We start from the raw sequence: 144,179 nt of genomic DNA, 5'->3' as shown, positions 1-144,179 counted from the left end.
CACAGCAGGAGTGTCTGACTCCTGCTGCCGTTAGGCTCTGGCACTCCTGGAGACACCTACGCTGTGGCTAGTCCTGCCTGAAGGTTTCTACCTTTATGCTTGAAAATCCATGAAATAAGTAAACTTTGACATTATTTCTTTCAGCATCTGAGCAGCCGCTCTCATAGTGTCCATGAAAAGCTCACAATACTGTCTTCAATGCAGAAGGGTTAATTTGGACTGATGGATAGCAACAAATGAATCCATCTCTCTTAAGGCATACCATGGCTGCTTTAACATTAGGAGGGACACAGGTGCCACCGCTAAAGCTTTTCTCAGAGCTCTCCCTGAGAGTACTTGAAGGATGCAGCGTAATGTTTGGATCCAACAAATGAACTCTTCTATGCACGAGTCCTTGCTCCTCAGGCAAGAAGGTGTCCTGAATCTAGTGGGACATCTGAGCTGAGTGTGTACGACTGGGCCCTTGTAGTGAAGTGATTGTTAAGGTGAGATCCAGGCTAGTTTCACGTGGACCAGAAAACTTGGAGGAGAATGTCTGTGACAATCTGCTGAAGTGCTGGCCTCTTTTATGGTGTGCTGTGGCTGCTTTAACATTTGTGAAGTCAAAGCTGCCACCATTAAAGCCCGTCTCAGAGGTCTGCGTGAGGGGACTTGAAGGACTCAGCTGATTTTTAGATGAGTCAAAGCAGTGGAACATGCTTCCTTTTTATGGGCCCTCCGTGAGGATGTCACAAAACCATGTTTTCCTTAACAGGAAAAACTACCAAGCAAAACTTTTATCATTCAGCAGAAAAGGGAAAAGGAAATAAAATTGTCAAAGCAGGCAATGTTGTACCCAAAAAAAATAAGTGAAGGTAGTAGCAATGAATATAAATTAGAACATGTAGATGTCTGATAAAGGAGGCTAAAGGAATTAGTGAAATAGTAATGAGCAGGAGGGTTAAAGATGAAGAGAAAGCATCTTCCAAGCACATTAGGAATCAACAGAACACTTCTTTGCTGGGGTCAAATGGTAGAGTCATAACAGGAAAAGAGAGCGTTAGATTAAACTTTGGCATATGGGTTATTCTCCAAATCACCTGTCTCCCCGGTAGGAAGTACCATCTGCCGTTGCTATCATCAGACTTCCAAGTGAGAAAAAGTATGGGCCAGGTAGTCAAGGAGCATAAATTGTCATTACAATAATACCTTGTTCTTAACCTACTACATTTGTTGCTCTGCACACTTTACTGAAGACAACAATGCTGTTATTTTGTTCTTTTGGAAAGGATGCTGAGAGAAAAATGGAATTCTCTATATCTCTGGTGGTGCTTAGCAGCAGGGCTGGGTATAAGCCCCAGCTCTGCAGAGCCCCAGCCACTTGCCTGAGGTCTAGCAGTGTCCAGGGCACAGGGGATGCACTCTACATTATGGTGGCACTGCATTGATTTATGCCAGTGAAAGGGGGCTCATCCATGGAAAAACAGATTCCAAAGCTGAAAATCTTGCCCACCCTGAAGCTGATGGTAGTATTATCGCTAAATTAATCTGTGGATTTTTAAAGCCAGAATAGGACTCCTCTGATCATCTTGTACAATCTCCTACCTACAAAAGAAAGACATAAACAAAAGAAAAACTGTAGCTACGGAAATGTCTTCATGATTACTTCCAAAATATCAGATGGGGAATAATAAAATAGAAATAAACCAGTTGTTTTCTTTAATAATAATAATAGAAGACAAAAAAAAAAAAACCAAAAACGCAAACCCTGTTTAAATCCTCACTTGACTGAGAGGATTTCCAAACAGCCCATATAACAGTGTCTGGAAGGACAGAATGGAAGGAAGTGGTTTGACCCTTTTTTGCCTTTTCAGGGCAAACTCCAGGCTGTTCCTGGGAGTTTTCTTCTGTGAGAAGACACATAGTCTTATTCTGGTTGGTGCAGTGCCAGGTGGAGTGTGTACAGGGAGAGGAGACTCGGGGCTCTCTGCTGGAGAGCAGACCTGGCGTGCTGCACTGCGCCTCACTTCATGAGCACAGCTGTTGGAATCGGCAGGGCACCTTGGGAAGTGAGGTCCTAGAGTCATAACAGGAAAAGAGAGCGTTAGATTAAACTTTGGCATATGGGTTATTCTCCAAATCACCTGTCTCCCCGGTAGGAAGTACCATCTGCCGTTGCTATCATCAGACTTCCAAGTGAGAAAAAGTATGGGCCAGGTAGTCAAGGAGCATAAATTGTCATTACAATAATACCTTGTTCTTAACCTACTACATTTGTTGCTCTGCACACTTTACTGAAGACAACAATGCTGTTATTTTGTTCTTTTGGAAAGGATGCTGAGAGAAAAATGGAATTCTCTATATCTCTGGTGGTGCTTAGCAGCAGGGCTGGGTATAAGCCCCAGCTCTGCAGAGCCCCAGCCACTTGCCTGAGGTCTAGCAGTGTCCAGGGCACAGGGGATGCACTCTACATTATGGTGGCACTGCATTGATTTATGCCAGTGAAAGGGGGCTCATCCATGGAAAAACAGATTCCAAAGCTGAAAATCTTGCCCACCCTGAAGCTGATGGTAGTATTATCGCTAAATTAATCTGTGGATTTTTAAAGCCAGAATAGGACTCCTCTGATCATCTTGTACAATCTCCTACCTACAAAAGAAAGACATAAACAAAAGAAAAACTGTAGCTACGGAAATGTCTTCATGATTACTTCCAAAATATCAGATGGGGAATAATAAAATAGAAATAAACCAGTTGTTTTCTTTAATAATAATAATAGAAGACAAAAAAAAAAAAAAACCAAAAACGCAAACCCTGTTTAAATCCTCACTTGACTGAGAGGATTTCCAAACAGCCCATATAACAGTGTCTGGAAGGACAGAATGGAAGGAAGTGGTTTGACCCTTTTTTGCCTTTTCAGGGCAAACTCCAGGCTGTTCCTGGGAGTTTTCTTCTGTGAGAAGACACATAGTCTTATTCTGGTTGGTGCAGTGCCAGGTGGAGTGTGTACAGGGAGAGGAGACTCGGGGCTCTCTGCTGGAGAGCAGACCTGGCGTGCTGCACTGCGCCTCACTTCGTGAGCACAGCTGTTGGAATCGGCAGGGCACCTTGGGAAGTGAGGTCCTACTTACTGGGCAGAAGATGAATCTACCCACAGGAGGAAGAAAAGGTGATGCTGGCACTGCAGCATCCTCCTGGGGGGTGGGCAGGGTGCTGGAGGCTGAGTGCACAGTGGGTGAGCTGTGTTTCTGAGTGGGTGAGCTCCCAGAGAGGAGCCAGCCTTCAGAGCCACCCTCTCGGGGGGTGATGCCCTTCTCCTCCATACCAGCTGGGTAGCTCCTCTGCTGCCTTCCCCATCCCTGGTGCCCTTTGTGCCATTGTTCACGTGGGGCTGAGCTGGCTTTTAAACTTCATTTAGTACAAATGGGTATATGCTCAGCTTTAGATACCAAAAAGTCCTGAGGAACCTTCGAGGACCTACTCTGAAGCCAGTGTTTTCTGGGATGAAACCAGGAAAGATAGCTCATTGCATGCTGGAGACAGGACCTGCTTGGTGTCCTAGGAGGATATTGCAGGTCTGTCCTGCCTGACCTTAGGCAAATTGCTGGTATCCTGCTACTGCCAGCAGGAAGAAGTAGGAGAATTTTGATGCTTCATCTTTTCGCTTGAAGTGTGGCAGGCGCTGCTTGTCCTGCGGGACATCTGGCAAAGGTGGAGCAGCCAGGTTCACCTCACAGTGTCGTGTTATGCCAGAAAGCCCCACAGCATGCACAGGGAACAGAAAGTTTTCTTGGCTTCCACAGGCTGAATGAATCAGAAAATACTCTGATGTGCACAGCCCTCATGCCTGGAGGGGCAGGAAAGGGAGTAAGTCAGAGGCTGGATGGGGCAGGTAGCAGGTGACTGAATATTTGGGGCTTGTAGTGCCCTGCTTAATTCTAGGAGATTTCTAGAAAAAATAATTTATTTTTTTTTCTAGAAAAAGAAGACTTTTCTGAGAAGGGAGAATACAGTCAACATGCTGTGGGACACTTGTAAGGCACAAGAGACTCTTCTGGGTTGGATTTGCTTGTGGTGTGCAGTGCTATGGGTCTGGACTTCACCCCTCTGTCCTCCTAGGAGGGTGGGTGAGAATTTGATGAAAATAAAAGGGGACTTGTGGCAGAGAGACCCACTGTGCAAGCACGTACGAGACAGTTGCTTGAAACCAGGTGCTGCTGGTGGAAGCTGAAGTTCAGTTTCCTTCCCCCACTTTCCATTCTGGAGTTATCCATGTTCTTTCGTCTGACCTCCAGGTCATTTCGCACGTGGACCTGCTCTCAGAGACACGGGCAATTCAGCATCCGCAATTTCCAGTCTTTCAATAGAAGCCAGGCATAGGGGCATGTCAGAGAAGTGCAGAGTAAGCAGCTCATTGCTGGTGTGAGTTTAAGAGCCTTTCTGGTCAGGGGAAAATCACAGGAGCTGATTAAAAACTAATTGCAAAGATGCCTTTTATGAGTGTATGATTTTCTGTGCATTCTGCTTGGCTGCATTATCTTATTGATTGGATCCCATCTATTATAACTCATGAAAGAAAACAACCAGCCCTATCTGCCCTTCTGTTTACATTTAATAAAATAAAGCAAGCGTTACTTGCACAATGATGATTAAAAAATAACCAGGAAAGTAGGAAATGGGTAGAAGTGAATTGTCTTTCTTCTGCCCACTCAGTTCAGGATTTCCCAGATCCATTGGGTAACCATTACCACTGAAGGAAGTAACTGCTGAAAGAGAGGAAAGAAATGGGCTCTTCATGAGGCACCGTGATGTGTGAGACCTGTGAGCGTCAGTTTCTCGTAAAGTCAGGGCAAAGTGAGTGCAAATATCTGTTAAGAGCATTGTCCAAGGTAAGTTATTAGCTCATAGAAGAAAAGTATGTCAGGCTGCCAGCACTAAGCTCTGGCTCTCTCTTTTCTTGTCCCCATCTCTCTAGTTTCTTGTCCCTATGAGCGTTACAGAGCCTTGACTAAACTCACCTGAATACTTGTGGCAATCCCTTGCAGAGACTCCAGTTCTGTCTTTCCATAACTAAAGCCACAACCGTTGACCCCTGAGACCCTCCTGAGTCCATAGCTGTGGTTGCCCCCAGTATGAAGGAAAATAACATCTGGGACATAAATTGGATATCGGTTCTGACACCAGCCCTCAGTCAGTGACTTGAGATCTTGCCAGAAGACCCATCTCAGGAAGTTTTCAGCCCGGTTTACAAACTGCAGAGGTGATGAATAAATCTCAAGTGTCTGCAGGTCTGGTCAGGGCTGGATCCCGAATCCCAGCTTTCCCATGCTTCATCATTTTACCATTCACGTCCAACAATCTACCTCAGGCTTTTATTGAACACCAGCCATTTACAGCCATCTCCACGGATTTTTGCCCCGCTGTGCTGATGCTGTGGCAGTGCTTCATCTCCTCTCCTCCTACCCTCGTGTTCACACCAGCCTTGCCCTTCAGTGCCTGTTCTTAGTGTGTTCACATCTGTTATTAGGGAGGAAGCCCCTAGTATTAATAGTACACAGCTGTGATTGTAACAACAGGTGTTTCAGAGGATCCGTCAGTTCCTCGCAAAGGTGGATTTATGGCAGTGCAGACATGGGTCTGGGTTGCTCTGGGTCTCCCTTTGCTAGTTCTTCCTGGGCTGAAGTGCTGAAAGCAGAAGGAAAAGGAGACCTGGTTTGCTGGGGGTTTCTGGAAAAAATACAGACATTGCTGCATAGTTCTAGGAAAAGGTAAAAATTAAGGAGGTTGTACAGAGCATGGGCTGTGTATGGAAGTGCAGAAAGCTGTGAAACCTCCTGGAGGGATGAGTAAGCCCTGGGACATAGCAGAGGAGATACTCAAATGTGGTCTGCAAAGGGGAAGGTGTTCCTCTTGAATACGCATCAGCTTTCTTGGCGTGTCTCACACTTCCTAAATTATCTCAGGGGAAATGTCCTGGTCAAAAGAGCATTTCTGGACACATTATTTGCCTAGCAGGGCTGACGGCATAGTGAAGTGGATACTGAGAGGCAGACAGGGTGAAGAAGCCAGAAGATGTCAAGTTTAGCTTCCCTGCTCGATCTCAGGGTTTTGGACAAGGCTGGCAGGTTTGTCTTCAAGGAAGAGTCTTCAACTTTGCTTTAAGCCCATTTGGGGGAAGAGCTTTTAATTCCAGGACAGGCTTTAGGGTTGCCTTCCCCAGAGGATGGTTCTGGGGACCCAATTGGCATCTCGTGTGTTCCCAAGGTTCCTCCCATTTGTGGGGAGCCAGTGGGGTGTCAGGGCACGTGTTCACTAGTCACTCTGAGCCATGTCTGTGAGCCAGGGACACCGACATTTGCTTGGTGAGGAATGAAACGAGCTTTGAAAGCTAATTTATATTTCAGGTTACTTTATAGTTCTTGGGTAAATTGGATAATTGCATGTTTTGCATTTGATGTAACAGTCCCAGACCTTCCACCTACGCTCGGTGGCCCTTTGGGGTGGATTTTGGAGCCCCTGCCTTGGTGGGTGGTTGCTGTGGAGGCTGAGGGGGCACAGCCCGTGTACTCCTGTCCTGTTTTGCTAATCCCTGTGCTGCCCTGCTCTGCCAGAGCCAGCATCACACCAGGATTCACTCGGCCAGGCAGAAAGACAAGGGAGAAGCTTGGGGGCAGATGAAGCGTTGCCGGTAGCCGAGCCTTCCTGCTCTGTGGCACTCTGGTGATGAGTGGGCCTGTGGTCTGTGAGCACACGCCGTTATTTATTATTAGCAAGAAGGATAACAGCGGCAGCAGATTGACTGCATCTCTGGCTCATCCTTGTTTATCCGCATCCCGAGAACTCCCTGCCTTCCCCCTCGGCATCGCCGCCTGACAGATGAGCTGTGAGGTATTTGGGGTTGTTTGGCTCCGCAGCGTTTCCCAGTCAGTTCCTCTCCCTTCCACAGCCACGTCCCTCCTCTTTAGCAAACATCTGATTCTTCATTACTTTCTGGGTCCCTGGACATCTATCATTACAGCTTTTGTTTATTTAAAAACAAGCATACAAAAAAAATTTAGTAACAAGAGCCCAGATCAAGGATCCAAAAATAGGGAACCCAAGAGAGACTGAAAGCTCTGATCTTGGCACACGAGAACATTTTTAGGTGATGAAGACTTAAAAAAGCCCGGCTAAAAGCAACAACAGCAAGAAAAGCATCCCAAAGACATCTGCGAAGAAAAATGGCAAACACAGTGCGCGCTGATTATCATCCTTCACTGCAGCTCAAACCCCAGGCAGAAATACTGTCAGGCGCAGGATGCTGCTGGCACGGCATCAGGCAGCCAGCGTGGGGGAGACCTTCCCGGCCCCCCATGGCTACCTGCACCTCCTGCCACGCTTCTCCAGGAAGAAGATGCATTTCATCTCCCCAGAGAGCTGCGGCACATAGGAAGCTTTCTGCAGCTCTCCCTCCCCATTATCACAGCCTCTGCTTGCAGAGGTCTGCCCTGGTCTGCTGGCCCCAAGAGGTTGTCTTCCTCCAGGAGTTCCTGTCCAGCCCATTTCAGGTGGAACTTTGTGCCCCCTTGAAGCGCCCAATGACCTCTGTGTCCCAGGGAGACCTCCCCAGCTTGGCAAAGGGAGGAGGGTGTGCACTGTGTGGTGGTGGAGCTCGTGGAGGAACCCGCTGTTAAAAGATTATTTTCTTCTTCCCATTAAATGGGGAATTAAGAGTTGGGTGGGCAACACCAAAAAGGATTTATAATTTAAATCCCAGAGAACTTGTAGGGCTCACTGTTGAGCATGCAGCAAGACTAGCTCCCTCCTTTTATGGTAGTGAGATGGATTATCCACATTGCTTGTGGACACTGTGGGTTTCCCCCTTCATCCCTTCAGCTTTCCTCTGACCATCCCTCTACAAGAGCATTACGTAGACAGTAAAAACCTAGCTAAAGTTTAAATTAATTTGCCCTCCTGCACTTTTTAAACAACGAATGAATTAGGATTTCTATTCTCCTTGGCTTAAGGAAGGTGCTCCTTTATCTGCTCTGCTGCTGTGTTGTTAGTAGGGGAGGCACTGCCGGACTATCTGGAGCCTCTTCTCTTGTAAACTTGTCTCCTCCTCTATTGGGCCTTTGTGAGCAATGCTAAGCCATGACAGAAGCCATTAGCGGTGCTCGGAGCGGTTGAGAGAAGAGTGTGGTCTGGGGAACACCATCTTCCAAATTCTACAGTGAGCAGCTGTATGTGAAGTTATGCCTTAACGTAGTTAGGTGTGGTAAAGCCCTGCCCCAACACGAGGACAGATTTAGGCTGACGAGTGCCTCATCAGAAACACGAAGCACCAAGTTGTTGCATGCCCCCTCTCAGTCATCTAAGTTTGTCAAAACAGTCTTAAATGGAATGGTTTTTGTGCTGGCAGGCTATGTGTTGGATCGGGTATTGGGTGTCCTCCAGCCAGCGCAGCGCTGGGGATGGAGTATGAGGCTGCTGTAAACAGGGTGTCATGTGCTTGGCCACGTAAGGAGCATGAGATCATGGGCTCCCATCTCAACATCGAGATGCCATTTTCACTGCTGGCAGTGCACACATCTGATATGAATGAATATGAAGCCATAGTCATCCATCCAGGCTTGATTATAAATACAGACAGTTTTCCTAAACAGATTTTAAGATCACACTGTGTCGGGGTTTCTGCTGAGCGTCCCCTAGCACGTGGCAGGCTTCCCTCTGGGGAACCAACAGTGTTTGCAGAAATCTGCCACTTCCACTGGCACATTGGACGTCCGATGGCCTCTCTGGTGTGGTCCACTCCACTCGAATTCAGCCATGAAAATTTGCAGGAGGTCATTATGTGCATGTGACACATTTTCATACCCCAAGTGACAGAGATGCATGTGTCTCATGTCAGAACTGGGTGCAGAGAGTCTGCTTCCTATCAGTCCATGGTGGGGGTCACCCTTATCACACCCGAGTGCCCGCATCTCCGGAGTGAGAGGTTATGAAGATGGATCGAGTGCAAAACTCAGAAATCTCTCTCCTGAGACTTTTTCTAGGACTCATGCTGTATTCATCACGGAGTAACTGTTGGGGAAGGATCTTCACATGAAGATTGATGGACCTGATGATGATGAGCTTTGCTTAGGCAGGAATCACTGCAGAAGAAGTGGATAGAGAATAACCGGTTAAGGAGGTACTTCATGGGAAAGAACATGAAAGTTACACACATAAAAAACAGGGAATCAACGAACCCCACAAACTAGTGCTGAAAAATAGCAAACACCCTATCAGCAACCTCATACAGAGGAAGGTGATGTGTAAGGCAGGGGGGAGAGTCCTTCCTCTCAGCACTCTTTTCAGGTTTGGAAATTGCCCTTCAGGAAAGATAGAGGAGAGATCAGGGAGAGCTCTCAGAAACCAGCAGGAGAGAGGAGCAGAGCTGGGGCAGGCTGGGCTCTGTGGCTGGGGAGGGACTCATGGTACGGCTCTTCAGATGCAGGAGTGTCTGTGGAAAGGAGAGTAATAAACAGATCTGCAGGGGGTAGGAAAAGAAGTCACAGCAATAAAATGCAGCAAGAAAGATTTAGGATAGACCCTAGAATAATCCCTACGTGTACTCCCCCTGGGAGACTGCATAAGGAGAACGTGGAATCTCCATCCCCAAATGTCAACTACAGCAGGTTAAAATATAGTCAGTTCTGATTAAACAGCTCCTCAGGGTTTCTCCCAGCCCTTTTCCTCCATCTGATTTTTCTCTTCATGGCCTACGAATCTGTTTTACAGTCTGTCTGAAGAGAAATGTGGAGCTGAAACAGCTAAATTACAGACCTAGCAGGTTTTCTTGGTAGTGTTGTGGGTTTTTTTTAAGTCACAAATGGAAACTTCCTGTGGGAAAAGTCTGTTTTCAGTGTAATCTGTTTTTTTGTGGAAAAGCCAAGATCACAAAGAAAACTCATGGGGAAAAACTGTTTACTTACTGGATCTGCAGGACTTGATAGTGATCAGGGGTTTTATTGGTTTTCGTCGGTGCTGGCAAAAGATTTTGATGCCGTTTTCCATTAGGATGTTCTTCCTTTCAATCAAAATCATGGTTAAATATAATAAACCAAAGACACAGATAACAGGGGAGGAGATTGTCTGGGTCCAGTGTTTCCTGCTTCCCTGTACAGGGGCACTTTGTGCTTGTTGCCACAGGTGTTTTTAAAGGGTGCATTGTAACCACAGGTACTCCTGCCTTCTTCCTGAATGCATCCAGGATGTGTATTCAAATACCTCTTGGTGCTTATTCAGCAGGTGTTTCCCAGCAGCTTCCTCCTCCCTGTGAGCCCAGACCTACCCGGGAAGCAGAGAAAGACAGACAGACTTGGTGTGTGATGCGGGTTAATCTGATTTGTGCCGCTCCTTTTCCTGCTGGGCTTTGGCAAAGCCATCCTTCTGTCTGCCCTCAGCTGGGTCCTGTCCCAAGCGAGGCCAGAGATGGTCTCCTGGCCAGGAGGACTCATGGGCTGTGGGAGCAGCACTGCATGTGGGGCTGGTGCAGGGAAAAGCTGGGGAGCAGACCCCGGGCACTACTTGTTCAGCCAAGGTAAATGCCATGATAATATGACTCTTCATTTCTCTGTCTCCCTGTAAGATGGTTTTATTATTTATTTTTTTTTTTATGTTCACTATTCTTCACTAAATAGGGGGCTTTTATAAGAACACGTCTCTAATTTCTATCATTAGCCACACATGTGCAGACGCAAGGTTTTGGGTAGTCACCAATCACACCACTTACTGCTTATTGTAATGTCCCAACACTTTCCCTCCTCCCTCACCATCTCAAAGCAATTAGCAGGAAATTCAGCTGCTGCCTGAATGGACACATTTTCAGCAATCTTCCTTAATTCTTTATTTACTGTAAAATAAGCAGGGAAAAAAATGCAAAATCAGTTCCTCTTCCGAGGATGGCTTAGTTATCTCATTGCATCTCAGACTCTCTCTCCCCTGCCCTTTCCCCAACTGTATCCCGATTTCTGATGAGCTGTGATGAAAAGCAAGCAGGAAAACATCTGATTGCTGCCCATGAATTCCTCGAGTGAACACATTTCAGAGGTAACTAGTGTGACAAAAGCTGAGCTATTCTCAATAAGCACTTCAAGCTGATAGCATCCCTTCCTGCATTAGACAGTGACTTGTACTAAGTGAGCTCAAACTTCGCTTCTGGATCATCCATAGCACGACCTGCTGTCATTTCCTGCCATGCAAAGAGAAAATTTAATGCCCAATCTATTGCTTTTAATGAGGAAGGTTTTTAGCAATGGGAATGGGATACAGTGAAGCAGTAGAGGGACTGACTGAGGGAGGGGGAAGCAGCAGAAGAGGGAGGTGAAGTGAGCTGGTGTCTGCTGTATCGACCGGTATCTCCCTCTTGAAACATTGCCTTAAACATTACTTCTTCAGGAATAAAGTACTCTCTGCTGTGAGCAAAGACATCAAAACCTGGCCTCACAGGAAAGGGATCTCAGAGATCTCACTGACGTTTCCTTTTGATGCTCTGCACAGTCAAACAAACAGTTCACAGGTCTGTGGGGTTGTGGAGTTACCCCTGAGGGACCACCTTCCTCTGCTTTCAGAAAACAAAGAGGAGATGGGGAGGAAGATGTCTGTGTTGGTTGAAAAGCTTTAGGATAGCTCTGGACAACTGAAAGGCTCAAAGGGTTCTCCCATACCCACTTTCAGCCTGCCCTCCTCTTCCACCACCTTCTCTCCTCAGCAGGAGCCCAGGATGGAGCAAGAGGAGGAGCAGGGCTGCTGCAGGAAGGGCTTCTGGCAAAAAATTGGGACCATGCTTGTAATTCAGAAAGGCACCTCTATCTGTCTCTGCTGAAGAGAGGAGAGCATCAGCTCAAAATGTCTTCTCTCTGTTGGACTCAGAGGTCTATAGAAATTATTAAAAAAAAAAAAAGGCTATGAAAGAGTGATGCTCTCCCTGGGGTGCAGCCCACCAGTGCTTCAGCCTGTAACTGGGGTCTTCTTTACCTCCTTCCCCCTTTCCTTGCTCATTTGAGGTTTGCCTTTAGACATGAAGAAGGCTAGGTTCTTATTTCTAAGGCAAGGAGGAAGGGAAGAGCTGTTTTTCTAAGCGAAACACGCAGTTTGGAGTTTAGCAGCTCTGATTTGTCCTCCCAGCTCTTCCTCAGTCTCCATCTCTGAAGCACGTACACTCCTGACTGCCCTTCTCCTGGCTGTGTGGCAGCTGGCAGAGCGCTCTGAGCTGTATGCTGACACTTTGGAGCTGCTGTTACTGCTTACAGCTGACTAAAACCCTTCCAAAATAATACTACCTCTGCTATAGAAATGCAAATAGGTAGGCATTTTGATAAACTATTCTCTTGTCACCGGTGGCTGTTGCACAGGGTTGTCTTTGCTGGAGCTTTGTCTTTTTTCTGACCTCTGTAACATGTCCAAGTGGCACCTGGTGAGGAAGCTACTGTTCACCAGCCATGTTCCTAACCCTCCACCAAATCAACAGTTTTTGTTCTCATAACTGGAGTAGCTGAGAGAACTGTATGGAAAAAGACATAAATGGGTTTAAAAAAAGGCACCCCAGAATGCCAAAGCTCAGACCATTCCTGCTTTTGAAAACTTTTGGTCTGCAGCTGTAAAATAGCCATATTGCTGGATAACTTATTTGTGTGTGACTGCTTTATGGGTCTCATGTCCTATTCTTGTGGTCCCTGTGTAAAGGTTGGGGGAGTAATTACCTAAAGCTTGTTACCTGCATGGCTTTTGCATGTGACCAAGAGCCACATGTGCTTCCAGAGACACTGCAGAAATGAAAACAGCTTGGTGAAGTTAGCTCAAATGGTGCCAACGTGTTTGGAATCTCCAAGGTCAAGGGTAGGAAGCACATGAGCTAAGGTCCAAAGTCCCAATGAGGCACATGCACAGATTGTCATATTTGTAAATTTACAGCCCGTGTGGCTCTTGGTCTCATGCAAAAGCCCTACCTGTAACAAGCATTTGGCTTCAACAGCAGACTGCAGTGTCACTTCCCTTCCCAGCCTCTGCTGTAGACCATATGCTCTCCAGGCTTTTTTATTATTATTTATCTTTTATCATAGTTGTTTTAAATCATATTGTGTCTGTAGGAGTTTCCTGGGCTAGATGAGAGCGGGGTAGTTGTTCAAAGGCAGCTCTGCTCCGCAATGAAGTGTTGAGGTGTGGTTTGCTGTTCCATGGGCAGGAGATAGCTGGTGGGCAGGGCAGGCAGTGCTTCCCCCGAGAGGGCAAAGGGCTAAAGGCTGCACCGAAACACGGCCCTAACGTACCCGAGAACAACATTCCTGTCTTCTCCTTGTCCTGAAAGTCAGTGAAGAACAATTTTGCTAATACAATAAATGGAAACAGCTGATTCGGTTTGCTGTGACTTAAGGGGGACGTTATTCATGAGCACCTTCCAAAAATCTCGAAGTTTCATGCATCGGTATGAACTAATTATGCACCTGAAAAAATAATTTGGGAAAGAACAGTATTTGCATTCAGTATGGTTTACCCGGATACCTTGACTGTTTTACTATTTATTTATTTTCTGGAAAGTAAAAAAAAAAATACTTTGAGGGAACCAGTTTAGTTATTGTTAAACTGTTTTAAGCTCCTGAGCACTTGTGGTTTGTTAGGATTCATGGATTCTTTTGTCTTTACCCCTTCCATGCTGCTGAGCACAGAGAATAGACACAATGCAATGTGAGAAACTGATGAATGAGGAATTATGAATACGGATGTCAAAGTGACTATGTAGTGATTTGTATTGATAGAAACTTTGTTTTTTGTGAATATGTAATATTAATATCCGTAACTATGATAAAAATCAGTAACTTTATACCAGCACTCAAAGATCTGTGAGCTACAATTAATTTCTAAGGGTTATACGTAGAGGTTATAGCCATAGTACTGTTAGCTGGATCTCTTGTGGTGGTGGAAATCACATTTAATTCTAATGAAGGAAATAGAATTCATTAATGTAGTGGGAAAATCAACTCTATAGTAAAGATTTTGATTTTCTTTTTTCCCCCAATGGAAGAATTTCTTGAAAAGACAAGTTAGGACCCACTGAGTCCAGCAGTGTTGCTGGAGCCAAGAGATTTTTAGGGTAAAATAAACTCCTTAAGCAGAAAAGTGTAAGATGACAAACATATGCATATGGAAGCATCTCAAAGGACTGCTGAGAGCAAACAGCTCGTGTACTGCTCAGGGAGATGGGTGATGGGAGAAGATTCCAGAGAAGCATAAATCAGACTTTCCTTGGATCCATCTGGAGAAAATGACAAGTCTCATCCTGAAGAGTTTTCCCAGGAATGACAAATAGGAAGGAAAAATAGACCAAAATGACAAATTATTAGTTTTGAGTGACCGTGAAGGCTTGCTTGGCTTGGAAGTAATTTTTACAGATGGTTATTTTGGCTGTGTTTCCCATTGAGACACCATAAACTTGTGTCTTGAACATATAACAAGCCTTACATGACCTTCTCCTCTTTTTTTTGACTTTGTAGTGTAGGGAAGAGGTGGCAGTTTTTGAACTGGTATCCAGTAGTAAGATGTGAGATGAGCGAGAGCATGGTCATTGGAAGGCTGCCATCTCCTGCTGCACTTGGCAAATCCTCTGTAGAGGGTATCTATTTCTTGACCCTCATTCAACCCTTCTGTGATGTCTGGTGGTTCGTATTCTCTAGCAGGGACCAAGCCAGCTTGTGGAAGCTGATGGTAGTGTGAGTATTCTTGCTGACTTTGCAATGAATGGTACAACCCAAGGTGAAACTTTGAACTTAGGCTGTGGGAAACGTCTAGTGAGCCCTGAGAAGGGCCTGGTCACATACTACAAACAAGCAGTCCAAGAGTGCACCTTAGCATCAGGATTTACCAGCTTTTCTGGTGGGGTAAGCTTGTTGCTGCACCAGAACGCAAAACCTGTGCAGCAGAAGAGATTCAGCAAGCTTTTTTGCTATGAAATAGATAAATAAACCATATTCAGTAGTCTGTGTTTGAAGGAATTGCTCCTGAAGACAGTATCATTAAAGTTTTTTATCCGATCTCACCTGTTGCAAATGCAGTGAGATTCCTTCCACTGTGGCAAAGCATTACCACTGAGAGCTCATTAGCTTGCATTCGTAAGGGAGTACTTGGAAGGATGGGGGACTTCAAGGAAACGATGGGGTTTGTTACAGCAGGAGAGGATTAAAGTTTGTTCCCCCTTTACAGCTGCTGTCCCAAGGAAACCTTTTTTTTTTTTTTTTTTTCATTTTCTTGTTTCTTCATCCATGAGTTTTGGTACGTCTTTAGGGCACAGGAAGCTGAGGGAACTGCCAGGTGCTTGAGAACTTAATTTGTCATGGTGCCACTCACATGTGTGTCCACCAGGTTCCAGGTTTGCAGGGACACGTCCGTAGAAGCACACTCATGGTACCTCTGAACTGAGACCACCAAATTCACTTAGTGTATGGAGTGCTGAGATGCTCTCCTAATAGGAATGTTACTTTAGCTCCATGTTTTGCTTCCCTTTTTGGACTGACGATGAGAGACTTGGTCTTACCTGAAGCTCACCTGAAGTTCTAAGCTCTTAGAGCTTTTAACTTCAAGTATTTTCTTGGTGGTTTTGTTTCCCATACGGTTCCCTAAGGAACACAAGAAGAGTCAGAAGAAGTTTCTGCTTTTTCTCCCCTCCTGGTTTTGGACAAATACAACTCCAGTGCTTAATGTATTGTAGGGATTTTACTTTTACATAAACAGGAAGTAAGTCTTAGTTAAAAGCATGCTATGCAGTTGTTTTAGAGCGATCCTCTTCCAAAAAAAATATGTTGCTGTCCAGAAGATAGAAGTTAAATTATATTTAATAACAGAAGTTCACAAAGTCTTATAAAAGCTTCTTAAAGTTAGACAAGTGTTAGTAGCCACAACTATTCCAAAGCACAAGTTCATTTGCTCACAGAGTGAATAAATATTTAATGGTAATGGCCATCAAGAGCTGTGCTGGTATTCAGTTTGTTGAATTTGAAAGACTTTGCTTGGTGCAGCAGGGTAAGTTATGGCCACCATGTGGCTGGAGAGCATGAGCTCTATGACAATCCGCCAGCAAACCAAGAATAATAAATTCCAGTTTTGGAATGATAAAGTATATATATATCCAGAATTATAAATTCCATCTTTTGTGGCATCTCTGGAAGAAGAGCGACCAGCTCACCTGGTGGAGGAGCTGCATGTCGCAGCCTTGGGCAGCAGGAGCCACAGCATCCATGAAAGCTACGGAGAGGGAGGTTGTGGCTGCGAGAGCGGTGCTGCCCAGGCCACCCAGAGCCAGCCACGGGCTGCATTAGCCACGGGGCTGCTGGCAGCACAGCTCTGCTGCCATTCCTGTGCCATAGCCCTGACGTGGGAACCACATCTAAGCTGCCCAGGAGCCAAATGTTAAACTCAGCTTGTCTAGAGTATGTTAATAAAACTGTTTTGCAACCATGGCATCGTGTTTTTCATGGTTGATTATCTTTCTTAGAAGAGAGTAAGGCCCGGCAGGTGACTTAAAGGCACTCCAAAATCTGGAGTCCTGTTTCATACTTGTGGAAGGAGAGAACATTACCTGTTGGTAATGCAGATGTTATGCAGGCTCAGAGTAGGGAAAAGCTGATTTATCATCCTAGATCTACTACTAATTTGATTTTGTAGTCCTGGTCATGGCCTTTAACCTCCCTGTGTCTGCGTTTCTCACGGTCTCTGTGAATGCAGTACTGTTAACTTTCCTTCACTTGCTAATTGTGTGGAGAAGTTCCTCTCTGTAATCCTGAAGTTTGTTTAAAATGATCTCTGTGATTGTCCATATGCTTTGTGTGGTGCTTGAGATGGGAGAGGTTGTAATCCCTTCTTCCCTCTTAGTTGAGAAAAGCTCAGTTAGGAGACAGGGAGGATGGGGAGGACAGCCTGGAGAGGAGCTGTACCTGGTTTGCCTCTACAGTTCTTCGGGACAGCATTGTTTCTGTTTATACTTCTGAAGCTATTCTTACTTTTCTTCATTTCTTTTAAACACTGCGGTTTCCTCTCAGATAATTTATCCAGACCCATTAAAAAAAGATTTCTGCTGTTGAGTGGAAATGGCGGCATAGGCTGGCTCCAGGGCAGTCAGGCATGAGATGTGTGTGGTCCCAAAGCTGCCTCGCTGTACGAGCAGGAACATACCTGGGAGGGTGGTCCAGAGGCCAAAATCAGAGCCCTCAATTCTGCCCCACACAAGCGGTGTAGCACGTTTAAGGAGGAGTAACTCTCGTGGCAACTCTAAGATTAAAGTCCCTGCCTGGGCCACTCTCCTGAAAGGATTTGCTGGTTGCCCCAAGAGCTCTTCTGAGGCCTGATGGATTCACTGTCTGGCCTGTTTGGTTTCTGGTGCTCCAAGGATGCTGCATTAAACTGCTGCATTAAACACTGTCCCATCCCCAGCAAATTTTGATTCAAATGGATAAAAAAGATGGAAGGGGAAATAGGCACTGAATGCCTAAATTACTTTCCCAAGGGTGCAGGAGAGCCACAAGATAGGTATTTTGTGATATACCTGTCCCAAGAATAGCAGGTGGCAGAGGTAGGAGGAGAACTTCTGAAGGAATTGCCCATCTGGGGGCTTGGCCATCTCATGCCAGCAGCTGTTCTTGGCTGTGCATAAGGAAGGTGCACCTGAAAACCCTCCATTTTCGTACGTTCCCTGTGGTCCTTTCTCTGGTGTGCTAATTCCACTTGCACCCCTGTCCTGAGGAAGCTCTGGCAGGGACTCAAGATTTCCCATTAGCACCATGTGAACCAGCCCCCTGCTGATTTTCCCTTCCAGCCCTGGGAAAGATGTTCGTGGACCATGGATAGAAATGCCTCTCAAGTGATCATCTGTCTTTGTTTCAACAACAGTGAAAGTTTTTCCCTCGCATCCAGGCTGGGTTGTGGACTGTAACTTTGGATGGAAGGAGTCTGGCAGAAACATCTGGAACTTGTTTTCCAACAAGAACATTTATTTTTGGCTAATTTAGTACTTTACAACTTCTTAGGACAAGTAGGTTTTTTTATTTACTTTATGATAGACTGTAAGTATGAGTAAAAGTCAGTTGTTTCACCAGCAGCGAAGAAAATATAAAAAAAGATACTTTGGCAAACACCCACATAGAAGTTTTTAAAAGCAGTCTCAAAATACTAAACTGCATCTGTAGGCTGCAGCTACTCCTTCTCCACCACTGTGTATCCCTGTACTCCATAAAGGGAGTACAAAATGACAGAAAATCACAATACCAACTTTTAAAGCCACTTTTTGTGTTTTTATAAATAGCTACACAATTTGCAGAGCGGTGCTGTATCGTCCCCTGCGTTGCTATACTCGCTGTACTGCCATGTACGTGCCTGGAAACAACAAGGAGGATGAAATTATATAGGCTGGAGCATCCTACAGATGTGCTGGGCAAGGTGTGAGTCCCCTCTGCACCTTCTTAAAGGAAACTTGCCAGCTTTTGCTTTCCTGTTCTATGGCACAATTCAGATTCTCTGCAGTTGGGACCAGGCTTAGCCCCCAGCTGATGCGTATTGAGTACAACAAGTGAAAGAATGAAGCTTAAACAGCTGGGTGAAAGTATGGGATTACTAGTGAAACATAACAAAAGGTAGCTTGCAAATGAAGAGGACTTACAACCTCCATGGCCAGCAGAAGCTCTTTCCCCGCCATCAGACTTCTGCCCCAAAAAGAATCCACAAAATACATGCTCTGTATCACATTTTTCAGAGACAAGAGCCGAGAAATTTGGGGTCTTTCTTAAGCTGTTATATCTGGATGTGACCAAATCTTTTCCGTGTTTAAAACTACAGAATTTCAAAATAACAACTTTCAGTGATGTTGCTTGTGCCCCAATGCCAGGCCTGTTCCCAGTGTCACAGACCATCCTGTCCACGTATCCCCACAGTCTGAGCATGTTCTAGCCTCCAAACTAATTTAGCACAAGAGGAACACACCATGGGTCCAGGTGAGCTCAAGAGTAAGGAATATCTCACTCCCAGTAACTACGGAGGGTATATGATTGAATACTTATGTATATACTGGACAATTTCAGATGTAGATTAATTTTAGATTAAGATAAAGTAATATGACTGATAAACTTTGCTTACAGCATGCAGATTCTTTCCAATGCTTATTTTCCATTTGTGGACCATTCATTGCATACTGCAACTATTTTTCCTAAGTTTCATGGGATCCAGGAGTCACACGCTGTTGATTCCTTTGCCCAGTTGGACTATTTTAATGACCAAACCAGATTTTCATTGCTAGTTCTTGCCATTGCAAATTCAGAACTTAATAATAGGTAGTGCACAATATTCAGTCAAAAATTTGCTGTTCCCATGAGTTTTCTAACCAGTTAATTTATTTGCTGGAATCTTCACAGGGGTGGCTATAACTGCCAGAAAGTCAGAGATTCTTTGTACTTGGGAATTAAAAGTGGAAATTTCCAATCTTCTTAAATTGCTCGTGAGAATTGCAAAATGCTTTCAAGATGACTTTTAGAAGTTTCTTTCTGAAAATTTCAAAATTAAATGGCGTGTTATTCTTGCTTGGGCAATGAGGGGGTGGGAGATCGGGCATCGAGAAACGGTGGCCAAGTGAAGCCTGCGTTTAAAAGCCTCCTGGCAGTGGTAGCTTCAGAGAGGCAGAATATGAGCTGGACCTTCCAGCCTCAGCAGGAGATGGTCTGGAAGGGCTGTGATCCTTCAGTCTAAGCAGGTCACTGGGGAAAGTGTCTGGACTGGAAAGCATGCAGGGCTGGACCCGGCAGCCAGATTTGATCAACACTCTTCCCAAAATGCTTATGGTGGGATGAAACATCTGGTGTTTGACAATACTGGTACATTGCCTTGAAAACATGGTGTTTGGAGACGGTCCTGCTCTGGGGCGCGTGGGACCCTCAGCACCTCCCTTGCAGCCATGTCGGTCCACGCTTCCAGCTCCTGAGGACCTCAGCCGAGCTGGCCGTTTGCTGGCCAAGGTGGTGGCTGTCACATTTGCTCAGCACGTGTGTCCGTCCCTCGCCACTAACGAATGTGTGAGGCAGAGCTCCCACCCGCGGGGTCCGACTGGAGCAGCTGGTGTCACTGGGGGACTGTTTACGGCTTTGAGTCAAGGCTGAGTGGGAAATCAGCTCTGTAAACACCGCCAGAGGAGAGTGGATATTATTTATTTAGCGTGATAATACAACAGCAGTGGGCTCATCAAACGGTAATTAGCAACAGGTCATGCTATAATTAGAGAGTCTGTTGCAGTTGGCTACCTCTTACTGAATGCCACCAGTAAGTCATGAAGTATCTGGGGTAAGTAGGGGATTACTTTGGGGAGCAAGTACTTTCAGGCACAGTTAGGACTGTCGGGGAACATGCAGATCTTTTTCTTTGCCTCTCTTTGTCCTTGCAATTATCGTAACATAAGGCTCTGAAGTGGCACCTGCTTCTCTCTTAGTTGCATGAATTCTTGAACAAAAACTCTAAACAGCTCTCTTGAGTGATTAAATCTCATCTGAAAGAGCTTGAAGTATCAGGGGGTACAAAGGAGTAATTCTTTCCTCTTACAAAAGAGAGAAGAGGAAAGTTCTGCTCCTCAAGCACAGGTTTATATTTTACATGTCTTTTTTTTTTTCCTCCTTCATGCTATTTTAAGAATCAAGTTTCCACAGTTCTATTGTCTGAACATCAGAAGTTTCTCTTGCTTAGACAGGCAGTGAGATTCTGGCGCCTCATATGTGAGAGGAAAGAAAATACCTCAATCAGTTAACTGCATTCACAGGTTTTTGCTGAATCTTCCTTCCCCTGAATGATTTGCTGCGTTTAAAGAATGAAGGACTGAAATCAGTGACTAGAGATGGCAAATAACTACTAGGTAAATGCCACGCACATCAGTCTAGATATATTACTCAATCTTCACACCCTTGGATACTCCTGCAGTGCCTTTGCATTGCAATTTCATCTTTTCAGTCATAGCTTTCCCCTCCGTTGCCAGACTCACTGGAATAGCTCCCGTTCCTGCTCTCCGTTCATCAGATCTGCTCACAGCTTTTGCTTTGCCATTACCTGCAGAGATTTGCCTCCCGACGGGAGTGTGTTTGGTCGTGCTGTGCTGCTTGACTGCAGCAGTTGCAGTCACTACAAGTCAAGTATGTGCAGCTTCTTACTCATCTGAACTTGCCTGCTTTCAGCCCCTAGAACGTCTTCTGCCACCGGGATTGTCCCATCACCAGTGTCCCTGTTTCTTGAATACGTCCTTGCAGCACATACTCAACTCCTTCCTTCTCCTGTCCTAGGATAAATTAAATCGATTACTCTCCAGAAGTATCCTATGTTGAAAAAAAACATCTCCCAGTTCTTTCATAAGGCTCGTGGCTTTTCTCCTATGCGTTTTCAGCTATCCAATGTCTTTCTTAAATATATGTCAACATCAGCACAGAGTAAGGTCTTACAGCAGCCTGGTACCTGTTTTCTCATTTCAAGATGCTCCTGAGAGTTATGTGAACCACAACAGATGGCTCTAGGCACTTCCATTGAGCTGGCGATGAGCAGAGATCTCTTTCCGAGGCCGAATTGCCCCTGTCCTGTAAATACTGCCTTTATTTTGTTTCCAAATATGTTGCCTCACCTTGGCTATTGTATCCAGGCAATCCAGATTGCCCTGTGTGAGTATGCTGCCCTGTTAAATTTATCAGTCCCTCAGATCTTGGTCACCAGCAAACTCTAAGGGATGATTTCAAGGGATTTTTCTATGACATGGAGGAAAAATTGAGTAGCAGAAAACCCAGTGACAGATTTCAAAAAGGACCATGCTGAAACCAGACTTGTTAGACAATATTCTCATGTTTGCTTGTACATTTGAGACCTCTCACTATAATGGGTTTCGTGCTGCTCGAGTCCTGTACTGCGTTGGTATTATCCTTGCTTCTTGATCAAAACCTCAAGTAATACCAACTCAAATGCTTTTCTGAAATCAGAGAATAAAGCAACTTATTACAGCAATATTGTTGTTCATTATCACTGAAAATATCAAGATGGCAAATTTATTCTCCTCTAATCCACACTAATTTGCCAAATTCTGTTCCCCATCTTTAATTCTAGATGAATTGTTTTCTTTATAAGCCATTTTATTATTGTGCTGGAGAGCAATCTTGGATTGATAGGTTTACAATTACCTAGATTATCCACTTTATTCTTTCAAAATATTGGTACATTTTTTTTGTTGACTCTGATTGTCCAAGTATATTGGAAATCAAGATCAACCATGTGTAAAGTTCCTTACCCAGCTCTCTTGAAAGTGTTTTTGAAGAAAAAGATGCTATTATCTGGACTTGCTAATTTTGAAGTGTCTAGCATTAGTAACTGCTGTTTAACATTTTGTTTAATATCTGTGGGGATGGAAAAGTTCATCACCACATAATATGGCTCCCAAAAATAGAACAGAAGTATTTATTGGCAGTGGCTGCTTTTCCTGAATCATGGTCAACAACTCTACTGCTTTCCAGCTGATGAGCCTAACTTTCAATATATCTTTTCTTCCCAAGATTATCAAAATCAACATTTTCTGCAGCCTACAGATTTGTCTGCATCTGTTACTGCTTTCTGACCATTCCCAAGCTTTTACCATATATCCACAGCTACCAGCTTCCCCTTTCTTCTCATTACAATATTTTTTGAAAATAATATGTATCTGTGACATCCAACCCGTGCCTCCCTACAGGGTTGTTGTCATGGAGGCTTCTCTGTGCTGCAGGTCTGTGACCTGGTGGTTATCCCTCTCTCTGTTTACATCCTTCCTTCTGCTTTCACTCACTGTTTCCAGCCATGTTAAAAAACATTAGATGTTGTCTAAACTCTTTAATGCACACGTCTGTCTCTTCATGTATTCCTGCTTTGCTTTTTTTTTCTGTTTGCTTTTCAGAAATGCAAAGAGCTGCCACCATCACCATTTCTTAGTCTAGTGAACATCTCCTCTTAGTGTAGCACCATGATGTCCTATGTAGAAGTCTTGGCAAAATGCAGTCACACTCATTCATCCTTTCTTCTACATGATGCAGCAGGATGAGGGAATAACCCACAAAACCAGCTCCATAGAGCTAATGCCTGGTCCAGGGTAACCGTCTGCTGCTTCAGCAGATCTCATCCTCAGTGGGGTGCACATCCAAAAGTCCCTCCAGTTTCATCAGAAACGAAGGGTGTAGTTTTCTGCTTTCAAGTCCTGACAAATTTTCAGTTTCTCCTTCCTTTGGGGATCTGCTGATTCCCTGCAGAGCTAAAGCAAGCAGGGGGATTAGGAAGCCTGCATTTCACTGGCAACACAAAGCAGGATGCTGTTACCACACTTCCCCCACGAGGGAAGCAATGGCATGGGGTACATCAGAGAGAGCCTGACAGAAACCAGCCTAAGGACATTATTCATGGAGTAGCAGCCTGAAATGAGCAGAATTTGAAAAATGCACTTGCTGAAAGTATGTGTGCTGGTAGAAATAACTATTCTCTGTGAAACTGCTGAAAATGAGCCATGTGACATCTTATAGCTGCCAGGTGTCTGGTGCCAGACACAATTAGTGCCTGGACAGCTTGTTTTACCTGGAAAGTCTGTCTTATGAGAACTCACAGCCCACCTAAAGCACATCCTGTCATTCTTACTTTAGAATTAGCCATTTGAAAGCAGCTTGCCCTGTGAGCACATTTATCTTTTCCCCCCTTCCCATCAGGAGTGCCTTAAGGGTCACAGCTTTGGCCACCAAAGAATGACTTTCAGGATCAGTCCTCAAGGTCTCATAGCTCCAAGTTTATTTTGGTTTCTTGACTTTTAATGACCTGAAAAGTATTGAGTAAATTAATAATTTAATTCAGAAGACATTGAAAACATCAGCAGCATCTTGGAAGGTGCTTAGCTCTGTTTGTCAGAGAAAGACACTTCCTCAACTGTCATGCTTCCTAAACAAGGGAGCACTGAGACCCAGCTTCTACTTAACACCAACCAACACAACTCTTGGCCCCAGGCTGCCCTTTATAGCCCAGCAGGGCTGGGCCTGACTTACAAATATCTCCTCTGTGATAAGATTGCCTATTGCTTCCACCTGGGGTGATGAGCTGGCAGAGCCTGCAGCTGGGGCCCAGGCTCTTGTTCAGGTCCCCTTGTCCTGGGCATCTGCCTACAACGTGAGGGCAGTGAGTTCACCGTGATGGTTTTAACTGCTTTCTCTCAAGAAAAATTGCATACCTCGGTTGCTCCCCTCTGACCAGCACCAGAGAAGGTCACTGCTTTGTTGCTGCAGTATGTAAGTACCTACAGCCACCTCAAAGTAGTTGTTTCTGCTAGGAAGTATTTGGAGCAAACTCTTCTGTAGGTAACATCAGCACCTGTGTGCTGGGAATGTATTATAGCACGTTCCCTCTTGTGTCATCTCCTTCTTTAAAAAAGTAATTAATTAATTAACCTTTTGACTTTCCCTGATGGTATCAGCTTCTTAACCAGAAAAGATGATGGCTGTGCACTTTATATATTTTGTACAGATCTGGAGAATCACATGGTCTCTTAGGAACTGTGATCATTTTAGCTTGCTGCTCAACTAACTAATTTTTTGAAGTGAGCCAGAGGCAGATCAGGTTTAAATGAACATACTCAGCCAGTTTTCCCTACAGAAGCTGTCATCCTTTAATGGAGTGTGAAGAAACGGCAGTAGAGGCATGAGTCAGTTGGGGTGGTTACATATATCTGCAGCTCAGAGCTCTGGGGGCTTTGTCTCTGCTTCATTTTCTGAGGTATCCCGTGGAGTCATGGCGTTTCCACCCAGCGCAGGGGCAGTAGAAACCTCCTGGCTCTGATCTGCCTGTGGCAACCAAGAAAGCTGATGAGGAAGCTTGAATGTGGTGCAATGAGTTTAAACTGTGTGGGATCAGCGCCTTCGCTCAGAGATGTGTCTGTTGGCAGCAGCTTCACACTTGTATTAGCTTATTTGTCTTAACCCCCCTTGTGTAGAGAGTTTGGGAGGGTTTTTGTTTGTTTATTTTAAGCAAGGACAGTGCTCGTGTCAGAGCAGGTTTGTTGGCAACCGTGGGCAGGGGGGGTTAAGGTCTGTGCTTGTAGATTTGCAGTCATGGGTTATAAATTTCTAGCTAAGCCTCTGTGAGACGTCCTCTGCTGCAGAGTTATTCAAACAGATGCACCCCAAAACTTTCCATCACTAGTCAGTTTGGTCAGACAGAAGTAACAGGGAATCTTTAATGCTGGAGGTCTAAAGCTTCACCTACACCCTTTGCACAGCTGAAATCACAGAAGATGCAAAACAGCCCTACTGATTTCTTAGTTACAGTTACACAGCAGTAATTACAACAAACAAAGATATCTAGGCCAGGAACTACTCTTGTTTTTGCTGAAGTCCAGGGGTTGCAGAACCATAAACGCAGTGACTGGCATGTCTCAGCGCTGGGCTTCAAAGCAGGAGGTTATTTCCTGCTTGCATTTCACAGGCTACAAAACCACCTTATGGCAGCAATAAAGCAGAAGAATTTTATTCTGGCGCAATAAAGTTATAGTCATGCATGACCTCCAGATGGGGAGCAGAACATGCCCATCACACAGTGCTCCATGTGGGAAATTGGGCAGGAGTTGAAGGTAGTGCAAAAGGCGAGTTATACTCGAGTCCCTCTCATCGTGCCACGAATGAATCGGTGGCCGCCTCGGAGGGCTCCTGTCTGCAGAGCACGATGAGGAATCTCTCCTGGCTTGCTCATCTGCTTTGACTCAAGGTTCCCCTCCTTGGCCCGGGTGACGCGGTGGTGCCCAGGTGGGTTTGCTGGCAGGACAGGAATCCAAACGGGAAATCTGTTTTTACAGGTGAGAAAGGTTTGCCTGCACAGTTGGCAAAGCAAAGAATAATATAATGTATTGAAACACAGCAGCTGGGAGTGACTCCAAGCTCTCCCTGTGACATTTCAGCACTGGGTGGCAGGAGGGAGATAGTTCCTTTCACTGCTCTTTCCCTTGGCTGTCTCATGGTGGCAACTGCTGGCACACGCTCGTTAGCGGAGCTCAGACCAGCACAGCGGTGTATCTCTGTGATAAGATGAATGCCCGTGGTAATGTGCATTTTCCACAGGCCGTTTTCTCTTTGCTTTGGAGCAGGGGAGCTTTTTAAACAAGAGGCTGGAGGCTCAGGCAGCTGTAAACCAGAGGATTGCCATGGAGTGACACAGTCACTGCCTGCGATGTCCCTGTTGGGTATAAGCTAACCTCTGCCGTGAGACCACCAGCACTTCTCTCTAAAGTTTATTTTCAGGAGGAGGGCCCTATACTGCAAGTGGGGCCTCACCAGAGTGGAGTAGAGCAGCAGAATCCCCTCCTTCGCCCTGCTGGCCACACTGCTGGGGATGCAGCCCAGGATGCACTTGGCTTTCTGGGCTGTGAGCGCACGTTGCCAGCTCACGCTGAGCCCAGCACCATCACTAACCTAGCTCTGCCTCTACAGACGGTTGCAATTCACAGCTGAGAGCAGCTCTACACTTCACCTGAGATCCTTGCTTTTATCAATTTTCTCATAATTGGTATTGGGGGTATTGGTTGATGAGAAGCTCGACATGAGCTGGCAATGTGTTTTTGCTGCGTCCAGCTCAGGGCGTGTGTTACCTCAGTGCCATCACACCGTGTCAAAGCTGAAGGATTCCCATATTTCCTGACATCTGTAATGTGCATTTCTCTGCTGTGTGTTCTCCTTCATGCCAAAGTGAGTTTATTTGAGTGCAGGCACAGGGGGCATGGCTGGTGCCTTTCTGGGGCAGTGGTTTCTACACCCTGGGTCTGTGCTGGTGTAAGAACAAGAGTAGCTGGACAGTGTGTTTTCCAAGAAAGGAAAACTTATGGTGAATTATAGGGTAGTTTTATGAGAAGTGAGCAAGAAGAAAACGTCATAGCCCTGTATGAATCCCCATCAAACACACCTATGGGTTTTTGTCCTTTGTGGTGATGAGGAGGAATGACATTGTGGCTTGTCTTTGTAAACCCAAACCCAGTTGGGACAGTGTCATGGAAATCACGCCCGTCTGTGTTTCCACCCACACTTCTGATGCACTTACTGAACTCAGCCACCCTTCTCGCCTTCATTTGTTGATTGATACTTCTTGCTGCATCTTGGTCCTTTTAAGAGACACACAGTCTCATGGTGGATGTTTTTCTTGGGTTCCTATGCTGAGGGTTTGATATTGCAGTAAAAGACTTGGAGCGTTTTGGTTACTAAGTGATGATAATTGCTAAAGGCGAGAGCAGGGAGTTGTGAAATTTCACAGTACTACTGTCACAGTAAATAACCCCTAAGGTTTTATAGCTGCTTTCTCTCCTCAGACCTCTTATACAAACACAGCACAGTGTACACAAGGATTTCATACAGGTGTCTCTGCGTTGGAACAAAGTCACCCTTGAACAGCCCATAGAAACGTTACTGCTGTAAATATTTGATCCAGAAGAACAGGTAGGCAGAATTGCTCCCATGTGCCCTTTCCAAGGGAACAGCCGTGATATTTTGGTGTCTATTAGTACTTTTTTGGTACTCAAGCACGGAATTTAAACTTTTGGTTTTGAAAGTGCACAATACCTTGGTGTAATGTTGAAAAGACACAGAGGTCACAGCTGAGAGGCCGTGAGGGCCTGTCTGATGTGAAGAAAAGCCCATCTGTCTGCAAACAGGCAAGCACAAGGTGCTGGTTTCCACTGTGACTCGTGTGCCACCTGCACCTCCCGCATCCCTCGGGAATGTGAACCCCTTAAACTTGGTGCCTGGGGTTTGGGTTGTCAGGCCAGAGGCTCTCCCTCTGAGTTTAAAGAGCTGCTTTGTAATATAACCCTTCAGTGAAAAGACATTTCTTGTGTCTTTTTCTATTTAAAGCTGGACTTCATTTTCTTTTTCGGGTGAAGTGTTGTATCTATCTTTTTATTTTTCTCCGTTTAAGCAAAGTGGTGCATTTTAACTTGCTGGAATAACATTTGATGGAAATCAGTCCAGCAATCTGTCTCTGCTGACAACCGAAGGACTTCTTATCAGCTTTTGTCCTTTGTGAGGAGACGAGAGTCAGCAGTGACAGAGAAGGCAAGAAATGCTGTGGGAGGGGGCAGAGCCTTTATCAGAAATGGAGCTATTTTATCTGGGAGTGAACAAGCTGGATCACTCTGGTATTTCCTATTCCTCAAGTGTTTTCATGGACAGAATATTCTTTTGCAACACTTGGAGGGTTTGGGACTGCTCTGCAGTGATGAGCAAGAAATTATCTTTGGATTGAGGTGATTGTCACTCCACAGCATCAGTTTAGCGTGGCCTGGGAAGATCTTATCCACTTGGTCCCTGCTAACAAATTCTGTTTCTCTCATAACGCTGAAGATGGAGCTGCGATAAAAATCACAACTCCAAATATGAAATGTGGTGGGAACCGAGCAACAGCTTTTTTATTCAATCCCGTCTTTAATTTGGAGGATTTTCACCACAGGAAGCAAGGAGCCTCCTAAAATCATAAGTGCAGATAGTAGTAGTAGTCTTTATTCACGCTAGAGTGATGCCTCTGGCCTCAATCAGGAATCACACGTACTGGATGAAAGCTAAATCACAGAATGGTTGGGGTTGGAAGGGACCTCTGGAGATCATCCGGTCCAACCCCCCTCCTAAGCAGGTTGGACAGGACTGCGTCCAGTGATGACTGCCTGTACTTCCCAGAACTGACACTCTGAGATGTAGAGGAGGACAGCAGTTTCTAGGAGAAGGCTAAACAAGCTTTCCAAACATCTGCGACATCTTTTTTATCAACGCACTGCTCTCTGTTACTCAGTAACAACGGGTGTCTGCAGGAGATCTATGATGAAGTCAGAGGCTGCGTCAAGTCATCGTCACTGCACACCAAACTCCACTGCAAGAAGACAAATCTGGCAAAGGATGGGGAAATGGGCATTTTTTTACCGTACATTTATAAAGAGAAGAGTCAAGTCAGAGAACTGCAGTGATAAGTCCAATTCTTTGCAGAGAGCATGAGACACTCAGAAACCGAATTTAGGGGTTTTTTTTTTTATATCCCCCTCTCTCCTCTGTGGTGTAATAGAGCAGAAGGAACAGTACAATATTCATCTGTAGGTAGAATGAAATGGGCTTTTCAGAGTGCTCAGTCCACCCTGGACGCAGTTTCATTTAAAGTGTCACAAATGATGAAGCAGCACAATCCAGCAATGCAGAAAATGGGGGTGTAAGTTTTTCAGGAGAATGACTCAACTCTTCTGTTGTCATTGGCTCAGCATTGACAGAAAGTGGAACTAGATGGGACTTGAGTGGGATGGAAATAAATTGGATGAAGAATGTGTCAGTGTCTCAGTTAATCAGTGCCTTGCAAGGAAAATGTCTTGCAAGGCTGGTCTGGCTATTGCTGTCATTTGGTGGGACATTTTCATCTCTACCAGGCGGACCAAGACCACCACGTCGGGCAGGTGAGTTTGGTCACTTAAGAGACAGGATTAGCTGTTGTCCAGCAGCTAACTCCTTATTTTCTCTGAGAAGTGAATTCTTTGTTAATATCTTACAGCCACTGAGTAAAGTTTTCCCAAGAGTCCCTACAGCTTGGCTGGGAAGATAGGTCAGTTTATCCATCTCCTCGTTGGGTTTCCCCATTCTAAAACCCCACCGCTGTGGAGGTGAGGAGGCGAAGGACAGAAGTAGGGGAGCATCTGCGAAGGTGACTTGGTGGTGTGTCAGGTGAAGGAGTGAGGCACAAGGATGCAGCTGATCTCATCTTGACAGATGAATGGACAGATTCTGATTTCCCTGAATGCCATCAGTGCAGCCTTGCTGAGGCTTATTACTGGATTGCCTTTCCCAAGTCAGAGCCAGTCTCCTCTGCAGCGATGACTAGGACTACTCATACACATATGGTATATCTGCCTTGCTCTTTTTTGGTGCCAGTGATTAGTGGAGAATAAAATAAGATGAGTCCTTGCCTCACAAGGGAAGTCTATGGAGCTGTCATGTCAAGCCTGCTGGAGATGCTGTGCCTCAATTTTTTTTTCCCATTGAAAAATGTTGTGCTTTGCTGAAGTGAAAATACTGCCAAGAGTACTGACTTCAGTTAAGTTTCTCTGAGTGAACAGTTCTTTGCAAAGGCCTTTTTTTTGGTTGGTTGGTTTTCTTTGTTTGACTTCCATGTTTGATTTATTTTATTTTTTTTTTAATTCTAATGTAGAAAGTTTCAGTTGTTGTAGAGGTCTCTGTGACAGTGTGATGGTATGGACAATGTGTAACTTCACATTAAGATTACAAATTTCTGCAGAAAAATAAAGCAAACAAGATGGCCCTCAAACTGGAATTTTGACATGCAAATTCAGTGAAAAGTTTTTCTTCCATTTTCCAGGCGTTATCAAAATTAATTTTGTGTTGACACCTGAAAGACTTAAACCATTTCACTTCACTGCCTGAATTTAGCTGCTCGTGGTAAGCGAAGATCTTAGGTAGATTACTGTGGTGACCTTTTCATTGCAGTCTTTGGTACCAAATCTGAGGGGAACACATATCAGAAGACTCATTTTGAGATGTATCCTGAGTGTGGAGACTCAGCATGATTCTCCTGTCTGGCCAGCAGAGTGGACCTGTCTCAGAGCCAGAGCCCCACTCGGGTTCCCTGTCAGGTTGTGAGTGGGGCTGCACCCAGCAAGCCCAGGATGGAAAGGCTCTGGAACCCAGGAGAGGAAGACCATGGGTTTGCAGGACTCTTGTCCTTAGCCCATGGTGCAGAGCAGGGACTGCTCGTGAGCTGTTGGAAAACATGACCTGGCTGCAGTGGTGTGTGTGGCTCCGTGTGTCTGTAATCACCGTCACGCACAACAGCAGAAGAGCTCTTTTGTGCTGAAGAGAACGTATACGTGATGGGCTGGGTGCTATAAGGGTTGAGTTAGGAGGTCAATGTTATCTTTCCTAGGCAGAGAACAGCTTCCTAATTGAGTATGAGTAATCACTTTAATAACCAAGAATAGCACCAGGCCCTCTATGTGAGCCAGATATATTTACAGAGTAACTCGTGGTGACTTTTTTATTACATGGTATTGACGTCATTTTTCTTTCTTTGTTAGGACTCCAATGACTACAAGTCTGACTGCTGCAGTGTCATGGGGAGAGCAAAAGGGAAGGGAGATCCAATTTTAAAATCCATTACAGAAAGCTGGCAAAAGCTAAATAATGTCATGGGTTTAGTGTCCTTTCGTTGTATGTTCACTATATGCTTCCTCACGTGGGGAGAGACGGAAGTACCAACAGCCCCTAGAATGTCCTGTACAGCGGTGGGATGGCCTGGAGGGCTATGGGGTGGGATGCTGTAAGTGCATTGCTCATATAGACCCAGATGTTGCTGGTTTCTATATTTGTGTGGACAAAAAAACGTTACAAATTACTCTAAAAGTTTTCTGAGGGCTGCAGAGTTTAGGAATGTGTGAAGAATTATAAGGAAAACTAAAATGCATGAGGTATAATATAAGAAGTGTGGTTGCTGGCTGTCCCACAGCGTGTGGGGTGGCTGCCAGAAACACACCTACCAGCACACTGAGATGTAGCTGGGTCTCTGTAGGCAAAATTCCTAGTTCTATCAAAATCCTCAAGAACTTCATTTTTTCCTGTTTTGTACCAAAAATGGTATTTCTACTGTGTAAACAAATACAAAACAAATGAAGAAAATATTAATGGAAACAATAAGTTTTCCTCTGTTTTGAAGTATAATATTTGCTGTGACTGAAGGAACAGTAATGCTGGTGCCATGTCGAAATTTTACATTTTGGTGAATAGATAAGACAACAATTCTGATTGTACTGAAATGCTGAGTTTTGCCTGTTTTAGAAAGTTACCCAAGACACCTCTTAAATCCTGGTACTGAAGGGACCCTGGGGGACAGAGTAAGCAGAGATGACGACTTGCTTTTGAAGCTATATGGCAGGATGCTATATGGCAGACTCAACCAGTGCTGGCAAACTGAGCTGGCAGGCGGAGGAGATGGGTCAGGATCTCACGTGTTTTGACTGCCGTTTATCAAGGTTCTGTTTGTTTCATATTTATCCTTTTTGAAACGACAGGACAGGGAAGAATGGGTTCCTGTCCCCATCTGAAACAAAGCACTGCATCAGACGTATCCTGACGTATTTCCTTCATAATAAATTGAAATGACTTTAACCTATATGCCAAAGGAATAATTTGAACTAAGTGGTTACTTAAAACCTTTTGGGAGATGCAATAATTAGGTTTCTTTTTGTCCATTTGTTTGATCTCAAAGCCTATTGGTTGTATTTTACCATCTTCCAGGATATTCTTTCTGCATCTCTGACAGGCAGCTGTCCCAGCAGCCTGCAAGGTGTTTTGTTCTATGGAAGAACTCCAGAGCAGGGGCACAGGAGAGGTGGCTTGGGCTTCTAAATTGAAGTTGGAGGTCAGTTCTTAGGAAGAGGTGGCTTGATCGGAAGCTCTAGACCCTTACATTTGCAGAATGCAGCAGTCTGTAAGTCACCAGATTCCAGAGTGCCCTTAGAAACATCAGTTGAAGGCTTAAGCTGCAAATAGTGGCCAAATTCTGACCGTTTCCACTCTCAGATAAAAACACCCTTTTGACTGGAGTAAGTTTTGCTGGTGAAACTATGTCTAGTCTATACCTATTGAAGTAATAATTCTGGTAAACACTGAACCAGGCCAGGATAGTGGGTGTTCCTTTGCAGTGCAAACCTGGCATCACGTCTAGGAAGTCTGAGTCAGTATTATTACAATCTTTTCTTTGAATCCAAGTAACCACAATGGCATCACTTGCGTTTGACTTATTATTAATAGCACCGTGGTGGTGGCATTATCCGTGGCTCTCTGGAGACACAACACAAGGGGCAATCAACAGTCTGAAGTGCTCAGAAACTTACCCCATTTTTTCCACTGGATTAACAGGAGCAAACACACAAACGCTTTATTAAGAAGGTGCACTCATTTCTTCGGAGTCATGATGGAATTTTGATAGAATTTTGATAGAATTAAAAATACCATTAATATTTATATCACTTAATGTTACTGGGAGTAAGTACATTTATTTATTGAGCTGCAAATCATTTAGTTCTTTGTAATTACAGTACTGCTATTAAGTATTCATAAGGCTGTACAATATAGTGTCACAGGAAACCTATTTTAATTTAGTGGTAAGTCAATTTTTAAATTTTGTGTAAAAACAGAAACTAATGTACCAAGCAGTGTCGCTTGTGTTTTCCCAGCCAGGTTTTGCAAGCCTTTTTCAGTTCATTGTTTATAAACTGCTTTTTGTAGCTTTGAAATTTTGGAAGTTATCACGTAAAGTCTTAGGTCCAGCGCAGCTTATATGTGTGCATGCTATAACATGTAATTTTGAATGTAAACATAGACTGGAAGGGGACACTTATATCGCAGTGCTCAGCTCCTCGTTGTCACCAGAATTGCAACATAACATATTTTCATAAACTTAATAAAAAGTTAATCTTGGAGAGCAAGTTTCAAGAATGTTGCCTGTATTAGTAATTTATGTTGCTTGCATTTGTTTCTAGAAATAAGACTATTTCAGCTGTGAGAGTCTTTGAAAACATATATAGATGGATTCCTCTGAGGTCATTGGGGGTTTCACTTGCAGAAGGACGGGATGGATTGGCCAAGGTGTTTCTGGTACAGTGCTTTCAGTTCGTGTTTTTTGAAATTATTTCCCTACTTAACTCATATGTGGCAATTAGAGGGAAGGAGCTGCTACCATTTTGGGGAGGCATTACACAGAATGGGATTTTTCAATGAGCGGCATGAGATGTCTGCAGTCTCAGATGGGATCTATAGCCTGTGCGTTGTTTCTTATGACTTCTCCCTGCGCTGCTTCTCCTGGCCCCTGTGGAAACTGGATATTTGTTCAGAAGAGCCTTTTCCCCGTGCCAGTCCTTCAATATTTTACTACCTTGCTGCAGCTGAAACAATCCTCTGGGAATCTAAATCCCAGAAGTTCCCAGGAGAAGTGATGATCACGGAGCAGATTTAAGGTTGATCATAGCTTCTAGGTGAAGAGCTAGAAGCTCATAAAAGGGGTAATGTTTTTGTTCTTTTCAGTAGAGCCAGTGTCCCACTGGGACCTTGAAGCACTCTGTTATCCCTAGCTTATGCATGAATGGGTGGTGTACATACAGCTACAGAGGGTTATCTGTCACTTCAGCTTGATTTCATGCCTCCAGGCATGCACCTTAACGTTGTGAGATACAAATATGTCCAGGTAGATAACAGAAAGTTGTGTTTTGACAGCTCTATGCAATGGTCATTTTGACGTGTCTACATAACTCCTGTTTTCAAGAGAAGCCAGGCCAGAGGGGTGAAATGCAGTGCATGGGTGTCTTCAGTGGGGTAAACGTGCACCTGTGAGAGAGCCTTTCATTTATAGCTGTCCTTTCTAACTCTCTCCACTGCAGGACGAGGTCTCTTCTATGGACATTGAACTCCCAGCAACCTATGCCTGTTGCCTGTGATGGAAGAACTTGATGTTAATGTGAGGTAGGATAAACTACTCAGCTCCTACCGTACCGTGTCTGGTGAGCTGCGGGGGGGCAGTGGCCGTACAGTGTGTTTGCAAAGCTGCAGGATGGTATTTTCTGTTTGCCTGTAGGTGAAGGGCTCTGCTCATGCAGCAGTGACTGGTTTTTGGGTTTCTTGGAGCTTCCATGAGGATGTAGTGTCACTCTACTTGTGTAAATGTCATATGTGGCATAGCCAAGAGAAGGACTTCCTTGCAGTAGGATGGACAGGACCTCATCAAAGACCAGGCACAAGACCATCTGTGCCTGCTGAAAGTCTGATCCTAGGTTTTTTTCTTTTTGGTGTAATGGTCTAAAAACTCTGCTGCCTTATACTGGGGCAAGCAAAAAAATGACATCTCTGAAGTAATTTCAAACTCATGGGCACACTACTGGGATCAGTGAGAGAGAAATTTCAGTATGGATCATTTTGATCCTGGAAGTGTGATGCCAACATGAATTGTTCAGAAAGGCTGGAGGGAGATCCTGTTTGTAGCTGTTCCCGGGGAACAAAGCTGGTATCAACTCTGCCATTCTCCCTCAGGTGTGATCTGCAGGGCTCTTCTGTAGGACTAGGATTTGTCCCTTTTGTTTCTTTGGCTTTTGACTGGCCAGGCTGCCGATGATGCTGAAAAGTGGGAGGAACAGGGTCTTATCATGCAACCATGTCATCACAGCTTTCTAGCCCTTGGGCTTTCAGGTTGGGATGTGCCTCTGGGCAAGCCACAACCCACTCTCTCCAGTTGCATGCACAGAGCGAGAAAATACATTTTCAAAGACAATTTCTGTTCTTAATGAGCCTCCTCAAAGTGCTATACTATCAGAGAGAACATCTCCAGTCTTCATTCACCTACTAAAGTGTTGGGAAAGTCACCAGCAGCTCTGGGTTGCTGCTTTAATGCACACTTAGCAGGTCACATTTATAACCCGGTAATCAATGCTGAGAGGTAATGTGTTTTGCTTAATGAAATTTGTCTTGCCTTTTCAATACTAGCAGTGTGGTTAAATGCGTAGGCTACTGCTGTTTCTCTGTAGAGGGAATTAAGGTGCTGACACCAGGCAATTTTCCCTACAATCTTTTCCTCCCTTTAAAAACACTAGAAAGAAATCTTTTATTTCTCACTATGGTGAAAAAAAAAATCCCCCACTATACATTTAATCATTCATAGAAGGAAAGTCTGTTGTAGCCAGAGTATGTTTTTACATACCTCCTCTGTTAACCTTCTGCAGAAAATGCCCATTGCACATGCCCAGGAAAAGATTAATTTTTTTTTTTTTAGAAAGAGTCCCTCAGGAGACTGTTTTCTCCTGAAGGCTGGTTAGTGCCGTCTCTAGTGTGGTCTGACTCTGGCAGGGCAGTGGAAGCATCTCTGAGGAGGAAATTCTCATTTGGTGAACTGTTTCATCCACCGTCCTTTTTAGATGTTAAAAGGCAAGGCAAGGTAGTCCTAGGGATCTGATGAATGAAAATCCATGGGAATTTGAAAGCTCTCCTGAATCAATATTGATCCATCGTTCCCCAGCTGTTTTGATCAAACACTGTGGTCAGATCTCACTTCATTACACTTCATGAATGATTTCATTCTTTTGTTCCCAGAGGCTCTTTCTGAGCTGGGCTAGCGCAGTCCTTCACTTTGTGTGCCTGTTTGCATACACAGACTTTGTGGTAGGCATATGTTTTTATTTTGACTCCACGCTTTTCTAAACCATGAATTTTTGAGTTTGAGAGCTTTGCTTGTCAGCTACCAGTAAGTAGCTCATGTCTCTCCTATCTGCCCCGATTTCAGCTTTTTTTTGCCGAGATGTGAAATATTGAATGTTTTCTGTTGAAACAAGGAGCTTCCACCCACAATTTTCCAGAGCCACACAGTGAGCACTCAGATCCCTGTGGGGCTCAGGGTTGCTCCAGTGGGAAGGTCACATGAGAAGGGGAGCAAAGCTTGGGGAAACGGGAGGTGCTTCAACAACCTGGGGACAACAGCAGGATGGGTGGGGAGAGGGGCAGGTTGACTTTGTTTTGAGCTGAGCCCTGTGGAAACAGCATGTCACCCTTCAGACCAGAGGAGCAAGTGCCACAGTTGTCCTGCTCCGGCCAGCTGGGATGGCCATGGGCACAGGTCTCCTGCCCTCGACAGGTTTCGATGAGGTGCCCCAGAGAATGCCAAGTGATGGGCGCCTTTACATGTCTGTAGCTACCTGAATCATGGCAGGCTGATTCAACTGTACAAATGTTTTATTTCTGTGGAAAAATTTGGTTATGAATTTTTCAAGGGCTGGAGTGTGAGGTTAGAGAGACATTCCTGAAAGCTGTAGACAGTCTGCGTCGGGACTTGTATTTATCACAGCTGAGGAGGGTGGCAAACCTCATTTTCTATAATTGTAGAGTTGAAAAATAAATGACCTCCCAAGTATTTCCGATTTATATTTTATAGATTTTTTTTTTTTAATTTTGTGTGACTTGGTGATTGTTATTGGACACATTTATTATAGGCAGTAGGCTAATGAGATACTGTCAAGTGCTTTGGCATGAAGTCTCCAACCCTTGAATTGGTTAGATTATGGAAAAAAGAGTTGTTCTCTTTATTCTCTTCATTTCAAATAACTTTATATAAATACTAGAGTAGAGTGGTCCCTCCCACTGCCTGGCTCTAGCACAGCAGACACATAGTGAGCTGTAGGCTGTTTGCTGCTGATGCCCTATGGCCAAAGGGCAGGAGCTCCTGCAAATGCCTTCACGGCTACCCTCGGTGGCACAAACCTCCTCTTGAAGGTTGTGATGTACCACTTTGAATCTTCTGTTTGGAGTCGGAGCTGGTGCAAGGGTTTGAGCAAGGAGGCGGCTGCCCTGCCTGCTCATGTCAAGGTATTTGCCCATGGTTCTGGTAAATTAGTACAAACCTTCAAAACGTGTATGTACTTCTCTTTATCAGGGTTGGTTTTGGGTTTTTTTTCCTGTTTTTTGTTGTATTAGGTAATTTCGCTTTCATACAAACACAATGATTTTGACAGCCCCGGAGAAAGTAGAAAAAGGCAGAATCTCTTTGGGCACAAAAAGGAAAACAGGCAGAGAGATAGCTTTGGTGCTGTTTTACTGTGCCTGTGCTTGCATTTCGTGCAGAGCTGCAGTCAGGTGAATCCCCCAGTCATCCCTACACGCAGTGTATCAGTTCAGATCACGTAGCACTTAGCAAGGGGACTTGTGAACGACATTCCTCTTGGATGATGCTAAACCAGCAGCTCTGGACCATGTGCTCTGCAGTCTGCAATAAGGACTAAAGGTTTTGAATCGTGAGTTCAAACCGTGCCGCTTCCACACTCAGGTGCAGTGGGGACATTCAGGCAAGGAGACTGGGCTAAATCTAGTCCAAAATATTCCCCATGTCCTGTATAGAGTGGAGATGGAGGGGCCTCAGTACCATCGGCTTTGATCTGCTCCTGTTGTGCCAAATTTTCTGCTAAAATAGACATAGCTTGTGCGTACAGAAGCCACCCAGGAGTCCACAGACTCTTGTTTTTCTGTGTACAAACCAGGCAGCTGGCACTTACAGAGAGTGTGTAGGTACACAGTAACTTTGCCTGTGAAAATTGTGAGAGGAGCTTCCATGTACCAGGAAGCTTCCATGTACCATCTGCACCTGCAGATCTCACTGAGCAATCTGGAGAAGCCCAAACAGGAAGGACTCTGCTTCTCCTGGGTACTACCAGTGCCATGCACAGGGAGTGAGAAATGGCCTTCTTAAAGACTATTAAAGCCTTCCGAAACCTTTGGTAAGACTTTCATCATTTCCCTACAGAGCATTCCCTGTAGCCAGGAATGAAGTAAAGCTTCCTATCACCACGCCAATCCCTCCTTATCTGGTAGCAGCTAAATCTGACTCCTTTACGTTGCTGGGAGCACAGGTAATTCAGTTCTATGCTAGTTCTGGATGGCGTGGTTGGCCATTTTCGTGCATTTTCCCTTCTTTGAGCTCCAGCACTCATTGTTGATTCATTCATCCCATTGCTAAGGGTGCTGCATGGCAAGCCCAGCATTTCTAGCTCCTGGGCTGCTCAATTTTAGCTCTAATTTAGCTCAATTTTTTAGCACCGTAGAGGTCAAATGCTGCTTTCAGTGGACTGCTTGGAGATGCTCTGCTGACACAGTTTGAAAACCATTGGCTCAAGCTTTTTGAAAGAGCTTTTGGCACAGTCAGGCTCTAGTGTGGTTCACAACAGTGCAACAGGTTGGGAAGTTGCAATTACTAACGAAAGGCAATCTTCTCAAAAGCTGCAAACTGATTTTCATGTACTGGCTGATGTTTCCATCATCCATGTTGCATGTTAAATATTGACCATATAGTTCTGTTTCATGCTTTTCTGTTAGCATTTTAACCCAAGAGACTGTGCTCTGGGCTTTGGGAGCCAGGTTGTTTTCTAGTTCTCACACCAAACTCTTTGTAGGACATTGGGCAAATCTTCAAGACTGATTAATTCTCCCCACTGTGACAACCAGGGTCCCATACAAGCACTAGCAGTCCTTGTTGCTCCTCAAGTCCGTAGCTGGGAGGGGAGAATTGGAAGGGCAGCTGCCTGGCATTTCCAGGCAGGCCTGGGCAAGCAAAGCTGTGGTTCTGCTGGCCGGAGCTCCTCTCACACCCTGGGGCAGCACAGCGAAACCTCTGCTATTTGACTGGAGGTTTCTGAGTGTGGTCAAGGCTGCTCTGTGTACTTCACACTGTCTAAAGGTTTCTTGCTTCCTCAGGTGTTGGGGAGAGGCTGTTATGTTCTTGAGAAATAAGCTTTTGAAAAAAAAAAGTCACTAGAACGTCCAGTGAAAGTAAATAGCTTTTATATCAGTCGTTTTATTATAGCTGTTGGTGAAAGCAAACTCCCTTTGCTAAATCATCTATGGAGAAACGATGTATTATTTGACTTTGTCACAAAAGTAATTGCTTTTTATTTTTAAGCTGAGCCCCCCAAACAACTGAATTTTAGATTGATGTTAATTGCTTCCAAACTTGGCTTTATCAGCTTTAGTTTTCTCAGTTTGTTCTTGAAGGTATTTTTGTGGCTTGAAGTACTCTGAAAAATGCAGAGCCCTCCAGCAGCACTGCGTGGGGTTCATTAATCTTGTCTTGACTTTGAGAAATGAGAAGCAAGTTGGGGGAAGAAGGAATCAAATTGGTTGAATTAGTTGTGTTTGTTTTGAAGCAAAGAAAATATTCCATTATTTAACCCAGCTGCTGCTCCCAAAGTCCTCATACAGAGGCACAGTGAATGTTATTTCTGACAAAAGACCTTCTCAATGATATGCCCTCGAGTCAGGTTGTGTGCTTGAGTGAATCCCAATTCTGGAGCTTTGCTGTGTTGCCCCAAAAGGCTCCTTTCTCCATGGACCACAAGAAGCAGTGCTGTTGATGGCTGGCTCTAAGATGGGTTCGTTACCTGAAGCTGTAACACTGGCAGGGTGGCCGACTGCAGAAAGAGGCACAGAAGATCTTGGGTTGGCTCTCCCCATCCAGACCTGGGGGGAAGCAGGAGCAATAGTCAGTACTGGGAGAGAGAGGGACCCAAAGAGCTTCATCCTTCGACCCCTGGGAGGAGCTGAAGGATGTCCTAGGAGCTGAGTCGGTGTGTGCCCTCAGTCCCTGTGCTCCCCTTGCTTAGGACACTGGCAGCCAGCAATGAGGACTGAGGGGGCTGAGAACCGAGCTGTGAGGCAGAACAGGCAGGAAACTGAGCTGAAAGCAGAAGTGGCTGTTTGGGCAAGGGAGGAGGCTGTGCTGAGTGGTTGGAACAAAATATGTGTCCGATTTAATGACCCAAACCAGAAAATGAAAGGGTTTTAGGAAAGAGCTCGTGTGCTTCAAGTGCCCTGCTAGAGGGGATTCGTGGAAAGCAAACTGCTTAAGATTCCTCCAGCAGGTTGCAATATAAGTGCTTATTCTTATATATACACAAGCTCTTTTCAAAACCTCTCCAGCTTCTACACTTAATCATTAAATCATTGTTTATCTCAACCTCTTTGATCACATTTCTGTTTAGGTGAAAAATACCAGGCTAAAATGTCGTTTAAGAGGCCAGAATCAGCGTAATACACTCTTCTTTTCCTAGTCCCCTTTCTAAGGGAAGATCAACTTTGATCCTCCTGTAAGACCTGCTGCATCCATCCAGAAAGGTATTTGTCTAGGCATTTCTGTGGAGACAGACATACTGATGGAGAAGGTTTTCTACAGAGCCCCACCTTGCCTGCCTGCATCCCCAGCCAGCAGCGGTGCAGTGATCAGAGGAGCACGTCGATGAGAGCTGAGTGTTTTTCATCCCTTGGCATACAAGTGATATAATGTCCTGTTCCGCTTGCTGAGCTGATGTGGATGAGTGCACTTTCTCCTAAGGATAATGACAGGCAGAACACACGGTGCTAGAAAAGAGCAAAGCAAAACTCTACAGATCCCTTATGGGGCAAAACTTAACAGTATTCATTTACGTCAGCTGTTGGTACGGCCATATATAAGCTGTGCTGTTGAACAAAATGAACCATTTGATGAGTAGCCCTCTGAAAGAAGGCCAGTTCCTGGGTTTGTAGGGTTTAGCCATTGCGTCCTAGGGGTGCTGGGATGGTTGGGCACAGCAGGGGCACCTGCTGGCATAGACTTTGCAGAACATTTCCCATCTGCAAGAAGAGGGGCTAAACAGGAGGGCACAGGGAAGCGAGGCACAGTGTAGAGGTTCGCTTTCATATTTTTATGCTACCAACCAGAAATCCCGGGTAGCCAAAAGAGCCCTGCAAAAGTTCTTTCTGCCAGATCCTGCATACAGCCCAGGCATAGCACAGCGGGAGCGATAGCTGTTATCAGCCTGGGTACTTTCCATATTGCTCAACTTTATTCTCAGTTTCTAGGGAAACACTTTATAGCACTATATTTATCGGAACGTCTTTCCAAACACCTCCGCCAACACTTAATTAATGGAATTTTTAAGCCTGACTCCAGCTTCTGCAAATTAATAGCCTGTTCCTTTACGGCAGCTGTGGAGCAAGTGGGAAATATATATACTCTCTGAAATATGTTAGAGGGTGCAGAGGCAGAGGGGCAGCTCCACCATTTGCCTGTGCATACTGAGCCCCCCCCAGGGAGATAGGGCCATCACGCACTTCTGTGATGTTTCACTTGGCTTTTATTAGTGTGCCCTAAGGAATCTGCACAGATGAAAATGCCCTTGATAAAGAGCTGGGCCGTAAAAATTAACATTTTGGTGTCTTTCAGCACAGCCTTTCTTTAGCTTCAGTGTCTCTGCACAGAGTGGCAGCTAGTGAAGATCTGGAAGAGGCTGCAGGAGGCTGTTAAAATAGCCCAAGCCTGGGATATCCTGGGGCAGACCTGGCTCCAGGGGTTGGCATAAATGGGCAGGTGCCCAAGAAAGCAGCAGATTTCCCAGTACGAGAAAATGGGCTGGCCCTCGTGGCCAGCTGTTGCCCACGTTGGCTGCACGGAAGGGCTGGGCTGGCAGCTCTGGCACCAGGGGCTTTCCAGGACACCTTCCTTGACTTCTGAGGGCTGACCCTTGGCACCAGGCTGGCAAAATTCAATTTGTATCCATGTTTGGTATTTCTTAAGCCAGCCGTGCTCAGAGGTTGTGAGTAAGGCAGCTGGGAGGGAGCATCAGGGTGTCTTGAGAGACAGAACTGTGGCAAAACTGGAGCTGTGTGGGAGGCAGGGGACCAGATTAGGCATGGAAGGGTTGATAGGGCACCATGAGTCATATTGACAGAGCTGTTTCCTTATAGAACAGTCATGATGTTGTGTCTAAAAACCAAAGGGTATTGGCTCTAGGTGGAAATCTAATGGTTTTTGCTCTCCTCTCAGTGAGTTAAAATTCCCTGAGCTGCTTTTGGAGAAGTGCAGAAACAGTCCTGGGGTCCTGGGTAGAAATCTTTTCTGGGAATGCTGTCTTGGGAACAGGGCTATGATGCTGAGAGCTGCCGTGAGTGTTACCTGCTCCAGATCCTGCTGCTATAGTGTGTGCAGCTGCAGAACGAGCCATTCACTGCTGGGGAAAGAGCATTTTTACTATCTCAGATATGAAAGATGTCACAGCAAAACATTTGGTGCTATTTGCTTGGCCATGTGTCTAGGACCTGCTGTCGGGTAGTATAAATGAATGTTGGTAGACTATTGCCTTGGCGCAGAGTGCATCTACAATGCAAGTAAGAAATGTGCTCCTCTTCTTACCTAGTTCAGTCTTTCCGCTCTTTATTTTGCCCTGACTGTGCTGTGACAATGAATCATCAATGATGTGACTCCCTGGTCTGGCAAACAGTCGTGGGGCTGAACCTCAGCCACTGTCTGAACTTACTGTCTTGCCCCATCTGTCAACCGAGGACTTGTCATCCCGTGTCCCCTGAGCAGCAACCTCTGCCTCCCCGAGGTCAGAACATTAAAAGTGGCCATTGCCTAAACACAAGCTTTGCCATCTGATGGACAGGAACCTTGTGAAGATGAAGCTTTCAGGAAGTCTCTGTCTGTTTGGGGGTTAATCCATTGCAGGGCAGGTTTTTTTTAAAAAAAAAAGTCAAAGAGAAAAACCCCAACTTGAGGCAAGTTGAAAAGCGTAGCAAAGCAAGGGGTTCTTCCCCATCCCATGGGAAGACAAAGTCATGCCATTAGTGCTGTGAACTGCTGAGCTCATGTTTGCAAAGGGACCTGCAAAGAGACAATTTCAGCTCTTGTGCTTGTATCCCTCAGGAGATACCAAATAACTGGAGGCCAAACTACCTTTAAGCACATGCACAGGAGGTAGAGAGGTGAAGGATCTGCCTGTTGCAGGTAGCATCTTGCAGTTGATGCAGTCTCTGCTCTCTTTTCAGTTGGTGAAAGCCTAATACGGCCTTATGCAATTCAAGTCCTTCCCAGGATATGATGCCTGGGCTGCAGGGAGAATTTGATCTCATGCTTCTATTTCTCACATTTGAAGAATAGTAAATCCAGAAACTTTGAAAGAAAAAAGCATCCTTAAAAAAAAAAATAAATAAAAAGCATTAGAAACAGAATCTCAGCATTGGAGAGGGCTGCTGGGGACTGGAGCCGGGTTTCTGGCGCTGTGCTGGTATATACCTGTGATAAACGGACCAGCAGCTGACCTTTGGGCTGCACGTTGGCATTGCTGTAAGCTCGGAGGAGAGAGAAAAGGGCTCTGCTTGCTGAGGGATGCTGCTAGCGAGGGATGGCTGTTAAATATCCGTCTGTCCGCTTGTTGATGGGTCAGAGTGAAGGAGAGACAGTGAATCAAGCAGAGCCTTTCCCTTCCCTGGGCACGTGAGCTCGTGCCTGCATGAGAGCAGATGAGACATGTCATGGCTGGTTTGGGGTCATATCTGTCTTCTGTCACCCCTCCCAAGGTTGGGCATTTATTTCATAGCTCGGCTCTAACTGTGGCTCTGTACACAGGCACAGAGTATTTCTACCTAACAATAGACACAGACATTTTGCTTGCTTTTCCTATGCCTCCAAAGCTTTAATGCACCCAGAATCTGCTTGTTCATTCACGATGTGATTTCACAGCCCAAGCACCCTCCCTGTGGGAGTATTGGGTCACTGCTCCAGCAGAACACCAGATAGACTTAAAAGCAGATTCCAGCAGTTATAGCACTGGGCAAGAGCACATCCTGGTGACTGTCATGCTTTTAAAAGAAGTCAGCTCCAGAAGTCAAATGTGTGTGCAAACAGATTGCCTCACTTAGTCCCCAGTTCCTTAGCCTAATCAGGAAAATCCCTTGAGCCCCCAGTTGGCTCCTAGAACTCAGATGATGTTTTTTCCGTCTCCTTATCTCCAAAGTTATGTCTACTGGCATTTAAGTTCTATTCAACTTTGCCTTGAAGACCAGGACCTGAAAACAAGTAGACTTTGTGTTTTCAAAGCCTCCTTTCCATGGAGACCATAAGGCTGTGGTGATGGGCCAGCTCATTGCTCATTGTCAGTGGACTGGTCTGGAGACCTGTCCAGGGCTTGCTTTTCTCGTGAACTTCCTGAGAACACTGAGGACTTATCTGAAAACAGGCTGTCATCTACTCAACAGGGAGTGTAATAGGAGAAGAAATCAATCCAACGAAAGAAGGAAGGCCCTGGTTTGTTAATTTAGCCAAGACATTCTCAGGACTGAAACCTGAGTGGTGAGGTGGCTGCCCAAGAGCTGTGACATGTTTCTGAGCAGATTCAACTGGGTTCTCAGGTATGTGGAGGACTATGGCATGCAGAGGATGTCACAGGAGTCAAGGCAGATTTTTAGTTACTCTGTGGAAAGGAGACAGTGGAAGACATGGACCATTGCCTTTCCAGCCTCTGCCAAAGAAGCTTCTTTGGGGATGATGCATCAAGATACAAACCTCCTCTTTGCTGATAGAGTTCCCTGGAAAATACATAGGGTGCCTTACTTCTTTGGGGATTAAACTGCCTTTGTGGTATTTTGGGCCATGTTAGAGAGGAAGAATGCACTGTTTTTTGTTTTTTTTTTCCTCCATTCTCAAGCAGCTGGAATGGATTTAGTCCCATTACAGCTATTATTTGCAATTTCCATTTTTATGGGCCATAATGGGGATGTGATTCTCAGGCAGAGCTGGCAGCTACAATGAAACATGGGGTTTTTATTTCTTGCAGTTCAGCTACTGTTCAGTACGTTTCCCTGAGCCCAGCAGAGCTGGGTCTAGTCCAATACAGGCACCTAGTGTTTTTGTATGGCTTGGACTTTTCCCTCTAAGCCACACTCAAAGCCCTTGTTGATGCTGCCTTCCTGCAGCAATCTGAAGATCTGTTTCTGTAAAACAGAAGTTGTCATTGGAGCTCAGAGCTGTTCACTGATTCAGCTAACAGTATCCCTCCCCTGAAATAACTATTGAAGTTAGTAACAAAGTTTAAATGGCCAGAAAATTAATCACAAAACAAACTAACTTTCAGTATTCCTCAGTTAGAATGCCCTGCCTCGGTTTTTCAGCAATGTCATTAATTAAGGTTTCCAGTGCTTTGCGATTGGCAAGTGCTATGAGGTTTCCAACAGCCTTGGAGACCCCTAAGCAGAGAATTTAAGCCCAATGGGAACGTGCTTCCCTGGGTGCCCCCAGATGAGCAGCGTGGCTGCTCAGTGCTGCCAGGGCTCTCCTGACCCAGGGTTGGGATCCAGTTTCCCTGCTCCAACGAGGAACAAAATGCCTACAAAGACAAATGGTTGTTGTTGTTGTCTGTTGTCTTTTTTTTTTTTTTTTTGAGCTTTGTGCCTCTATGCTTGGTTGGTCCCTTTTCTGACATTTGAAAAGAGCATTGCATTTGCAAGTGTCTTTTTCCAGATGTATCTAAAACCTTTTCCTCTTAGTTTGTCTCAAGACTTTACAAATAGGGCCACATGATACAGCTGACATGCCCAGCTTTTCTTCCTCCATGGGCTTTTAAACCCTCACACTGATCCTGTGTTTCTGCTCTGTTTTGTCAAATACCAGCTCTCCAGGCTTTTTTTTTTTTTTTTTCTAGTATGTCTAGGCAGTAGGTTTTCTTTTCCAATAGGATTCTTAGTTTGTCTTCCATTTTGATATGCAGCTTCATGGCTTGTTTCCTGGTGTAAAGAACTTACCATCTGATGGTGCTCACCCTTGAATGGGGACACCACAAGCAGTATCATCACAGTGCTGCTGGCTTTATCTCTTCTCTTCCTTTCTTTTTTTTTCCCTTCACAGGTCTTGGACCAGTTTCCTCAGTCAGTGATGGGGAAAATTATAGACCTGTGGTACCCAGCATATCAGGGTGTGGCTTATTTGCAGGTGGTCAGTTATCAAACCAAAATAAATTTTTAAAATCAGCCTACAGTGAGATGACTGGGAGAGACAGTAGGTAGCTCCCAATTATGGATCAAACTTGAAGTTCATAAAACTAGTGAGTGGAGAGTTCATAGCTGATGCCAAGAAACCTCTGGGTCATTTCATTCCCTTGAGGGGAAGAAGGTCTCTCCCTCTGCATTGCTTTCACCTCCAGGAACAGCTGTTTCAAGGGCTTCTGCAGATGAGTACAGTGAGACATTCCTCCTGGAAGCTCTTGTACTTGTTAGCCAAAGGAAATCACAACTGAACAAACACTTCGAGAGCTTCTGAGACTGGCCTCGGAGCAATGTGCTGGTAGTGACTCCTGGGTGAGGTCTGGGTTCTGTCTGAGCCCAGTGTCTGCACTCACCAGCTACAGAGCACTCCCAAGTGTTTGCTTTTCCTCTGTCCTGCTGCTTGCCTGGCTTGACATCCTCTCGTGTTTATTTGAAGTGAGAAATGTGATGAGGCTTTTGTGGAGAGTATGTAGAACGTGCACTGAGCTGGGGACATAGAAGGAGGTTTAAATAAAACAAGAAACTTAAGCGTTCTGTTCTTGAATCAAGGACTTGCCATGTCCTTGCTTAGAAAGGACACCTATCTGGAGCCTAAATACAAGAGCGAGGTTCATGCAGAATGAGCTGATGAACATGTACTCTGGAGGTGAAGGTTTCTGGCTACTACATCTGTAATTAGCTTTACCAAACTCTGGTCTTTATAGTAAAGCTCAAATTGAGGTAGCAGAGTTGGAAAGCATGACATCTCAAAGATGACTTTTAATCCCGTTTGACTGATGTGTTTTGTGTCGGGATACAGAGAATTGGTCAGACAGTTCAGGAATTGTGGCACTGGAGAAGGGACTAAGGAGGCACACCATTCCCTGGGGACAGAAGGCAATCACTCAGATACTTCAAGGGGTTCACACCTTGGGAGCTGGACAGATGAACTCCACCATGCTGTGCTTTAATAAAAGTCCTTGGGACATACAGTCCTATGGTGCCTTCAAAAAACATGTGGAAGTACCTCTTCCTATTGTCTCATAATAATGAGGTGGCAACTGGTTTCATGTGGCTCAGAGCCACATGGGGTGTCCTGGGGGTGTTGCAAATAAAATATATTCCAGAAATCAGTGTATTATCTTATCTGAGCCAAGACTTCCATTAGCAGGGGTAACAACAAGAAACTCTTTCATTCCTATAGATTCTTGAAACTGGGAAACTGTCCAGGAAATACTAGAAGTTACACAGCCAGTAGCTGGATTTGTCTTTTATTGCCCAAGGTGTAAACAAGTAGTGGCAAAAGTACACAGCCTGGATATTTTAATATACAGCCTGATGCCAGGGTTCTTCTACCAGTCTTGACTAAATGTTTCTCATTTAATAATAGTTCCCTGACTGCAAATATTGCTTGCAAGAGCAGAGCAGAACCTCCATGCTTTTGGATTTGAAAGTCCTGCAGCCCCTAGGCTTTCAGCAAAGATGGGAACAAAGGTTTTCCCTGGTTTGAAAATGAGAACTCAATACAGGAATAACAGTGAAGACTAAGAACTGCCATTATGGTGTTTTGATAATGAGTTATCTTTCGGGAAACAAATGTGAGTGGATAGAGCAGGAGTTAATTTTTTGTTTTTATGGAAAAAGTTATAGTAAGACAGGGCAACAAATACTTTTAACCCAGGACCAGCAGCTCACTCTTGAAGCAGGCTCTGATCCGTCGGACTCAGTACACCACAGATTTGCACCTAGTTATTGCAGGAGGCATCACACAGGTTTCTGTGAGAAATCTGAGCACTCCAAGAATGTTTAACACGAGTCTAAACTTTGAATTTTCCAGCTCACTCCGATGCCAGAGCAGGTTATGTCACAAATCTGCATCAAGTTACTCCCTGTTTCTAAATTGATGAGGTAAACTTGAGCTAGTTGTATGTGTAATGGTGAAGTCACTTATGTCTCTGTAATGTAAAACGCTTTTGTATAATAACTGAATTGCAAACATTCTTGCTTGAAAGTGCATATTAGACTCTGTCTTTAACATTTATAGAATATAGATGTAAAATGAATGACAATTAATGGGAGTGCCTCTGGGAAATAAGGTGCTTTGTTCAATCAGATCTCCTGAGCACAGCTCTGTTGTATTTGTCGTTTGAACGTACAGCCTGCTCTGCTTAAGACTTCTGTATGGCACGAGATAGGCAAGAGCCACTTATCTGGAAAATAGTGGATAATCACATTATTAAGATGGAATATGCAGCAAAAGCCAGGTTTATTTTTGTGTTTCTTTCATCATCTTCTGTTCTTCATTAAACCGGTATATAGTTTGGTAGATGCAGTGGGCTTACTTCTGAGGAACAATTTTAATTAGGAACTGATCAAGACATTTCTGATTAAAGGCACGTTTGATCTTTGGTTTTATTCAGCATTTACAAAGGAGACATGAATGTTACAACATCTCTGCTGCACTTTGTAATGTGCCTAAAATCCTACCTATGCCTAAGGCAGAGATTTGATTTTTCCATAGCTATAGAATATTTGGCAACCTCATTGAAATAAGTAGACCCTGCATATCCAAAAAGCAGTGTTATGTTTATGTGAAAATGAAAGGGGGAGGTTTGGCATGTGAAGGGTCACTGGGAGCCACATTTAAAAACTTGAAAATACATTGTAAGGAACAAAATATAGTGCCAAGGTCCTGCAAACTCCAGGTAGATGTGTAAGTTTGTGATTTGTCATTGCACAGGGCTTTGCAGGAGAGCTCTCCTGCGGTCCTGTTACTGGATCCCGAACAGAGGAATTGCAGCAGCTGCCCTTCCTCCATGTAAATATCATTATTGTAATCTAATGCTAATTTCGTAAGTTAATTTTAGCTTATATTTTAGGTGACAGTCTAATGGCTTTTAAGGATTGTACTTACATGCATCAGCCTTGCAGCAATATCCTTTTGTATGTGGGTGTAAATTATCTAACACTTGATCTGCTGCTTGTGAAAGAGCAGAGCCAGGGCTGCATCCTTCATTGTAGGAACAGTCGAGGTGGACGTGGCTGCTGGACTCCCATCTAGTTTACCTGCAAGGGGGGAGAGGTCCGAAGTTTAGGCAGTGCCTGGAGGCTCACAGGCTTTGGGTTTGTTTCCCACCTTTGCCGCACATTTCCCACATAACTGTGCAAATGGTTGACTCTCACCTGAGGTCTCGGGACGTTATCCATATGAAGATGATGATAAAGCAGCACATTGTTCAAGATCACTTTTCAGCCCCATATCCCAATTTCCATCTAGAAAAGGCAAGAATTTCTGCTGGTGTAAGCTAAGGAAATTGCATGGACTGGCAGAAAGCTCATTTTTTTTTCTGGGTTTGTTACTTGGAACCCCTCCTGCCTTGCCTGGGCAGTCTCAAAGCCTGAGGTGCCTGCAGAGCTGGAGCCGTTGCCCTGGCCCCGGTGTCTCCTGAGGTCCCGCAGCGTCTGGCAGCTCCAGCACGCACCCGCTCCCGGATGGAGAGCGCTCCGCTCACGTACTGATTGACTGCGCAGCCCACACACGGCAATTTTTAAAACATTTAAATAGCCTGTCTTCTTTGCTTCATCTTGACAATTGATTTTAATCAGTATTATCAGCTGCTTAAAACACTTAATTCTCTGAAGCACTCCAGCGTTCAGCCTCCAGGAGATACGAGGAACAGAGGTGCAGAATCAGTGATGTTGTCAGTAGTTTTGTCCAGGAGGAGGTGGCCTGAGGTCCTTGTTTTTATCATTCATGATCCTACTTGGGCTGCTGCTGGTTGCAGTAGCGTGGTGTGTTTTCAGCCCCACACCAGCAGTGGAAGCAAGTCAGTTTGTAGAACATTTCTGAGGTCCAAACCAGCGTAAAAGGAGAAAACCTCATCCCTTCCCACCCCCCTCTCTGCCGCAATTTATTTGGCTAAAAAAAAAAAGCACTCAAATAAGCTAATCATATGACTGAATTATTTTGATATGTGGAATGCTGTTTATTTCTGGCTTGTCAATACTTAATTAATTTCAATCTGTTTCTAAAACAGAAGTGAAGTGCATAATTGATTTGAATCTGTTAGAAGTTGTCCTGCCATCTGCACAGTCTGAGGCAAAGCGGCACAGGCGCTGTAGCATTTGAAGGCCTTAAAAGAAATTACATGCTTCTGAATTAATGCTGACTTCTGATTAATATTTTTAAGTGGCAGTGGAAAAGAATAGGGTAACAGCTGGAAAGCCACAGATCAAATAATATCTTCCCTATTGTCAAGTCTGTATACTGAGACACACGTCGTTAGGTTTACTCGTAAAATAATGTAACTTGTTTTTTACGTGTTTAACACTCAGCCTCTGATTTTATGCCTAGCAATAATTAGGGGAGTAAGGAGGAGAGGCAAATGACAGCTTGTTTGTAGTTAAAGACCTACATGAATTATCACATCAGCTGGAGTTACAGAGGGAAAAGCCGTGGCTTGGTTGAAAACAAAGTGGACCGACTCTTCCATTCATTCACCGTACGCTGAGGCCACTGTTAAGAGGAAAGCTCTTTCCCAGGCTACCACTGCTCCAAACTTTTAATGTTTTTCAGTGAGAATTCCGCACATCCCGTGTTATGAAGTGCTCACTGCAGTCCCTGACTACCTCCAGGAGGTGCTCCAGGTTGGCTCTGCAGGCAGTTATTCCTCTCCAGTTTGTAAATGGGCCATCCAGCCTCCTTTGTATCAACTGCGCTCCCCTGCCCCCCAAAGCAACGTCTTTTTTATTCAACCCTCACTGTCTTCATCTCTCTCCCTCCCGCAGGAGTGTCTGTGCAGTGCCCGTGGTGCCCTCAGCACTGAGCTGTTTATTACTGATTTTTCCCACTGCAGCAGCAGGGAGGCCAGGGTGTGATGTGTGTAACGAAACCAGAGGAGCGATGTGCGTGGTCTTACCAACATGACTGATCTATGGAGTTTAATTGCTGCGTAAATATGCAAAAGCACTTGAGGTCATTTAGAAAAGTTGGGGTGTTTACAGGAAAGTAGAAATTGAGCTTGGAAAAATAATTACTACTTTTTTTTCTTCAGATTAATGACTATAGAGAAGAGCCTTTTAAAATGTGTCCATATATGGATTTTAAGAATTCATTCCACATCAGTATTTCACCTTTTTCCTTAAGTGATTTCTATATTCCTACTAACCAACAATCATTTTGTCTGAATCTCATTTCCTCATAATAGCAAACCCATCAATCTCTGCTTTATTAAACAGGGAAGCATTCTTGGAAGCCAGAGCACTCAGATTTGATCAAAGATGTTATGCAAACCATTTATTTTAATTTAAAGCAATATCCACTTCTTCCATTATTAACAGCTTTGAATTACTGAGACTGAATAATTAACAAATATTCCTACTTGATGATAGATTATTCAAAAGGCAGATGTACAGAAACATGCCCCAGGTGAACATCCTTCCTGCAACCCCAGTGATGCATATGCCTATTTAATGTTCCCCAGGGGAACAATGCAACATGGCACGAGAGAAATACTCTTTGGAAACATCTCCTAAACACTTCCGAGACTATTATCACAACAAATGCTCCAGAGATAAGTGCACCAGTGTGTGTTTCTGACCTGCTGGTCTCTGTTCAGAGCCCTGGGCTGTGGCCAGCCAAGTCAAATGATGCAGACCAGGATGCCACCACTTTCAGGGCAGGGTTTCCTCTGTATAGCAGATGGGAAATGTGGGCTTAAAACATTGCTCTGCTTCCTGGCTGAAGCTGAAGCACCCATCAGCCTTCAAGCAGGGCAACATCTGGTGAAATGTGGCTCAGAACTGGTCACCTTTGGCATTTCCAGAGATTGTTTAGATGAGTAAAACTCAAAATCCCTGTGGCACCAAAGAAGACCTGAGGTGGGTAATTCTCTTCAGTGTCTGTTGACTTGCACAGCTCTTTGCAGCTGATGAAGCTGGAAGGGATGAAGGTCTCTGTACCAGGCAATAAGCTTGTTCACTGGGGAAGGTTTCTGGCAGCAGAGAGCAGATCTAAGTCTTCACCTGCTACTATGGTCCCTGTGCTTCTTCATGAGCCCAAATGAGAGGAGTGCCTTTAGAATCAGAGCAGTTCTCCAAGGAACTGGACAAATCAAAATGCCTCACTCCTCCTCTTTACCTCCCTCCCTGGGATGAGGCCCAAGGGCACCCTAATACCAAGTATCTCTCCCTGGTCAGCACAGCCTGAGAGCCAGCGTCCCTGGAGGGGACAGGGATCTCTCAGCAGGCAGCCTCAAAACTCTGAAAAGAAGAGCCAGCCAGCAGGTTCATTCACCAGCCCCCCTCCCAAAGCACTGTATGGTGGAGGGGGAAGCCCCATCCATGGACAATGGCCAGCTCACCCCCCGGCAGGGCTCGGGGAAGAGGGAGGTGTCTCTCTCCTCTGTACACAACGCAGAGTGCAGATGCAAGGTGCTCAAATAACGCGGAGATGAGAATTGTTTGGGAACAGCAGAAGGACGGGCAAAACTCGATAAGACAAAATATACATCTAACTTGGCCTGGTTCTGTTTGAACTAAACCATCATCATCCTCTTTACCCCTGTGCCAGCGTGTGTGTGCTGCCGTGCTTACTCGGAGGAGAAGGAACATCTTTTGTATGGTGCTTTTCAGTGGGGTTTGATGTTTTGTTTCACAGATGCAGCCGCAGAGCAGTGTCAGCCTATTGTGCAGGATGATTTAGGCAGGTACAATTACAGCTCGGCAGTGAAGGTGCCTTTGATCCCGGCATCCCCATTGTTCCTGAGTCTTTTCATCCCTCTGGGTACCCAGCTAGAAGGCCTGTGCCTGAGACCTTGTTTAGAAGCTGTTTACTTGCAATTTCCCCTTAATTTTCAAGGCGTCTTTTTCTGCTGATGAACTTTATTAATGAAGGCTCTGCCATTCGGTTGTGCTCAACATACTGATGCTTGGCAAGTGTCTGACTTTCCCCAGTCATGCAGCAGCCATCTGCAGGCAAGTGATGGGCCTTGAGGTGGGAAGTCGGTGGGCCCAGAGCACTCTGTGGGGCTCCAGAGGAGAATCACCTTGTGCATCCTGCTGTGCGTGGTGCCCACGGGGAAGGACCCGCTCCCAGGTGCTCATCCTTCTCCAAAGGACTTTGCTGCAGTGCAGGTTCACGTGTCAGCAATTCCCAGCTTCCTGCCTCCCAAAATCTCCAAGGCAGGACTTGGCTTCTGGGGAAAATTAGGTTTTTCAGGTCAGATGTATGTAGAGATGGATGGGAGAGAGGGAAGGAGTGACATCCTATTCTAGGAGCAGCCACGTGGCCAGTGACTGGTTCTGTAGGGTGGCTTGGGATTTTAGTGTTAGGATAAGGAATTAGAAGTCAATTACCTTTAATTTTGAGGAAAGAATCTCTGTATGCAGTTTGGAGTGGCCACTGGTGACTGAGAAGCACAAAAACTGATGCCATTTGCTTGATTTTGCATTTAGCATGTTACTACGAGACCAAGGAGGAAAGATGCCCAGAGACAGTGTTCACAATGTATTGAGAGTTTGAGAGACAGACCAGAGGGAGGAAGGCAAAGGAATCCACCAAGAGCTGTTAAACACAAGGCCACTGTGGCGCATGGGAGGCACTGCTATATGTGTGTAGGCATTTCATCTCCTAGAGGCCACTGGCAGACAGAGTGATGGATGAGGCAGATCCTTTTGATGGATAGGGTTGTGGTTTTTTTCTGTCAGAGGGGAGGAAGTATGACTGGACCAGTGTAGGCAAATTGGAGGCAGCAATTGCAGTATAACTGCAAGAACTGCGGAAACAAAATCCGCTCGTTGCAGGAGTTGTCCAAGAACTAATGACCCAAGGTGTCAGGAAGCAGTGCTCTCCCATAAATACTGGGAAAGCTACTTTTAGTTCAGACAGAGCCTTGTCAACATTTCTGAATGCACCGAAGGATTTGTCCAGGGCTATCAGCTTCTTGGAGTCTTAATTGCTGTCATTGAAGTTGTGCTAAGTTCAGTAGATGACTCTTTCTAATTAAGTGCAAACTCTTTCAGGTGCTAAATAAAAACACCTCTTGACTTTGCCTTTCTCCTATCTTAGGATCTATAATTGGCTTGCAGAAAAATAAGTGTCTTGCTGGATGCAGCCCCATGGCTGCGTCTGAACCCTAGAGACATTCCTCTGTTAAGCATGAGTGGATTTACTGACGTTAGCAGTGAAAAACGGCAGGGCAAAAGAGGCAGTCATGCCTGTGCCTCTGGGCTGGGATCATTCATTCCAGCCCAGGATAAAATCTGTTTCCTTAGCAGGTACCCTGAGCCACCCGTACCCCCTCTCCTGGCACACTGGTACCCCAACAACCACCTCCAGAAGGACACCTGCCTGGCAGTGCTCAGAGAATTTTTGCCTGAAAACTCCGTAGAGAGGTGGGGTACACCCAGCTGTCCACTCTACATGACGTTTATTAATCTCTTAGTTTTATCACAGGAGGTTATCTGTAACTAAAAGCTATCTGTGCTCTCTCAGGTGAGAAAGCACTACTTGGCTTAGAGACATACGTTGATGAATCTAGAATGTGTAGCTGCCTTGGAACTCTTTCTTATTATAGCCAGATAATTGCACTTGTTTTTAAGCCTGCATATATCTGCCTAGTGCTGTGTTTTTGTATGAAACTGGTGTGACTCCAGGACATCTCCTTTCCTCTTCTTTATTTGCTTATAGCATCCTCACCCATCTGGATGAGCCTGTACCCAGTGATGTATTTCCTTGTACAACATTGAAAATCAAGGAATTCCTAAGATACTGTACATAATCAATATGAAAAGTACAACTTCAGCAAGCTGCAATCTGACTACTGGTGTGTCTGGCACTGGGGAGAGAAAAGTCATACTCAAAGTGACACTGTTTTTGGGGACAAAAATGGAGATTGTGATTAAATGGATGTTCTACAATGCAGGCTCAGGGTGAAGTCAGTCACTAGAAGCTTATTAACGCGACACGGGTAGCGGAGGCAGGACTTCAGCAGTCTCTAATCTTTTTCAGCTTTGCCAAAATCAGGAGAATTCAGTGAGATAAAGTGTAAAAGTCTGGAATGTATTTAGTAAATAAAAAGTGACCTCAGGGGAAGTCAAAGTAAAACAGAATAACAGTTCAATTTTTCAATTACCTGAGCAATCTCACAACATTAATCCTGGGGGCCGAATACCAGCTCCGTACACTGTGAAGAAATTTCCCTGATGAGTTAGTGTCAACTGCTGCTCTTAATGCCAGTTTATTTCTAGACACACTTGATAACACAAACAAACACCCATTCTCACCCGTGTAATGTAATAGGGAGAGTTACACAAGCAGGTGAAGGTTTAGGATGCATTTTGTTCTGGATACATAATTAGAAATAGCTTTAATGGCAAAGTGGATCAAAATTTTGTAAAAAGATCAATTATATGAGGAATAGAACACTATTGCATCTGTGTATTACCTTCCTGCTTTGCAGGCTCCAAAAAAAGCCCCAACACTTTTTTGAAACATTTCACAAGATATTTTTAGAAATGCAGACTTAAAATTATGTCCTCCTTTCTCTTCATTAACTAAAAGAAATTATTGATGTCAGGATAGGGAGAAGTTGGGCACTTCCTTTTAAAAATTTTTTATTTTGTTTTCCCGAATTCTAGAAAAGTTACCAAGTGAAAAAGAAAAAAAAAAGCCAGGCTGCTTCTTGTTCTGTGGCACGGAGTGAAGGGAAGAGAAAATAAGGGAAAATATTATATAGGAGATTTCAAAATTCAAGATGTAAAATGCTCATCTTGAGGAAAACCTTGGGAAAAAAATGTAAAAAAGAAAGGAAAGGAAACCAAAACACTTTTGCAGAGAAAATAACATTATTTATTGGGGTGAAAAGAGAATGCAAATATTTTTGTCCAGAGGCTCTGAATTGGAAGGGACTTTGGGAAATTGGGCACGGTTCACTCCAGCTCTCAGAAGTGGGCTCCTACACCATACATGTCAGCTTATCCACCCCTGGGAGACCTGGGTGACCACAGACACTGTAGGTATCCTCTGCTTGTAGCCCTTCTGCTGCCTCGCAGCTTTCCCCATAAATACGAAATGCTCTTTGTTAATAGTCTTGATGGGGAGGCTGCCTTGCTGCACCGGTGGTGGAGATGCTGCTCTTACACTTGGCAATCCCCTCCCAGTGCTGCTGCATCTTCTTTTCTTTTTTTTTTCTCTTTTTTTTGCCCTGTGTTCTCCCCAGTTCGAGTGAGGGCTTCGGTGTAGCGGAGAAGATCGTGCTGCTCACCTTCATCTCCGCCGTTATACTGATGGCCATCCTGGGGAACCTGCTGGTGATGGTGGCTGTGTGCCGGGACAGGCAGCTCAGGTGAGCCCCCCTGCCCCCCCACTGCCCTTCCACGGGGTGGCACAGGGGAGAATCCCCACCTAAAAAGCCCCGTGCCCGCAACTGAGGGCATAAACTGCCACGATGAAGGGTCCCTCTGCCCAGATGTTGCACCACAGCGATGTCAGACTCTCACATTCGCCTCAGTGCATCCCCACTCAGATCATTTTAGTATCCATCCTCTACATTTTTAGCAGTCTCAGTGTAAAAAAACCAGATAAATCAGTGAAAAACAGATCTATGCAGCGATTACTTGGAGAAGCGAGTTGGCCTCTACCCTTTTTCCATCTCAAATTTCCTAACAAGCCCATCAGAAAGACCACACAGATCAAGGTCCTGTTGCAGTTGTGGTGCTCTGCTGCAGCTTGATAAATGCTGCCAGTGATTTGGGGGGAGGGAGGGAGGGTGGTCACAGGCAAAACTCCTGTCTCGAGGCTTGCTGCTACCCCTGGGAGTTGTCAGACCAGCCTCGGGAGCAGAATGAGATATTCAACAGCCTCTATTCATATTCTGCGTGGGATTTTTAATGGATTTAATTCTATTTTATTGTTATGATTTAAAAAGTACTCTTCAAGTTAAAATTACAGCTTCAGTCTAGATTGTTCTCAGTGCTTTCTGGAAGGATTTTTCTCATTTTACAAGTAAAAATAAAGTCCCCCTCCTCCACCCCAAATTCTCCGATGCAAGCTGTGAGACTGAGCTGCACGCAGAGGCCTGTGAGCATCTATTTGCATCTTTGTGAGCAGAAAGATGTGTTTATGCAGGGAACCCAGTGGATATTTAGGTGTAAAAACCAGGAACAAGCTAGAGGTGACCATATAAAGTGAGGAGTATGTTAGAGAGGACCTTTCAGGGTGATGGGGCAAATCAGACCCAAACACAAGCTGAAATCTCTGTCCACATGTAGAAGATGCTGGACTGAGACTATTCCCCCCTAACGTTGTGATCTGTCTTGCAGGAAAATCAAGACCAATTATTTCATTGTTTCCCTTGCCTTTGCGGACCTGCTGGTGTCAGTGCTGGTGATGCCGTTTGGAGCCATTGAGTTGGTTCAGGACAACTGGATCTATGGAGAGATGTTCTGCCTGGTCCGAACGTCCCTCGATGTCCTGCTCACCACGGCGTCAATCCTGCACCTCTGCTGTATCTCGCTGGACAGGTAGGAACAGAAGAGCAGAGAGAATAATTATAGTTGCTTTAAGTTTCTTCGGCATTGTGCTTGTCAGCTGTAGCCAAAGGGCAAATATGAACCTGCTGGGAACGGTGAGCAATAAATCTCTCCTGATAGCTGATTTTTTAGAGAGCTCTCTGAATCCTCACCAGTTTCAAAACTTCGAAAGGAATGAGATTTACATTGATAGAGCAAGGTTTGCTTGTTGGCTTTTTGTTCTTGGCTGCTTTGCAGCACAGCTCTGTTTGCATTACTGATCAGATGTGGCACACTTTCTTCATCAAAGTGAAGAAAAGATGCCTTAAAAAACCAAAAGGAGGTGCATCGTGCACAGGATGTTGTTTTAGCAGGGACGCTGCTGTCAGGCACTGCTCGCTGCCAGGGGAGGCAGAGGAGCCTTGGCTGGTGCAAGGCTTGATGTGTTTGCTGAGCCCTGTCTTCCCAGGAACCAAAGCACTGAATTATCTGGCTTCCTCTCTCATGTCAAAAACATATTTAACATATCTTTCAAGTGCTATCAGAACTGTTCTTCCTGCTGCTAGCAGCCATAAGGGCAGATGAAAACCGATATTACTAAATGCCATATTGAGGCATATATTACTACATTATTGGGAGAAAAATATAAAGGGCAGTTCCTCCCCCCACCCCAATTTTATGGGCTGTTTTTCTGATGTGTCTATTTGTACATCTCCACCAGTGAAGGCTAACAAGGAGGTAAATAATGCTGGTGAAAAGGATGCACAGGCTTTGTGGGAGATCCTAAAAATTTTATTTTCTCTTAAACTTTTCTTGCAAAATTAAAATGAAGCCAAAATCCTAAATAGTTTGTGGCAAACAATTCTGTTTTACTCTTGTCTGCACTTTTTTGGGATAGATGGCAGAACTTTCCATACTGAATAGCAAGAATTTTTCACGGTATAAATACTTAGAAGAAAGCATCTTGACCGACTAATCTAATAAGCAATATTTAGAGCTTTCATTTGACTTCTGTGCAGACATTTCAATACTTTTTAAAATGCTATTACTTAGTATTACTAATATGGCCAAATAACCATAATCATTTTCGTCATCGTGACAACTGGTATTTAAATCGGGTCTTTCATCCAAAGAGTCTGTCCCCAGCCAGACTTCAAAAGGTACTTGATTAACTTCTCCATTGATGGGCACTGCTCTTTTATTGTGGGAGAGAGGGGCACCGGCACACGCAGTGTTGTGTCCAGAGAGAAGCTGACATGTAATAGCTACAGCACGTTTCCTTATCTGGAAGTTTAGATGGCTGGAACACAGATAGGAAGCTCATTATCTTAAAAACGTTGACAAACTGCCACTTTGAGCCAATTACCAGTAAAGCAGATGTGCTCTGGATGTGGCCTTGTTATATAAAATGTTGGGAGTTTGGTTCTCCGGGCTCTTAATTAAACATAGGGGGTTGTGTAGGGAAAGGGACATGCAGGGAAAATAGTGGTTTCCACCCTCCACTTCACCCCCTCATCTCTGACATCCACAGGGGATGAGGGAGCTCCCGTGTGGGGTGCACAGAAGGGAAACTCCCCCCTTTCTCCTGCCTCTGACACCCTCTTCCAGACACTTCCCCCCCCCAACATCATCACCTCTTGCTCTCGCTCCCTGTCCCCCTTGGTCCCCACGCTCCTGGGACAGCCTAGTCTGGGGTGGTGAAGGGGTTGGGGCAGCCTTGGCTCTATGGCAGCCGGAATGTGTGGCTCAGAGTTAATGTTCCAGGGCTACAGAACAGAGATCAGTTTGACACGGGAAGGTTTTCTTACTGTAAACAGACCGGAGGCAGTTTGCAAACACTCAGCTCAGTAGAAGGAACTGGAAATGGAAGAAAAAAAACCCAACCAAAAAAATAAAAATAACCCTAAAATAAGATGGATTAGATTCTTCTGTAGTAAATGAAATATTCAGAGTATGAACACCTGGAGAGGACTACAGCTCTGCTCTTCCTTCTATGCTCTTTTATTCTCTGCCCAGGGAGTCTTGAATTCTCTCTGCCAGATGTGGGGCTGCTGTTGCAATGGGTGAGGGTCTCTGCCTACAGACACACAGAGATGATCCCCCTTCTTTTGGAGAGTGGGAAATGGGGAGCTGACTCTGGGGACCCCCACTCCATCCCCCCATTCCAAGCCAATACTTCAGTCACTAGAATACGACACAGAGGAGGCTGTCTTGAAAGAAAGCAGGAGCTGTAACCGTGTTTTGGAGGAAACATTCTCCAATTCCCATAGCACGCAGTTGCACGTGTGTTCTGTGGAAGGTGCAGCCCCCCCTGCCCTGGGGTCTGAGGGTGACGGGCACTGCACTGTCTGGGATACAGAAACACAGCAGCAATTCTTCACCGCTGACAAACCTGAAAATGCCAGTTGTCAGGGAATTATTTCAGGGGACACAAAGGCTCTTTCGCATGTTGCTTTTCTTTGCTCTCAGGCAGAGAGAGAGAAAAGGTTCTCCAGGCTGGTGGCTGGATGCGGCCTGACATGGATAATTATCTCAGCCTTTATCGTTTGCTTCGTGCTTTCACACCAAAGAATGACGCCTCTGCAGACTAGCTGCAGAGCTGATCTAAATTTTAGATAATTCTCTGGTACTGTTTTTTTCTGGTTTATCTTCTCAAATTGGCTTTATTGAGTGCTTGTTAGAGCAATGACCACCACACACAAGACCATTAGCAGAACACTAACAGCAGCACCCCCAAGGCAAGCTGCTCCTCTCCAAAGGCACTCAAATTTGCCATAGAAACTTTTCTCTGTCGTCTAATCTCTGCAGAGCATATATAGCTCTCCTAGCCGTACAGTCTTACTGTAGAAATTCATCTTGGATGCTATTTTGACTCCATGGGTAATCATTTGGAGTTTTGCCACTGACATGAAAAAAAGCCAGGATCTCATTTCAGGCGTTTCAAAAGCTGCATTTCTCCTCCCAGTACGAGAAGGCACAATTATGTCTGTGTTTGCTGACAGTGAGTGTCAGCTGAAAGAGAAAGCCCAAGATCTCTCTGTCTCATGTGAAGAGGAGAATCCCAAGTCAACTGTGTGGCTTTCATCACTTGCTGTTTGATCAGACACCTCAGTATGAATCTGATTGATTCCCAAGACTATGGGCTTCTGGGTTCTCCCAGGACCAGATGTCCAGTTCAGCCTGCCCACCACAGTGCTCAAGGCAGACCAAGGTACCTCCTGTAGCACTGGGCCAGCTCTCCTGAAACTGCTGTAAATGAAAATATGTAGGTGGGTCAGCCCCTAGTCATATTCCTCTCTTAAAGTTGTATTTCTTCCTCTGATTGATTGACTGACTTGTTAACATGATTTTCGAAATACAACTAAGTAGGACACCAGTAGGGTACTGTAACCATTGCTGAAGTTATTTAACTTACACCTGGACATCATCCTTGAGCACAGCAACAGTCCTAACCCGACCAGGAATTTCTGTGCTAACTCATGAGCTCTTTCATGTCCCAAACAGTCTATTAGAAGACTTCCTTTCTTCCAGAATTATCACTGTATATGTTATTTCACATTTCTTCAGTGCTTGCTCGCTGGCATGGTCTGGCAGTCTGATTAGGTAAATCAGGAAACACTTTGTATAAAAGCAATTACTGTCCACCACACCAGCAGCAGACCTTGATGCTTGCAGATCCAAAACCTGATGCCACTTAACTAGCAACACTGTCAGATCTAAACATTCAAAAAGACGAAGGATATTAATTTTTTTCCTGCTAGGCCTGTTTGAAAAACCACTTTCCAATTGAAATGAAACATAAGTTCTTTCCCTCCCTCTCTCAGAGGAGGTATTTAGGTGAAAGAAGACAGGGAAACGTAGACATTTTGATTTTGGCCCTTACCACATCCCTTCAGACATGCCATGGTCTCTGCCTTGCTGCATTGAGGGGGATATTACACTTGTGCCATATCCTATAGCAGTTCATCTGCTGCCAGTGACAGTCCCCCCTCACTCCTGTGTCCTTTTCACGGAGATAAATTCACTTTTGCTGCCATGAATTTGGCTGCTGTTCCAAACCTCCTAGGCAAGCAGGACAACAGGAATTTTCAACACAGCTTGGGTGGAGTGGTGGATACAGAATAAAAGATCCATTTTCCACAACAAAAGGAAGCTTTTAAATTTGCCTTTTTCTCCTTCATGATGTGGCAGCCCCTTGCTGTGACTGTCATGGGAGCATCACTTCCAGATGTGTCTTGGCCTGTCGTCATCCTGAGAAGGGCAAGGAGGAAATTTTGACCTCACTTCTGTCCTAGAGATGAAAGGTGAAAATATCCAGACTTCAGTCACATTTGAATAGATATGAGAACAAAAATTTTCTAAATGCCATCTATTTCTTGAGCATTTCCAATTTTTAAAATCTTTTTCCTTTTGCAGACTGAACGCAAAAAGTTGTGCTCTTCCTTGTGTGTTATCAGTTAAAATGTGGGTACCTGACGCTGCAGTCTAATAGAGATTAATGACGTGACAGAGTAACCATCCTCTAACCCAAATAAGCAGTGTACCCAGCACGTGCTGTTCACAGCAAGGATTTAACAGGCTAGAAAAGTCTTCTAATTTCTAACTACTGTGTCAAATTTTCCTTTGGGACTTGGACTACAGGCTTTCAAAACGTATCTCTTCCTTGTCCTGTGCAGACATTAGTTGATATTTGAAAAGTCTTCCAGCCAGTTTAATTTTTGCAGTATTCTGCAGTCATCTCCAAGAAACTTTCAGGTCAGCTGAAAAAATACTTAGTCTGATATGAGTAAGAGCAACATGTCTTTCTTTTCCCCTCTTGTCTGCAAAGCGTCAGGCCCAGGCTTTAAAGGTTGCTGGCAGAAACTTGAATTTCTGTGACAAGCTTTGGTTGTTTTGGGGTTGGGTTTTTTTCCCAGTGAGAAGTGACAATCAAACAGTGTTAAGAGGACAGAACACATGAGGAGATAGTGGTGGGTGGCCCTGAAAAGATTAGAGCAGGTAGATGGATGCCTGGGTTTCTGTGCAAGGAAGGATGACTCAGCCCATCCTTGAGCTGTTCTCCATCACCACTGCTTCGCCCATCTTGGCAGCTGGGTTGGAGGAGCACTGACAGCACTGCTTCCTATTTTATTTAATTTTTGCTAGCTGTTGCCCCTCTGTTCATTCAGACTTTATGGGAGTATGGTTTTTCTAGCTGGTGTTTTTTCTGTGATTCATGTATTTCCTGCCTTCTGTTTTATTTTGGGGCGTACAACTGTGGTTTATTTAAAAGAAATTAGGTGGCTAATCTAATCCTCAGGACTTGGTTTGGAAAGTCATTCTGTTCAACATTCTCAGAACGTGTTGCTTGAAAAGACTTTTATCTGATAATGTCCTGTATCTATTTCCATTACTGCCTCTGAAAAAAAAAAAAAAAGCATTCAGGCTTTAATTCTCAAAGGCATTTGAGAAAATCTGGAGAAATCACCACAGGATAAACTGATCTTACCAGTCAGACACAGGCAGCAAAGCACTGCAGAGACCGAGAGACAGTTTTATCTGAAAAATTACCAGAGGTACCTCAGGGCTCACTGAATCCAAATTTTGCTGTCACTAGGTTATGCTTTTTCATCATCTCTTTGGTATTCTAATATAAAAGAATATAAAAGTAAGATTTAGTCTTGAATTATTTATTTATTGCATGTTTTATGCATATCTATCCATTCTTTGTGCCCATACAATAAAAATAATTGCACTGCATATAAATAGGCCAAGTGGTTATGATAGAGTCTCCAAATACAGTTAACCTGTCAGGAAAGGCAATTTTCTTCTCCAATATTTGCAGTACAATTTGCAATACAATTACTTCTCAAAGTCTTGGGGGAATTAAAAAAAAAAAAAAAAAAAAAAAACAAAAAACCCCAAATCAGAGAAACAAACAGCTCCTAAGTGTCTGTATTCTTGGACTTAGATGCACATCTGGCACTTCTGCTCTTTATGCAACCAGAGCATCCTGCACCCTCCCTCTGCTTCCTCCAGTTCTCCTGCCTGTGTCCCAGCCCACGAAGCTTTCCTCCCAGTCTGTGTCTCTGCTGGGCACTAGTACACTCTTTGCCTGGTGTGTTCGGAACATTTGCAGATTTACTATAACACACAACAAAACAGCCCTGGTTGTGTGTTTGTATAGTCAACCCTAATCTTACTGGAATTCAAACATACCACATAATCACTGCTAAATAAAGGCTAAAGCAAAGCAGATGTATCCAAAGAGTGTTGGAGCACCAGAGTGACAGATGCTCGTTGCACCATTTACAAACATTAATTAACATTAATGTACTGTTCAGACATCAAATTAGCACAGTCCCTTGAGAGAGATGTTTTAGAGACTCCCAACTCCCGTGCACTTCAGTGGCAGTCCCTCTGGAGAAGAAGCCCTCTCCAGGGGGTGGAAGGGATCCCGTGCCGGGGGGGACAGGAGTGGCAAGGTCTGGGTGGTCGCTGGCTCTGCCCACCCTGCCCTTTGCCTCCTGCTCCTGATGCTGCACCACATCCCTCTCCACCCTCAGTTGAGGCGCAGGGGGAGTTATGGGCTCACCACGGGATGCCTGGGCCATGGTGGAGCTCAAGGTCAGGAACACAATGTCTTTCTCAAGGACAGGGAGAAAGTAACCGTGCCCAGCGGTGCTCTGTGAAACATCAGCTGGCTGGCCAGGGCTGGGAGGAGGTTATTAGTAGGGAGACTTATTAGGATTTAAATAGCTATCAGTAAGTAATGATTAGGCAGTCAGCAATCTGATTTTATGACACAAATTCCAGCTATATTTGAACCAGGGCGTAAATCCCCTGTGCCCTTTTCAGCTGGAAAGACGTCTGATCTCCTACAGCTCCCAGTTGCTTTGGTGGAGGAGCAGAGAGATGGCACAGGAAGGGGCTGAGCAAGGGCAATTGCAGAGCGTCCCCGAGGGCTGCAAGACGTGACACGGGACCACGGAGTTATCCCTGTCGGCACTCAGCTCGGCAAGGAAACTAACACGGGATTTGCAGAATTCAGGTCCAAGAGCATTAAGAAAAATAGCGGAGCAGATGGCCACGGCACAGCCTGAGGGATGCACTGTCCTTTATTAATCTTTACTAACCCTCTAGAAATACGGTAATTTATTTTGCCACTCTTGCTGCCAATAACCCTCCACACACACCGACCCACACGGGGACCATGAAGGAGTCCTCTATCTCTGTTTGGCAACATACGTTTGTTTGTATTACTAGCTAAATTTATCCAGTTCCAATTAACTGTTCTCTTTAGCATTTTTCTCAGTGTAATTATCTCAACACCAGCAGGCCGTTGTTTTTCTAATAAGAATTTAATTTTGTTAGATATAATCAATTTAGGACATATTTTTTTCTGGACCAGCAATGCATAACTTTGTTTTATTTGGCTCAGTCAGAGACCGTAGCTTATTTGCTCAGTGGGAAAAAGGAAAAGAGAAAGAGCTGTTCTCTCCAAAAAAATGTAAAAATCTGGTTATGTGGAGGCCAGAATCTGATTTCACTGAAATACCAGCAAAGCCGGTAGCACTGTTTGAATTTCACACAGGCACAAATAAACTGAGACCCTGGCTCTGTAGACTCCCTTGCTTGGTCAGGGTTCAGCTGAAGGCTCGGGCCCAGCTTTTCTTGTCTTCTTTCTTCTGAATTATTTAAGGGCGGTAAAAATTATTCAGTTATGATATTCAGTAAATTTTCCTTGACTCATTTTGGCCCCACTGATGATAAAGCATATGGTATGTATATAATTTTATACATGCACATGACACCAAATGGTTTTAAATGTGGGCCACCCACGGAACCAGTCTGTTTGGTAAAGGTGGGTGTGTATTTGTCTGTCTGCGATTTCTAAGGAGCTTCTTGCAGGGTATTGTCTACATACCCATAGCTCAAACAAAATTGTATTGCAAACCAGGGAGATCCTTTTAATTTTTTCCCCAGGGCAAGGAATTACCTAATGCAGCTACGTAATTATATTTCAGTAATGCCCGGAAGGCAAGGGAAGAGCAGCGGTGTGGTTGCAGCCTCACTGATCCCAAGGCAGGACCTGTGGAGTCCAGGACTCTCTGGAGATGTGGCCCCGGCAGCTTTTCCACTGCCATGGACTTGAGGAGGCGCTTGGATGTCCAGGCAGAGGGGTGGCCAGATGTGCTGGCTGCTGTGTCCCTGCTTGCTTCTCTTCAGCCAGGTGTATGTTAACATTATTGGCCCAGCTGGTTACCTAGAGTCTCGGACCTTTGATCTCAGTCTTGACCACAGATCCCAGTCACAAACAGAGTCTCATTGTGTTAGTACTTTGATGAGTATGCAGACAGTCACTACCACAAATAGCCGTCCTTGCCACGGACCACAGCTAAATTATGGTGCTGTCAGATCTAGGTCACCACTGCTTTGAAATGCAATGCTGTTTCAGTCTTTCCTTTCTTGTCTACAAGAGCCTAGCAGCTATAAACTTGTAGTAACTACAGGTGTCATCTCTTAAAAGTTGATGTGCTTTTCAAGAATCCTTTTTTTCTATTTTTTTTTCTTTTTTTTTCCTGGAGGAAAGGCAGAGTATGATACAAGGAGTGTGCATACGTGTGTGTATGTGTCTGTGTGGGATTTTTCGTACAGTCAAAATGGCAACAACGAACACCCGTGATTTACAACACTTGTATTTCCACAAAAGCAGATTCAGCATTCAGTTGCACAAGGCAAGAATGCAACTGAGGTTCATTTTCTGCCTATTTTCTCTTTGGCTTCACAGCTTCCCTCTTATCTGCCATCTCCTGTCTACACATATACACAAGTTTAACATTAGGCAAGCTGTCCCTGATCCTGCTGCTGAGGAGTGTGATATTATGTCTTCTCTACCCAAAGTGCTGAAGGCTGTTGGGTACAAACGTGTTGCTGATACACTGGCATTTATATCTGCTTTCTGGTTTTATGTGTAGCACTGACTGTAGTGAGGAGCTTGCCGGTGGGCGAAGCGCCAGTCCTCTTGGGAAGGGATAAAATGTTTTGCTCTTACAGCACATGGGCGCTGTGTACAGGCTCCTCTGTGAGACTGCCACAGCTCCTGCTGGTGGTGCTCGTAGGAATATAGAGGGAATTGCCCCAGAGATTGGGGCACTGAGTCACTGAACCTTGGGTGCTTTTAGTAGCTTTTGTGAACGTGATTGAGGTGCACCTGCATCCCCTCAAAGGCGCTGGGAGAATGTTTGTGACACGAGGTTTCCTTTTGGGAATCAATCCAGTTGGCACTCCCCTCCACAACCACATCACTGGAACTTCCACTGGAAGACCAGGGAGCATCAGATTTAAATTCCTTGACATAGAGCCACCCAGTGACACTGGGCGGGTCACAAAGCCTCAGTAGCCAGACAAATCCATGGTGGCCATAAGAGTCGTAAGTAAGGCCGTAAGAGCTATGGATCTCTCCTTCTGAGCCATCTGTAAAATGTTAGCACTTGATTCATTAATGTGGCAAATGTCTGATGTGGGAAAGGAAAAGTATTGTAATAACCTTTGCTTTATGGAGCTACTTGGATGATCTGCAGCTCCAGGAAGGGATTCTTGTATTTCCCCTGCAGCGAAGAATGTCATAACAGAGGCAGAGGAGAGGAGGATGTGTTTCACATCATCTGCTCTGCTGTAGGTAACGGGGAAGCTAACATTTTCAAGGAACTGCTGAAACACAGGACTGATAATAGTAAGAATTAATATTTAATTAAGCTTGGATATCATATTAATCATGTGTATGTATTATGTTTAATATCCATCCATCACACTGTCATACCAGTATGTAATAGATGTTCTTTGTGAGCATAGGAAAACAGCTTTAGCTTGAAAACAGCAGAAATGTAGAATACAAAAATGTCTATATTTCAGGTTTTGACTAAAACTATTGATAATCTTAAAGATATAATTACTTTTTTCTAAGTGAATAAATAGCTGCTTAAATGCCCAAACTATCACATACATCAAATCACCAGCTACTGCAAAAATTCATGTGACTTCAGTGACTTCTGTTAGCATACACAGATTTCTATTATCTGACTCTCTGGACCAGTGAATGGAAATCCTGCTGAACTATGGAAAAGCGGACAATGTGCTTCTTCTGCCTCCCTTGCCATCAGCAAAATTGTCACCCACACTCTGATGGTAGAACCTTGTTACCGATAACGGTGTAGGGCAGGAGGAACTCAGCTCAATTTTCTGAACACAAGGGAAGTCACGGTAGCAGCATTTAGCAAAAAAAATATATATAATCTTTTGACATGTAAGTGGAGGAAAATTGCTGCTGAATCACTGGGAGGGAGGAAATATGAGAGCTTAAGATGTCATTTTTACAGGCATAATTTTTACTCTAATGGTCTTTAATAGCATGTACAAGTCAGTGTAATGCTGTCAGCTGCAGCAGAGATAGAAGTACAGAAATGTAATAACTCAAACTGCTTGGAAGAATTGTTTTCCTGCTGTAGTTAATTAGCAGTGTATCGTGGTTTCCTTTTTCTATTTGTTCATTCAACTTGTGAAATGGTAGCTGGTGTCCTGGCTGCTCTTTCTCGTTTATTTATTGAATTTTTATTTTTGCCCTTTCTGCAAATAAATTTACTCTCTTGTGACTTGCAGTAACTTGCCATCAGGCATGTCACAAGAATCCTTTGACGTCCAGCACTGGGTAGCACTTTCCAGTAGGTGTCTCTCAGATAGCAAACAATTAAATATGCCAGATATATCTCCCTTGCGTTTAGAGTCAGAAGAGCAGTTGCACGTAATGCCAAGGGAAGCACCATCTGTCCTAATAAGCAGTCAAAAACATTACCGAAAATACCTGTTTGAATTCAAAGGTCAGTTTGTTTCCTGGGGGAAGGAAATCTGGAGAGCAGGGGGAAATCCAAGCACAATAAGCTCTAGCAACACAGGACAAGGTTACACAAACACATTGCGGCTGTCATGAGGAGGGTAGTTATCCTGGGAACAAAGAAATATTTATTCTATCATTTGAAATCGTTAAGATACTGAAATCTGACCATGATGGTCCTCATTGTCTGACAGACTCGGAAAAATGTAGTTTGGGAAGGACCTCTGGAGGTTTCTGATCTGTGTTCCTCACAAAACATGGCACAACTTAAACTTAAATCCATCGCCGTGTAATTAGATCACTCAGGGTCCTACCCAGTTGAGTTTTGTGTATCTTTAAGGCTGGACACCCTCACTTGTTCAACTCGTGATCTCATGAAGGAAAGCTCCAGAACTAAGAAAAATCCTGTTTCTGTACATTATTCAGCTTCTGCTTCTTCCTGGTGGGAGGGACATGAGGGCTGCGTTAGAGGGGACAGGAGTCAGAGCCACTGACTGCCGTGGCTGTTAGCATGAGCTCCACAGGAGGAACATTTCACCCAGTGCTCTAAAAGAACAGTTACTGTCAAATATACCATTTCCTTGAAAGTGAAACTTTTCAGAGGAACAGGCTGATTTTCATGCGCACAGGAAACCAGAAGAGAATGTAGAAATGATCAAATTGAAATAGTTGAATGCTTGTTTCAACATTTTTTCCCCTGTGGCATTTTGAATCTTGTTTCAAAGAGACTTAAAAAATGTTTTCTTTTGACACTTTGATATTATTTCAACCCTTTGTGTGGAATATAAAATCTGATTTTATCAAAATAAAGCAATTCAGCTGATTCCACATGACTTTTAAAAAAATGTCTTAAGAAAATTTGGAAATTCTTAGATTTTTATGCCTGTTTCGCACAAAATTTTTAGTTCCCATTCCAATCTTGATGAAATAAATTGTGCACATCAAGGGCATCTCCAATGCATACACATAAACTGTGTGTATGTGTGCATTCACATATGTCTTAATTTAATGTGCTGCAGGCATCTCGGGTTAGTGGTCCAGCTTTAGTGTGTTTGCTAATTTAATGTCTCTAATTCATGCTTCTACTGACCTCATAAAATTGACTTTTATAGGCACTCAGCAGTGAGGCTCTCAGCAGTGAGGCTCTCTCTACGTACACATTATGCCTTAATGTGAGGCCTGGCTCAAAAAAATCTCTGATGGGGGTCGTTCATTCCTTTTATGAATAGTTTTTGAAACTGTCCACTTCTTCAATGCAGTGCTCATATCCTACGGGGCACCACATTGCATAACTTCTGTGCTCACAGAAGAACTGAGAATTTATGGGCACTTCTTGTGTCTCTGGACCCCAGTTCCGTGTGGCAGCAGTGGGGACATCAGTACTGCCCTGTCTCTACAACGTGTGCTGAAATCCAGAACTCTAAAGAGCAAAAACATTTTATTGGGAACCTGAGGCAGTCTGTCAAGTCAGGAGCACCAAAAATCCACACCAGGATGATATGGTTGCGGTTCTGCTTTGCTTATGGGCATCTATTAATTTCAGAGTGAGGAAATTTCCAGTTTTAGGTTTGATACACCTTCCTGATGTAGAAATCTGATAGCAGGTGGGTAGCACAGGGACCAAAGAGACAGAAAAGTTGATTTCATATCTCTTTGAGAAGACATTTTCAGTCCACAGCCAGTTGTTACTTACAGTTGTCGGGAGGAGAAAGGAGAGCACAGGGCACGTCCCCGTGGTGGTGAAAAGACTAGAAGCCCCATGCAGACATTTACTCTCTCCTTGTGGCAGAGGTTAAAGCCCAGCCAGGAAAGAAGCTGATTCCTGGGAGGTAGAAAGGGAGCTTGGTTATGGAACAACACACTTCATTTTACTGACATTTTCACAGCTTTGAAACACTTTGTTAATTTGCAATAACAGCTTTTTCAGTCTTGTCAAAATAAATGTCCGTTGCAGTTAAGAAAACCCCAACATTTACTCAGTTACAGCTAAATGGAAGGAAGGTGGACTCATTTGTCCTGGTAAGGAGGGTGCAGACAGCTTTGTGACTAAGCACCGAGGGAGAGAAGGGCTGAACATGAAGTCCCTCCCTTGCTCTGCGACCTCAGGCAAACCACAGCATTAATCTGTGCCTCTTTTTCCCTAGATGGAAAAGAGAAAATACTGGCTTTCCCCTGCAAGGTACTATGAAACCTTATTTACTCATGGTGTGAAAATATCCTGAGCTCCTTGTGTGAGAGTCAGTCAGTGCAAACAGGCTATAGACTCATTTTTTTCTCTATTTTGAAAGGCAGGAGAAACAAGCTGGAGAAAACGCTTTCCAGTTTTGTTTTGAGAAGACCTGGAACTCTTCTTTGATGATGGTTGTTCTCTTGCTTTTGTCCTTGCAGGTACTATGCTATCTGCTGCCAGCCTCTGGTTTACAGGAACAAGATGACTCCATTGCGCATTGCTGTAATGCTTGGAGGGTGCTGGGTAATCCCAACGTTTATTTCTTTCCTTCCTATCATGCAAGGCTGGAATAGCATTGGCATCATTGATCTGGTGAGTAGCTAAGGAGGTGCACCAACCTGGTGAGATATTCAGTGCTGTACATTCTTTAAAAAGCAATATTCAAATTAAAAAAGGTAAGAATGGCTGAAGGAGAAACTATTGGTATTGATGCAGAGGGGCTGCTGAATTTCTGGAGGATGTTTTTACAGGGGTTTGAAATAACTGTCCTGGAAGGACTGTCACAAAGACAGTGGTGGCTCTGGCAGAGGATTTTACCTGTCTTTACTAATCAGTTCAGTGTGAAGTCCTTTGGAATCATGCCAAGCCCCATCTGGCTCCCGATGGGCACCTTGGGAGTCCTTGGTTCCCCTTGGCCTCTGCAGCTCTCAGGGGCTGCTGGCCAAGCCTGAGGATCTCTCCTTGCCTGCTAGCAATGTTTGGAGTGCTGGGAAACCCAAATTTCCCCAGAAGGGATGATGCTTTGGTCCAGTCCCATCAATATCCCATGTCTTGGTGTGAAGGAGGTGTGGAGGAAAAGCTGAAGTTCCCCCCTGCAAGTCATTTCAGCAGGAGTCAGTTTTCCCCACCACAGTCTGGCTTCACTTGCAGTATCCTGTCTACAGGCATGGAAGTAAGAGCTGCAAATCTGCTCTCCTTTCAGTGTGGAGATGCAGGAATTAAAAAATGGCAAACTGTGAAAACACCTTATTTAGAAGAGCTTGTTTAAAGAGATGTGGTGTCTCCTATGCCAAGTCTCAGTCAATAGAATATGAATAGTTTTTGGCTCATGGAGAATAACAGGTGCTGGCTGCCAAGCCTCTAGACAAGGCAATAAAGCCAAAATTGCTTCCAGACAAGCACCTTTAGGACATGCAGCTGGTAGAAAAGGGAGGTGCATTTTGTTTATTTAACAAACTATGTCAGGTATCTGATTTCTTCCACTGATTTATTGCCCCCACCTTTTCAGAAAAGACTTGACACCCAGCTGACTGTACTGGCTGTTCTTAACACCAGTGCAAGCCTTGCCCTTCCTGGTCCCTTGCTGACGTTCACTGGGCAGATTTCAGTAGCTGCATGTTGGGAGGTAGCGCAGGGTTCAAACACTGCCTAGTGAAAGTGCTTTATAGTTTACTTTAGAGGTAAACTTCCTTACATGCCCAGTTAAATAATTTTGATATTATAGTTTTAAGTAGGAGACCAGGACCCCTTTCTTCATCTGCTCTTTCTGTTTCCATCACAAGTCATTGACCAGCTCTCAGCCTACAGACTCAACCTGCAAATTCCTCCTGTCCAGGCTGCTCCCCACAGCCCCTGTGCCTATAAAGCTCAGTGTCACCCCAGCCTGGAGCCATCCCCAGCTGCTGAGGCCACTGTAGCCCAGTCCCTTTCCTGTCCTTCCCCCGGGTGAAACCTGTGCATCCTTGGTGTAAAACCATGCCCTGAGGAATGGAGCAGTGAGCACTGCAACAAAGCACAGCACAAAGTGACCTTATTTCCCCTCTCTGTGTCTGGCCTGGGGTGTTAGGCTGATTTTCAGTGCCCTGTCGCAGCATGCTTTAAGATGCCGGAGCTGCAAGATGGGCTGGTCCAGCAGACCTGGGGAGCAGCAGGGCTGGAGAGCCCCTGGTGTGAGCACAGGCAGGAGAGGCAGCAGTGGGTAAGGCAGGTACTGTGGATGGGAGAGGGGAGGGAGGAGAGAGAATCAGAAAGCGGTGTGGTACGTTCTGGCAAACAGACTGCTGGTATCGGAGGAGGCAGTGCTGAAGTTCTTCCCTTCTTCTTTGTCCTCATCCTTCTTCTCCCTGCACCAGATTCAGCAAAGGCAGTTCAACAAGGCTTCCAACTCCACCTACTGCATATTCATGGTCAACAAGCCATACGCCATTACCTGCTCCGTGGTGGCCTTCTACTTTCCCTTCCTCCTGATGGTGCTGGCCTACTACCGCATCTACGTCACGGCCAGGGAGCACGCCCGCCAGATCCAGGTGCTGCAGCGCGCGGGGGCCTCCACCGACGGCCGGCAGCACCACCCGGACCAGCACAGCACGCACCGCATGAAGACTGAGACCAAAGCTGCCAAGACCCTGTGCATCATCATGGGGTGCTTCTGCCTGTGCTGGGCCCCCTTCTTTGTCACAAACATAGTGGACCCTTTCATAAACTACACGGTGCCAGGGAAACTGTGGACGGCTTTCCTGTGGCTGGGCTACATCAATTCAGGGTTGAACCCTTTCCTCTACGCCTTCCTGAACAAGTCCTTCAGACGTGCCTTCCTCATCATCCTGTGCTGTGGTGATGAGCGATACCGAAGGCCTTCCATCTTGGGGCAGACGGTTCCCTGTTCCACCACCACAATAAATGGATCGACTCATGTACTAAGGTGAGTGTTTCTCAGATGCTGCAAAATGCCTGGAGTCACTAGAAAGAATACTTCTCTAGAGTTTTCACAAAGTATTGGTTTCGCTTCGCCTTTGAAATGTATGATCAATCAACTGTTGAAAAAGGTGGGGGGGCGGACAAGAGAAGCACTCAGAAATCCTTAGGGTGCTCAGACAACCTGGTTTGTAGATAACAAATATGTGTTGGCACGTGCAGTTTCTCTAGAGATGTGTTCAGGAAAGAGTTGGGAGAACGCAGAAGTCATGTATGCATTTTGGCAAGCCCTGCTTTTTTGTCTAAGGGTAATAACTTGACACCACGGGGAGGACCCTGGGGGAGGCTGCCTACTCCCTCTTCTCTAGCAAAGGGATCATGGCTCCCATTGCCCCCTCTCGGGTTCTGCCTTTGTAGCCCCGCCAGCCACTGCTACATCTTCTGAACTAAGGAAGGACAAAGGATGAGCTTCCCCAAACGCCCTGACCCTGCTGGGGCATTTCAGAGGCTCTCTAGGAGGAGAGGTGCTCACTGTTTTGGTTTAGCAGCTCAGAAAACGGTGGGATGTGTGCCTTTTACTGTAGTGCAGTCAAAGCCTGCCCTTGTGCAAGGCAGCAGCAGCCATCTCTGTGGGAGCCCCAAAGCTGAGCATGCCTCACACGGCTGCAGGACATAGTCCTGGTGGTTGGCAGCTTGGGGTCCCAGTGAATTTGGACCCCACACCTCACCTTTTGCTGAGTACCACAATGTGTTCGTTGCAGGAGGAGAATGTGTGGGCTGTGCTCTGCCGGGGGTTTTGGAGGGCTTCATGGTATGAGACAACCTCTGCTGTCTTCTCCTCACTGAGCGGAGAGGTGGGAGGCAGAGCATGGGAGGAAGGGAGGGAAGAACAATTATCTCCTGTGATATCAGAACAAACTGCAGTCTCTGAAAAAAAACCCCATAGGTGTTTCTATGCAACTGTCTAGAGGAGATTTGGTTCTTTTGGTATATGGATTCATGGCCCTTCACATGCAGATGAGGACTTGGTCACCAAATTTGTGTTCAGAGCTGACCCCATCTTCTGGAGACTAAATCAGACACTGAGTGCCTCCCAACTGAGTCTGATCTGCTGGTTTGCCCCAGGCTCCCTTATGCAATCATCTCTGAAGTTCTGGAAAGAGTCCTGAGCCATATAATGGATGGGAGATGGGGCAGGGCTTGTCACAGCCTTGAGACAGACCTCTCAAGCTTTCTAGGTCATGGAGGTCTTTACAACGTACTTATCTTCTGCTGATTAAAAACTGCTCAGGGGCCACGGTCCCAGAGCCCTCTGGCTGTGATGGATGCGTGGCACTGTGCTGTGCTCAGCCTGTATTTCTATCGGAGCTGTGCTCTGGGGACAAGCCAGATGCTCCTCTGCTGTGGTTTGGGGGACTGAGAGAGCAGCCCTTGCTGGGTGCAGGACACCATCCTGCAGTGAGTGACCCCGTACCTCTGGCTGTGGAGCTGTGGGGGCAAACGCTGCAGATGTCCCTGTGTGTGGAGGGAGGGCTCACTCTAGTCCCTGGTTAACCAGCGGGGGCTCCATGCTCTCACAACTGCACCCGGTGGGTGCAGGGGACAGCCTGGTGGCCTTAAACACAAAGAAAGAGAGAGTGGTGTCTAGTTCGGCTGGTAAGCATAGTGACAAGATGCTTTTTGTTAAGTATACAAGGCAGGGAGACGACAGGGAGCATCTCTTCAGTGTGTGTTGGAGATGTAGAGGGCAGGGAGCACGTCAGCCCAGAAGGTGAATTGCTTCAGTCTGTGCTGACGTTTCACCTCCAGGTGTTGCAGATGGCGATGCCGGTGCCTCCTCATGTCTCCAGGTTGTCTCGCTGCTTTGTCACTAAGTTATCTCTCTGTGAGACCTCATGGTCCTGCTGTGTCCTGTGGGACTGGCAGGCTCCAGCCAGCACTGCCCTGGGGACACTGGACACAGCCCTTCCAAGCTCCAGGAGGGCTGCGCAGCTAGTGGTTTCCTTCATTCTCTGCTGAGTGTCCCTGAGCTGACAAATGCCTCATTTTGAGACTGTTTGTAAAGATATCTATGTCCCTGTAGTGGCCAAAGCAAATGTGAAGAGTCACCTCTCCTCCAAAGCTAGGGCTGGCCATGGTCTTGCCCGCCCCGGCCAGCTGGGGAGGGTCTGGTGGGCTGCAGGAAATCCCACCATGGAGCTGAGATAGATTTCCAGCTTCTCCCTCTCACTTGTACCACATAGAAGTTATCCATGGAAATGTATAACAGTGCTGTCAATCTAGGTGTCACAACCATTGCAAAAGGCCCTGTAAGAACCAAACCCGCACAGGGCATCTTGTCCACTTCTAGCTTTTATGAGTGCTTTTATGGATAGAGCGTGTCGCCTCTCTTCAACGTGCTACATGTGTAAATCAGGTTATCTCCTGCCTTTCCCTATCACTCCAGCTCTGCAGAAGGCACTCGCTTCCAACTGCCGCGTCCCCTCCTCCCCTGGCACGCGGGAGGGATGTGGCTCTGCACATCAGCACTTCACACAGCAATTATTTTCTGTTTTTCCTCAGTTTTGTAACTGATGAGAAAAGCGTGACTTCTTTTCCTGATGCAGATTATGCACCGATGATGATAGAGTTGTGGGGATTAAAGCAAAACCAACTAATTTTAGTCTTTGGATAGTTAAGCTCACTTGAGGGATTTTTATTTCTTCAGTGCTTCTCTCTTAAATGCAAAAAAGGTTGAACTCAGCACGGATGGGAGAGAAATTTAGTGAGACAGGTTCTCTCAAGTTGCAGTGTACATTTGCTTTACTAGCTTGGAAATACGAGAGGATTGTGCCCAGCAGCTGAAATATTGAGACCTTCCTGTATGGGTTGGCTTCACACCAGCCCAACTGAGAAGCTGCGTAGGGGCTGGACCTGTTTCACACACTTCTTTTCCAACCTCAAAGTTGTTTCTTCCTGACCAAGAGCTTCTGCAAATGGGGAAGTTGTGCAAGTGGGATTTTACATCTGCATTTTGTACCCTGGCAGGGAGAGCAGTGATGAGAAGGACAGACCTTGTGCTGAATTTAGGGCATAGTTCTTCCCTCAAAACCACAGAGATTTGCAGTTTTGTATTGAGCTGACATGAGTCATTTAGCTTCAAAGGGAGTCAGGAGTGGTTGGCAGTAGGACTGGGTTTTCTAACTCCTCTCTACTTCCAATCTTGAGACCATCTGAACTTTCCTTCAGCTCTACCTGTCCAAACCCCTCTGTCTTTGCTCACACTCATCTCTCTGGTGCGTTTGCACGTGCAGAGGACATGTTTGTCACGGTGAAATCCAGGCTCTTGCTCTTGGATGCGTCTGACTTGTGACAGTGCCTTGCAGGGAGGGAAGGCATTTCTTCTTTTTTTCTTCTGACAACTTTAGTGTCAAAATATTCTGACATTCCCGTTCTGGGATTTTTCACGTTTATATTAGGAATGGGAAAAAAAGAAGAAGGAAGAGCAGAGTGCGATAAGACACTGCAGTGAGAAGAGGCAGACGCCCTCACCACACGCAGACTGAGAGACCGCTGGGGAGACAGTTCTCACTCTTTCTTTCATTTATTTTAATTTATTTTCCAACTGATCTGTGAAGACGGTGGTGCTCTGGGTGACCCAGGCAGGGAGAGACTTTTTCCAACACACCTGGGGTCAGACTGTACCGTGGCTCAGCTGCTTTCCTATGATGTGAGGGTGACCACAGCTTACTTAATCCCCTGGAAACCACCCCACTTTATCCCTAAATTATGAACCAGAAGATGGGGAAAGGATTTCCTGGCACCCATTCCTTGGGTGGGGTAACTGTAGTGCAAAACATGTTTTGAAGATGTCATGAACAGCCAGGAGACAGGTTTCGGTTAGAGCTGAATCTATGTGTACAATGGGAGAGTGTTAGAATTAAATATTCAGCTTTGAAAGAAAATTTTTATTTGCCTGTTTTCCAAGTTTGTTTTTTGCAAGTGTTGGAATTGCCAGAAACCCTTTTTTTCACCCCTGGATATTCACCTATTTTGATTCTGTTGTGTACCATCAACGGCAAAATTCAGGCAGGACACATGCAAATGGTGGATTGAAATCTGCAGGTGTGGCTACAATCTGAAATTCATGCCCTATTCGTTTTTCAATGGCTGAGATTGCAACTCACACGTCATATATAAAGGTTTGTTTCTCTGGTTGCAGCACAAATTGTGTAATTCATTATAAATATTTGCAATTCATAGTTCTATATGGTTTGGAATGTCATTCATTGAAAGGACTTGGGAATCATTCTGAATAATGAGTGGATCAGAGGATTTACAATGAGCACTCAATGAACGTATGGCAAAAATTAGTACAATAATTAGCTGCAATAGATATGGGTTTCTGGATGGCTGTAGCATGTGTTCAGGAGTTCTGTGCACCACGAGACTGAAAGCAAAATGCCATAATAATCTGAAAAATGATGTCTTCCCCTTTAAACATAGTGCTTGCATATCTTTTGTTATGCATAGATATTTATTCAACACAAAACAACAAACTCAAGCCCTCATGAATAATTAAAGTCTCGTACTGCACAAGTGGATGGGAACCCAGATCAGCATTGCCTGAATTCTTGCATAAAACAAGTTCTGAAATTTTGCCACAGTGAAGAGGATGACTTTGGGTAAAAGATCATTGAGCAGTGATCAAAGTAGACAAACTCTGAAACATCTGGGTCAAGGCTTTGGTATATTCCCCATTTCCTCTCAGAAGTGCACTGTTCAGCACAGTAGTCTCTTCAGGGAAAGCTATAGTGAGCGGTTTATTTACTCATTTTCCATCATAGAGAGGTCTTCTCAGAAAGGGCTGATGCCAATTTTACTTCTCCAAAGTAAAACACATTCTGATTTCCTCTTAGAAGAGCCAAGAGAAACATAGTGGGGAAAAAAAGAAGCATGCAGCTTGGGGGGCTGGAAGTTCATCATCCTCATAAATGCGTAATTAAATAAATAACCCAATCAGCTCACATTCATGCCAGCACTCTGAAGGCGCCCAAATCGCCAGGAGAAGTGTGCAGTCCATCATTGTGTGCCACTCAAGGCCAGATCGCTGCTGCGGAGCCTCATTGCTCCCTGTGGGGAACAGGAGTAAATTATGTGGGTAAATCTGAGCCGCAGCAGTGCCTCCCTGCTGCCGCTGGAACAGGTAGCGCAGTGACACGGGACTCCAGTTGTTAGAAGTTTAGCAACTCCACGGCTTACAGGGAAGAGAGGGTCAGAGTGGCCATGGGGTGAAGGAAGAAGTGATGTGTGCCTGTGGGGCTTCCCCAGGAGGAGTGCACAGGGCTGGTCCTGCCCCATGGCTCAGTCCTCGACACGTCCCCCCCCAAGGAGTTGCCCCAGCGCTGAGTTGGAAGCCCCTCCAGGCACATCCACAGCGTGAAATGTCTACTGTAATTTGAGGGGAGACCCGTAGTGGCACCATCGGTGTCCACAAAGTGAGGGGAGCTCCTCGGGTGCACTGAGCACCCACTGCTCCCATCTCTGTGCAGCCAGACCTGCCTGTGGCAGGGGTTTGACACCCGGGATTGGCAGGAGGGTTGGGGCTTGAGGGGGAATTTGCACCTGGGTTTAGCTTTGTGTTGCCACTTTCAGTCTTTAAAGGCAAAGGTAGGAGCTCTTCCTGTCTCCTTTCCTTTTCCTGGCCAGGAGCAGAGTAGACTTTGGGCTAGAGGCCATTATGTGCAGGTGCAGGTGGGATGGATGGGCTGAAGGCATTGCATTACTTTATGCAGCTTTAAAATAGTGAGTAAGTTGGAAGAGTCTTTTCCCCCTCCATTTATGAGGTAGCTTTTCACAAAGATGAGCAGCCATCCCAAAACCCTCCTGCCTTTGCAAGGCTGCCAGCTCAGAGCCCGATTCCCCCTGGCTCCTGGGGTCTCCCTGACACCCCAACACAGAGTACCCGCTGCCTGAGCGGCAGGCTGGGTGCTGCCAGGATGCCCCAACGCCCACTGCTGTGGAAGCCAAGCAATTTGCATCTTTTCAAAGATGATTTTGAACGACCGTGCCTTTTCAACAGCTTCAATCTCACAAGGTGATTAACTCCCATCAGTGCTCAGTCACCTCCTCACAGGTCAAATCCTGGCTGGAGAGGTGTCCCTGTGCTACCACGCACCGTCCCCTTCTCTTGCGGAGTCACCCTCAGGGGAATGGGCGCATTCGGCGGCTGTTTCCAACCTCCTGGGCTGAGAAATGGGTTCACAAGATGGGTTAAGGACTGCTCTGGTGTCCCTGTGCACCCAGGCGGGGGTATGGGTGAATCATGCAGCAGGTTCAGTGCCTGGCGTGGGTCATTTCACCTGTGTTCATAGGGCATGGACAGAGCAGTGATCCCGTCCTGCCTGCGACAGTGGGGTTTCATGGGCTGCAGTGACAGAGGTTTGTTACTCAGAGCTGCTTTCTGATGGAACCAGCAGGTCTCTCTCTCAAGGATCTGGGTTTACAAGTGAACTATCTCCTCCTGTTCTGCCTCCTCCTGTTCCTCTTATCTCTTATCCTTCCTTAGGCACTAAGACAGCCGCAGAGACCGCAGAGCTTCCCGAGGCAGAGTAACACACTTGCTGCCGGGGGTCGGAAAGCCCCGGCCATCCCGCCGCTCCTCTTCCTCCTCCTCCTCAGCAGCAGTGGGGCTTTCCTACCCCAGCCCGGCCCAGCCTCCAGCCGACAGCCTGGCCAGCGCAGCCTCCCTGTCCTCTGCTCCCCTGCCTCCTCTCCAGCCCTCCTGGGGCAGGGCCGTCCCGTGGTGTTCACAAGCCAAAAGCTCTCCCAGCCCGGGCGCTTCGTCGGCAAAGGTGCATTTGGCCTCAGACGGGGAGGACGCGCGCCTTCGTTACTGCATTTTCCCCACGGGACAGAGCGGTGGCCGCTGGCAGCAGCAGAGGTGTTTTGGAGAAAGGAGGGACCGCGGCAGCGAGTGTGGGGGGGACAGGTCGGGCATGGCCAGGACAATGTCTCTGCCCTGCCTGCTGAAGTCCATAAAACCCATTTGAGAGAGGAATCTGAGCCCAGGTCTGCTGCTGCTACATGATGCTAAACATTTGTCTCCCCTCTGTTTTCTCTCCCTCTCTCTCTCACACAAGTGCACACATTTGCGGAAACAACCAATTATGTAAACCAGAGGGAAGTTATTTCTGGGAAGGAGATGTTTACGGGGTGTGTTATCAGGGAGGTGTTACAGCTCTGCTCTGTTTGTGATGCTGGAAAGAGGACGGTGCGGGAGGGCTGCGGCAAGAACCTGAAATTCAGCTCCAGGCTGCAGCAGCAGCCAGCCAGGCTGGGCGAGGAAGGGCTTCAGTGCTGCTTTAAACAAAAACAAACAGCAAAAATGAAAGAAAATTAGGTGTTTCAGTACATGCACAACTTTGCTTGGACAAACTTGCAGAAGGCTCTGATCTTCAGCTGGCCCACAAGTGAAAGATTAAGGTTTGGGTTCAAACTCAGGGTCTCCTGACTACCTTCAGCTTCGAAACCAGCTCTTTGCATTCCGCATTCACTCTGTTAGGCTGCCTGCAGGCTCCACCAAATAAGTTAAACTATCTCCAGTATTTATTGGTTCTTCCAGAGTTTCTGAAATTTTTTTTTTGCTTTTGCTCTTAAGGAGAAACAGGCAAGCAGCAGGTGGGCACCAGGGTGCACAACACTCACGAACAGACCCAGCATGGGAACAAAAAACATCAATAACAAACATGCTATTTTAGCTTGGTTTGACTAAATTTGAAATTGATCTGGAAGTGAGTCTTTACCATGACTCAGTTTTTAAACACAAAGGATGCAGGTCTTTGATTTAAAATAGATTTTTTTTATATATATTTTGGCACTAACTACAACATGAATACCCTCCTAAAAGGGTTTTTTCCTGCTTACACAAACTGAATAAATGTTCAGTGATTTTTTTCTTATCACTAAAGTGTGACTTGGAAAAGTATTTCAGTGGCAGACTATTACTGCCCAAAGCTATACAGTTACTTAGAGTAAAATCAGGCCATTAGGGTTAACATTTCTGACTGGCAGGAACTGCCTGAGAATTTTAATGATCCTGCAAGATGGATCAGAGCTTTGACATATGTTATCATCTTCTTCACTGCAAGGTCATTAGCCCCAAGACAGATCTTTCGGACTTGATCTGTTCTTTCCTTCATTGCCTCATTGCTCGCTGTTTCGCACTGGATTTCCATAGGTCATTTCGGAGGCACAATGTAAGCAGCGTATATTTTGCTGTGCTTGTGAGACTCGGAGCAATTACAGGCTGCTGAGCTTTAGGATGCGTGTTGTAATTTCTCCAGCAGGCACCTTATTAATGGGACCGATAGGCAAGAACTTCACCCCTTTGTGAATGTGCTGATAAAGCACATTCCCACTAAGCTCTTTTTAGGAAGTTTCTGAGCAAAGGATTGAGAAACAGAACAAATGATGACACCTCCCTGGCAGCTCCATCCCCTGCAAACTTTATTTTTTTGTGTAATTCCTCTTTTTGACAGGAGTGTAGTGGAAATTCCCTGTTAAGAGACACAAATAATTTTTGTTTTCAGAGAAGCTGATGAAACACTGCGAGGGTGCAGCTAATGTGTATGTTTGAGCTGGGATTTTGATTTTGGCCCTTGATGGATGTTTTTTTTTTTTCTTCATCTTAGCAAATAGAGGCAAACATGATGTTGGCATGCAAACCATCATGCTCCTGTGATTAAATTACTGTGATTAGCAGACCTGTGGGCAGCCACCGTCAGCTGACTGTACCCTGCAGGGACATGGTCGAGTTGCTCTGTGGTGGCCGGAGGACATGAAGGAACATCCTCTTCTGCGGCTGGGAGGGCTCTGTCCTTAGGGACAGTACTTAGCAAGAGGCACAAGAGAAGCTAATGAAATTTTTCATTTAATAGACATAAATCTCTTGGTGGACTTGACTTTAAATTGCAGTAGCATCATTTTCATCAGCTGCATGTGCCTGGATAAGTCCTGCTGACATCCTGGGGTGCTGCCCGGCAGCCCTTTTCACCAGTCTTGTGCATTTTCCCTGTTATAAGTCTGCAAGGACAGCATTAGGCATGGCCGAAAGCACAGCGCATCCAGCATGAGCACTACTGGAAGGTTATCAAGCGGGTGGTCCTGTGGGTCATTCTGGAGGCTGCTCTTTCCACCTTGTACAGAGCCATACCAAGGAGGGAAACCTCATGAGAGCGCTTCATCCCAAGGCATGAAATATTATATCAACCAAAACAATTTAGAAATGGTAATTTGAGAGTATTTCTTTCATTTTGGCACAGCCCAAGGGCTGAGTCCTCTGGGCAGTGCAAGCAGAGATTAGTCAAGATGTGATTTCCACTCCCATAGTTTCCATTCCAGTATCAGTTCCCCGTGCCTGCAGCAGCAGCACAGCATGGCTCCATACCACAGCCCCAGCACAGCTGGCTCCTTTTGGCCAGCAGCATGGAGGCTGAGAGGGGATCTCATTACTCTCTGTAAATATGTCAGAGGGGTAGAGACTGGGAAGGGAGAAGAGTTATTTAAACTAAGGAATAATGCTGTGACAAGAACAAATGGTTATAAAGTGGCCAGGAATAAATTTAAGCATGGAATTAGACATAAATTTCCAACCATCATGGCTGTAACAGTTTGAAAGAACCTCTTAGTAAGACTAGTACGGGGAAAAGTCAAATTTTTACCAAGCTGAAGCCTGATGAGTTTACAGAAGTCATCTCATCATATGTTATGACTGTGGTAGCAGGAAACTGCCTCAGGACCCCACAAAGGCCTGCTTTTGCCTTAATTCTGACCCTTGTGGAAACCAGAAGCAGAGCTGAACTGATTCAGGTCTGATCGATACCTGACCACACTATGTGAAGTGCAGCTTTCTCCCCCATCCTGCTGATTTTGCATCCACCAGGGAGCATCGAGAGAAACAGAATTTGTCCCCATTTCCCAAAAGACCTCATGGGCCAGGTTCCCATTCCTGTTCTCCTCTGGGCAGTGGCTGTAGTGCAGAGACACCCGCTGGCTGGCAAGTGGGCTTTTAAAGATCATAACCCCATGGATCAGCAGCTTGGTATCCTCAGGTTGCCTCTGTCTCGTTCCCAAGATCCAGGTTTGGCACAAATTTGGCCCACAGATAAATATGGAGGGCATGGTCCTTAAGTGATAGTGTTCAGACTATTTGATCTAGACCATGATATAAAAAATCTGAAAGGACAGAGTAATGTCTGTAGCACTGGTAAATATAAAATCATGAAAAGTAGCTCTCAATTCTCCAAACTAATTTTATTTTAGGAGGTTGCAATTTTCAAGAAGTGTGACATGTTTGACTTGGTACCTTCATCAGTGTGGCCAGTATTAACTAGATGATCCCCATAGTTTGTAAATTGTAGTAAAATTACCATCTTCTAGCAGGTATACTTCTAGTCAGGATTCTTAAGGAACAGGTTTTGGCCGTAAACTGTTTACTTTTAATCTCCTCTCTGAAGAAAAACAAATAATTGCTGATAACATATGCAGATAGCACAAGATTAGAGGTCTAACAGTAATAAGAGCGAGCAGCACAGGGCTGCTCTGCGCTCTGAATTACTTGGTTAACTGAGCACAGGGAAAATGTTTCCACAGAGTTACAGAAACGTGGTCTTTATGGCTGTACCTCTTGGCATGCTGAGCACAGACCACAGGCTACGCTGGTAAACAGCCAGTGTGAAGCAGGCTTCCATGCTCACCATCAGCTCCTGCCTGATCCTGTGCCTGGAGGGGGAAGGTGGCCATTCCTGTGGACACGGAGCCAGGGTTGCCCCCCTACCCAGCCCGGGCAGGGGTACCACGCTCTGCAGGGAGGCCGGAAAAAATGAAGCGTGAGTAAAGGTTTCAAAAAGAGGTTGTAAGAAAATAGCCCTGGCACATCAACTACTTACCTTGTACTAGCGAAAGAGGAGAGATCAGTGTCCAGGTACAGAGGTCTAGTGCACAGATGTGTAGCAAGGGAAAGACCTGGAAGTTTACAGTGCACAGACTTGCTTAAGAAACAGTTTAATAGTGAAAATCATAAGCCATGATACGGATCATTGTATGCAGTTTTCTACCACAAGAAATTTAAGATTGAAGGTTGGCTTTCTTTGTAATAACCTCTCTAGTTCTAGAACAGGTATTGAAGACAAAGCAAGAGTGAGTTCAGGGAAGACCTGCAGCCTGTGTTTCTCAGGACATACTGGGTGATGAGAAGGGTCTCTGCTGGTTGAGTGGCCTGGTGTCCAGGGCGGGGATGTCCTCAGCCCCTTTGCTTTCAATCCATTGTTTTCTTGTACTGGTGCCAGGAGCAAGTTCACCATTTTGGTGGGTGCCGCACAGTTTCAGAGGGGAAAGGCAGCCCGAACCCCTGGCAGCCGTGCCCAGGACAAGCGAGGGGACAGGTGGTGGCAGCTGGGGAGCAGAGGGACACCATGCAGCACCGAGCTGGCAGGCTGGACCACGGCTCAGCCCATCAGCTCCCAGCAGTGTGTGGCTTTGTAGGGAGAAGGAGTATTTTATCTCAGCCCGATGGGGGTGATGAGCGTGAGAAAGGAGAACACAGCTTCCACCTCTGTCCCTGAGACATTTGCAGGGGCAGCACGAGTGCATTGGGTTGCATTCAGGTCAGCACAAGGGCTCTCAGTGACCTTGAAATAACCTCTGTTACTTCTCTAAATACGTTTCTTTTGTGCCTTTGCTCTTATTTCCCAGTTTCTTCTTCAGAGTGAGTGGCACGTACAGTATACACAGACGTCTCATTCTGCCATCTAAAGCTAGACTGGACAAAGTAGTTAAAAATAGTATAGGGGGACAATCTTGTACCAGGGAAGAGGCTCAGACTGGGGAATTAGAATATAGCACTTATTACTTCTTCCCTTTTGCTAATGTTGTTAATCTTAGTCAAGAGATAATTTGGTTTTCACTGAAATTTCATTAGCTGCAAACCTGAAATGGTATTCTGTAAAAATATGGGAGAGCCTTAGACTCAATAACAACTAAAAAAAGAGTTTTGTAATTTCTTGGAGGAGCTTTCTTGTCATTTTTTATGAAGCTTTGCCAATATTTACAATCAAACTTATGTTCCAACTTCCCTGGCATGATTTTACAACTTGGCATCAGTCTTCTCCACTGTAACAGCCTTCTAGTGTTAGCTGTAACCCCTTCTAACATTCACAAATACTGTGACGGGGAGTGGTGAGGGATCAGGACACAGAGAGCTATAAGTATCAGGAGGTACATGATAGCTCAAACAGGAGGTACGGGCTGAGTTGAGAAGTGCAGGGTGAGGTTATACACTCAGCTATGCAGGATGCAAGAGCAGAGAAGCCCTCGGGTCCGGGAATTGAGATGTTCCACAACAGCAGAAGTTGCCACCATAAAAATAGACAGTTGCTCACATGGCCATTTGTTGTTCTGTGCAGCATCAAACAACCTGCAAACTAAAAGCTGGGACATCATCGTCTGCACAACTGGCTTGTCCCTCCTTTCCCCTCTCCTCTCCTTCATCTGAAGAAAGACGTTGTGTATTTCTGTATGTCCTGACTTCTTCAAGTAGATGAATGCCCAGGGCGCCCTGTGACACACAAAGCTCCTCCAGGCAGCTGCTGTGGTGTCCACAGAGGCTGATTCCACTCTGGGCAAGAGCATTTGCAATGGCCAGGACGTACATTCAGCATGGCATCATGCATGAGGGTGTGCAGAGGGCAAAGCAGGCACAGGCACGGCTGGGCTGGTGGGAAGCATCAGGAAGGGCTTCTTCCCTTCCCATCACTGCTGGAACACTTCCCCATGCTGGTTGCCTGTGCTCACCTTGTACTGATGCTCCCATCACCAAGCCCTGGACTTCTCAGCTTTCTCAGCTCTCCTCTAGCTCCTTTCTTCTCACTGTTGAAGTGCAAGGGTTAAAAATGAAAACCGGGGAGAAAGGGTAGAGAGCCAAGGGCAGTGCTACAGCCCGGCTGATTGCTTCAGCCAGGGAAAAATGCACACACGCTCGCAGCTGTGCGTAAATGGGAGCTGGTGCCAGCGGAGGTTTTGGCCCCTTTTACTTAACAGTGACACAGACACATCTCCAGGCTTTTTCTGTCATTCTGTAATGTCACCCCGAGCAGAAGGGAGCGGGAGCTGCTGGGCTGTTTCGCACAACCTTGCCTTTGGGCTCCCGCTGCACAAACACCCCTGGGCCAGCATCACCACCGTCGTGGGTACCAGCTGCTCCTCACATCACTTAAAATCCAAACATCAGGAAAAAGAATCCCAAAGGCCAAGAGCTGCAAAAGAGGAAAGGAGACTCCAGCAGAGTCTGGAAAACAAAGAGCAGGGTTTGCACCATTAGTTGAAGGCAGAAAAGCTCTGTGAAGATGAGAGCTTCTGGCAGGACATGGTAGTCTGGAGCCTCCCCAAAGCTGTGCTCACTGTCTCAGATACAGCCCCTGCTCTGTCCCTGCTGGGTTTTGGGAAGGCAAAGCATGTCTGTGCTTACTGAAACACCCACCAGCATTACCACGTACACCGCACCTCCAGCTTGTGTGGAGGTGGGCTTATTTTTCATTGTGGGTGTTTTCTAAAGTTATTGCTGAAGCCTTTCTTTGTATTTGCAAATGCAATAGGCTTTTAATTGGGGTTGGGTTGTCCCCGAGGTAGGAAGTTGAGACGCTAATTTCTTTTCTCTCAGCCATCATCTGTGAAGTCTGGGGTAAGGTTCTTCCTCCTACCCCTTCCCTGCTTTTTCTTGCCTAGGGATCTGTGCTGAATTTAAAAGCTGAACAGTTTTAAGATTTATTTTTTTTTCTTTTGACCCTTCAAAATTCTTCTGCAGAAAAGGTTAAACTCTAGGGAAGGGGCATGGGGTGACCGAGGCTCCTCTCCCCTGCTGGGCATCACACCAGCTCCCGGGGACGGTGAAGTGCCATGTGGGCAGTCTGTGTCCACCACCCCGTCCCTGCTCCTCACCAATCCCACCGCCAGCCAAGCCCCGCCAAAGCAAACTGCTTGTCCCAATACAAACCAGCTCCCACGAGGACCCCTGCCCTCGGATAAGCTGATGCTGGTGTCTGTGCTACAGCCTGTGCCAGAGGAGGCTGGTACCTTCCTTCACCCAAAAACCACTTGGCTTGCCAATAATCAGGACACTGCTGAAGCCCAGTACACAGCTCAGAAAATGCCTCACCAGAGCAAACTGAGAACTTTTGATATGAGAAAAGCTTCTTGTAATTGTACTGAGTGAAATCAAGATATTTATTTTATTTCCTACAGAGGAAAGAGGGGATTAGGAGTTTAAAATACCACAGTTTCCTTCAATTTTAGTAAGGTAATCTCTTTCAATATGTCTGTATATTGGAAAAAGAGATTAGAGCCAAGATAAACCCCTTTTTGTTATTTGGCCTTATACAAGATTCAAGATGAGAACTTCTCTTCTGCATCATTTTGTTTCTGGTAGGGAAGCCAAGGCACAGAAGGGCACCTTGAGCTTGGAAGTGACTGAAATATCAACTCATTTTTTTGTCTATTTTTAATTGCATGACTTGTGCTTTGGGTAATGAAGGCAACTGATGTATTCTGATGGGGCAGGATCCCAGTTAAGGCTTGCTTTCTGGTCTGAGATTTACTTTTGCTGTTCGTTGCCCTGGTTTATATCTCCCTAGGGAAACCCTAACCCTTGGTTCAGTAGCTCCCCATTTGCAGTATGACCCATATAATTTGGAGGTTTCTGGGAGAGCCCTTTCTGCAGGAAAACAGTGGGGATTTTGTGGTCCATGGGCCATCCGGGGGAGCTGGGCTCCGTCCAGTAACTCCAGGAGCTTCCTGCCCATGCCATCCTGCCCAGTCTTTCTATATGTCACTAGCAAAGCCTACATAACCAAATCCCTGGCTCAGCCCTGTTACTCTGTGCAAAGCCTCTCTTAATCTGTTTATTATTTATGAAAAATTGAAAGTAACTTGCTTTGAGAAGTTTGTGAGGATCCAGATGGTGGTAGCCCCTCCAGTGCTGTTGGAGGACGGTGCTGGAAGGAAGGGTGCCGTTAGCAAATGCAGAAGAGGGGAAGAAGCCACAGGGATGGGTAGTCCTGCTGCAGGTCAATGTTTCTTCTCTGTGCAATTATTGTTGGGTTTCACTTCACTGTCTCTCTGATTCAAATGGAAACTTTAAGTAACTTACATTAATTGTTGTCTTTTCCAATTAAACCTCTCTGGTCTTTAACATGCATGACTGTTTCTTATTTCTCTCTGCTTTGCACAGCCAGTTTGCATAATGAACAGTGTGTCCCCAGCATTTTGCAGTCGCTGGCGTGGAACAGGAACACGATTTCCACACAGAGCCCTGGAGAGCTCTGACAGCTCTCCCGAGGGCTTCAGAAACGCCTCCCTCGCCACAAAGCCTCAGCACCTACTGCTGTTCTCCCATCTGCTCCCTCCTGTCCAGCATCTGCAGCTGTCATGGCAGTTTCTTTTCCTCTCTCCTGCCCAAGATAGTGCAAGGAAACAGCAAAGGAGTGCAGGCAAAAATAGGAAAGTTATCTGTCTGGTGGGACTTCCTTGGTAAAGATGGGCTAGATTTCCACACATTTACTTTTCCATCCTTCTAGGTCTCCTGACAGTAAAAGCAAGCAGCTCCTGTTCTGCACACAGTTATTTGAATGGTAATTTTAATTGGTTTGGAGGCCTTGATGAAAAACCAGGACATTATCTGTTGGGAAAAGCTCTAATCTGATTTCACTTGAGTCCTTACCAGTATGGAGCACCATTATTGGACTGCCTAATTTAATCCCAGCTCTGCTTCCTGAATCAATGATGCTAGATATTTATCGAGGTTTATACACCTAAAGCGGAAAGCTTCTGCTGAAAAAATGAATTCTCTCTCATGTAGTGATATTTAGCTGAGCTAAATGTGTAAACACAGCAAAGTGTCCTGTGCTGGGAATACAGGATACGCTGAAGAGCTGGTGCTGGGAGTGGCACAGTGAGGTGGACCAAGATGTGTACAGATTTTCTGCCTTCCAGCTGTAATTAGGAGTCCATTGCCCAGAGAGGAGCACTGCTGGACACATCACTCTGCTCTCTGTGGCTAGACAGTTTGACATCTCCTCCTGTTATGTGGCAAGGCCCAGATTAATTGAAAAAACATCACTTAAATAACTGAATGTAACTTAATTACATTTAGGTAAATATATACATCGCTCATAATGCATACCAACACAGTCAATCTGATTTCAAGTCCTTTGGAACTCTCTCCATTCATTTCAGAGGGCCAAAATAGGGTTTAAAACTAAATTTGGTACCTGAATAAATTCTATTATGGATAGCAATTTGCTATCCACCTACTTCCCTTCTGTTTCAGCTGCATAGCTCCCAACTGAAACCTTTGCACAGCTGTGCTGAGTGTGTTGGGCTGTTTCCCTCTTCTCTAGAGATTAATATGTTTTATCAGTCAAAGTGGTTTGAGACAATGCATATCAGCATTTGCAAAGAGCTCCACATGCCTTAGGGCTAGAAATGCTATATAAATCTAAGCAATTATTGTTATATTCTATTATTCATTGTGGCAGCAGACATCTCTCAAACTCAGGGCTAATTGTTTAAGCACATTTTAATTTTAGGTTAACTTCTTTTTTCTTTTTCATTTTAAATAACTCTCTTCCTTTCTGATTGCTGTAAGATAATTTATTTAAGCATTAAATACCACCTCTGCATTTAAGCACCACCTCTTAGTTTGTAAACTCACACTGTGGAAAAGTTTCCCTGTTGCTGTAGTTAAAACTGCTTCTGAAGCTCTAGTGTATCTGTGGGAGAAAAGAGCCCTGTTATTCACAAGACATTTTAGCCAGCTCTCTGACATCTCCAGGAAGACATCAAGGACTTTCAGTACATCTGCTGTGATTTGATTGCTTTTTACCAGTTTGCCACTTTTAGGATCCTTAACCGTTGCCTGTATTTCCAGTTGCTGAGTGGCTGCTAGTGCCAGCCTACCTGGTTCACGTGCTTCATCGACTCCAGGTACCTGCTTAGCCCACTGTGAGCCTGTCTGCAGTGCTCATCCACCTGGGATTTCAGTTCTTAGTCAGCTGTCCATCTCAGTGCATCTTAAACTGCACATTTCAAAACAGTAAATTGGCCATTTTGAGGTTTTTGTTTTTATTTATTTGACGTAGCAGAGATTATCATTGTTGCTAACATCTGCTGCTCAGTATGCACTTGCATCTTGAATAGATGACCTGACCTATGAATTGATACAGATGTGGTTTTGTTTTGGTTTTGTCATCAGTAACGATGCAATATTTCTTTATGTATGCCTTTGGGAGTACCTAATGTCTTGCAAATACTCCATCAACCATTACATACAGCTGAGTAAGGCTATTCCTGCATTACCTGATGATTTCCAGCCCTTACTTCTGCATTACTCTTTCTATTCCTTCACTATCACAGGCTACTTCAGCACTACTATCATCCATCACAGAAGACAGCATTTTTAAAATTCAGGTACCTACATTTAGGAGGCAGTTTTGGAACTCACCTTTGTTGTTGCTGCTGTGTTTTGCTTTATGGGTGCTTCTTCATCAATGAGATTTATACCTGGTGTGTGATTCCTTCATTGATCAAAACTCTATCAAGTGGGGATTTTTCTGGATTCTCCCTTTGACCCTGTGTCTTCATTTAATCCTGATTAAGTGACATAATTTCTCTTGCTTAAAGAGCTTATTGAACCTCTTACTGGTGACAAAGTATAGCCCTCTCCTTTGAGATCTACAGGCTTCTCCATTATCTGAAGTCTTTTTCTTACATTGCAGGGATAAACCTGAATGTATTTTCTTGCTACTGATAGCAAACCATCCAAAATGTTATAATCTGAAGCCAAGTTTCACTATGAGCCTTCATATTTTGCAGGTGTTGTAATCAGAAGAGTAATCATATCTTATCATGCAAGATTAGTGACTCCTGGCTGGGGAAACCTGTGACTGACACGTCAGAGTCCCAAGTCTATTTTCAAATTTTCAGAGACAGAGCAAATCCTCTGTAGGGAACACTTTCATGATTTCTAATTAGGTGGTTTTTAAGTTCTGCTTCTTCTTTAAAAATAAATCTTTAATTTCTCCTGTTATGTCCAGTTATACTATTTAGTAAGAATTTCTCTCTTGAAGGAGAGGAATATACTTGGCACCTTATACCCAAAGTCTATGTAAGTAGTTAGTACAAAGCAAGTTAACCACCCTCTATTTTACAAATTCATATTTGAATTTAACCTATAAACACTACTTCAAATTCACAACCTATGGACTTCCCAAGAGGTGACGACAGAAGCACAGAAAATGTTACTAGCACACTCCACATCAAGTGTAATTAATTGCACTGTGAGATGCCAGAAGCAAGAAAGATTGGATGTAATCTCCATGCAGCTAGAGTGAACTTTTCTAGTAATGTCTGCTATTTTGTATGAATTTAACTTCTTACGAACCAGAGGCAACAAGTGAGCAGGAACAACATAACAGATGCAAGCGTGAAGGGTATTTGAAGGGTACTATGAGGTGCTATCTACATTAAAATCTCAAATGTTCCTGAACAATGCTGGGAGGTTCTAACTGCGCCCTGGCAGGAGCCTGCTGCATGGTTCCAGACCACCAGCAAGGAAGTGTGAGGGTGGACCTATTTGTTTGGATTAGAAGGGATAGTGTCTTCTGGAAGCTTAAGAGGTCTCTGCTGGTATCCCTGATGTTAACGGTAACTGATAAATCCACTGTGGGACTCCGCCACCACTGTCTGTGTAGAAATGTGCATTTTTTTCCTGACAGATCATTGTAAGGGTGTGATAACATGTAAACACCTGGTCATAAAGAGGTGGGCGACTTCCTCCACAGCTGTCATATACTTGGATCAAAGTGAGCTACACTATTTCTGTGCAAAATGTTTATAAATTAACTCTCAAGCACAGAGGCATTCTGACCCTGGAGAAGAAATGGTGTAGGCACTGTCAGATGCAGAGCTGGCTGAAATGGCCACATCTCATACTTTCACTGCAGAAAATGTGGGGATTTTCAAAAGGAAAGCTCCAAAAGTTTTCCCTAATTTAAAGAAAGTCCAGCTGAAGAAAATTTCAGAAAATACAAACACATTACAGGCACAGGTTTTGAAATAAGTGTTGTATAACAGGGCAATCGTTAGGATACAGCTGAGCTGTATTACCTTGTCTTTGCCAGAACACTCTGTGCTGGAGAGGAGGAGCACTGCTGTGGTCCATCCAGCATTCTTCCTTTTCTCTGATGCTGCTTTCCCTCACAGAAGTTAAAATAACCATCTTGCTTTGTTAAACCTTCCTTGGCAGGCTGAGCCAGTCAATCATTTCCCTCAAGGAAGCTTGTTGATTCTGTCTGACACTTCTTGAGTGTCACTGTCACTAACAGTCTTTGAAGAGATGTTCTTGCAGACTTAACAGAAGGGATGTTAATTAGGCTGTTGATTTGTGTTATTCCATAGGCCTATCAAACACAGTGCAGCACTTCAGTGAGTAAAGAGGCCCATGGTACTAAAGAGCATTTAGCTTTATCTATAAAGTGCTGTTTATTACCTGGGAAGAAAGTCAGGTATAAGCCAGTATTTGTTAGTTGTTGTGGCAGCATCCGTCAGTGCCTGCAGCAGCCTCCTTAAATAACAACATGGAATGCAGCTGAGACTCGCGCAGGCAGTTGGACCACCTGCCATTGCTGTGAGTCCAAGTGTGGCTGCATGCCTTTGCTTCCGAGATCATCAGCTTTGTTCTAATTCAGAAAGATGCTCTTCCAGGTCAGCTGTTGATCTCTTGAAGCTAAGAAGAGTTTTGTCAGTGAGTTCATTCAGTCGCAGGAGGAGTCGGTGTTGCACAGGGTCACTGACTGGTTGGTCACTAACCTGGGCATTAGCTTGCCTACACCTGAAAATGGGGAGGTACTTCCATGGCCCACAGCATTAGCCATATGTTGGCATGGCGTTTGCAAGGGCATCAGCCTGCATTTTGCACTCTCCTGGAAGGAGGCGGCAGGCCAAAATGGGGAAACACCACTCTAAAGAATAACCCTTTCCAGACCACTTTCCTAATAATCTAGCACAAATATGTGGATATTAAACTGGATTTAGCCTATCTTTACATTCATTCACTTGTATGAAGGAAAAACCAAAAAAGGTAGTTCACATCTTCTTCTTAGGTCCCCATCATATTTTTTCCTCCATTTTTGTGCTTTGCCTAGGCATGATGTCACACACCATATAATGTGACATCCTCATAGGAGCATTACACTGCTCTGAAATCCTTACCTCTCTCAATGTGAAGTAAAGAAATTCCTTCAGCCTCAAAGTCCCTAAAGGTCCGAGTCCTGGCAGCGCTTTTTCCACCACTGAAGTAAAGCCATCTCTGAAAAGAAACGTAACAGCTGTTCAAGTGCAAACCACAGTAATACGCTATTTTATTTTGGTTTTTTAAGAAGTGGAGGAAGTACGATGTGGATTTGTCACTTTGGAAGGAATGGAAGGATGCAGCGTTGCTACATGAAATGGCACATAGCCAAACAGCCAAACTCAAGTATTTGTACCAAAGAAAAGAAAAATCAAGAAACTGAGAGTATCTTATGTTAATGTTATGTATGAATAATTTTATCATTGATTGATCTGTAAGCTGCCTGGTAGTGCACAGAAACAGTAACAGTTTACATTAATGTATTAAAGGCACATATAATTTATTCAGTGAGATTCATGCCCTATGGTGCTTTTTTGACAAGTTTTTATAGCACCGTAGTTAGTGTTTATTAGCAGTGAAAGCACTTTATAACACTTTGATACAATATTTGAGACAAGAACTGCACAAAGCAACCACTTCGTAGGCAAGGAAGCAATTACGAATGACACTTCACGAAGTGTTACCAAGAGATCTTCAAAGAGCTGGCTTTCATGCCATCGACAGCGCAGCAGCCGGCACCGGCACAGTGCTGTCAGCCCAGGAGATGGGAACATTTGCTCCGCTCCACCCCAGCAGGAGGGTCACAGCCACCTCTCCAGCAAGGCCATGCACCTTCTGCAGCACCTCGGCATCCCCGGAGCTCCCTTCCGAGGCACAGACAGCCCCGTTCAGCTTCTGTGATCATACAGGGGTGAAGAAAACAGGATGCAAGAGAGGGGGCCGTAAAAAAACAGCTCAAAGGCCTTAGGGAAATAATGCACTTCGGTTACACACCATTTCTTTTTCTGTTTTTGAAAGAATCATGGTTCTTAGATTTAAAACAAGCCCATAAAAATCCTTTGAAAGAAGCTGTAGGCCAAATTAATTTCCTTAAAAATCTCTTTCCCCTATGCAGAGGTTCACGTGGGTTTGCCTTGGAAGAACTGGAAGTGAAATTGTGTATGCTTACCTTGGGCTTCTTATTGTCAGTTTAATTAATGGTTGAGCAGTTGGGGCTGTCGTGTTCCTCTGGAGCTGCCCTGCCTCTCCCGCACATCTTGACTGAAGTCAGGAGGCACACACAGATTTTTACAAGCAAGTATTTCGGAGCACCCCAGACTAAACAAAAAAGCTTTGATTTTCAGCAGGGCTTCTCCCTTTGGCTTCCAGTACAAACCTGAGTGTTTTGGAGGCACTTAGAGCCTCAGTGACCTGCAAAATCCACACATGACTTTAAGTAAAAAAATACAGAGGCAGTTGGATAGAGACTGGTCTTTGGAACATTACTCAAACATCAGGCATGCATTAAGGGACCACTCTAAATTAAACTCTCATGGCATCAGGGAAGTTGTCCAATTCAGATGAATTTTTAGATTCCTGAAGTTTGGTTTCTTCACAAATCCAAATTCTCAGCTGTTGTTGCCACCGTTTTTGTCAAACTACAACACAGATAACACAAGCTCAGAGAGACATCCGTTGAGGTTAAATTAGCCTAGCAAAGCTTTCGTGCCCCAACAGGATAATTTTCAGCTGTTAATTATGTTGTCACTGCCGCTGATGCTACTTACACCACTACTGCAGCCTCTTAAGATAATTCAGTGGCTTTTAGGGGAGGATAAACAGGCAGTTAAAGCAATACCCAGGTGTTTGGGTGTCAGAAACATGTCTCTTCTGTAGAGGCAGGCAGAGGTCTGAGACAGCCATGAGCCTGCAGTTGCCTGGGGCAGGTAGTCCCACCACCCCGCTGAGGCACCTGAGCTGGGACATCCCTCTTGCTCTAGAGAAATCAGTGAAGGCAATTCAGGGTAGCCAAATGCCTGAAGCTGGGCTCTGTGTATACTCTGCCTCTGCAATCAAGTGTATGACACAGGTGTATTGCAAAGCCTTACTCCCAAACCCCATTTTAAGTCAGCAGAAGGAGAATAAAACCCTGATCATGCAACTCCTGGTACAATGCTCTCAAAATACTTGATAGACAGATACAGAAGACAAGGGTATTGTTGGGCTGAAAGGAAAAGGCTCTTATTAAACAAGAGATGTTGATAAAAAGCAAAGAAATGCAGAAAAAAAGCCAGGTCTGTTAACTGTACAAATCTCTTCCTTCTCCTCACAGTTGGCCCTAATGTGTAATTCTTGCCTTCATCATTCAGTGGAGCTGCTACATCACTTGTGTTTTGCACTAACCTCCATGTCCTCCACAGCTTGTGACACCTTCAAACCTGCAAAGTTCCTCGTGTTTCCTGACTTGTTCTGTCCTTTCTGTTTGGTAAAGAGTTGGTAAAGAGAAGCACACTTCTCTTTCCATATATGCTGTTTTACTTATCGTTGTATTGTTATCTTTGATAATTGTTGCAGAATAAGGTCTAGATCTGCTACATCTCGGAGAAATAAGGGCTACAGCTGATGCTTACATTTTTTTAATAAGTATGGGATAAAAAAAACCCACCTTCTCATCTCCTGACTTTCTGCTCAGGATCTTGGAAGTGTAACTATAATGACCTGGATATATGGGTGGAGATAATACCCTCGAGGCTGGAAAGGCAAACATAAGTATTCTTCATTCCCCTACACCTACCTGCTTCTCTCAATTACCCAAAACTCCCTTTTTGGGCAGGTGTTGGAGGATCAGAGTCCCCTTTTCTGATCCCCATGAGTTGTTTGTGAGTGGGGTCTATCAGGGGAAGGGATGGATCTTCAGAGGATGAGGCTTGTAACCGAGGATGGGCAGCTGAATGCAAATCTAGCAGCTCAGCACATCCATGGGTCAGGAGGGCAAAAGGTTCTCTTCTGTCCATGAATGAAGAAATAAAAGGCATATCAAGTAGAAATAAAAGAAGTGATCTCTTTATTTGACATAATCTGGTCACAGGCTATAGCTAGTTCTGATGTGCACAGATTGGGAACATAAAAAAAAAATAGAAAATTCAAGGGGAACGAAACACAAGGTAAATGAAATATCTGAAAGCCTGCCTTGCAGTGAGAAATGCGGGCATGATCTCTTATTTGGTACCTAAAGGGGAAGCTGGTCTTTAATCAGAGCTTCCAGAAGACAATCAAAGACAATCTTTAGTATAAAAAGCAGTGAAAAGAGGATCCCGTGACTGAAGGCTGAGAGTAGAACATTTGTACTGGAAATAAAGCACAAATTTCTAACAGCAAGGGCAGTTATTCAATAGAGAAAATTATCTATGTCTTAAGAAATTAAAGATTCCCCTACAAGGGTACAACTGGTTTAAACATTTAGCAAGGCCCTGTGCTATACACAGGCAACAGGGTGGTTTTTATCCCTTTATTCTCTGTTCCATTTCAGAGGATTGGTGAGACCAGTAGTACCTTGTGCACAGCCCAAAGCAGTATATTTTTAAAGTTAGTACTGGGGGCTGGCTAGCAGCCAGGTATAGTTATAACTTTACTAAAAATTAAATAGTAACTGCCATATTCCTGCAGTGCAGTCTGACAGAAGCTCAACTATTACTCCCCCATCTGTACTTAAAAAAGCAGACCAACATTTCCAGCACATTAGAGCTGTCAAAAGGCTCGAGGATCACCAGCCTGGTATCTATAGCAGGTCCACATTGCCCACATAAATCAAAGTCTTAGCAGTGAGCACGTCAGCTATCATGGGTAGAAATTAAGTGACCTAGTTACAACTCCCTAGACTTTTAAGAGGTACAGGTGGCTTCCTCAAAAGAGGATCCTCAATCAGACCAAATGTGCTGGTGGTACTCATGAAATTAACAGGAGGAAGACAATACATAGCTACCACATCCCCTCCTAGAGAAATACTGAAGAGCTTTTGGAAAATGGGCTCAGCAGAGCATTTCTGCCTAAAATCACATCAGTGAGACAGGAAAAGGATATTCATGAAAAGCTGAAGGATTCCCAAAATGGTTCATAAAAAAAAAAAGAACCCTACCTGATGGCTCCTACAATTCTACCTCAGTAACCACTACTACTGTAAAAATCAGAATTCCCTTTTATTGGGAGGTTTGGGGATATAGCTCTAACTTTGACACTACTGGAATATAACTTATTGATGTTTATTGTCGGGCTACCTGGAAAGCATTTTCCTATTAACTATCTCTGTGATTTTTTCCTTTCTCCCCTTACTACTTCACTGTGTCTGTCTTTTCTCCTTTCTGCACTAAAAGTGGCTGTTCCTCTGTCTCCAAGCTCATCCTGCTCTTCCGCAGTAGACCAGCTCCTGTTTAACCATGAACATGCTCTGTAAGTCCTTTCTTTTATTTCTGCAGCTCTGTGCATGTGTCTGTTCAGTATTTATTGTACCACAATTTAAAGCCTCACTTGATGCGTAGCTTAAGATTTGTGGGGTAGAGGCAGAAACTCCAGCTGAATGGGGATGTTTCACCTCAGGACATTGAGGGTGGGCTCCTGGCTGCAGGATGCTGGGGACAGCACGCAGCAGAAACGTTGCCTTTTGGCCAGTAGATGCCACACAGAAGAGTAGACCAAGATAGAGAGGACAGTAACAAGCTGAGATTAATTTCACATTAGAGCTGCATAACGACGTGCATATCGTTATTCAACAGCTGCATATCACAGACTGTGCTCAGGACTGAAGAGCTCTCTGTGGCCACCAGCTGGACCAAGCCTCACCCATGCATAAAGAATACAGGACTTTGATAATTCCTAGAGTTTAGACACAGCCATGAGAGGTTCTCATAGGGACATGGAAAACTCCAGTACCTGTCAGTTAAGCCTTCTGACAGCTCTGAGGCTTCCTCTTCATTCAGATGGCATGTGGCATTCCAACTGGGTTCCTGCAACAGTAGGACAAGCATCATGGGCATGCTCCAGGGCCCAAGCACTTCCAGGCACACAGCTCCAATTAACTGCACATAAAAAAGAAAAAGGGAATAAGCATGAAATTGGCTTCCTGCTCAACATGTTTCTGGAAAGAGGGTAGGGAAAAGGAGCAGAGCTCATTTCGGGACCAAGAAAATCCTGGTTGTCACGATGACAATGTCATCCTGATTTCAAGGCAGAGAGAAGTCACAACAACTAATACTTGACCAGCCATTTACATCTTCCATCAGACACACAGAATGTACCTGGCTCTTCAATGTCACACACCCACAACTGCTCCAGCATCTCAATATTACCAGTCCCTCCACCTGCTCTCCAGATCATGCCCTCTGCATCCAGCAGATGAAGCCACAGACCCTGGGGAGATTGCACATCTCAGTACCCAAAAAACCCCTCCAAATATTCCAGCAGATTTGTGGCAGGCAGGGGGTTGCTCTCCTTTTTCCCTTCAATGCTTTTTGTTTATTCCTCATTAGGACATTTAGATATTGAAGAGAGGCAGCAGATTTCAACAGTTGCTTTAAGACCACAGAGTTCAAAGTGGAGGACGCAGTTTCTGTTTCTGCCATCTGTAACTTTCCGTAGCCAGGTTCCCTGGATAGGACGCAGCGTACACGGAGTCAGAGCTGTGATCGGTCACAATCTGCTCCCCGTGTCAGTGCTCAACCTGCTTTTGAAGTTTTGCACTGCAGAACTCCCAACCACTGATGAGGAACTGGCACCATCCCTTCAAAGGCTGTAAGAAATAAATGACATTCCCTCAGCAATGAGGAGTTGCCAAAATGCCTTTTTGAAAGCAGCCAGTGGAAGCTGCATAGGCTGCTGGTTTGAAGGAGGCTAACTCCAAGTAGGGACCTCAGGCACAGAGAGAGCATCCAGGCTAAACAGGGTGGGACACTGAGCAATTATCAGAGAGCACATTACTAGATGAGAAGAAAAACCTCGATGAGAAGAAAAACCTCGGTAACTTCCAGCATCCCCCAGCTCCTGGCCACCACTGAAACCTGAAGGATTAGGAAGAGACTCAGGGTGTTTAAGAGCCAGTGGACTATGCCCTGGATACACTTGCAGGTACAGAAGCACCCATGAAGCAGGGCTCCTCAAAGGAGAGGTCTTCTCACCCTTTGCAATGTCCAGGACAGTGAGAGCAGCCTCCCAGCAATGGCTGCCAGCATCACCCCGCCGCATTTCATCCCTGATGGACTCCGTTCCTGCCTCTCTGAGGCCATGACCAGCAACTCTGGTTTTCAGTAATATTCAGGTCCTTCCCCAGCCCCACAGGTAGACAGGCAGAGAGGACTGGGAGAACCATGTCTCACTTGGGAGAGGAAAGACAAAGGGAAGCACTTGGAAGAGCCCAGGTACAAACCCCTTAACTCCCAACCCACAAAGAATTTCTCAGCTGAAATAACTGTCAGCAAGAACAGGATTAGTACAGCTATCGCTCCCTCTCATAGCTATCTTTTGTAATATCTTTTTCTCACCTTTTCAAGGTTCTCCAGGATAACCCAGCACTAACAGAGCTCCTTTAATCACCACACCCACTCCAGCACCCAAAAGTGCTGCTCTCCCACTCTTACTCTTTTATTTCCTCCTCTCCACAGGTGCACTTGGTGCTAATGAGGCTCATTAGGCTTCCTTCTGCCCTAGTATCTCCCTGCTCTGCAGGGACAGCTGTCCCTGGTAACCCTGTCCTGGCCAGACTCTGCACACAAGCACCCTGCAGCCACATTTCAGCTACGAGTAGGACACTGCCCTGCAGCAGTGAAGGACACTGTAAACAAGCACTATCTGGGTTCAGGGAGAGCTCCTGTTGCCTATGAGCTCTCTCACTGAGGGTTATAATTTTGCAATTTACTCTTGTACCTAGGCCACTGCCTAGGACCAGCCAGCTGTCTTCGTCAACTCATTTTTGCATGTCTGTTAATAAGCACACACAGAGTGTAAGGGCAGTCTAAGACCATCAGACCCTTTCACCACATCCTGTCACCTTCTGGAAGGCTCCTGGTCTCCTTCATGGGAGGGACACGAGTTGTGCTGGCCCACAGGACAACAAGAACAAGGTGGAGTGAAAGAAGCACTTCTACTGGTCAGGCTCCTTCTCTATTTTTTGTTGTTGTTGTTGTTGAATGAGGTGCAGAGGGCAGGTCGTTCTGGTTCTTTCCACCACGCTGCTGTTTCCAATGCCAGTCAGCCTGAGCTGGCAGCATGGGGCTGGAAAGCTGAGGCTCCCTCAGACCTAGGTTAGGAGGTTCATGTGGTTCTTGAATGAGGCAGGTTCCTACCTCTTCAGGATTCTTCACATTTATGGTACTCATTATTAAACAAGGGTTAAGCACAGAGGTCAAAGGTCTAAGTTTCAGGCATAGATGTCTAAAGTGTCTGTTATTCCTTCAGTTCTTTGTGTTGGGTGTTTGTGAAATGTCCTCAAGTGAGTTTTTTTGTCTGCTTTCCTCCCTCTGGCAATTTTTTCACTGTCATTCTCAATCATAGGGCCACATGCCCTTATCCTTACACAGACATTGCTCAGCATGTCCATCACTTAATTGTAATCTGGCTTGGTTGCAGCTGCTCCAAAAAGTTCAACTGAAGAGAGCAAGGAAAAGGTGATCTACAGCCTCTAGCTCTGTGTGCTGCTACCTCTGCTTTATGGTGAAGTAATTAATTCTGCCTGGAGCAATCCAAGCTAACTGAGGTGCTGACAAATCCTGTGACCCACCAACACTTGAACATGACACCTCTCCATTTGGTCTGCTAGTCACAGAGAGGAAAATCTTGATCTTCCATCACATAGTCAATTGTAGCTATCCTAAGCAGTTACAAAATCTTAACAATCTGGTCTGGTAGGATTCTACACTTTCCTGGTCAAAGTGAAAAATACCTCCCTAGAGGTTGGGACAATAGCTAAAGTAGCTCAGTTGCAGAAAGCAACAAGGAACAAGAACAAAAAAAAAGCAAAATGCTGCTGGCACAAGCAAATTAATATTTGTGTAAACCAGCACAGTTCATTGCCTCTTACACTGCTCCACCGAAGCAACTGGGGACCTGAGCCCGTGGCTTGGAGGCTCCTTCACAGGATCGACTCCTGCTGTCCTGGTTGTGAGATGCGCAGACCTGTATTTCACAATTTGACCTCGATAAAACCAGTCCTTATTTATCACAGTCTTTAAATCACCACTACTTTGATTAGTGTCTGCAGAAAAACCCCACGCAGGCTGCAAAGGCAGTCTCTGAGCCGCATGATTCATTCAGAAATGAATTTAGCTGTTCCAAAACATGGAATTGTGATGGAATGAGAAACCCTGGCAGGCTGCAATGATGGAGTTAGTTAAGAACAGTATTTTGGTTTGGGGCTGCCTCCCTGTTTAATGTGGATTGCTCCATTTCTTTTATGAAAAAGGTGGGTGACTCTACCTTGGTGTCACTGGTGAAAGATAATGAGAAGTTCAGTTTGTGAATCAGAGCAGAGAGCTGGAGCATTGGGGCAGAATGAACCGGCACTACATTATTTTGGTAAAAGTAATTGCTCTTAAAAAAATCTTGCTAGCTCCTTTGGCCAAGAAGCTACAATTTATGATGTCCCCAAACGGAACTCCACAGGGATGGTCAAAGGGAGAAGTTTGCCAACAGATTCATTAAGCCATTGCCGAGCTTTGATGATTATCTACAGAGCCAGAGGAACACAAACACACTCCTACACTCCTCGTCCCTTAAACAATCATTTACAAAATTTTGACAGCATACCTTTCCTGAAATACTAAAGAAAGCAGATCGATAGCCAAAAAAAATTATAATCAAAAAGGAGGATTGACTATGCTTCTGAGCAATGATTTCATAAAACAATACAGCACCTTGCTTAAATATATTCCCTTTATGGGTAAAGTAAATTCAAAGTATTGCCAAGTCTCTAAAATCAAATCACCACTTAGAATATCCATGCTCAAACCTATGCAGATGTTATCTCCAAGATAGTGTTGTCCTTTAGAGCCCTTTATATTATACTGTGAATAGAAAATCAAGTTGTTTATGTTTCTCTAAGATAAATGGACTCCCTAAATGCTATTTTAGCCCTTGCATTAACCTTGCTCTAAAACCCTGAGTTACTTGTGGTGCCATCCTGAATTGTTAAACTGCAGGTAAAAAATGCCCCTGGTGGGGATGCTGTGTGTGGGTGAGGATGCAGAGCTTAGGGAGGGCGAGCAGCTACTGCTGACAAAAAGCATGAGGGGCAGGGGGGGGTCCTCCAGTCAGTCCCAAGGCTGATGTAGGACGTGCCTCGGGGCTGTGCTGGGGCTGTTGTGTCTGTCCCAGCCGGCCTGAAAGCCAGAGTCAACCCCCAGAAAGCTGTCCCAGCCAGTGAGATCCTTTGCTTTCCTTCTCACAGCTGTGGCACAGGCAGTTCTGCAAGAGTGTTGGCAGTGGTCTTCTGGCCAACCCCACGAGCCACCCCCACAGGTTATATCAGCTCTGAGCCAATTTAACATGGGCTAGAGACAGAACTGGGATGATAAAACTGCTTCTTGTTCTTCTGTTTCTCTTTTTGTTCTTGTTTATGTCCCCTAGCTGATTTTGTCACAGTTGTTATTGATGAGCTACTGAGTGAGGCTGCAGAAAAGTTATCTGAGATCCTGCTGAGGGTTTTTTGAGTCTTAAAAGCACTGAGGAAAGCTGTCAGTGCCTGTCACAGGAACACGGCTGATTCAAATACTTAAGGCATCAGAAAAAGTATTTTCAACTTGTAACACAAACCTTTTCCCACAATCATCCTTGGAGACTGCAGGTAGGACGCCACTGCCAAGAAGAAGGAAAAGCTCCTTTTTGTCTTTCTTCCTACTTTAACAATGCATTAGTGTGATAAAAGATAATCTCTGGTGGGAGTTAAAGCAGTTGTCTTGGAAAGATGTTTGAGCAACACAAAGGAGGGGCTGCACAATGTTCCAAAGCATAAATCTTTCCGTTTTGAAGACTGCTGTCAAAGAGCAACTGGAAATACCCAGCCTAGAACTGGCTTCCAGCTGGAAAGGGCAATAATAAAGATCAGTGCTTCATTGTGAGCAGCACGCTGGGATTAATTGGAAAGCGGGTATCCGGCAATTTGCTCAGTAGGTGCAGCGCGTGCATTGTGCCCTGCAAATGCCACATGCTTGTTCTCCAGGAGAAATTAACATCCAATGTTGTGCAGCATTTACTAATTAGTCCGGGAGGGGAGTGCAGTACGCTTCCACTGCAACATCCTGACTTCATTCAAAAGTGAAGTAAAGAAAACGTGCCATTTTATGGGTGGGGGGATCAGGAGAGAAAGGGAGGCTTTCCTTTTTTTTTGCTGTTAAACCAGAGGGTAGAAGAGGAAACTGGTACGTGTGTGTTTGTGTCACTATATTCCACTTGCACCCCTGCAACAGCCTCCTTGGCGTGTGCAGGGAGCAGCGTGCAGGGCCGGTGCTCTCCCCGGCTGCCAACCGGAGCAAGGGCAGCAGAAGACCATGCAGTTGGCACCTCCTTGTCCAGGCAACCACAACACCAACTTCAAGGGTGCTTTCCTTTAAGATGGCAGGGATTTCTCAACCAAAATCGTGCCTCCATTCTTATTTATTGCAGCTAACGAGCCAGGAGCTGTGCTGTGTTTTAGCAGGATGCTGGGGCATGTAGAAGATCAGGGCAGGGGACGGGTCCTGCCGCAGAGCTGAGCCACGTCCTGGGGATGAGAGCTGCTGCACCATGGTGCAGATGGCAGCGCCATTTTCAGAGCTATAAACAGTATCATTGTCATAGCTCTTTGAATGGTACTGCCATATGTACCGGAAAACCAGCATTTAAGCTTGTAAGGGCTTTGGGCCAGCTGGATTTGCTCCCCATTTGGATGAAGCCGGTTCCTGAAGTATGAATGAAAGTTTCGTGCTGCTTGGGAGTAATTCCCCCTCAGTACTTATTTTTGAATCTCCAAGGATCGTCACGTTGTCATCAGTCTCCTAACCAGCAAAACCCAAGTGTCCTGCACATGGAGAGATGGCTGATGCATCCGAACCTCTCTGCTTGGTTCAAGAAGAAGCAGAAAGTTCATGGAAATTTTGATAGCAAACCAGTCAGGCTCTGCATGCTTTTCTCTAGCAAGTATTGTACTTTCATGGTAAAGTGTATTTGACTGAGTAGATATGTCTGGGTGGGTGGAGAGAAAGTGCTCATCTTAAACAGCCAGTCCTCAGGGGTTGTGTACCCCCCCTGATGCCAGTGCAGCTCACGCTGTGCTCACCTGAAGGAGCGACAGCCAGAAAAGCCCTGACAGCAAAGGGTGCCCCGAGTCAGGGTGATGAGCAGAGCAGAGACCAGTGTCCCCCGGGGGAGTCCCCTGCCTTGGATCACCTTTGTCCTTCCTGACAGAGTTTTGCTGTAATATTCAATTTTTTGCTTCTATTTGGCAAATAAAAGGAGGAGGCCAGCAGCTCTGGGCTTTCTTTAGAAAAGAAAGGGTATGGCCCCGTACGGATGTGCAGGCAGGTGGCGGGGAAGGAAATGTCCTGATTGCCTTGAAGCCACCGCAAACATCGAGACACTTTTATGGGAGCGATGGCCCTGGGTTGTGCTGGTTCTGCTCTGATTTTGTGCTGGTGCACCAGGTCTCCCTGGGTAGTTGGTCTCTCTTAGGAGATGGCTTGGACCACAGCGTGGTACAGCTGGGGATGCAGAGAGGGGCCAGTCCACAGGCAGTGAATGTTTATGGAACAAGAGCAAAACTGTAAACTCTGCTGGGCTGTAGCCAAGCCTTTCAGCTGACAAATGCCAGATATCTCTGTTTATTATTAATCTGATTTCTGCTTCAGAAGAGCCTACGGAGATCTGAGAGCCACAGAACTGCGTAATGTGTTTCTGATTCTGTGTATATAATATCAGCAATAGATTATGATGACTAACGAGTCCAGGAATTTGTGACAAACATGCAGTTTACTTGGCCACCCGTTTAGAGACATATTCTAAGAACTAATTAATTCTTTCAGTTTTTGGATTAAACTATTGTGCAAAACATCCCATCAAACAGAGAACATTATATGGTATGTTACTGTAATTAAATAAAGAGATAACTGAGCTCGAGAGATGCCCGCAACACTTAATTAAGATTAATTAAGCAACATGATTTACAGCTGGAGAAGATGAAACTGAGCAATTCAAAGCTGGCTAGACAAAGCGGCTGTGACATGCTGAATTCATGAAGGCACATACTGGGAGCGTGTTGTTCGGTAACACTGCTATAGCAGTCTCACAAACCAAGCTTATTTAATAAGGTTGTGTTTAGCCCCTGGAACACACCCATTTTTTTTGGCCAAACACAGGCGGACCTGTTAAACAGACAGGAGTTAAGACCTTGGCAGCTGCAGACTTGGTAGCACAGATAAAGCACTGCTAAAATATACACAAGATTTCCTTTACAAGCCCTCCCTGAGGCAGCAGCTAAATTGACGTGTTCTTAATTTCTCGAAACTTTTACACTGATAGCAACACAGTTTACCTGTGTAAGAGAATTACCACACTCCAGGCACACCAGCTGTATGACAGGGTTGGAAAAAAGCCACGTTTCTCAGCCTAGTTGGAATGACAGGAAAATTCCAGGAATTGGTGTCATCAGTTCTTCAGGAGAGAAATCCTAAGTGGTCTCTCCCATAAAAAGAAAGCAAGAAGTTTAGTTGTTCTGGGTCAAACTGAAAAATGAAACAAAACAAATCAAGACATAAAAGCAAACTACAGATTCTTTTTTTTTTTTTCTTACAAGAACTGAGGAATCCCTGCCCAGAAATCCCCATTTGACCTATTACAGTATCACACCTTTTGTGCCTCAGCTGTGATGTTCTCCTGCTGTACATGTGCTCTGGGCATGCCTGTGTCCCACGCAGAAATCTGCAGATATTCTTGGGTCTCCCAATAAATTTCTTTTCCCATCTTCTGGTTTTGCAATCCTAATGCCCCTGTAATAGATGATCTCAATAGATAGCCTCTCTCCATATTTTATTTCTCATCCATGACAGCGCCATTTTTTTAAAAATAGTTGTTTCCTTAAGCCATTCCTCTTCCTGAGGACTTCCTCCTGAGTCTGAGGTCCCAGTACCACACTGTCCTGGTTTTGTGTCCTCATGGCATGTTCACAGCCAGTTTGGGAATTCCCACAGAAGTTAAGTGGCAGTATATTTCCAGAGTTTTGTAGCAGAAACAGCATTTTTCAGACTGTTGTTAATCACTGTGAGATCTTGCTTAATGCTTTTCAGTCACCCAAAAGCTGTAAAGCTCAGCGAGAAAAACACTCTTTGCACCAATGTAGTCAGCTGAAATGACTTCCATGTCAGTAACTGAATTGCTTTTTGGATGGTATACGAGATGACGAGCCTATCTGGAGCCACCAGATCTTCTGGTCCTGTTTGAAAGTAATTTCCTGACTGCATTAGGAGCACAGGCACAGGGTAATTGCCATCTCTGCTTGCTAAATAAGGCTCATTTTTCAGGTAACCCATTCTAGATTCCTCTATTACACTGTTAGGGAAACCACTGAGAGTAGCTGCAAGGAGCCAGGCAGCTCAGTGTGGGGATCGTGGTGTGTAAACACATTCAGTGGGTCTGCAACAGCAAGACTGGGTCTGGGGATGAAGTAAGGAGGTGAGCTGATTGTTAAATGAGAGACTGTGAGCCAAAAAATTGCTTGTCATTTTAGGGTCCTAAAAATCTTGTGTTTCCCTGACATAATTGGTGTGATTGTGCACTGAAAACCGTGTGGTTTGTGATGGTCTGTCTCCTTCTCACCCTTCCCCTGACCATGCTGGTTATTACCGAGGTATTGTGGGGGGCTTCCAGAGAAAGCAAGAGAACTGAAGTTGGCTGCTTTGTCACCGTGCCAGGGGAAGCAGCCACCTTGGGTCAGTGTCTTCTGCATCCCAAGTCCTTCACATTCCCCTGTCTTTCCACATTGGTGCATTCTAAGGGACAGACAATAGTGAGTTACTGAAGCTCTTTTACGTGTTGCTTTACCCTTACTTTACAGTGGTGTTCTCAGTCCGGGTAGGGTAGGGTAGGGTAGGGTAGGATAGGATAGGATAGGATAGGATAGGATAGGATAGATTTTCCCTTCCAAGTGCAAATATTGTATTCTATTCTATTCTGTTCTGTTCTGTTTTATTCTTTTAGTGTGATCAACAGGAGCAGAAACTCAGAGCTGTCAGGGTCAAGTCCAGCTTCAAAACAGGACCATTTAACGAGGAGCTCAGTGTTGATATTATCAATATCACAGGGGATGTTTGGAAACTTTTAATTTCATTGCTACGTATGGTTGAAATCACACTTGTCAAATGTGCTCATTACCAAGGGCGTGATGTGACAATGTCCTCCCCTGATAATACTGTTCTCAGGTATTAGTTTTAAGATAGCACAGTTCTGGATGGAAACCAGTGCCATAATTTGGATACCCAAAGGTCAATATTTGGATTATCTCACTTACAAATAGCAAGTGATTACAAGCATAAGCAAAGGTCTTAAAGGCGCAGTGTGTGAAAATCACATGCTTTGGCCAAATCAGAGATCTCTGCTCTAGAATAAACCATTTCACCTTTAAAAATAATTCCTACTCTCACACTGTTCTAAGAAGCAACAGAAGGGCAAGCAAAGGACTGAGGATAAGCACTGATAAAATAATAAAGAACAAATCTCTGCAAAGTCCAGCACATTTCTTATTATTTCTCTAATACACCTTTGTATTACTATTTTTATAGAAACAGATGAGTTTACATGCAAAGGGGGAAAAACTTTGTTGTATTTTATACATGTAGCAAGTATCATGCTAATCATACATGGACATGATCTTTTGCTAAATTACTGGGTAAAGTGCATCTTAGATGGCCTCAATGTAACACAAAGAATTGCAGGTACAAAATTTGGTTCATTGTTGGGTGATTGTTGTAGTTGAGCCAAAACTTGTCAGTTCCATTTGAAACCTGCTGGCTAAAATGCAGTTTCCTGTTCCATTTGCTACAGAAATCGTTGCTTTGCTTTTCCTCAAGAACAGGAACAAACATAAATCTGAGCAACGTTTATTTACCAAAGCAGAGACTAAGGCAGAGATTTATAGACTATATGTCATCTCCTCTGAAGCAGAAAATGCGGAGGTCTAGAAGAAACCAAGGAAGGGAATAGCACAACCTTCAGAAGTTTGAACTTGTTTGCTTCTGCACTTTAAATTTGGAGGCAATATATAATGCTATGGACAGGTAGGGGCTGATGGTTTTCTGAGTCCTGAAGGAATACTCACATCTGCAGCAGGACTAGAAGAAATCAAGTAGCATAGAGTTAACAGCAGGTATATGCAAATTAGGTATTTACACACACCGGTACAAGCATGAAGAGACACAGACAGTTATGCCAAGGCTCAGAAAAGCTGCAGTACGGTGGGTTCAACAATGCATCTGAATTGCTGTACAGCATAGGACTGTGGTGCTCTCGACATCAGGTTCACAGGTTGAAGGGCTGGGACCACCAGTGAGAGATTCATTATGTGAGAGGAGAAAGAAACCAGCTCTGTGGTTAGTCTGGTTTGGGAGAAACAGCTCTGCCTGAAGGAATCAACATCCAAGGCAGCATGTGCAGATATTCTCACTGTGGTGGCAAACAGTGCAAAAAGACACAATCTGATCTCTCCAAAAAAGTTTTCCAAGTCTTAGCTGAATGTTCCCAGCATGTTTTCATACTCAAGCTTGACTGCCAGAGTGGCTTTTTCTCTTTAAACGTCCTCCTTCAGTCTGGACGTCCCTTGGGCAGTACCAGCCTCTGACATCCCATTAGTTAGAAAGTTGGGGCAGAGCTCACCCAGGTAAGCAGATGCCTTCAGGGAAAATGCTGCAAGGACATGGTCAAGGTCCCACCCTGTAAAGCAGACCTGACCAATCCAACCTCCTTGGCTCAGGCTGAAGGACCTAAACCAGCATAAACCAAGGAAAAAACACAGATGGGGTTTTGCTTACTTAATATCTGGGCTTGTTTGTATGTTTTATTCTTTGTTTAAATAAGAAGCTGATATTTCTTGTGCTGGATAGACTATAAAGAAATTCCTTAAGTGAGCTAATAGCAATTCTCATGCAGACAGATGTTTCCTTTGTGGATCGAAGGGCGATGTTGCACCTGACACTTGCTGGGACATCCACTCTTCTTCCCAGGCACCTGTGCTTGGGTTCTTGTGCTTTCTGAGCTACTTCTGCTGTGGAGAATGGTTGTTACTGTGCTAAAAAGTGATGAGACTTTGAAAAAGCTGATCTTGTAGAACAGAATTTACCAGTTACAAGGTTTGGTGACTTTGGGCTTATCTGTCCCATCTGAAGCAACTCAGTCTCTTGAATCTCAATCCGTATGATATTTAAAACATAAAATGACTATTACCACAGCACAAACGACAAGTATATTTATGATTCATCTTAACAGTTAGCATTCAGATTTAGGTACCACATACTGTTGTGGTTGTTCTCTGCCATTTGCAGGTGTAACTATGATAGTGACTTGAATGCCAATGAAAATATATATTCCACAGACCCATTCCAGCAAACTCCAGAGCTTCGCACACACTTAAAAGACTCAAACTTGGCTGAGTCAATCCAAAGACTCAATATTCATAAAATATTTTTTGATTGTTTTCTGCCAGCATTTCACTTTACATCAAGTAGAATAAATAACTAGTTTCACCTGAAGCTTAATTTCCCCACATTGTATTTCTGCAATAAAACTGAAATTTTAATTGTGTCAGCAGGAGAAGGAATTTGACTTTGTCAGTGATTATTGTATGCATTTCTCCCAGCTGATTGCCGATATTTTGATTGCACTAGTTACCTTCTCCTATGGTGAAAATCAATGTACTGATCAATACAGTTCTTCAGTGTCATGCTCCAATCCACAAGGAATTTGTGTAATAGAGGATCTCAAAAGGGATTGCCAAGGGCTCTCTTTACTTTATGAAACCCACCAGAGAATAAATATCTCTTTTTGGTTATGCTCCCTAGTTTCTTGAATTCCTCACACCCTCCCAAAAATTAGAAATTGTTTGCAGCTATACTCTCATCTTCAGATTTTTGCCTTTCCTGACTCTTGGAGAAGCATCCTTGGACATGGGGTACTCAAATGATCAGACTGAACTTGAATTTTTCCTCTGGACATCTTAGAAGAGATGAGGTTCTGCTTGCCATGATGCTCAAATGAGAAAATGTTTTCCTCAGGTCCTTCTTGCACACAGAAGTTCAGAGGGTCACTGAGTCTAGAGGGTAGCAGTATATCGCATCATTCATACAAGATCCTCACTAGCAGATGTCCAGGAACTACTCCCGTTGAGACTGGAAAGGCTGAAGTCAAATCACAGGATGTTTGGGGATATAGCTAACAGAAAATGGGGACTTAGCAACCTCTGAATCATATTGAAATGAAGAAACCATCAAAGGCACCTCCTGTCCTCCCCAGCACACTCCTGAAGATGATCTAACCTAGCTGGGAAATAGCTCTTGGCAGAGAAGGCGGATGAGCAAACGAAGCATCATCCTTCCTGAAGAACAACAGGGGAATGAAAACACAGCCACCGAGCAATATGTACGTTTTGGCTTGTTCTGGTATCAGTTTTAACCAAGCTAAAAATGAGAAGCAACTGCCTATGAAAGTGACGCAGGGAATTAATGTTTGCAAGTGGGGCATATATGGGAGGAGAGAGTAGGATGGGGAGCATAAAGGGTCTGCTGCTGCCCTGAGTGCACTGAGGGACAACGCGCTGTGCATTTATCAAACAAAGGCTGGTCGGAGGAGAACGTGAAGATTTTACTCAAATTAAGCACCCATTGCCAATGTCACCATCTGTGGTATGACATTTAATCCTAATAAAATGCTTACAAAATAAGACTAGTTATGAGCACAGCTCAAAAGTCTGCCATGTTAATATTTTTCATAATATGACTTATACAGTTTTACAAATTCACACCTAGTGGGCTGTAAGACAGAAGTAGTCTAAAGTCAGGAATGTGCTCATTAATGCATATCATAGAAATATTAATTGAAAAAGAAGGAGGAAAGAAAGAGGAGTGGCAAGCCCCATTCAACACAACATGGTGGCACATGGTGTTTGCTACTTGATGTGTGAGAGCTGGCCCTACCCAAGGCAGGAAAGGTGACAGTACCCTGGTGACCAGAAGACCGACTGGCAGGCTCTAGAGTAGGAGGGAACATGCGTGAGCCCCAGATGCTGTGAGGGAGTTTGTGATAGTTTACTATGCAGAAAGGATCGTAAAGTAACATTAACAATGTCCATATGCTAGACTTTTGTTATAAAACACATAATTCTCTACAGAAAGTCTTGTTTTGACACAAAAAAAGTTCTGCTATTGCACACACGAAGTAGACACAGGAAATAATGAAGAATTTTTTGCCAGAAGATTTCAGCAAACTGCAATTGTCATTTTTCATTGGATATTGCACTGCAGAAAAGCCACCCTTTTCCCAGATGATAGCTGCAATTCTGACACTGGCAGCACATGTTAGAAGCCTGACAAGCAAAAGCCGCTCTTGGGGGTCATGGCTGTGGGTCTGCAATACCTTTGGAAATTGTGGTGTCTCCATTTCACAAGGAAACGGCTCCAAGTGTTTTTGCCACTACTTCATTCCACAGCTTTGAAGAATGGCTCGTGTTTTTTTCCTAGCAGATGAAAGATCTAATTACGCCAGTTCCAACATCTCCATTTATAAAAAAACATTCATTATCTTCCATTTGAATATTCTTAATTGATCCTGCTTGTACTTCAGTAATTGAAACACCTTACTTAAAAAACAGAAGCCTATTATGAGCTATCCCATCTGCAGGTAGTTATAATCCACTCTTAATGTGATGCTGTGTATTTCTAATGTTAAGTGAGCACTTCCAAGTACTCTCCTAATTATCAGTTTTGGGCCTGTTATGAATGTTGCATTAATTATGTGCAAAAATGAACTGTAGGCCAAAATATGCAGGTAATTAGAGCATATAATGTAGTGCCAAACACAACATTAATGAGAGAGAAATAGAAATACGGAGTTAATGTGAGAAAAAGGGGAAAGCGCCCATCTTCTGCAGCATGGCATTGAATGGCCTCACTCATTTGCTTACTTGTTTACCCTGGTGTTTATAATTAGAAAATGGACGTAGATCACTGAACACAAATAGTTGATTTTAAAGTAGCTTAGTTTCTGAACTTCAGTGCCCAAGTTTCTGTTCCTCTTGTGGAAACATCAACTATTATAACATTAACAAGTTGCAAATCTGTGATGGGAGAAGTCAACATCTCTAGACTTACTTCATCATCTTCATTGCTGTGTGGATCCCATGTTTTTCATCACCAGTGGTTGTCACATTTATCTTCATAATATCCAAAATCCATTGCTTTTTGCTAAAGTTGAGCAGAACATCCTGCAATGGAAAATAAAGGAACTAGTAAACATTATTCCGGTCAAGCATCTGAAAAATGGAAGCATAAGGAGGCTGGCAAAAGAGAAAACTCCTAGTCAGGAGACAGAACAAGCATAATTAAGATGACTATCAGCAAAGCCAGACAATGATGATGTCTGTTACCACATGGAGTAGTCTCTTGAAGGAACCACTGTAGAAACACCCTTTGGATGACCAAAATCAGGCTGGATGAAGTAATGGCATGTGGCACAGCCCTGTATCATCAGAGGGGTGGCACAGGGTAGCTGATAATCTCTATCATATCTCTAATGCCTCCACTGGATGTGTTACAACAAGAAAAAAGTACCTTTCAGCCCAGGTGCCTGGGTACCTTCCTGGTGATGCCGTCTTCATCCCCTGGTTCTCTCTGACATGAGATCTGAGACTGCTTCTCCAGACATTGTCTCAGCAGCTCTAAACAAAAAGAAAAGCAGGCTTATTTTTAAATGATTGCTCTATATGCTGGTATTTTGCAATAGTCAGGCTCAGCAGTCAAGGCGAGGGTGGTCTTCAACGCCTCCAGCAGGGTCAGGAGGGGCATTAGCTAGAAATATCTAGCTGCTTAAGATCCACAGTGCTGCTCAGCACCCAGGGCTGTGGGGGAGAGAACTGGGGGTGCCAGAGCTCCAGCAGGTCTCCATGAAGGAGGCAGAGGGGAGCAGAGAGGTGGTACTCCCTCACACATCCCGAGTCGGGTGTTTTTCTGCGTAGGGGTCCCTGTGATTCTCATCCTTACACCCAGGAGGAGGTGAGATGCAAACTGCTAATCTTCCTAGCGAGGGGAGCGTGAGATGCATTTGGGATGCGCTGGAGAAACGTGGCAGCTATTGTTCCGACAGGATCAAAACTGCTAATGGTATAATGAGGCTGATTATTTTTAAAGTGAGTGTTGCCATTTGAAATCTGCCACATTTGACAGCTCTGGAAGGCACAGGCACCTGCCTGAGCATGAAAGGGAAAATGCAGTCAGGCCACAGGAGCACAGGGGCAACAGGAGTTTATCAGCTCCCAAGGAAACAGAAACTTCGTTCTCAGCTGAGCATTGTTTCTTGGGTCTGGCTGACAGCTTTGACAACAGTGATGGCATGTTCTGGGTATGTGGTTATTTGGTTTATTTAAGGTCCAGTTGACCCCTGCTGGCTCGTGTCCAAAAAGCCACCGAGCCGTCAGCAGCTCAGTGATTCTGATTCATGGAAGAGATCTGGTAACCATCTCCCAAAGTACTGTCACTCTCAATTGTGACACTGCTTTATGCCAAAAAAGCTTAACCTGTTCAGCTGCTTTCTCCTGAAGGTTTGGTTTCGTAAGACAAGAGCTAAGAAATGGGCAGGCAGGCACATATATAATCTATATAAACACAGTCACAAATGTATTCGCTCAAGGAATCATGTCCTGTATTTCTCACCTCTTCCAGGCCCCACTCACAGACTGTTCACTATTTTTACTTTAAAAGTTATTAAAAATCTCAGGCATAGCTTAGCAACATCCGTGTTACAATTAATAACTGCCCAACAGTGACAAACATCATATGGACTTTAAGAGCGATCTCCACTGGAGGCAATGGAAAAGAAACCTGTTCAACATGAGCCAGGGCCAACAGGGACAGTGCCTGGCCAGTCTCAACCCTCCCCTCTTCTGAAATTGTCAGGTAAAGCCAAGTTGCTGAAGTTTAAACCAGGACAGCAGTATCCCATGGTCAGCAGAAGAGGGGACAGCTGCTGGTGAGTGCTGCTCTGTGCAAAGGGACTGTCCTGTCCCGTCCCGACACCAGCTTGTGATGGTCCACAAGAGGCTTCAGCCTTTTTATAAGCATTGCTAAGAGACCCACAGAAAAGGTGGAATCTAATTACTGAGACTGTGCAATGAGGAACAGGAGGTCCAACCCAAACTCTGTCATCTCCCTGTTTCTATTTCACCAGCCTGAGAACATCATTCCGGTCAGTGACCCAAAGTCAGGATACTCTCAGCTTCTGAGGGCGCCAAGGATTTAGTGGAAGACAGAAGAAGTTCAGTAAATAAAACACCTTTCCTACAGCTGTAGGAAAGCATTTCTTACATTTTAAAATTGAAACAATCTATTTTTGTATATGCGATTAATTGCTGCTGCTGGAACGCCACAACCATGAACCAAACTATGATTTAGTTGTACCAGATGCTATTCATATCTGAAATGACACAATGCTTGTTCCAAAGAGGCTAAAATCTAAAGACAAGGCACACAAAGGAAGTATTACTGCCTCTATTTTACCCACAATTAAAGAAGGCTCAGAGAAATGGCATGGTTTGCAATCAAACAGGAATTGTTGGAAAAGCCACCTCTGTAGTCTTGAAGCGTCCAGAGTCCCTGGTAATCTTCTGTCAACAATTTCTTAAAATAGCTCACTGAAGAACTTAGATGATCTCTGTTCTTATTAGCACGTTTAGAATTTGTCAATTTTCTTAGCATTAAAGTATCTGTACTCATGTTCCTGTTTTTAACTTTTGATGTCTATCAAGAATGTAATTATCATCTTAAGAGGTTATTATTCAATACAACAATGAGACTTTATATCATCATGCAAAAGGTTTTAGCCAGTACCCAGAGATAATGGCTTACAAAAATGTGTTCCTTCAGCTCTATTTTAATTCAACTCTTTGCTTCTTTGCTGATCCATGTGAAATGCCTTGGCTGACTCAGACCAGGCTCCTAATTAGTTATCTTCGTTAATCAATCTCTGTCCTCTCTATTTCCTCTGCCAAGTGAAGGGTTGTGTTCAGCACTCTACCAGAGAGACCAATATGATTTTCCTCCATTCATGGAACATGAGTCTTCTGAGCAAAAGAGCAGTGTGTTGGGATTAGCTGTTGAAGTTAAAGTAGCTTAAATGGGTTCCTATAATCTTTCTTAGCCCAAATTCATTAATAGAGCCTGGCAATAAAAAGAATTTAAAAAGGAAGATGTAATAAACAGTTGCAGTTCCAGGGAAACAAATTCATTGGGTCAAATTCAGCAAGTGTTTTCAGCAGGAGAAAACGAAAAGGAAGCAAGATGCTGAAGTGTTTTGACATTTTATGTCAAAATTGTGTTTCAGTTTATTATTTGCCCACACTTTTAAAAGGAGTTAAACATCCTCCTTAAATAAAAGATATGCTTCTACTGTAAACACAAAAATAAATTAACTGGAGGGGATCTTGGTCTTGTTTTGTCATTAAAAAAATATACGAAACATTTCTGTTCTACATCAACCCAAAGCAGTGATGCCTGTAACTGCAGTCAGTGCAGTTACATTTCCACTAGGCATTATTTGCACACCTTCACTTTTGGAGATGAGGACGTCCCTCGTGTGACTTCCCTGGCACGGTATGGGAATGCCTTGACATAAGTCTGACTGAGAGGGCCTGGGAACGTGTCCTGGAGCTGGAGGTCATCAGAGCAAGCAGCAGCCAAAGCTGGCTCGTAAAAGTGAGAGAACAGGCGAGCTTCAGCTAAGGAAAACATCCTTCAGGAATGATGGAACAAAGGAAAAAGAAAGAAGAGAAACAAACTTACTGATAGATGCTTTCTTTGTTTTCTGTGACTTCTCAGACACAAAGAAAGTCTTTTTTTCTCCAGTGGTATGTTTCTCTCACTCGAGGGCTTTGGTTACTTGGAGAACTGTCTGCTAATTTTAAATCTGAGGAGGCATGTAGAAGTCTTACAAAATGTACTGAAGGCTGGATTATGTGGGCTGGAGACAGCTGTTTTTAAAACCTCTAACTGAAATTTAGTAAAGAATGATGAGTGCTTAATTCCAGCTCACAAGGTCTGAGCAGCATTATTTGATTTACAGATAATTAAGATATTCAGCATAACTACTCAAGAGTGGAAAAAAATAAACACTTGTCATGAGATAGAGGCAAATTTGTATTTACATTGACTACAAAGGACTTTAAAATCAACACTGCTGTCATAACCATATAAATAATTTGGTAGTCCAAATGTTTTCCTGAGATCTGGATTTTCACCATTCAGCTGCAATGGGAAAATTGAACGTATGGTATTTCTGTGGAAATGTTTTCCCAAAGGGCTGTATCATCTCTAAGGAGCAATGATCCACTGATATTTGCTCCTCTTTATTTAAAAAGTAAAAAAAAAAAAAGAAACAAGGAAGTCTAGGACAGACTTCAAATTTGGCCAGGGCATTTTAAGAATTTATGAATATTTTCTCTTTGGGGATAGACTAATGTTGCTTGAGACATCAAATCCACCAACTAGGTGGGTTTCACACACAGAAAAAAAGATAATCCTTCCCAAGAGTGGAATAAAAGACACTGAAGGCAAAGGAAGGTCCCAGTTGAAAGGCTCACTGCAGAAGATGGACAGACACCAACCGGCTGTTTCTCCACCAGAGCTCCAGCAAACGATTTAGCAAATCATCTACCCCAGCCACTTTACTCAGATAATCATACCATATCCTTGTGGGCTCTGCAGGCTGTCAGCTTGCAATGAAGAGAAATAGTCATAGGAGGAGGAGATGGAGACGTGTGTCTGCCATCCAGACTAACATAGCTCCCAGGCAGGAGAAGCAGCCAGCCATAAGAGCTTCACCATCCTCATGCCTGAGTTCATTGAAATCCTGCTTCCTCCAGCCCCCCGGCTGGGAGCCCTGTGCTTGAAAGCCCACAAGACACGAACATTAAGCCTATCTCTACAGAGTTAAAGGAATGTATCTGGTATTTCAGGGACTTCTCTTGTAGCAGTTCTCATTGTGTTCTCTCAGTTCATGCGCTCTTCTTATATCCATTGTTTTTCCAAACATTTAGAAGAGAAATTCTCTCTGAATTGGCTTCTGTTTGACAGAGCAGATTGCAGGTAGTCATGGGCAATGAAAGACCTACCTTTAGTAAACTCACCTTTGATAAATGAGCTGGTCTCCTCTGGGTTGCAGGTCAATCAGATGCAGCAGAAGGACGATATACAATAATCTTAAGCCTTATTGCTAGGAAATTTTGCAAGTATCTTTCTCATCCCAGAAACAGGAAGAAATGAGAAACCCACAGAAAATCAGCAGGAGCTCTTCATCCTAGAATTACTAGATTCAGCATTGAATATGAAATCAATTTATGTTGTTCTGCAATGTTGATGTATACCAACAAAAAGACATTATAAGCTCATAATTTCTGGCTCCCATTTGCCCTGGGAATAGTGTTGAGTAAGTGCTGAGGGTGGGGGTGGTATTCTTCTTATCCTGCTATAAAGATTTTCTACTGATGGCCAAATGTGGAAGTTCACTTTAGTGGCTGGAAGCATGAGGCATCCAGCCCAGAGATTACAGAGTTACTAGAAAGCTTGTAATTTTATGGAGTCTATGAACCCGGTAACTGTGAGAGAGGGACAATTTTGCACTGACCTTTTGAAAATGAAATATGCAGCTGTATTTAAATCAAACATTTCATGACAATACATTTAATTTGGATTATATTCATTTTTTCAACAGAAAATAGGAATGAAACAATGTATTTTGTTCACATTTCGATACTTTTTGTATTTCAGACTAAAAAAAATAAATTTGTCTCTATCCAAGTGAAAAATGTCACAAATTAAAATAGCAAATTCCAGAGATTCTTGGATTTTGTGTGGCACCCTTCTGAACTTTCTAACTGTTTCCCATGTTTCCCCACTTTTTCAAAATGTCAAAAGCACCTTTTCAGGGAGAAAATAGCTGTCATCTTTACCCTTAGCTTCTGTAACCCTGGAGGGCACTCCAAAGCCACAGGCTCTTTCCTGCTGTTCTGAAACACATGCTCAAAGTTTATTCCTGGCCCACTAGGATTCAGGATGGTCTGTATGATCTTTCTTTGGTGCTTCCATCATAGATGTGGCTAAATAATGATGCCAACCAGAAACCGTACTGCACTTCACAACCTCTCTCTCATCTACAGGCAATCATTTACTGGGAGTTAGTGACTGCCATAAAATACTGAATTAAAAGACTGTTTTTTACCTGCTCCTGAAACAAGAATAAAGTAAGCAGATGCATCACTGCCTGGAATAACTAACAAACAGTCATCTTAAGCTGTTCCCTCTTTCCCTGTCTTTGATAGTGCATTTATGAATTATGTTGTTTGCATTTATAATTATGGGACTGAACAGATGGTGGAAGGCTTATTTCAGAATGATGTGTTCATTAAAATAACCTACTCTGATCTGCCAAGTGATTGTTAACTGTAATCCCAATTTGATATTGAAAAGAGATATTTATTCTTCCTCTGTAAATCCATCTGAAAGAAATGGAGCTTTGAGAAATGGACACGATATTGAATGTGAAGCTACAATAACAGTGCTGCATATATTCCAGATGGGAAAGCACTGAAGAGTTGTGCAGCTGTGACAGAAAGAAATATGCAGGAAAGGATAAATTGTGAATCAACACAATTTTCAAATCAAAGAAAAGTTTCAATTCCTTATTCAATTTGGAAGTTCAATTTCACTTAAAATGTGGCTCCAGCCAGCTTCTACCTATGTGCAGACTCTTCCCACAGTCTATTGCCTTAGGTTGTTGGGTTCAATAACGGTAGTTTCCATTATTAAAAATGGGGATCTCTGTTCAGGCAAAACGTAAATCTGCAGTGTATGACATCTAACAGAAACAGTTGGTCTTCCTCTAATCCCAAAAAGTGTTTACTTCTGCTGCTGCTTCTGCAAGTAAGAGGTTTTGTGATGTAACTGGGTGCAATTATTACCTATTTGCTTTCCTTCTTGGAAATCTTGTTTTACCAGCTTCATCATCTTGCAAAGCCTATGGATGGATCTGGAGACAATTCTGTGCACTTCAATTCCTTTGCAGTATTTTATTCCTGAGACCTCCTGCCCCGCTATTTTCCCACTGAGACTTCAGGATATGGTCTGAACTCGGATGAGAGCAGAGATATAATGTCAAGATTTCTTTGTTGCGATTGAAGGAGTCTCCATTGCTCAATTCTGGCCATTATCCAGGTTCTTATTCCTGGCCTTCACATCTTCTTGCTCATTTGTCCTACCCAGGGTACCTCAAGATGCCACTTACGGCAGATCTTCTTCACCAAGCAAGCAGCCTGAGGGCTGTGCTGCTGGTGAGCTGCTCAGAAGCATAGTTTACAGCTGTCCTATGGCTGAAAGCTTTGCTCTTCTGTGCCAAAGCAATTGGCATCACTTACACATGAGGTCACCAGAATTTTGCAGGCAAAAGTCAAAGGAAATAGTTGAGAATGAGAGGCAAAAGTGCAGGACTCCTGTCTGCATGTCTGAGCCCACTGGGAGCAGAACTGGAGATGGGAGGGATGGGAGACCAGTAGAAAAGTTGATTGTGTTCACTAAAAATAACCAGAAATACTTGCATTTTCTGGGTTGCCTTTGCAGACATTGTCACAACCTTCAAAGATGCAAATTGGCTGCACAAAAGCTGTTAACTGAGAAGTTTTCTGGGAGTTTCTAGTTGCATATGAAGGAAGAAATATAGTTTGAAATGTTTCATTTGGAGCACTGGCAATCAACAAGCAGAAAAAAGATAAAATGAGAGACAGGCAGATGAGTGCTTGCTCATACAAAATTGCCAATAACACAGTGGTTAGATCAGTCACCTTGATAAAAAGCAGAGAAAGGCCTTAAACATGGAGTTGTCTCTTTTTTTTTTTCTTTTTCTTTTCTGTCTCATGAGAAGTTGCAGACTTGCTCCAGATCAGAAATGGGGAAAATATTTGAAACTGGGAAAACTTGTGGAGCATGGGAAAAGCACATTTTATACCACTTTGATTTTAGCTTGAAACTCATTATTTTTGACCAAGCAAGTAAGTCTTTATAATTGCATGTTTCTCGGGTATTTTGACCTCCCTTAAACATCCACTCCAACCTGTTAAATCTCCTAGTTGTAAATTAATTTAGCCTGTACATTTTTTCGGGGTATGCATTGTCTTCAAAAGGAGCTCACTAGAGTTCAGCACAACAGATTTCTGCTTTAATTTGGACTACAGTGTGCTACTGTCAGGAAAACCTGAATAGAAGTCTAATACATACTTTTCAGAGTTTTGTTTTTGCTGAAATGTAATGTTTGGTTTAATTTGAAATCTTTCATTTGGAATGCAAGCAGCTGAGAAAAAAGTTACTATAAAAATATTAATGAAGGATACTTCTCAAAAACAACAAATTGCAATACCTTTAAGTGAAAAGTTTTGCTTCTCATTTTACAGAATTATTGACTTTTTTTTTAAAGGCAAATTCAGACACACTGGCACAAACTCAGGAAAACTTCCAGTGCCACAAAACCTGCAGATCTACTTCTTTTCAAATTTTTAAGAATGTCACAGTTAAAACTATGCTCCTTGCCGGACTCTGCCATTCCCAAATTCCCTCTATCAGTCCAGGAGGGAGTTGCTAATCAACGGCTGGCAATAAACCCCAAATCCCAGTACAGGGATGTCCAAGGACCCAGTTTCATTTCAGTTAGGTGTAATTTTCCCGAGTTGTGTGATGGCAAGTGTGGGGGAGTGTATTACAGGCTTCAAACCTACTTCTGCAGCAACATTAACCCCTCAGTGTCTGAACATGTGTGCAAAATCTCTACCCTGGTGACAACGTGTCCTTCGTTTTCTGGGCAGGGGGGTGGATTTAGGTGGCAAGGCCCCAGGGAGCAGGGAGTTAACAGCTCGGGTACCCCAGCACAAAAGCAAACCCTCCCCAGCCCAGCCCAAGGACATCTGCAAAACCTCACCTCAGTCTCCAGTCAACCTCAGGACAACAGGAACCACCTCCTGCCAGTTCAAAAATGGAAGCAATAAATAATGTAAACAGGTGTATTGGGAAAGGATTACTAAACAGAGAGCAAAGGCAGCTGTGCACTTTGTGATGCTGTGGTCACCTCCGTTAATATGCCTCCAGCCCAGCTGAAAGCTTTGCCATGCTTGGGCAGTTGCAGGCATTTTTTATTTTTTTTTTTCATTTTTTCCTCTGCTATTAATATGTCCCTCTATGTAAAATTATTTCTCCTGCCAAGGTTAAGGGGACAGAGGCTGCTGAGGCAACATGAAGAGGCTTTTGAAAGTGCAGGAGATGCTGCCACATGAGTCCTTTAGCCCATTAGTGCTTCAGCTGCAGCTGGGAAAGGCTGCCTGTGCGCTCTGTCAGTTCGTTATTAATGAGCAGTACCTACTAATGCCATCCAAACCCTCCCAGAGTTTCTGTACCTGTGAGGAGCCCTTTGCCCTTCGCCGGATTAACTGCCTGCAGGCTGATGAACTTGAGTTTGCAGGGAGCTTAGGGAAGAAGGATGGATACGAGCATTCCGAGCAAGGACGATGGTTAAAAACCAGGGGAATAAATGAGGGGTAAAACAGCTGCAGAACTGCAAGCTGAGCTGCTCCGGCTGGTGCAGAGGAGCCCCGGGGATGTGTAACCAGTGTAGGCAGCTTTACACGGATACTGCAAGCATGAAGGGTGGGCAGGAGCATTTCTGGGAAAAAAAGCGGATCCCTTCCAATTCCCGGTGGTTCTCGGTTGTCCAAAGGTCTCCAGGCACCGTCTCCAGGAAGAGGCTCCCTTCTGGAAAGCGACCCGGTGGCTGGGAGCTCCGATAGAGGGGTGGCACACACACCATCAGGGTGCTGCTTCTCCTCCTCCTGGGCCATGCTCTGCCCAGGAGATGGATGCAGTTAGCTTTTGTGTTCAGAGCCAGGAGCTCTGCCCCAAAATTGCACTGCTTTCTGCTTAGCATCGGGGCAGGCGTCATCCCACAGAAGAGAGCTGGACACCGGGGCTCTGCTCACCAGGACAGGAATAAACAGGGAACCTCAGGCTCTGTGGAAACAGTGACTGTTTTTCATTACAGTTGGGGAAGCCAAAGACCAGCAAATTTTTGGCTTTGCTACCTTAATGAACTGTACAAGTTGGTGTGAGGAGTAGGTCTGCAGGGAAAGAAAGTGGGAAGATTACAAACAGCACTGCATCTCCTTGGTGTTTTCTCCCTGGCTCTTGCTGAGTTCCCAGAATAATGCTGGAGATTGTTGTTCCACACAGCTCCCCTCTGCGGTGCTGAGAGCTAATCCAACCAGTTAATTAAAGAGTCCATTGGACTGTCAGAAACAGCAGGAGATGCAGAAGCAATTATCTCCAAATTGGTCATCATCACAATTAAAGTACCATTTGGCAAGTATGCGAACAGCCTGCAGCAGGGTCCCTTTATAGGTGGTAATGCCTTTTCATTATTGGGCTTTATTGCTGGGTGGTGGTGTTTATGATCTGAGTAAAGCTGTCAGGTGAAATGACAGTGACACTTGCCCCCAGTTCTGGGAGGAGTCGGATGCAGAGGCAGCCGGGGAGGCTATTTGTAATTGAGCTTGGAGCTTCATGTGCCAGAATATACAAATCCCACCAAAGGAACTTGTAGGCAGGAGAGCTGTGCGACTAATTTGCTGCAGATAACTCATTTAATGCATTTAAACCTTTTAAATTTTTTTCCTGCTCATATATTATGGCTTCCTCAGATACATTCATTACTCAAACCTACTTGACAAATTTCTCTTGAAACATTCAGCCCACACATGCTGGTTCCAAGTGCCATTGTCTGCTCCTGGTCGGTAGGATAAATCCCGTGGTGCTTGGCTTCTCCGCTGGGCGAGGGCTGAGGCACATTATTTGTGTGTTCGTGTAGGTGAGGTAGGTGCTTTCTTTCTGAAACTTGCTTTCCATAGATACTGATGCCTGGAAAATTAATTGTATTTTCAGAGAGCAGATCAGTTAAGACACAGTGGTGTAAAAAAAGCAGGGCTGTTACAATCCTACCCGTTACCCAACATTAAATCAGTGCCATGTCACTGGCAAGTAGCTTCGAACTTTCATTTGAAGGGAGAAACTACAGTATGTGAAACAACCCTGGTAACACAAAAGCCCACCAGTGGAGGACTCCTTTAACAGTTTCCTGGAGATGTTGGTAAGGTTTTTAGGAATGATGTGCCAGTAGCAGAGAAAACCACCACCCCTGCAGTGCAGCTTTCGCACCCTGTATACGAATGGTCTTTCCTCCTCTCCTACCCATCCTCTTTCCCCACAGGGTAAACAGCTGGAAGTGCTGAGCTCACTGCCAGAGGCTGCAGACAGACACTTTGTGCCACAGGAGATCCTGGGACATCTTAATGACTTCTCGTTAGCTTAATGCACCTTTGTAACAAACGGCACCACCTGCTAAATTGCTGATGTTGCACAACTGTTTTCTGACTACTGCAGAAGAAGAAGAAGAAAGGTTTGGCTCTTTGGGTATCCTGTCAGCGTTCAGTGCCTGTCTGTTGTGCTCCTGAGCAAGTCCTGAGTTGCTCTGAGCTATGTCTGCTTTGTTCAGAGGGAGGGGGATCTCCTGGCTCTCGTCCTCTGTATCACCATCTGCAGCAGAGACGTTGCCACACGAGAGGTCTCTTTGGTGGATTGCCTCACACAGTGTGCCATATCTGACTTGCTATAGAAAATTAAAATTACGCTCTGACTTGTATGCTTTATGGTCGTCTAATCGGAGTGTCTGTTCAGTGTTAGATGCAAAGTGTCTTTACTTGTTTCTTACATCAAGTCTGTATCTTGTTGGTAGAACTAGCACATTTTTTGAAATTTATGATCATTGTTTAAAGTGATGGAGTACTAAGGGAGAATGTTCATGGATATATCTGCACATACAGCGACTCGTATTAAGGCAACTAAGCCTGACCATGTTGTAAAGCAGCATCTAATACATTGGAGGGTAAATTCCTCTGGGACTATTATTCACCAGGACAAATTCAGACAGGCAGTACAGTTTATACCCTGGCTTTCATTTTGAGCCCATGGCTGATCTACTGGATCTAATGGATACATCATTTTCAGGATATTCATCTACTTTCAGATGCTATTTCAGTGGCATTGTAAGCACCTTAATTAGGAGCCTGAGTTCCAAGTATATTCAATGGAGAAAGAGATACATCCAGATTAATAATGCCAAGGAAACTGATGTCACAGTATCAGTATTTGAATATGTAGCCAATGATCTTTTTTCTAGTGGTTATTCAAGCCAATCCCAAGGCTGATGGTACTTCCTTCCCCTCTGGTAACAGCAGGATAACTGCTATATTCTTCTATTTTCCAAGGCTTTTTTCTTTTCTTAATCTTTATTGGGATGCAGATGTTTTAGGTATGTCTTAGATGTTTGTTACTAAGAGAAATAATATATCTACATCTCTAAACACTTGGGAAAGTCTTAACAGAGACCTGATTTCCCCAATATGCATTTGGACTAGGGAAAAACACATTTTTACAGTTATTTTTGCAGCTTCTTACCTCTGGACCTCCTCAAAAAATGGTCTGGTTCAGCTTTAGTTTAAATGAAATGGACCACCAAGAGAAGATCCCTGGCTTGCTTTGTACCCTCCAGGGGGTTTGCAAGCAAGAATGATTTGATGTGAAATTCTAGAAAGGTGTGCTGTATCAGTTTTGTTGCAGTTAGCCAGCATTTTTGCTATCACCTCAGATCTGCTTATTCCTACTACACACTGCACACCACTTAGGGAAAAGAGCTGTATGTCATTAGCAAACTAAATCAACAGTTCTGTTCAGAGAGCCATGTTGAGATGGGCAGCAGCAAAGGGGCTGGTAGATGAGTCACAGGTAAGAGACAGTGTGGAATTCCTTACAACTGAATTCTGCTTTTCCATAGCTGGCCCAAAACCTGGAAAAATATCAGAAAGGTATATAGATGACATGATACCTCCAACAGACATGAACCTGAACAGCACTGGTTTAGTAAGACATACTAGAATTGGCACTAAACCCAACTTTGTAATAGACAGAGACTACTTTCTTTTGTAAGTGGAAATGCCCTGTAACGTTGGTCTTGTTTCCATCTTAAACAGCATTCACTTCCCATGCTAATCTCAAATGATTCTTTAAATGTTTGCATTGAAGACATTAAGTGAAGTGCCTTCAGCTTAGTCCACCCACAGATGATCAGTGTTTCCTAGTTCTTTGGTCTTGTTTCCTCTCATTACCAGCTGCACCTTAGATACATGAAAACCAACAGGTTCTTGGTTTTCAGGGATTGCCTTGGCTGCATCAAATTGAAGATTTGGTTTCCTGCCATGGAGCAAAGTAGGGATTCACATTTGTTTAATGTCGGATCCAGACATTTGGAAGATGTACTGTCTTAAAATACACTTTGGGGTTTTCAAGAACTCAGTTTTCATAAGCCTGTCCTTTTAACTATCACTAACAAATCTTTCTTTATGGTTTTCTACTGACAGGTACACTGTTTTACGTAATGGACATCATCAGGAACACGAGAAGCTTCCCATCCACAATGACCCTGAATCACAGGAATCCTGTTTCTAATCACAGTCCTTGAAGAGGAATAGACTAGCTGAAGGAACAGATTCCTTTTAGGATACCCAAAGAATTCATGGACCGCAGGATTTTATGAAAACTCATTCATCTACATTGTCATGGTGCCTCTTGTACTAACTTCATATGAATGTCCACCTGCACCTGTGCAGATCGATGGGGGCACGGAATGGTACACAAGCAGAACAGCTGGGGAGACTTTCCTGTATCTGCAAGGACAGCTGGACTATATGGCTGTGTCAGAACTTTACTCCAGGACTGAGCTGATTTCTGTCGATGTAAGGAAATGACACAGATACAAACTACCCAACGTGGGGACTTCGGTTATTCCTTTCCAGCTGCCTTCTGTGTACAAGCCACCTCTCTGTCCTGTGGTATCATGATCTTAAAGATTACAAGTTCTGGCTAAAGCCCTAACGTGATGTGAGACTAAATGCCTGCCTGCAAGATCCTGCCCACCAGTGAGCAGATGCTGTCAGGAGAGAAACAGCACTACGTTTTCTTTAGCAAAGTAAGAGGCCATGTTTGCCTTTTGATTGTAGTTACTGGTGAAAGGTCAGCATGAGCTGCTGATTCACCTTCCCCTGCAGAGCTTTCTTTGTAAATGCTTCTATTGTGTTTCCTGGCCAAGTTCATTGGTAGAAAACTCATAGAGCGTATATAGTGCTGACAAGCTGGAGTGGAACCTACAGAGACATTCCACACCTAACAGACACCCCTGCAAGCACTGCTTCAATCCAGCCCAGTTGCTAAAAGGCAGTGGCCATCCTCTGCTATTTGGAGGCCAGGGGATGGGATGTGGCCCTCAAACCCCAGGCAAGCTGCCAGTGCTGTCCTCATCTAAGCAAACTTTGGGCATTCTTATCAAGAAGAAGGGTTGGCCAAGAGACAGTCAGTCTGTAATAGATCACTAAGTGCCATCTTGAAAAATATACCATCTAAAAAACTTTTCTAGCTACATTAGGAAGACAGAGCTCTACTTACATTTTCCATCTTTATTTTTTTATGAGTTTCTGTTCTCTTCCAGTTGAGGCAAGAAGTTTCAAGACTTTCAAATATCACCATATGCACATCTCTGTTTGCAAAGATCTCGGTCCTTAGCTGCTTCCCGCATGTAGATGTTGCTGTGTTCCTTGAGAGCTGCTTCCACCTTTGCATGGAAAGGGTTGGCAAGGCTGTAGACATAACAACTTTGGGAAAATTATTTTCATGCAGTGGGAAATATGCAGGATCAAGACTATAGGCTTCTACCCTTTTTAGATGAAGATCTAACCCAGAGACACTACCCTGAGCCTAGAAAATAAAACTGTTATATTGTGTAATCCTGTACAGATATTTTTAATGTAAAAAGAAAAGGTGACATTATTTATTATTTTTTATCAGGAACACGTGGGTTTTTTCATTAAAAGCTTCTACACTTAGGAGCTTAGCATTATATGTATTATTATTTAGTAATATTTCTGTTGCTATGTGACAGGTATTTACTGTAAACAAAGAAACAAATCCTGCTTTGAACAAACAAAAGTGTTGCTCAGTAGGAAAAAAAAATTGTGCATGATAAGAACAACTGGCTTCCTTGCCATGGTGTCTGACTTCTTTAAATACTTCTTCCACACAGAAATCACTGATAAAGCTTCACATCGTTTTCCTTTAGGATTCAAAAGGACACTGGGCAAAACCAGCCCTAATTAGGAGCAGCCAGACACTTAACAATGTAGAAAACTGTCAGCAGTTAGAAAGAGACAAACCATAGGTGTTTGTGGTGATAGGTGCTGATATGAAGAACATGAGCTGTACGAAAAGAGAGGGTGAGGCATTTTGAGCCATTTCCTGATTTATCATTAGGAACAGTTCACTAATGACCTGCTTTTTACAGTTTCCAAAAGAACTCGTTATCAGTTCAACTCTATTGTTAACACCAAAACAGGTGAAAAAAAAGTAGGCCATGATTGAAAGTTTTGGAAAAAGTCTATCCAGGGCTGCTTCAATCCTATGATCTACACACCTCTGTGGAACTGCTCGCATGCGTTTTTGTCTGGATTTGGGTATGCAAAACTGCAGAACAGGTTGTCTTGGTTTCACCTTAAGTATCAAATTTCATAAAGAAATCCTAGATGACCTTTCCTCTGTCCCCATTAAAAGGCATCAAAACATTGGTGTGAAAATTCTTGGAGTCATATGGAACCAGCAGCATGGGGATGCTACAGTGATGGTGTTCTTTGTTTCCGTTGTTGTTCTTGAAGTGTTGTTTTCTCCTATATTTTTATGTGCTTTAGTAATATATCTCTTCTAAATTTAAAATGAACTTCTCAACACTGAATTTTACTCATGGGCAATGTTCAGAAGGCTCTGTCAATGGGATCGGTAGCTAACTAGCCAAAACGGTCAACAGGTCCAACTGGAAAAAAGGCTCCAATTCCAAACACCATATTTGAATGAAATACCAAACACAAAATGTCCATGTTCTGTGTTATTTTTGGCTAATTGCTCATTGGACTCAGTAAACCTGTCATGAACCACCTGGCAGCTCCTGCTTAATAAGTCAATTATCTCAGCAATGCTTCTGTGAAGCCAGGAAATGACATTGTCCATCATCAATAATGTTAGAATTTCTATGGAAAAGAAGCTGTCTCATGGAAAGGCCCTGTACTTGATTTCCTTTGCTAGTGGTAGCTGCTCCTGGAGCCTCTGAGTTCACCATCCCATTGACCATTTTGGCTAGTGGTGTGTATTCAGCCTGTGCTGAATAATGTGTAACACATTGGCTGTTTCCAAAAATAAAAAATCCTCTATGTACATTGCGGTAAACTCCAGCTCACTCTCATTTCTTGTACTGTTTTCACTCAAAACATAAAATGCTACCAAGTAATAATTTCCACCTGCCTCACAATATACTCAAACATCTATAAAAGCAAGGGAGAATCTGGCCCCATTGCCCCTAATGTTTATCCAGCAGAGCAATCCTGCCTCCTGCACCGAGTTGTCATGAACAATTTTGCTTCGATTGTTACTGAGACTTCTTTCTCCCTTACCTGCGCTGTGTCCACCTCATCTCTCACTATCTGCTCCAAGAGATGTCACTGCTACGGGCATCACGATCAAGACAGGTATTTGCAAATAGAGAGTCAGATATAATTTTGCATGGCTCTGTTTCTCTGAGTTTCCCTGTGAATTTGACTGAAAAAGGATGCTTCTTTCCTCCTTCCTTCCTTCCTGTCTCTTTCCCACCATCTCTCACAGATTCACTCTAATAACCATATATTTATTTCTTCACATACATACACTAGTACTCATCAGCAAATTATCACACCACTACATTTATGGTGTGGGAACATTTTACAGTTTTTTGAATGCAGTAAGCCTCAGAAGTGTTATGCACGATGCCTGCTGTAGCTGTTTTCTTGGATTACGAGTGATTACACTTTCCCTCGCCAGAGATAATGTGCTAGAAGAACAGCTCGCTAATAAGAAATTGGCTGGCTGGGCCTTTGCTAAACTATCTTCAGGAGGCTGATCTGTCAACACAGTTGTATTTCCATATTTCTGTGTTTTTCTAGGCTCCAGAAGCATTTCTGAGATCTTGGATGACATCTGTTAGCAGGGCATGTGCCCAGACAAGCAAACCCGAAGATGCATTGAGGTTACTCGTGCTGAAGGGTGGAAGCAGAGCAACAACAGGCTGACTACTTCCAGAGGCAGATTGAAAACCTAGCCTAACACTCAAACTCTGTGCCATCTGACTTATCAGTGGGCCCTAGACAGTGTCAGGGTGCACAACACCAGGAGGCGAGCCATCCTTTCTACTGAGCAGCTTTCCATGCCTCTGATAGTCAGTTCACTCGGACAGAAACCAAGTCACAGCCATGCGGCAAAGTAAAATTCAGAGACTTAATAAACATGTCACCAGTGGGAAACGATGGTCATAAAACAGAAGCTGCAAGGAGGAGTGCAAAAGAGGCCATACACTTTAATTAGCTGATGATCTAGCAAAATTTGGACACAGTGCCTGCAGTATGATATAGGAATATCTAACAAATTTTGACAGCCGAAGCTCAAGGATGTTGTAAAGAGATGCTGTACATAACACACTTCTACATGTGTATCTCCAACACTATCTGTGATTATCTTCAACACTATCTGTGATAATTACCAATGGCAACCAGAAGAGAAAGAAGAAATTATAACCACCTATTTCTTCTCCCTCCAGACAGTAGAAGGTCCAAGTCCTTCCACAGAGAATGAGTACCTGACTGGCTAAGAAAAGGGAGAGGGAAAGATCCCATTTACTCCTAGAACACACCCTTCTGCCACACAAACTTGTACAGCTCCTAAAAGGGAAGATGCCCTGGTCAGAGCAGAATTTTGTGGAAACAAACCTTGAAAAGAAAGAATTAGCACAGGGACACCATGCTAAACTAGGTGATACAAACAGCCGTCTGTATGCTCAATTCATAACCTCATCTGTCCCTCCCAAAATACTCCAACATTAAGAAAGTCTGAGAATACCAAAATAATCACAATAAATATGCAGTACATATTCAGGAAAGTAAATGGAAAAGAAATCTTAAGTAGCCAAAAGGTTACCAGAACACCTAATTTTTAAAGGTTAAAACATAGCTTCCATATGGTCAAAGAACTTATTTTTTAAAAATGTTTAAAATTATATAAACAGTTCATAAAAGATTTCTGTTCTTATCAAAATTGGTTTAGTCAAAGCTAATCCATTGTGTTTGTCACAACACAGGGAACCCCTATGAAGCTCATACTATGTGTTTCTTTTCACTCTCTACAACTACTTGAAAGGACACTGTAGAGAGGTTGGGGCTGGTCTCTTCTCACAGGTAATTAACAATAGAACGAAAGGGAACGGCTTCAAGCTCCAACAGGGTAGGTTTAGATTGAACATTAGGAAGGAATTCTTCACAGAGAGAATGGTCGGGCATTGGAACAGGCTGCCCAGGGAGGTGGTGGAGTCCCTGGCTGTGTTTAAGGGACGTTTAGATGCGGTACTGAGGGATATGGTGTAGGGGAGGACTTTATAGAGTAGGGTAGATGGTTGGACTCGATGATCCCAAGGGTCTCTTCCAACCTCAATGATTCTATGATTCTATGATTCTATGATTTTTTGCAACCTGATAAAATATTACGACTACAGTGATCCCATGATACTAGTGGCAAAAATACTCCCTGCAATTAACACTTTATACAAGTCTTGTATTATTTTTCAGTTATATAAATATCCAAATTCCACTGTTAAAGCAGGGAAAATATTAGTTTGCATTCCCATCCATTACTTGCCAATTTTCAGCCAAGGGAATAAACTTACAGAAATGAAACATTTAAAATTGACACATATGGGTCATGAATAGAAACCATAGAAAATGTTTGGATTTCAAGCATTCCTAGTACACTCCTGAACATCATAAAGTAAAGAATAAAAGGGGATGAAGTTGCCTTTGCTAAGTAAGTAGATGTTATTTTCTTTAGTGTGCCTCAAAGTATTGCTTTTAAAATCAGAAAATAGCATGGACTACATGACAGATTTTCTAGCACCTTACCATCCAATAATGCATCCTGAGGAATAGGAGAAAATACTTTATCTAAGCAATAACAATGTATTACTTTAAAGAGAGAGAGAGGAAAGACATACTACTATTTATAATCCATTAGTTCTCGCACAGAGTATTTCCCACCTTCCCTAGTCTCAACAACTAGTTCAGTTCTACAGACCACTTTTTTTTTTTTTTTTAAATTAATACTCCCAGAAAATTGTTTTATTGCCTGCTTGGTAATAAAAAAAAAGGTTATGTGCTTTTTTTAGCAGGTGACACTTTTTTAAAGTTATCTCTAAAAGCACATTCACTTCTATTTCACTACCTTCCTCCTCAACTGCATGATCACACTTACATACCAAAACAAAGTGCGAAGTAATTGTCTTCTCTTTGCATTGTATACAAGTCAAAAGTCTATACTGCATGAGGAGAAAAAATATTGTTCAACTTTTCGCATCGCTTCCTGATCTCTTTGTAGGTATGCCTACCAATTCTGTTTACCAAGTCACTGTTGCTGTAGAGACTAACCAAAAAAATGACAGAACACAACCTGCTGCTTCCCAATTCAGGAGAAAGTCTTTTACTATGCTAACAAGATACATAATAGTCACACACACGCAGATGCCTTCAAAGAACCTCTCACGCTCTTGTAAGGCTTGACTCTCCTCCACAAAAGCAACAGCAGAGCTTTACAAAGTTCTTATTTCAGACAGTACCGCCTACAGACTCAACACTGACATATCTGACAGAGCACACATATTCTGAAAAGCTGTTTTGTTGTTGTTGCTTACCTTCTCAGACCAAGCTCTGATTATAAATTTCTTAGAAGTACCGCTCTCGAGTGTTAATGCCTTCCACCAAATAGTGCATGTTTTTAATCTTACCCACAAAACACACAGTCCTTTGACCAAGTACAGACAAGTTCAACTACTGCATTCCTAATGGCAAGAACACTATAAACAATTCTAAGGGGCTGTAACCCCACAGCGTAACATCTTTAAGTGCTCAGCAGATAACTGAAATCCAGAGCCTCATCAACTGGCTTTTTCTTAAATGAGTGCAATTTACATTACCCTCCCTCAGTCCACGGAATCCAGCTGGGCCCCCCTCAGCTGAGTCCCAGAAGAGAAAAGTTGTGACTTAAAAGCTTAATTTTTAAAGCATTGATTATTTTTTTTTTTTTTAATATTAACGGTTTAGAGTTTGTACAATTTTTAAACTTTATTGATTTTTATCTATTAATTTGGGGCTAATAAAACTAACATTAGCATGTGTGTAATAACATGACAGATGGCTAGTTGAACCACCGCTGGTTTTTTTGACATTTAGGATTTGTTAGCCTGTATGTTTGCTTTCGATACAGAATGTTTTAACTTTGCAATAAGTCGACTGATGCCCTTATTTTACATATAAACATAGTTTTATGTATTTTTTTCCCTCAGGGGGAAAGACTATTTATTCTGCAAGCACATTAGAGACAAGAATATTGATTGTAACTCTATAGTCTGTCTTTTTAGGCGCTCCTTTGAATTTTTAGACCTGTTGTTACGAGAGTGGCAAACACATTCCTTGGAAAAGTATGGGCCAGTATACTTTTTCCCCACGAATAAACTGTTAATGAATTTTAAGACAGATATCTTTTAATCAAATCCTTTAATTGGATTATGTTGCTCTGTGTTGGCCAACCTTTGTAGCACAGCAAGTCGTGTGGCTCACTCAAGTGCCAGAGAGGAGATCTCTACGCTCCAGCCTCAACTTTGTGTTGCCTTCTCTCTTCTCCTATTCTGTATGTGAGCAATGCATACCCTGCTTTCTCAGAGTTTCACTCACACCGTGGATCCTGTGCAGCAAAGACGCACAGGTAAACACCTGTCTTTTCTCCTTTTCTGCAGAAATTTGTGTGTTTGCCAAGAAAGAGGGCAAGTGGGGACTTTTTCAGGTAATGACTCAGCACACTGTAGCTTCCCTGGGTAGACAGGAGAGCAGTACAGGCATCAGCTGTGTAGAATGTGTACTGCAAGCACAGAGTGAGAGCAAAGGGACTACAGGGCCTCCAGAGAAGGCTCTGAAGAGCTTATCCAGCTCCACAGTCACATTTCAACCCCTCAAGGTGCTCCCCAGAAAGGGAAAAATGAGGAGATGGCTTGATTTATGCCAGAGTGTGTATTTAAAAAAAAACGCAAACCACGACACCTCCCCCCCCCAAAACTAAAACCAAAACCCAAACACGTACTGAATTAAAATCTGCATATCATACAATTTTTTGTTGTTCTGATGCATGCTTTGCATGTTTTTGCCTGGGTAGGAGGCAAAAAATTCTCACTGCATTCTCATCCATGAAACAAATAAATTATTTTGAGGTCAGTTACACATTTCTCCACTGCATCCTCATCTCAATTCAGATGAGATTAGTAAAGACAAGTGGGTCTTTCTCCTCCACCTCTTGCAGTTATGGAATGACCTACCATCCTAGGTAATCCAGCAGTCAGGCACAGAATTACATGGGCTTGTCAATGCCATACAGTTACCCCCACTTTTGTTCTTGCAATGCTATTAACCATCTTGAGTGATCAGAGAACTCTGCTTGGGACTGCAAATATTAAGGCATCTAACAACAGGTAGTACAAATTCTGTATTGTGGAACATGGCTCTGTTCAATATAATGGGGATAAATAATATTAAGAGCTCCATGGTTTTGCCCTCCAAAGAATTCTTAACACAGTTTGGAGAGGCAGTAAAACATAAAGCTCTTACAGTGTAAGACAAAGATTTCCTCAATGTGACAGGAGCCATGGAGATAGTGTGTTCCTTCATAAAAGCAGACAGCATTTCTGCCTACAGAAGGCGATCAAACAAATAACTATACTATCATCTTGGGAAATAAAATCAGAACAAAAGTACATATCAAGAAAAGGGAGTCATACAAAATCCTTCTGGTGTTTGGGAGCTATGGCTGACTTGAGTTTTTGGTTGCCTTCCACACCTCTGTTGCTGAAGGAAAACTTATTCAAAATAGGCCTAGGAGGATTACAAGCACATTAAACGACTCAACTGTCTGAAAGTACCGAGTATGTGCAGTTCCCACACTTTAAGAACAGAAACTAAAATCTCATCTTTCAACTAAGAACTCAGAATCCAAGAGGCTCATTAGTATTCAATTAAGGTACTAGATTTTTTTTAAGTATTGCTAGAGATGGGGACATGTATGCCAGACACACATCATTACAATTTAGACACATTTGAAAATACAGTTCTTGGTTTTTAAAATTATTTGTCTGTATTATTAGTACTTGATTATCCCATGAAATTGCAGTCCTAAATTTTCCAAATGTTATGGAAATCCTTTTCTTATTAAAATTAAAACATAAAATTATTTTTAGTAGTTCCCTGGAAAAGATTAAGAAAAGTAATAACGGATTTTAGCTGAAACACAATGTGATAATAATTAGTAAGACAGTAAAGAAAAAGTGGCTTTTTTGTAATGAACTGGAAAAAGTAAGGAGCTTTCCATGGAGACCGTAAATTCAGAAAAAAGGAAAAGTAACAACACTTGCTTAGAAGACCATAAAATTAAAGAACTTTTAAAAGTAGGCTAACACACAGTATTGCAAACAGCATATTTCCAAAAACATGAGTATACACAGCATCTTACCTGTACAGTAGGAACATCTGCAAATGCCTTAATAAAATCATCCTCATCCACAGATCCAGCCCCTCCTTCTTTAGAGGAACCTACATTTATGTAAAATACTATTAAACAGTATGCAATGTACATCCAGGTTTTCAAACTGACAATGTAACTTAACATAACTTAGAAAAATCCTAAACATTCATCATGTGTAAAATTGCAAGACCTTGAACTCTGATTTCACCATGAATAACAAAAAAGTCGAACTTCTTTTTTCATCAAAAACAAACAATTCTGAACAGTTTCCAATTTGACAAAATTAATTATTTTTTTGTGTGTGTGTTTAATTGGAAACATGTTTAGTACAACAATCCTTTAGTAGCTGTTTGCATAGAATTCTGAGACCTCCATCCTGATAATACAAATGTTCCCAAATAAAGCAGACAATTTCAAATTATTTACCAAAGCACGAATAACTTGTCATTAAATGGAATTCCCCTGGATGAATTTTCACCTTAACACGCGTGCCACAAGCAATCAGCCCCGCAATGCATAGTACACCTATACAATGCCTTTACCTTGTGCTTCCCAGTATTCTCATGAGGAAGTAAGATGTATGAGGTGCATTTCTCAGTCTCAAAGCTCCAACAAGCTCTTCAACAAAGAAAGCAAGGACGTGGTGAAGGGAATGTTGTGTTGGAGCAAGATCTGAACTCCACTGATTGGCGGCCACCTTCTCAGAGCACTCATCCTCACTCCACAGCGTGGCTCCAGGATTGTTGTCACCCGCAGGAAGGTCCCAAGAACCTTCCAGACATATTGCTAAAAAGCTGTCATACCAAAAAACATTTTCTTTCCAAAAGCTAGCAGGGCAACTATGCAAATAGAGCAGTTACTTCTGTGAAAGGTAAATGATGGACCCATTCTAACATAACAGGCAAAGACTGCCCCAAATCCGAAGTTAAAGGATCAGGGAAGAACACCAACAGGTAACCTGCTGGTTTCGCACTGGTATACAGTTGTCAAATTTCATGAAAACTAAGGCAACTCTAAAAAAGAAAATAACTTGGAACCAGTGTCTGGATCTCACTTTCTTGCAAATTCTAGGATTACCAAGAAAGCCCTCTTTTTAAAGGAATGAACTCAAACTTGCTATAAATCAAAGAATGAGGTCATCAGATCCAGGCTGCACTACAAGCCTAAAACTCCAAGTACAAGGTAAAGCTTGGCAGAATCCTTAAGTATCTTCAGTAATTGAATCAGGCAGATAATATGTCAAGACAGGTTAGCAGCATGGAGATAATCAGTCCAGTAGGTGATTTCCTTCTTGAGAGGAAAAAAAATACCCCTTAGAGCAAATGAGCACTTGGGAACAAGGGTCCTGTCTGAACTCTTTCAGGGTCAGGCCAAGAGGATAGATGGCAGAATGTCCTCCCTAACTTGCAGAGCACAGCTGAAATGGAGGCATCAGGCACAGAAGACATGTATTTCACTAACTACGGAACAAATAATATAAGGAAAAAACAGGTCAGGCTGAGTGGTCAACTAAACAAAAAGCTAGAACTTCTTGACAAATGAAACCCTTGGTGGCTGCACTCTTCAAAAACGTTGCACGGTTTACAGTCCCTGATCTCCTATCTATAGTGCAGGGAATTATGTCTGCTGTGTTATTATTTCTGTAGTTCAGAAACATGAGGGTCCACTACCACTACAAATTTGATGTCAAACTTATTAGACATCAACACCTCTACACCGAACAAAATCTCGCACTGGTTTTTGTGGCTGCTTAGTGTAAAAGTGTGAAGCAGTAATGGATTGATACAGGCCCTGTAAATGTCAGTGCCTGAGGCAGTCAGCAGCCGTGCTGTTTAGGAAATAGGGCTGCAGCCCAAGCGTGCCGGCAGGTCATGCTCATAAACACCACACAGACAAATGAATCCTTATGGGGAAATGCCCATTCCACATTTACCCTTCACAGTTCTTTTAACACTGAATATATTTCAGTTTTTAGACTTAGTAGGGGCAATGAAAAAAAAGGAGAAACAGTATCTCAGCAGAACAATTGGAAAAATTCGTCCAATAAATTCTCAAAACTCTTCATGTCATATGTGACCTGCTCCTATTGCAGGATCTGATGCCTGTCTAAGCACAATTAGAAATTAAAGTATTTACCACAGTAACTGAAGAATGAAGGCAATAGCTTCCATTTGCATTACACGGCAGAACATTGCTTTTGTGCCTACACTCCGGTGTGTGAGCAGAGCTGAGAAGGGGCTGACAGTGGAAACAGAGGGACTGACAGTGTTGGAGCTCAGGGGTATTTGTAGAGATGTGTGGGAAGCCCTTACTTGCTTCTCACCCACATGGTGCCTGGCTCCAGTCTACATTTTCCACATTCAGCTTGTTTGAAGGCTAAAATATCCCCCCCGATCTCAATACAGAAGCTTCAAAGAGAGGCCATGCACAGAGTATACACGTGCAGACGACTTGAGTGGAAAAAACATTCAGCACACTGAAAACCTCTTTCTCGATGTATGGTTCTCTGCACATTTCTAGTCACAAGCAGAGAGCGGGGCACATACAACCACCGTTTGCTTACGGAGATACCGTCATATTAATAAGCCTCATTCGTTACTGGCTATGATTTACTTGCAATCGTAGCAGCCCACACCTTGGCCTAGCACGTCTGTCTGAAGGAGTCTCAGGTCCGAGGAGCACTGTGATGCTGGTCGAGCTTGCAGAACGAGTGCAATCAAAATGAAAACCATTGTTAGGTTCATCTTGATTTTGAGCAGTATGAATCCCTGGCTCCAGAGAGTCTCTTTCTTTTTGCAGACTCTGGTCCTCCATGAGTCTCTGTTAGAACAAAGGACACTTGAGGGTGAATGTGCACTGGAGATGTGCTAGATAAGCACTGAAAACTTGAATATGAGTCAGAGCTGAGGGCTAAGATATTCACCTTGCCTTTGATTTCAGCACACTTCAAAATGGCTTTTCTTTTACCCTGCCTTCTCCTACTGATACTATGGGATCAAGAGCTCTGTGACTAATTAGTAAGAGTGTATTAGTTGTACTTAAATGCTTTCGTGCGTCTCAAAATACCTCTCAATTTAGGTATTACCAACAAACATCTTCAACCTAAAGATCATTTGACCAAAGGATTTGGGCTTTTAGAATGGAATACACTCAAAAATTGCCCTGTTCAGAAAAGATGAGGAAGAATCAAAAGGTATTTATGGTATTTATTGGTCTTCAGCCTGACTTAATAGTGGGCAACAGAACTAACCAATTGGGACCAAATTGTGTCCATTTAATTCCTAGAACAGATGAAAAATACATAACAACGCCAGGAAAATGATGGTTTCTTGGAGCAGGCAGCCCACATACGTCAGACTCTGAGTCATTCTGAAGAGTTTTCCTCACCCATTTTGGAAACGCAAAAGCCAAGGAGAGCATTTTCATTCTGTAACTATCAGCTGTAAATCCTTCAGTGGTTTAGGATCCAATCTTTTTCTCTGCATTACATTTCCTCAGCCATCTCTGAGTACTATCATACTCAATACAGGCAATATTGGGTTTTTTTCTACAAATATGAACTCTAAATAAAAATATACAAAAGCTTTTAGTCCTTTCAATTTTTGTATAGCTTAAATATTTCTGAATCCAAAACAAACACATATTCACTCAGCATCTTATAAAGACGTACCTTACCACAGGAACTTTCTCACTTAATTAAAACAACTGATATAATTTAACTAGGATTTACCCCAAATCTGAGTTCAGCTACTTCCCATTAGGCTGAACTGAAACTGCTTATGCCATTAAGAAACGCAGTAGATTTCCTGTCAAATTACTTAAAGGATTTCAAAGATTTGGCAGAAGAGCCTAACATTATTTTAGCATACATTATTTGACAATTTGCAGAATTCTGTCATTTTTAAATTATTTTCATTGATCTTCTGAAGTTCTTGAAATCAGTTATTAAGAAAACTCAGAGAAACCCTAAATATCTTTCCTGGACCACAGGAGAATGTGAATGCAATGCTAGCTGATGTCCCTTACACAACAGCTGTAGTGCCAAGGTCTGTACGCTCTAAGAGACTGCCATGGTCTGGGCTTCCCAGTCCTCTGGAACAAGAGGAAAATTGATTTCCTTGGGGAGTAAGTAGCACATTTGACTTTCTTGAAGCTGTCTTCCAGGCCAAGATTAGGGGGTCCCCAAATAAGGACCTCCAGCTGCCATGGGGTGCGTTTCAGTCAGGCAATGATCCAGATGGGGTATCAGAACTAAATCCTTTTTCAGCAGCCTGAGTAATGAATCTGTTTTCATATTCCCGACAGCTGAATCCCCCCTGCCAAAGAGGGCTCTTCACATAATGAGTATCTGAAAGTACTGTCAAACCATATCAACGGTCATCTTCATATCACTAATCTGTAAAACCAACCCTATTCAAGGGCATCCCTCTATCTGTAAAAACCAGAAATCACAAAGGAGAGTGCAGAGCATTACTGCAATAACTACTGCCAGTGACTGAACAACAGCTATTAATTGAGGGGTTACTTTAAGCATTACATAGATTAACACAGATATGTTTGCTCCGTACCAGTTTCCATGACTGAGCCCCACCATTACACTCAAACATTACTCTATTTGAAAGAGTCAATTCACTTGCTACCACCTTTACAGTGGCAGTCCCAAGATCATTACTGATAATCGTCTTCACACAGAAATTCAAGCTGTGAACATCTGTGCTCCTCTTGCATAAGCCATGAGCAGCCAAGAGAGGAGTTATCTATCCCCAAGAGCCTACACAAAGTTCTGCATTGCCAGCACTGGCTCCCTGTGGACAACTCACTTCCATTTCAAACTGCCAGATTTTTTGCCCTTTGCTAAACTGGTCATGTTTAAACCAATAACCTCCTCTTGCTTGCTCCCTTCCTTGCCCAACTAATGAGTTGGAAAGAGGAGCGCAGCAAAGCCAGAGTCCAACTGTAATGTAAAATCTGCGGGTTTTGTCTCTGCTCCTGGAGGAGGAAGAGACTGAGATAGATAAGGAGATTAAACTATTGGACAATATTCTCAATCAGAAATCGATCTCAGTTACAGAGCCAGCCAGCATAGACCACAGAGTAACACAATTTTATGTGTAGAAAACTGAGTGAAAACATTGTTGTTCATTTTTTACAGCAGAAGTGTGACCCTCATCTAATAAGCCTTAAAAGATGACCCCTGTCCCCCATCTACGAGCAAACAGCAGCAGCCAAAGCGGGACTATCATCATGCTCTCTCACCACCACCCTCAGACTCTTGTCTGCAGACCTCCTTCCAGTTCAGCCACAGATTTGGCAGCTTGTCCACAGAGCATAATTATATACAGCAGATAAACCCTGCCACCTCCCTCTGCTATACATACAGCTTTTCTTATGTCCTTATAGCTCTATTTATAAAGGCTCACATCTAAACTGTGAACCATCATGGGAAATATTTGCTGAAGGAGAAAGCTGACCTGTCCTCTGCTTCTGATCCATCTGTCCTGTGGAAGCAAGGACATTTTTTAACATCCCATCCTGTCACAATGCTGAATATTTTCTTGGAACTATCTGTCCTGCAAGCACCTTCCTTACCAGAAACACTTCAATTTCTCAGGTACCTCTTCTTCAGAATAGCCTGTCCCTGAAAGTTGGGAGTTGCTGTAGGTCTTCAGAAATGAAGCACTTCAAAACAATGGGTTTTGAAAAGCTCCCAGCCGAAGATTTTCTTCTGGGATGAAGCCAGGTTTGGGGCTATATTTCCAGAGAAGTTAAGCAGTTCTTGAGCTGGTTTGCTAACCTGTTTCATCTTCCTGCCTCACTTAATTTGGAAGTGTGTGATACAGCTGGACTGGCTAAACCAAGGTCAGCACCCACAGTCCAGGTTGGGCAGTTCCCAACACTGAAACATCTCCTTACCCCTTGTCACAGACAACGCACACCTTTGCATTCACACGTATCCTCACTCTCTCATACTAAATGGAGTGTTTCCAGCTTTGGTAACTCCCTTGAAAACATCATACCATGGGAAGCAGAAGTTCTTCCCTGTAAACACAAAGCTGGTGGTTTATGCTCTGTAACAAGTCTGCAGTGGAGAAAGCTTCTCTCATCTCAACACCTACTGACTGTTAATGAGCTAAGGAAAACTCTCTACTTGATGGGGCACTGGTTTTGGCTGCCCTGTTGTCACATGCACTGCACACATGCACATACAAATGCCCTGTCTTTGGCCAAAAAAGGGATTAAACTTGAATTGCTTAACTAGTAACTTAGAGCAGAAATCACCAGCAAGAGCAGGAGTCTGTGGCTGCTTCTAACACACCGAAGAGCTTAAGAGCCTAGAGTAAGGGTAGAGGAAAAAATCCAACCTCCATCAACTCCTTATAGCTTTTCCTCAAATAAAAGCATACCTTCAAAATAATTTTCTTTTCAAAACCCAAACACTTATTTTTTTCTTTCTCTTTAATGAGCAAGAACAGACATACTGCCCACCTCTGAGACACGATGCTTTGTGCTCCTCTCTCTCCAGTGCCCACATCCCAAGCATGCTTTCTGCTTTATCTATTTACCTTATGTACTCTCTATTTAGATGACATTTCTCAGGCACTTGAGCAACTCATAGCCATGATCACCACCTCTTCTTTCAGGAAGAGTTGTTACCACTGCTCGGTGTGAGGAAAAAGAGGCACAAAGCAAGTGCTTGCCTGCAGTGGCACAAGTCATCTCTGGCTCACTTTCCAGTTAGCGGAGAGCTAGTCAATACCTGCCTTTGGCCAGCTGGATTTGGCCCTGGAAGTGCTTATTTCTCTTCACTGACTGCAAGGAGACCCCAACGACTAGTGCATCTGCATGTGTCTGTACTATAGGCATATAAATCTAACAGAGGTATAACCCACCCAGGAAGTGTATTGTTGAGCAAGGACTGTTAGGTCAGAGAGAATGGGAAGAGAATCCTTCCTGTTTCTTCCTTTCCCTGAAGCCACACACATTACAAGGCACATTAAGGAAGCAGGGGTCTGAAATTATGCAATCATTTCAGAGTTTCCTTTGTCATGTTCCTTACCTACCAGATTTAATGTTTGCAAAGCTGCCTTTGAACTCCAGTGAACTGCTTGCTTTGATATCCAGATGCAAATATCACTGTTTGTTAAGTGGGCTGTAAATGGATTTCTTAGTTCCAAAGCTGCCACACATGAACACAATCAAGCTAAAAGCCCCAGTTGGAGTTTTCTCTGTTGAAGAAAGATGAACAGAGCAGGATCTCTCAGCCATCTTACCTGCAGTGATAGCAGCCTGCTCCTCCTGCCAGAGACCAAAAGAGAGGTGTCAGACCGGACTTCAGTGTGAAGAGGGAAGCCTGTCACACACAGATGGAAGGCATCTGGGCTGCTTCCTGAGGAAAGTTTAAACAACTTAGACCAATGGAAGCCCTTTCTTGCCCTCCAGGGCTTGACATGGCAATTGAGTAACAGACTGCCCCAAAAGGAAGCAAAATGGAGAGACAAGGGGAAGCTCAGACACAAAAGATCACATCCCTTTGCAACCTGGAAGCTACTAACTAGAATTTATCAAGCCTAGTATCTCTACCTCTGTGTCTATAAATGCGTTGACAGTTTTCCAAAGGGTGGATAGGATCTTTTAGAGATACATGTAAGACTTAAGAAAACGAAACGGACATCAAGTTTCACATAGATATTACATCAAACTCCCTTAAAAGAGATGGTTAAAACACTATGGCATGCAGGAGATTTGGCATGGTACAATACATAAGACTTTTAAATATTTAAATATACTCTCTTGTACCTTTTGTGACCTCCTGGAATCAAGTTGCTTAAGCACCAAAAAAAGGAAAGGAAGTGATTGATTTTTACTTAGTTTACCTAGAGCTCTGATAGAAGGGTATTTATTTATATCAGCTGTTCTTTGATGATCTTAGCTCAAGAAGTTATGAACCCCCGTCACAAAAAGGACTTGCATCTCACACAAGGAAGTGAAAATTGGTTCTGAAAGAGAAAAAAGTCAAGTTCCATTTAAAGTAAAACAAGAGAACAATTCTTGACCGTAAATGACTTCATTCTAAGCCTCAGTTTCCCCTCAGTGGTCAAAAGCCTCTGCCAGAATTTTGTAAATATAAATAAAAATCTGCAAGTTGGTAAGAGATATTGCTTTATATAGAAAGGGCTCCTGAAACAGCCTTTGCACATGAACCTGCCTCCCAAGAAACCGGATTTAAGCCGGGGCTCAGGTAGGCAAAGACAAGCTGGTATGACAGCACCGCGGCGCGCTACCCTTGCCCGCT

At 44.1% G+C, this 144,179-nt stretch overlaps 1 protein-coding gene and 1 long non-coding RNA gene across 6 annotated transcripts; one reads left to right on the top strand and one right to left on the bottom strand.

Moving 5' to 3' along the window:
• The first annotated feature begins 24,181 nt into the window (after nt 1–24,181).
• HTR4 (5-hydroxytryptamine (serotonin) receptor 4, G protein-coupled) lies at nt 24,182–127,663 on the top strand. Of its 4 annotated transcripts, XM_014948274.1 has the most exons (8): nt 24,182–24,284; nt 34,451–34,532; nt 56,588–56,713; nt 57,690–57,890; nt 71,137–71,290; nt 73,051–73,619; nt 124,368–124,556; nt 126,574–127,663. In XM_014948274.1, exons 2-7 carry the CDS (start codon nt 34,507–34,509, stop codon nt 124,387–124,389), a joined length of 1,098 nt encoding a protein of 365 aa, XP_014803760.1. In that variant the 5' UTR covers nt 24,182–24,284; nt 34,451–34,506; the 3' UTR covers nt 124,390–124,556; nt 126,574–127,663. The 4 variants fall into 4 exon arrangements, with proteins under 4 accessions (XP_014803760.1, XP_014803757.1, XP_014803759.1 ...); XM_014948271.1 differs by lacking the exon at nt 124,368–124,556; XM_014948273.1 differs by lacking the exons at nt 124,368–124,556; nt 126,574–127,663 and adding an exon at nt 77,071–77,125.
• LOC106891607 lies at nt 123,457–136,637 on the bottom strand. 2 transcript variants are annotated; one of them, XR_001412734.1, is made up of 4 exons: nt 136,429–136,637; nt 135,875–135,954; nt 127,655–127,820; nt 123,457–124,018 (listed from the first exon to the last, which is right to left on the bottom strand). It is a non-coding gene; the product is annotated as an uncharacterized LOC106891607 (long non-coding RNA). The 2 variants fall into 2 exon arrangements; XR_001412733.1 differs by lacking the exon at nt 136,429–136,637 and having other exon boundaries at nt 135,875–136,006.
• Between the last annotated feature and the right edge of the window lie 7,542 nt (nt 136,638–144,179).

This window comes from Calidris pugnax, unplaced genomic scaffold (genome assembly GCF_001431845.1).
Source record: "Calidris pugnax isolate Ruff unplaced genomic scaffold, ASM143184v1 scaffold27, whole genome shotgun sequence".
NCBI classification, from domain to species: Eukaryota; Metazoa; Chordata; class Aves; order Charadriiformes; family Scolopacidae; genus Calidris; species Calidris pugnax.
This window is presented reverse-complemented; position numbering and strand designations above follow the sequence as displayed.

Excerpts from the sequence above, each read along its gene's own strand:
- HTR4 (XM_014948271.1), top strand. The coding sequence starts at position 34,507 with ATGGAAGAACTTGATGTTAATGTGAG. Across the intron at positions 71,291-73,050 it reads GCATTGGCATCATTGATCTG|ATTCAGCAAAGGCAGTTCAA; the intron begins GTGAGTAGCTAA and ends TCCCTGCACCAG. Across the intron at positions 73,620-126,573 it reads GGATCGACTCATGTACTAAG|GTACACTGTTTTACGTAATG; the intron begins GTGAGTGTTTCT and ends TTCTACTGACAG.